The following is a 144,179-nucleotide window of genomic DNA, read 5'->3' on the forward strand; positions in this document are numbered from 1 at the left end:
CTTATTACACTTTACCTCCCAATCATTGCATTTTACATCTAAACACATATTTTATTATTGTTTTAATCACACTTTATATTATCCAATCTCATAATTAAAGTAACTAATATCTTACCACCATTATTTTCAATATTACTAAAATTAATCTCACCGTTCATCCAAATATTCTCTTAAAAGGTGTATATATATATATATATATATATAACTATACATATTTCATATATAGTCAATTAATTATATTTTACCACTTCATTAATGTATTAATAAGTAAAGTCAAAAGTTTATAAGTCCTTAAAAAATTAAAAATAATTATTTATAAGTTGATTTGGGCAAGAAAATATTAGATTTCTAGAGACTCAAAATTTAAAGTAAAAAATTTGTATTTTAATTATAAAAAAAATCTTATAATATAAGAAGGAACAAATTAAGAAATAATTACATATTTAAGTTTCTATGTGAAAGTTAAATTAATTATTAAAACGATAAAATTAAAATTAATTGTGAGATATATATTTAGATAACAAAAGTAGTGAAAAGAGAAAATTACTATTAAACTATTAAAGTCATTAAATTAAAATTTTTATATAATAAAATTTTCATATTATTTTGCATTTATGAAGTTAATAAATAAATGAAAATTATTTAAACTATTTTATGTCAAATAATAATTTTGTTAATAAATAATTAATAATGTATAAAATTATAATAATGTATAAAATATTTTGTATAGATACCTAATTTTGTTTGATTTAGTAATTTCATATTCTAAACTAATTCAGCTTTTAGACTTATGTTCAAATTTCCACAAAGTCAATTTAACATTAATCTTGGAATTATGAATTGTCTATAAAAACTCTGAAATTAACTTCAAAATGCAATCCGTTTAGAAAGGCCCAAAATTAAATTACAAAGTATTAGACAAATGTTTAGTCTATTTCAAAATCCAACGCCCAAGATCCAAGTCTGATTAAGGCTTATAATTGTTGGATTTTGTTTGAATTTTAATTAATTAAAATTTTTATCTAAAAATCTAAAAAAAAAAAATCAAAACGTGATGCTATGCACGGCACCAGCACCTATTGTAACGCCCCAATCCCACATCAGGAGGATGTGTGGATAAATAATGATATATATGTAAAGACTTAATCCCAAACTTATGAGGCACTTTTTGTGGGACAAAATTGTGAGACCTTCGAGTTAAAGCGGACAATACCTCGCAGGTTGGGTGCAGGTCTCTACACCTATCCCCTTCAAGTCCTTTTCTACCGAGCTACCCTACTCACCACCTCTTACAACCACCTTACCTTATCTTGTAACTACTTTAACCCTGTCTTGTAGCACCCTAATAATTGCTACCAACCACCATGATAGTTGGAATCAAGGACTAAATTCTATGTTGGAATTGAATAAAACCCAACTAAAAATCAATAGAGATGGGGGCCAATTTGGAAAAAGACCCAATTTACATAAAAAAATTCTCCAAAAAAAGAGACCCCATTGCTAGTGTTCACTACCCAAAAGCAACCTTAGAATAGCCTTGAACGACCACACCACCAAACCAGAATCAACCCACCACCGAATCACCTTATAAGGAATACAAACCCTAAAACCACTGCTTACACTCATAAGCCACCTACAACCACTTGCAAACCAAAAGCCAAAATACACCAAAACTGCATCTATCAACTCTTTAAGCCAAATCACCCTTACCTTCACCATCTTAAACCCAAGCTCAAACTTACAGCCTCAAAATCCCAAAAATGAACCACCTACCAACCACTAAAAAACACATAGGCATATAGCCACAGAAAAAAAAAATACATCCTTGAATGAAACAATAGCATTAGAGAAAAGTAAAAAATACATTAAAAAATCAAAATACAAAGAAGGAAAAAAGATTTTAGTTCTGAGGTTTTTGGAAGAATTTTTAGCCAAAATTTTTAGATGGAAGAAAGGTCATGGAAAAGAGAATAACATTGTAAAAAAAGGCGTCGATTGGAGCGACGAAAGGTAGAGGTTTTTTGGGTGGAAGTTACAATTTTTTGGCTTAGGTCTAGGGCATTTCAAGTTGTTTTAGGCCAAATCAAGATAAAAAATAAGTAGATGAAGGCAAGAGAAAACATTTGGTGTATTTTGGGTTTCAAATGCCAATGATCAGTAATAGCCGACAAAAGATGGTAACTAGTGCGATTACCATCTATTGGTTTATAAGAAAGAGATGTTGCAATTTGGCTTGTTTAAAAAAAAAGAAAATCTTTTTTAAGAAAATGATTGAAATAATTTAAAGAAATAATGGTGTTTTATGGTAAAAAAAAAAAACTTTTTGGTCGACTTGCTCTTATAACGTATAGATCCGTGCACTTATAACTAAATATAATAAAAAAATCGTCATCAATCTTTTTTACTAAAGATATGATTGGTCACCTAATGGATCTATCCCTTTGAAAAATTCTTAAACTTAACCAAAAGTTCTTAAAAGAATAGATTCTAGTCTATTAATCAAATTAAAGTTCAGGAGTTCAATTACGTATAGAGAAAGTTATAACACCTTCACCTCTAAAAGACAATACCACTCAACTTCAAATGATCCTAAGAATCTTAGTTTTAATGGTTTTTTTTTTATGTTTAAATATCAAAAATAACTTCTAAAATTTATCTTTTAATTTGGCATAATTCTTAAAAATACTTCCTCATTTCAAGACTATTAAAAATTTTATTTGTTTTCTTGAAAAGGCTACGTCATCTAAAAAACTTAATCATATATTTTTTATTAAATTTTGCTTAATCGAAATACATCTAATTCTTTTACCATTTTGGTTGAAATTAAAAATATTTTCTCACCTAAAAATTTCTTAAATAATCATCTTTTTGCTATTATTATGAATTTCATCTTTAGAATTTATATTTTATTTTAGATAATTTTTCTATGTCTAACTTTCTATTGTATTGAGATATGTCTAAATTTTTCACCGTTTGAACTGAATTTAGAATTTATGATTTTTCAGACTCCTATTATTTATTTCTAATTTTTTGAATGAAAATAAAAATGCCAATTATTATTTTTTAAAATCTTAACTAAATTCTTCCGTCATTTAAGATGAATTTTATAAAAGATTTTTACCTAGAAATTCATTAGAAAATCAACAATTTATGATTTTCTTGGGCTTTCATCATTGAATTAGTGTTATATATTTTCAAACAAATTTATAAGTTATGTTTTTTTTTATTTGATTTATAAATGAATACAATTATTTTTATTAAAATTTTATCTAAATTATTCCACCATTCAGGTTAAATTTAGAAAAATTCTTCACCTAGAAATTCCTTAAAAAATGGACCATTTGAAGTTTTTAAAAACCTCATCATCTGATAATTATTAATTGATTTCCAAAATTTTATTAAATTTATTTTGTACTTTGAAAATAAATATTAATTATTGTTATTAAAATTTTATCTAAATTTCTCCTCCATCTAAGTCAAATTTAGAAAAAAAAATCTCTCACCTAGAAATTTCTTAAAAAATTATCCATTTATAATTTATAAGAATTTCATCTTTGGATAATTATGATTTATTTTCAAAATGTTATTAAAGTTTTATTTTAACTTTTATTATTTTTTACCCTTTATTATGTTTTTTATAACTTAAAATTACTTCTCCTAATAAATAAATAAATAATCAAACAAAATAAATCATAAATAAATAAATAAGTAATAAACTAAAATAAAAAAACATAAAAAATAAAATGAAAAAAAACTCATACAAAATAAATAAAATGAAATTAACAAAAAAAAAAAATGGAAAACCTGCGGAACAAGTTGGGTCGAAGTCAGGTTGGGGAGTGGATCCTACTCGGGTCGACATATAGATTATAAATTTTTTTAAAGCCAAAACGAGATTATTTGGCTATGATATAAAAGCTAAAAATTTACTTTTTTTTCTTTCAAATTTATTTTCCCTTCTCTCTTTTTTTTTTTTTTACTTTGTTTCTTTCTCTAAAACCTGATGAATATTGGTGGCCAAAATTGAAACATCTATCGAGATTTGGGATTAATCGCAAGAATCTCATTAAAAGTTGGATGAAATTGGGGTTTAATAGTCAAATTTTGGAAATGGTCACCGAAAACTAGAATTTCTACCAGAATTTCGCCAAAAACTTTAAATTTGGTAAAAAAAATTCAACGAAATATGAGAATTTAAAAAAAAACTTCCAAAAAAAACTTATTTTTGATTTCTTTCTTTTCCTTCAACTCTAATCCTTCAAACACACTTTCTAAATCAAATCCAAAGTCCTAAAAACTCTTCAATCAAGAAAAACCTTATCATAGAACAAGTTTCTGTGTTTTTATTTCTCTTTGTGTTTATCTAATTTGTTGTGTGTTTCATTGTTGATTGAAGATCATATTTATAAACATAATAAGGAGAATTTTAGATCAATTTCAACTTTAAAAACTAGGATTATCATGAAAAATATAAAATTTATCTTGAAAAATTTAAACTCAAATTTAGACATGAGAAAGCTAAATTTTTCTCCACATTATCATCGACCATTCCTCCCAACTAATTTTCAATCATTAAAAACTTTTTTTTTCAATTACCTTTATAAAAAGTAAAATAAAATACATAGATAAATCAATAAGATAGGTATAAACAAAACAAAAACAAAAACAAGATAAAATATAAGATAGGTATAAACAAAACAAAAACAAGATAAAATATATGTATATTAAAATAAAATAAATTTAACAATAAAATAAATAATAAAAATCCAAAATTCACAATCGAGCTTGAAAAGGTCCAAGCCCAACCAGTTTGAGCCTCAGACTAAATTGAGTGTTTGCGACTGTCCCTCTTTGCATAGTTTTATGAAATACAAATTACGCAAATACATAAATACCCATTATGTCCAAACTTCAAATTATTCAACATTTTTTTGTTTTATATATATTTTTTAAAGGCTCCTTAAAAACATAGGCACCCTACCATTAAAAATTAAGGGTTCTTTTAATACGAAGGCAAACAATTTTAAAAAATCAAAGAAAGGTACCCTAAAATTTTAAAGATCATACTTGGAGGTCTTATAGATCATGCAAAGATGACTTAGAGATTATGCCCAAATGTCTTGTAAATCGCTTTTATCTTTTACCCGGAGGTCTTACAAATCAAACTTTGAAAACATAAGCTCAACCACTTTAAAATTTAAAAAAATACCCTGAGGTTTTAAAAGATTATATTCAAAGGTTTTATACATTATACCCGAAAGACTTTGAGATTTTGTTCGAAGATTTTACAAATCAAACCTTGAAAAAAACTCATTTAAAATAAAAGCTTAACAACTTTAAAATTTAAAAGGATACCCAGAGTTTTAAAAAATCATGCTTAGAGGTCTTATATATCATGCTTGAAGGACTTTAATATTATGTTCGGAGGTCTTACAAATCAAATTTTGGAAAAGCTCCTTTAAAACAAAGGCTCAACAACTTTAAAATTTGAAAAAGGTACATAAAAGTTTTAAAGATCATGTCCGGAGGTCTTACAAATCGTTATTATCTTGTACCTAAAAGTTTTGATGATTATGCCCAGAAGTCTTACAAGTCAAACTTTAAAAAAAAGGGTTTTAAAGATTATACTCAAAGATCTTATAGATCATACTTGGAGGTCTTTGAAAAGAATTCAACAGTTTTGAAGATGTACCCGAAAAATTTAAGAAAAATTATTCGAAGCTACTAGAAAATGATATCAAAGGTTTTTAAAACTGATATTCGGAAGCTTTAACAAAAATACCCTAAGGTAGAATTTCATTTGATCTCTTTATCAAAGGTTTTTTATCTCAAAAAGTCTTATCTTGAAAAGTTTTAGTTTTCTTTTCTTAACCAAGTTTCAAGCTTGAGCTTATATCTTTCCTATCTACCAAAAGTATATGATAAGTGCAATACAAAGAATGAATGTGATGCATATAATGCATGAAATATTTGCAATGAATGCAATGCATGAAGTCAATACCATATGTCCTTAATTATGGTAACATTATTCTTGAAACCTTCTCTTCATTCCAACTTTCTACCATAAAGCCTCGAAATAAATTGACAAGTTCTTTCGTGAACCAAAACAAACATTTTCACATTTTCTTGGCTTAAGCATCTTCATTCTTGAAAACCATTCTTATTGTCTTATAAGTTTTTGTCACTATATGTCCCTTACATTTGGCATTTCTCTTTGCCCTAAAAATATCTCTTTCATCGTAACATTCACCTAATTCCAACAATGAACATTTAGATTTAAAAATATTTCTTAATCATTTATTAAAATTTTCAAAACTAACAATGAAAATTGCCCCACATAACTATCTTTCTAAAAATGAATCAATTTTTCACATATGATCGAATCACTTAAAAATTGGTGATTACTATCTAGAATAAATGTGATGAATCCCAACTTGGTATTTTGAAAAAGATGTAATGGTTTGACATATCATGATCTTAGTCATCAAAGAAGATTTGGCCATTAGACAAAAAAGAAAATATCTTTTCATCTAGGCTCAAAAATGAAAATCGTCTTTTAAAGCATAATTTATTTTGGCACTCTTTTAAGTTTTGAGAAATAAAGAGAGGGCTCAGATTTAAAAATAATTCATCAAAATGTGTTGATCTTAAATTTTTTAAAAGTCTTCAATGCCTCAAAGTTCATTTAAAAATGCCTTTATTTAATGCTTTTTGCATCAATCAGTTTTATGAGTTGCTTTTAAATTTTTACTCTTGCTCTAAACTACCTTTTTAGATTTTCATCCTAGAGCCTAATTGTTTTTCTTTTTTTTCTTTTATCTTATGATTATTCCATCATGCATTTGAGTACTTAAATTAATGATTTTTCTAAAGAAAAGTTATTCAATTTAGGTACCCATTTTTAATCAAAATGAACTTTTCAAATGACGTAACGTAGATTAAAGTTTGAGGTTTTGAAAGAAAAGATAAACAGGCTCAAAATAAATGTTTAAGGGTAAGTAATTACTTTTTCTTATAAGGACATTTTCATTTCCTTAAAACATGCACTTTCATCTTTTCCTTCTTCTTTTTTTCTTTTTCTCTTTCTTTTTTTTTCTTGCATACTTTCATTTTGACAAGATGAGTTCAAAATTTAGGGAACTCTTTCTACTTCAAAATTGCCCTTTAATTCTTGATATTATTTTTTGTTCCATGCTTGCCCTTCAAAGTATTAAATGATTGTTGGTTAAGGTTTATTTAGAAAAGAAAATTCAATTAGCTTAAAAGAATAGCAAATGGATAAATTTTTCTTTTTGTGAAATGAAGAATGAATTATGGCCATTTATCATTTCAAACACGAAAACTTTCATTGAAGAATGATTTTTAAGAAAAATTTTCTTTAAAATCATTTGAATATTTTTAATGCATGATGTTACAATCACCTTTCCTTTTTTTTTTAATTTTTTGCAACTCATACTCACGTAATAATCTTCTTATTCGCAACCATTTGGACGCTTATCAATCAAAATGATCAAAATAACATTTGAGATATCAATTAATTTGACTTTTTTAGTAAATTTACCCCAATATGAGGGTGAAAGACCATTTGGTAAATAATTGAAAAGGTAGAAGAATGTTGTATAAGTCAAAACGCTAAACAAATTGAGAAAATATAACTTTGTCAAGATTTGAAATTTGTGAAGAAATTTGGTGGTGAAGTGTTTGGAATAGCCTTGACAGTTGTTAAATCACCAAGCTCCATAAAGTTTAGGTGAGTGCCTTAAAAGATTTATGATTTAATTAACCATCTCATTGCTCATTGCCCAAATAAAGATTAATAGTTTTTAAAGTTTATCATGGTTAAGTGGAGGTGAAGTTTTGAATTTTCATCCTTGAGGATTCTTAAAGTTTTTAATCTTTCAATTGAAATAAAGAATGAAATATTCAGTGAAAATGGTTTAAGATGCTCATTCTTAACAGTAATCACCAAAATTTTTGAGATTTTTCACATAAAAATGGTTTAAAATATTCATTCTTAACAATAATCATCAAAATTTTCAAGATTTTTCTCATGCATTTGAAAAATTAATTATGTAAGAATCCAAACAATTAAAATTAAAAAACCCAAAACTTCTAAAATTTTCAACAATGTATCCATGTTCAAAACATTAATACACAAAGAAAAATTAGCCTATGTTAAAACAAATTTCCATTGTTTAATAAAACTCATATGTGAAGGTGCCACTATTGATGACACTTTCAATTTTTTCTTTCAATTATTTACATCACTCAATTGAGTGTTTAATTACCCCTATGTAATAATCACATTTACCATTTGGACCATAATTATTCATTGATGGATTTTGAGCTATTTTTAAAGATACTAGGGTAAGGTGTTGGTGTTTTACTAACAAAGGTAAAACATCAAAAATTGGAATTGAGATTTTCTCATGATTTTTTCTTGATCTTCTTTGATTGCTTATTGGTCAAGTAGTAGATTGAGGGTAGAAACTTATATAAGGACCTAACTATTGCATTGGTTGTTAAAGATAAAGATTATAGGAAAGGTTATTTATGGTAAGGCAGTAAGGTTGGTACATTGAATAAGGATGGTATGGGGTAAAACCTTTAACCTATTTCCCTTTATAAAACATAGCTTAAGCATCTTTTTTTTCCATTCGGGGTGCACCAACTTCTTTTGCAATAAATATATCATCACTTTTAAGTTTTTATTTTTTACGGCATTCTCAATTATCTTCTCAGATATAACCATGTCGATAAAACTTTTAGTTATATTTCAATCATCCTTTCATAATATGGAGCTTGAAGAATGTTTACAAACAAAATTGTAGTTTTTTTCTCTATTAAAGGTGGTTGAACTTGGGCAGTAGCATCTTTTTACCTTTAGGGATATTTTCTAAAACTCTTAACATCTTTTTTTTTCATGCTTTATAAAGATAATTGATCTGGGAGAAACTCTATAATGTCTTTGTATTGGGTAAGTAATGCCCTGACTAGTTCTTTCCATAAAATGATGCAAGTTTTGTCCAACCGAGCATAACAACAAGTCCTATAAGGCTATTTTAAAATACATGAATCAAAAGCTTGTCATTATACATATAAGCAGCCACCATCCTACAATACATAGTGATATAAGTTAGCAAACATTTATTCCTATCATATTTATCAAATTTTAAGATCTTGAACTTGGTGAAAAAATCACATTTAGGATCAAACAAAGTTTTGCTACATTTATGGATTCATAAAAATCCATGCTTTCAATAGCTTGAAACCTTTACTCTATAAGATCCATCTTCTTTTAGGAATTTAAATTTTTTATTGCTCCAAATGAACTTTTTTTCAAATTTTCTAACTCTCAAGATCGTCAGAGATTTAAATTAGATTTGATTTCTCTTTACCTAAAACGGGAGTAATGTATCCTTGAAACTATCTTGATGCAGTTGTTAAAGGTATTTCGGGACAAGAATATGCCTTAAAAGATAGTGCTTGTTGTAATTGTGCCATTGAAATGTTTGGGCTTGATGTGGATCAAACCTAAAAAAGCGTAAGGGATTTTTAATTCTTTAAATGTGGGCTTTCTCCACTTTTTCTTATTATTTAGATTTTTTAACATCTCTATTATTTAGGCCAAGTTTTCTCTTATTTCATCTTGAACATTCTCAACTTTCTCAATTTGACTACTTTGTTCTAGATCTATAGGTGTTTACAAATGGCAAACAGATTACCTTAACGATTAAGCTCTTAAACCTTTATTACCATAATTAAAAATTAGGATGATGTTTAGCTATAAATTTATACAAAAAGAAAAAACATATATATATGAATGAAAGGAAGCATGTATTGAGTGCTATCACATAATAAAAAAAAACTTTAATTAAAGATTGAAAATTATCCTGACAACAAAAACCTCCAAATAACATTCCCAAAAAATCCTAAAATCTATAGCTTAGTCATATATTTCAATTTTAAGATTATGGTATTGCCATTAATAATTTCTTTAGCCACTCTGATTAAGCAATGAACTGTTAACAATCTTAGGCTATTTTTCATTCTCAAAACTCAATAAGCCAACTTTGATTAAACCTTACACTTTATGTTTAAAAGTAAGATAATTTTTAATCGAATGGCCTATATTCCTGACGTGATAATTACATTGAGCATCAGCACTAAACCACTTAAGAAAAGTAGTTTTAGTGGCTTTAGAGAAATTAGTGTGATCATATGATTTTTGAGGAGTAGTGGGAATAACTCAATGTAAATCACAGAGATTAGATTAATAATGGCCCTCTTTTTCATTTTACTCAGTGGTTTTTTAGGTTGAGTAGTTGTTGGACCTATAGGTATGGGTGTTAGAGTAAAATTTGGTGTATATACTCGAGGGTTCATTAGAAAACATGGTTGTTGGAATGGTTGATAAACACCAGGATTTTGGAAATCATTGTTCATAACTAAGAAATAGTATGGGTTTAGGCTAAGCCATAGGGATCAAATGAGAGCTAGTCTTATTTAGGATGCTAAAAAAGGTTGTGAAAGAATGAATCATTAGGGGTAAGGTTTAGGTATGAACCAACCTATGGAGTTTGTACAAAGTTAAAAAAACCTTATTTTTTTGCCTCTTTTTTCACTTGGTCTTTTCTTTGGCCTTCAAACACACTGGCATGACTTAAACAAGCATTAGTATTGTGAAAAACTTTTTGATCCTAACACAGTGATTGTTTAACGTATAAATAAATTGGTAATGATAAAGACCCTTAAGAACATGTTGCTTAAAAATTTTCCATCAGCTTGGTAAGTTTCAATTTCACTTTTCATAGTTCATGTGCAAATTATTCTTGGTTAAGTTCTAACACCTGAATTCATTTTTAATTGATCACCCATATCTTTTAATTACTACCCCAGATAAAGCAAAAGATTTTTATATTATGTAATGATATGATGAATGCATTACATGAATGATGATAATCTATGAATAGGTGAAATGCATGAAATAAATGAAATAAAATAATTGCAATCCTATTGATGTTAGCATGATTTATATAGAAAGGTAAAAACACACAAAAATAGAGTTAGCATCCAATATAAAGAAAATAAAAGAAAAAAACAAATTAATGCACAATTCATGTATAACAAAAGGTATGTAACCTAATTTTGGGTCATTTTTACAAAAGGAAAGGGCATGGCTTTACTTATGGGTTAGGTCTATTATGGCTCACTATATGAGTGTTTTGAATTTGCAATCTAAAGGTTTTCAAATTATTCCTCACATCTTTATCCATGAAAGACTAGTAAGGTATTCCAATCTACACCAATCATCATCTCATAAAAAAGATTCAATTTGAGTGGGAGTATTTCGTTAGCTATTACGAAGATAATCATATCATGAGAATATAGATACTTTACTCACTCATAAAAAAGATGAAACTTAGGTGTAAAGCTTATGTAATGCACATGTATGTGATAATATGTGTAAAGGCACACATATTTTTATTCGTAATTTTTCCAAGTCAATTGAAAGAATAAAAAACAATAAAATTAGTATTGCAAAAAGAAAAAACCAATAAATTAAAACTACTTAAACCAAAAAACTAGGATATTTAAAATTAATTAATGATTTGACTCTTTATTTCTCTAGTAAAGTAGCTAAACTGTCAAAACATATAGATCATAGACTTATCAATAGACATAACAAAAAGAGTCACCACCATTCTTTTTTTACTAAAGGTGTAATTAAACACCTAATGAATATATCCCATTGAGGAATTCCTAAACTTAACCAAAGGTTTTTAAAAGAATATGTTATGGTCTGCCAATTAGAATAAAGTTTAGGGGTTCAGTTACATTGTGAAAGGTTATAGCGTTAAACACACTTGTCCAAAAGACATTACCACTTAATTTCAAACTATTCTAAGATTCTTGGTTTTAATGATCTTTTTTTACTGTTTAAATATCATAAATAACTTTTAAAATATCTCTATCAATATGGTAGAATTCTTAAAAATATTTTTTACCTCAAAAGTATTCAACAATCTTATTTGTTTTCTTAAAAAGGCTCTTTAATAAAAAAAAACTTAATCATTTATTTTTCATTAAATTTTGCTTTATCAAAATATATCTAATTCTTTCACCATTTTGAGATGAAATTATAAATATTTTCTCACATAAAATTTTTTTAGATAATTATTCATTTACAATTACTAAGAATTTCATCTTTAAAATTTATTCTTTATTTTAGGTAATTTTTCTATATCTAAATTTCTATTTTATTGAAATATGTCTAAATTTTTTACCATTTGGGTCAAATTTAGAATATATAATTTTCAAGACTCTTATTATTTATTTCCTAATTTTTTGAATGAAAATAAAAATGCCAATTATTATTTTTTGAAATCTTATCTAAACTCTTGTGCCATTTAGGTTGAATTTTAAAAAAGATTTTTACCTAAAAGTTCCTTAGAAAATCAATCATTTATGATTTTCTTAGACCTTCATCCTTGAATAATTACCATATATTTTTAAACAAATTTATAAGTTATTTTTTTATTTGATTTAGAAATGAATACAATTACATTTATTAAAATTTCATCTAAATCATTCCATCATTCAAGCTAAATTTAGATAAATTCTTCACCTAGAGATTTCTTAAAAAATTGACAATTTGAAATTTCTAAAAATTTCATTATTAGATAATTGTTAACTTCATTTCCAAAATTTTATTAAATTTGTTTAGATTTTTTTTTTACTTTGAAAATAAGTACTAATTAATATTATTGAAATTTTATCTAAATTTTTCCTCCATTTAGATTAAATTTTTTTTAAAAAAAATCTCTCACTTAGAAATTTCCTAGAAAATTACCATTTATAATTTTTAAGAATTTCATCTTTGGATAATTATGATTTATTTTCAAAATTTTATTAAAGTTTTTATTTTAACTTTTATTTTTTTTTTTATAACTTTGAATTACTTCTCCTAAAAAATAAATAAAAACAATCAAACAAAATGTCTCACAAATAAATAAGTAAATAACAAAATAAAAATAAAATGAAACAAAAAAAACTCATAAAAATAAATAAGATGAAATTAGAAAAAAAGTAAAATTTTGCTTTTTTTTCTTTTAGATTTCTTTTTTTCCTCTTTTTTTTTCTCTGTTTCTCTCTCTAAAGCTTGATTAACACCGATGATTGAAATTCAAACTTCTACCATGATCTAATATTAAATGTCAAAATTTCATCAAAAGTTAGCTAAAATCGGGTTTAATTGTCAGATTCTAGGAATAGTTAGAATTTTTGCTAGAATCTCACTGAAAATTTTAAATATGGCCAGAAAATTCAACAAAATATGGAAATTTCTAGAAAAAAATTTCCAAAACAAAAAAAAATATTTTTTTATTTCTTTCTTTGCCTTCAACTCCATTTTTTCAAACACACTTTCTAAACCAAATCCAAACTCTTAGAAACTTCTTAATCGAGAATGCCTTATCATAGAACAAGATTTTGTGTTTCTACTTCTCTTTTTGTTTCTTTAATTTTTTGTGTATTTCTGTATTGATCGAAGATCATGTTTATAGGATACAATAAGGAGAATTTGAAATCAATTCAACTTTAAAAACTAAGATTATCATGAAAAATATGAAATTTATCTTGAAAAGTTTAAATTCAAATTTAATCATGATAAAGCTAAATTTATCACCACATTATAACCGATCACTTCTTTCAACTAATTTTTGACCATTAAAAACTTTTTTTCAATTACCTCTATAAAAATTAAAATAAATAAAAAAATCAATAAAGATAAGTATAAACAAAATGAAAACAAAATTCAAGATAAATATATGTATATCCAAATAACATAAATTCAACAAATAAAATAAATAATAATAAAATCCAAAATCCACAATCAAGCTTGGAAAGGCCTGAGGCCAACTAGTTTGGGATCCAAATTAAACCGAGTGTCTACACCTGTTCACAGACTAACTTAAGGTCCACACGCCTAAACTAACCAAACACCTAGTTACCAACCTTGAATCAATCTAGCTTTGAACCGGTTTGATTGAACTGATTGAATTATTCTCAGTTGTTGAACTACTCAAATAGTAAAGGACGTTATTAAACTGCTCCAATTTACTTTGAACCGCCCAGGACTGTCTTGGATCGTCTAAATCGATTTTAGACCATTGACTAACATTAACTAGCTTTGTTTGGGTTTTTTTTTATTTTATCCTATTTTGATATTTTTGTTATGTTATTTATTTGTTTATCTATGCATATTTAAATTTTAAAATTTAAAATAAATATATATTTTTTAAAAAAGAAGTGTTAAAAAAATCTTTTTAAAAATAAAAAAAATGAAAATCTTTTGAAAATGAGATATTAAAGAAATTTTAATAGTAATTTTTTAACAATCTTTGGGTGAGAATATTTTTATAAAATACTTCCAAAATAATGGAGTATTTAAAAATATATTCAATACAAAAAGTTTTTCATTTACTTATTATGTTTTAATTAAAAAATAAAAAATAATAATAAAAATTTTTTTTTAAAAAAAAATAAGGTTACATATAATAATACATGAATGTTAGTTGTATTAATTAATTAAAAATACGAGCTTCCGATAATAGGATTCTAAGAAAATTCAAGTAATGATCCTAAAAAATCCTTAAGCAAGAAAATATCTCATGTTGTTACCAATATACTAAAATATTTTAAGAATTCTTCAATAACAAGATTTTGATTTATTTTTTATACAAAAAAATATAAAAATTCCATCAATCAAGGATTGTTAGAGATTTTTGGATACAAAAAGATATGAAAATTCAAGAAAAATTGCCCACACCAAACACTATATAACTATATTGGGATAGCATTAGCATCACAAATCAAAATGCAATGCTAAAAAGGTTTCACTACTATTTGCTCTTCAAGATTGATTTTTTTGGTTACTAGCAAAATATCTGTGCATTACTGCAGGTCAAAAATTTTTTGTTTTGTCATATATACTTAAGTGATTTTTTATTGTAAAATTCACCTAATCTAAAAATAAAAAAAAATGCAAAAGGTAACAAAAAAAAGATGAGATGTGGTTATTTCAATTAATTTTTTTTCATGAAAATTATCTAATTTTAAAAAATAAAAAAAAGATAAGATAAGAAATGAAAAAGGAAAAGGAAAAAAGTAAAGAAATAAAAAAAAAGTTCATAAAGGATGTTATACGAACACTTTCATTAAAACTTAAAATATTAATTTCTTAAATTAAAGCATCAAATAATTACTTTATTAATATAATATATACAAATATAAATTAATAATAAAATATATATTTCTACATATACTTTAAAATTGATCGGGACAAAATACCCTAAATATACTTCCGTCACGATCTCCTATTTCATTAAAAAAAGAAGACTTACTTCAACTTAATCTTGATTTAAAAAAAATATATTTCTCCTTATTTAATTGGGATGGATCAAGCTTATTGCATACAAATTGTTTTGACATCCTTATTAATCAACATTATTTGTTGTAAAATTGATCTAATTAAAAAATAAGAAAACAAAAGAAAAAAAGTTAAATGGAGTTGCAATGTGGGTATCTCAATTGACCTTTTATTTTTAAGTAATTTAATTTAATAAAAAAGAAAAAAAGAAAAAAATTAAAATAATGGATTTATTAAATTAAGATATTAAATAATGACCTTATTAATATAAAATACACACACACACATACATATATAATGAAATGAAATAATAAAAATAAAGGTATATCAAGGATTTTAAAAAAATAGGATTAAAAAAGGAACAAAAATCAAATACCAATGTGATAACAACATTTCATAATATCTTTTTTTTAATTATCAAATAAAAAAATTGAAACAATAATATTAAACATACCCTACCCCTTTAGAAATTTTAAAATATTTTAAAATTTTTATTAAATAATAATAAAATTTGAAAAAAAAGAAAAAAAAAGCAAATTATTGGATACGAGATATGCATTTAGCATCTAAGGGTCACAAAAAATTAAATTTATTAAAATATTTATTAAATATAAAATGAAAAGTAATACATAAGAGAAAAAAGAACAAAAAAACATACATACGACATATATTTAGTATCAAGTGGGTCTCAAAATAAAAAAAATAAAAAGAACAAAAAAAAACCAAATACAGATGTGACGTTAGCATATTTGTCAATATCTGTTTTACAAAAATAAATAAAAACATCAGTGAAAAATATATATTTTAATAATATATAAATGAGTGTTAAATTTTTAAAAACTATTTTAATTTTTTATTAAATAAATAAGGGAAAAAAGATAAATAGAAAAAAGATTAAATAGCACAAGAGAAAAAAATAATGAAATAACTTAGTATGTGACGTACCATTGAAATCAAATTAGTCACAAAAATTAAAACTAAAAATTTGTTTATTAAATATATAAAAAAGAAAAAAGAAAAAAAAGTTAAAAACAAAAAAAAAAACATCTGGCTTCTTTTTTTTTTATCAAAAAGGTAAAAGAATATTAAAAATTTATCGAATATTCTTGAAAGAAGAAAAAAAATGGATAAAATTTGATATCAATTTAATTCCTTAAAAAAAGATATTTATAAAACACTTAAAAAGAGAAAATAAAAAATAATACATGATGCCAAAAAAAATCTACAAAAAATAAGTTCGATGGAAAAAATTGAAAACAAATGGGTTGCATTGAAAAAAATTATAATAAGATAGATAAAAGCTAGTCCCACAGAAATGTGAGTTTCATATTTAAAAACAAAAAAGATTGGCTTTTGAAGGGTGTACTACCTCTTAAAAAAATGTATTTAAAAAATTAAAGAGATTATATGTGTTAATGTTAAAAAAATTAATGTCGGTTGACATGCGATACATAATGTATATTCGTACATATATATAATCAATTTATAAAATAATCGGATCCATGAAGGAATTAAAATTTAATTATATATAAATATAATATTTGTATTAAATTTAAAAAAAAGAATATGTGGGTCCTATAATAAAAAGGTAAAAAATTACAAAAATAGAAAAAACGTTTGAGAAAAAAATAAATTAAGGTGTAAGTCCCACACAAAAAAATCAACAAAAAATAACGTGTCCCACACCTTTTAAAAATTAAAGAAAAAAAAAGAAAACCCTATAAATTAAAAAAAAACCAAAAAAAAAATAAAAATAGATTAAAAAAGGTATGGGTCCCACATAAAAAAATTTAAGAAAAAAATGAACCCACAACTTTATAAAATTTTTAAAAAATAAAAAGCAGGTGGACCACTCTTATTAAAAAAACGAAAAAAAAAGCAAAACAAAACCAAGACGTCGGTTTCATACCAAAAAAACAAAAAAAAAAAATTATGAGGTTACCATGTGGCAAGCCACAAAGTTGACAAGCAGCACCAAATGTAAATTTGCAGCATCTTATATATAGAATTACACGTTATATAAAAAAAATTTAAGAAAAAAAGAATTTAGTGAAAAATCGAAAAAAATGTGAGTTGCATTAAAAAAATTATAATAAATTAAATGAGAAAAAAAAAAAAACAACAAATCTTCAAAGTGCATTTCACGATAAAAAATATGAGTCTCGTATTGTAAAACAAAAAAAATGTGCTGAAGGGAAAATTTTTTTAAGGTGAATCCTGCCTTTTAAAAAAAATTATTTTAAAAAATTAAAAAAATTACACATTTAAATTTAAAATAAATAATGTGAATGACATGTAATATAATATATATATATATATACATTTAACTTATAAGATGGTTGGATGAACAATAAATTAAATTTTAATTATATATAAATATAATATTTGAATTAAAATATTAAAAAATGAGTCTCACAAATAAAAAGGTAAAATTATAAAAAAAAAAGCCAGCTGGACAAAAAAATTAAAGGTCTCACTAAAAAAATCAACGAAAAAGAATGTTAGCTCACTCCTTTAAAAAATTAAAAAAAAAAAAAGCAGATAGGTCCATAAAATTAAAAAAATACAAAACATTAAAAACAAAAAAAACCACAGTGGGGGTCCCACATAACAATTTTAATAAAAAATAATGTGGGTCCCACATGGCCACAACTTTGAAATTAAAAAAAAGGGTACATCTCATTAATTAAAAAATAAAAAAAATCAACAAAAAAGAATGTGGTCCCTATAAATTAAAAAAAGTAAAATAAAAAATTAGAAGAAAAAAAATAAAATCAAGGAATGAGTCCCACTTAAAAAAATTTAACAAGAAAAGAATATGGGTTTCACACCTTTTAAAAATTAAAAAAAAAAATAAAAAAACAAGTGGACTCTGCTAATTAAAAAACCCAAAAAAGAAAATACAAGAAAAAAAAAAAAAACCAAGGTGTGGGTCTCATATCTAAAAAATTTAACAAAAAAAAAAAAAAAAAGAGTCCCGCCGCTTAGAAAATAAAAGAAAAACATGTAAACTCTTAAGTTGATCCATTAGCACATCCAAGTTTTTTTGGCCGAGATGGACATGTCTAAGTCGAACTTTGTCAAACTTTTTATTAAAAAAATAAAAATTATCTAATTGAATTATCTAAAAAAAATTATTCATTATCGAAAATATTTTTATGCATTTTTATTAAAATTTTTTAATTATGATGAAATAATTATTTAGTGATAATTCACACAAAACCAATTTTGGAGAGCAAAAATCATTAAAAAAAAGAAGACAAAAATAAAAGAGTAGAAATGAAAACCACCAAGGAAAGTAACATGGAAAGTGTAGAGGTCCAAACGACTTTGCTCATTTTTGCATTTTTAGATCCAAGCTTCAGTGTTTTTGACCCGATTAGAACATTTTATTAATATCAATATATTATTATTTAACTTTAACTTGAATTTCATTTAATAATAAAATAAAATGTAACTAAACAAATTAAATTAAATTAGAACTCGACTTTAAAATAAAAATTAAGTAGTATCGATCTTATTTAAGTCATGAATACTTTTAAAATGAAGGTGATAAAATTTGTGTAAATTCCAAAAAACTATTAAGAGCCATTCAAGAACAAACTTATTCAATCTAGATTGATTGAAAAACGTTAGACTAAAATACTATACAATTCAACAAATGAAAAAAAAATTATAATTTAAACAATTGAAATAAAAATAAATTTAACTTCGACATAAGTTAAACTTAATTAAAATAATTTAAATTTATAATGATTTGATTATAATTAATTCAAAATTGATCGAATTTAAAACCAAAACAAACTCAAATTAATAATGATTCAAACTAGATACAGTTTGAACTCGCAAAGATCCAAACTTAAAAAAAATATAAATTTGAAATAATATGAAGGCCAAACAATTGGAATGCAACTTAAAAAAAATAAAAAATAAAAACCGAAAATAAACCGATCAAAAGCAATCGACAGGAAACCACTGGAATGCCTCCAATGATGAGGTGGAAGGAAAGTATAAGCAAAAGACGGTCCAAACCCAAAAAAAAGGTTAGAGCAAAGCCCACAAAAGGAGTAAAGACAAGAGCATTAGAGGAAGCAGGCAGCCCCCACATACATTCGGTCACGTCTAGTCCCCAGCAATACTCTCTCCGCCTCACTGATTTTTGCACATCCTTTCCCTCATCCTCCCCAATTGCCGTAGGTTCGTTTCTTTCTTCCTTTCTTTCTTTTTTTCTTTCCTTTTCCATGATCTAAGGATTTCTGGGTTTTCTTGGGTTTCCCTATTTGCTCTTATTATTTTTATTATTATTGCTGAACAATTTTCTATATGGACTCTGAATTGCGTGTTAACTTTATGATTCAGTAGCTTTGCTTTTGATTTTTTTTTTTCTCTTCTCCATGCCTACATATTATTTCAATTGAATTGCCCTTTTGGTTTGACCGAATTTGGACTTCGGAACATTTTCAATTATTAATGTATTTTTATTAGGTCTTTAATTATTCATGTATCGTTTCTTTTATCTTTATTGACCCTAGTTCAAGTGTGAATAAGGGCTTTTTTTTTTTTTAAATTAAGATTCGAGTATTAGTCTAATTGTAGAAATCCTGTGTTTTAAATTGATTCTATTTGATCATTTTTTTCTCTTATTGATTGTTTTTAACCCATCCCTTCATCTGGTTAAGAGGATAATCAATTTAATACCTATTGTTAGTTATAATTTTTCTTATGCATTTCTTATAATCGGTTAATTATAAATTTTTGGGAATTCTATTGTTTTCGTGCATTTACATGTTTTATTATTTGTTAAACAAGTTATGATTTTGTACTATTGTGAACCAGGAACTTATCAGGAAAAGATTGTTAGTAATCTTATTCACTGTCCTGCTTGCGCTACTTGTTCCTTTTTCTATCTTGCATTAAGTTCCTGGATTATGTGAAAACAGAAAAGTGCCATTCTTCAATGGATTGCAAGTGGTTGTGAACTGTCTGTTTTGTGTGGAGATAGTGTTGCTTCTTTTCAGTTGCTTAGCAACTTGCAATGGGGAGATCGCCCTAATGGAAGATTAATATGATGCATCAAAGTAATATGCTGCTGTAATTGAAGAGATCATAATTAATTTTATTTGATACATGATGGGTAAGGAAAGCTTGCCTCAAGCAGTCAATGGAGGTGTCAACATTGATAGTTGTTCGAATGCTGACAGTGATGATTCTGGGACTTACTCACGATGCAGTCTAGACAAAGAGGCAGGTTTGGCTACTTGTCGTGTATGCCAGTGTGCAGAATCTGACAAAAGGGGGGATGCTGCTTTAGGATTTTTGGGCATCACTCCTCCCTTACCAGAAGCGATTAAAAGGAATGGAGATGCTAAGCCTAATAGCAAAGGACTTCAGAAAGATATTGAAAATGATGAATGTCATGCTAAGAGTATTCAAAGAGAATCCGGGTTTGTTGAGTTCATAAGCCCTGAAGGAGAGGTTTTCATCTGTAGTACTGATTTAGAAATGGGCTCATGTCATCATCAGGACGCATTAATTGAACTTGGTTGTTCTTGCAAAAATGATCTTGCTCTAGTGCATTATGCTTGTGCTCTCAAATGGTTTGTTAGTCATGGATCTACCGTTTGCGAGATCTGTGGAAATGCTGCAAAAAATATCAGAACTTCTGACTTTAAGAAAGTTGTGGTTTCTTTGAAAGATTATGAAGCATTGAGAGAAAGGACTGCTAGTGGTGATCCCAATCCTGCCCAAGTTCATACAAGTTCAGGTGTAGACCCAGATGCTGTTGCTGCTATTAGGAGGCAACGGCTAAGTGAGATTTCATTGTGGTTCAGTCCACATAGCAATAATAACAATAATAATAGTTCTGCTGCAGTTTCACAGGTTATTTCCGAACAACCCCTGAATACTGTCACTGAAGAAGTTGCTTCCACTGAAAATCCTGCAACCAAATGGGCTGTGGAAGGTACTGGGATTCTTCTTGCTACGGGTCTACTTACTGTCACGCTTGCATGGCTCATTGCTCCTCGTGTTGGAAAGGTATTTTGTGATAAATGCTCATTTAACAAGCTTGGGAACTACTGCTTTTAGTTTTTCCACTGTTTATAAGAAATTCAATATATATAAATAGGAATACCCAAATAAATTCTCAAACTTTACTAAAAAATTGAAACAAACCTTCGATCTTTTATTGCATGAAATTAAGGTTATGAACTTTTTTTAAATATAATTATACCCATTAAATCTTGAAAATGGATGAATAAAGTCCAATTTTCAGAATTTTTAAAATAGCATTCTCTTAAACATTTGTCATTCAATTCATTCAAATAAATCTAAGAAAGCATTTTCTACAAATTACATCATCTGCTAAGAAAATTTTAACAAAAAATTGAATATTTTATTGTCGTAAGGTTCTAATTATAATAAAATAGAAGTTCATGAATAGTTTGAGTGTTGGTTATTTCCAGTGTGCTTATATTTTCAACCTCACCAAAAGTGTCATGAGTTTATAAAAGGCATTTTATGGGATTATCTCCATATAAATATCTTAATTTCATGCAATAAAATATCAAAGACTTTTTTTAAAAATTTTTTAATAAAATTACAGGGCTTATTTGGGTATTATATCTATATAAATATTAGCCTGCCTTAATTGGCACACCTTTAACTGTATGCTTAGAGCATTGAAATTTGCAGAAACTATAATATTTTTTCAATTCTAAACCAACATGAGAGTATCTTATGATTATGCTAAAATGCCCATTCATTTTGTAGAATTTTGACCAGGAAGGTAGTGACTGTCAATCCAGACCCACACTGATACCTACAGCTATTGACTGGGTTGTGGGCAAATTTTGGTACCCAAATATATTCATCAATTGATTGAATGGAATGATAACAGTTTCTTTCTTATATGTTATATTCTATTACATGTGCATTTGTGCATCACCATTAGCTTCCTGGTGCCAACATATTCTTGTCAATGAAAATTTCATCAAGACATAAGCACTGTTAAACCCTTTTTTTTTTTTCCAATTTTTTGATTACTAGTAACATAGCTTTGTTTAATGTGTCACTCTTTATTTTGTAGAAAACGGCTAGGAGTGGTCTTCATATTCTCCTGGGAGGCATTTGTGCTTTAACAGTTGTGGTCTTCTTTCGCTTTGTAAGTAACTTGATACTATATCTGTAGTTGTTTGTTTACTAAATTCATGTGCATTTGATTTGAGTAAATATAGATATATTTGCATGTTGTTGATACTTGATCGGTTCATTATGTTTCTGTTCCTTGACAAACTGATAACAGCTATCTTGATAACTTAATTATACTTTTGCTGTACCTTCACAATAGGCATGGCTTCTGTTTGGTGCTTGTTTAGTTTCAAATCAGCAGTTCAGTAATTTTTGCAGTCCTTTGCAGTTAGTGTAAGAAATTGAGGTTCTTTGCTGCTTGAAATAACGGCTATCTTGGTAAATTTAATTATTCTTTTGGTTTCTCTTCACAATAGGCATGACATTCATAAAATGCATGTAGTCCGTTAATCTTTACCTTAAATTCTGAATTTGGCCTGAAATAATAGTACAGAGAATTAAAGTAATTCTCTTGAGGCTCTCGGGTGGCAGGTTCAATATTGCAGTTGAATTCTGAATTTCTGTCTTCTGGTTCATAGGCTCGAGATTATCAGATCCAAAGTTTAATATTTTTTTATTATTATTTTATTTTTTCTCCTAATTTCAGTTTAGGTAATTTTTTTGTATAATGTGGCTGGTACTTGCAGATTGTGCTGACTAGGATTAAGTATGGACCAGCACGCTACTGGGCTATCTTGTTTGTCTTCTGGTTTCTTGTCTTTGGTATATGGGCCTCAAGAACACATGGTTCTCATACAACATGATTTATTGATATATAAATTCACTCTAATATTTTTTTTCTGCCAAATAGTAAATGTTGAAAAAAATGGGATTTTACGAGACTCCATTTGATAATTCATGCCTTTTGGCGGTTTGCATTTATGCAATGAGCTGTGGTTTTTCATTGTATAGAATGATGTTAGCCTAATTGGACTTTAAAGGTGATGTGATTCTTTTCAGTTTAACATTTTTAATTCACAATCATGCCATTCTAACTCAAGTGACTTAAGTGAAAGTTTTACAGTCTTGTTTCATAGCTTGGATAGAGAATGAGCAAGGGAACTGGAAAGGGGAGGTGGTGGAAGGGAAGGCTATGTGCCGGCATGTGAATGTTTTGAGTTAGTGGGTGCAGGCATAGCTCTTTGGAGTATTTCCAATTATAATCCTGATTGCTGAATGGTTAATGGAAGTTAGTTCATTATCCATTCATCTTAATATAAATATGCCTGGTATGCCTAGCATTGCTGCTTGCTGTTACTCTTGCTTGGCACTGGCCCAACTTTCTTTTTTAAGTACAAAAGAAATCACAGTCTGAGGATAGGAGAAGGGTTGCAAGTGTTAAAATTTGAATTTCAGATCACTTTACATGAATCAATTAAACTAGGTTATGGGTTCAGTTTTATTATTTTGTTACCTGGTGGAAGTGGAAACTTGTTTTTGTTTTAGGTCACATAAATTTTTATAGGTTACCAGAAGGGAGACGAAGACAATCTGAGTTTATTGGTTACTGACTGACTGTTGAAAAGGTCTGCGATACATTTTCAATGGCTCTTTGCAAGGTGAAACCTGGGAAACAAACAGCAATTCACGTGTTAACTGGATAATTGCTTTTTGTTCAATCAAGCATTCCATTGCCATGGATTATGTCAATTGATCTCGCTCTATAAAAATGCATTCTGCACAAACAGTTGGCTTGAGCCTTGAGTTTTGAATTACTATAGCTATATTTAATTTTTAAGTTAAAATACAACTAGGATCCCTAAATTAATCTTTTTTTTTTTAAATAAATCTCTAAATAAATTTTTATATTTTGATTTATATTCAAATAAATCTTTATTTCAAATAAAAAAATAATTTACGTTATTTATATCTAAAAAGATTTTTATTTCAAATGAAAAAAAGTAATTTACATTAAGAACTATCTAGATACAAATTAATAATTTGAAAGTTTACTTGGATATGTATTAAAAGTTTAAGATTTATTTGGGTGCAAATTAAAAATATAGACTTATCTAAACAAAATTACAAAGTTTAAGGATTTTATTATTATTATTATTATTATTATTATTATTATTATTATTATTATTATTATTTTAGTCTTTATAAAGCAAAGCTAACCAAGCTCATAGTTGACAGTATATCATCTCGGTCAGGCTATCACAACCCTGCAATGCAAAAATAGTGGCTCTGGACTCGTAGCAGCAGCTGTGACTTGTAAAGAAGCGTGAAAAAACATAATGCCTTTGTTTTTGGGTACAAAACGACACTGGAGCAAGAAGTGTCATCCAGGACAGAGAGTCAGTGACTTAATTTCAGTAAGCTGAACAAAATTTCTAAGCAAGTTGAAGCAGATAACCGAATTCATTTGACCTGTTTTGACAATATATTTCGGCTATGAAGAGAATTGGGAAACAATGGACTCTCATTAGAGTCTAGCTTGAGGAGCATAAACAAAAATGAACTGCTAATGGAGATTGAAAGAAAGGGATTCCATGGATGTTATGCTTTATGTAGATGCTAAACTTACTGTACCTTAACCACTAATCCTTGAATGCTACAATGACAAATAGTCAATCTTTTGATCCCATTCTTAATAATCTCTAAGAAACTTAACATATCAAAATAAACATTGTCAATGTCATATTCTTGGTTGCAATATTTGAAACTCATGATGTCCAAGTTTTAGCATAATAAACTCAAGAAAATATACATCAAACAAGAGTATGGAAGTGAACTGTGTTGGTTGCTCGTTCAAACTCATAACAGGAATGAAGTACAGACTCCAGCCTCCTCAAATGTTGAGTGCAATCCCTTCTACATGTTAAATTTTCTTGAAAATTTAAGCGTATGTGTTAGTCATGTCTAACTTTGTACTAGAGTCATGACAATGAGGATCAAGTATAATGGCACAAATTAAAGTGGAAATGCAACGTAAAAAGACATTTCATGGGGAACTTAACTATTAATAGACAGATCCAATTGTGTGCAAAATGTAATACATGCGTGCTTGAGTTCATGCAACATGCAAACCAGTGCATAACTTGTGCTTGTGTCCAATGGTATGAACTTATATTCCCTTTAAAAGATATAAACATTCTATAATTTCATCTTTCTCTAAAGCTTGAGGTTACACAGGAAGCTCATGGTGGTTCAACTCCCCTTGCACCAAAAAAAAAAAAAAAGAAAATATCAAAGAAAGAAACCAAAAGAAATAAAGAAATATATCAAATATTTCCTCCACAATCTAGGTCTTCAGGGAGGCCTCATATTCTACAATGAGAAAGCAGAGAAACTAACACAGCCTTTCCCCACATGATCCTAGAATTCCTCGTGAAATATCCACACTTCAACCTAAAATGCAGGACGGTATATACAGGTATCTCTGAACTCTTTGATGTACCTATAATGCAGTTCTTAATAATGATCTCTTTCTTCCATTTTCTTAGGCAGTGGCATAATTAAGCTCTTTTCCATTGAATAGCAACTCAATGAAAAATTTCCCTTTTTGATTGCCACTTATTTCCCTCCATCAAAATCAGCACCTATTCCTTTTCATGCTCATCATTCCTTTTGAAGTCCTCCTATTCCAGTTCAGCATAGTCTTCAATCTTTATTATGTAAATTTTTAATTGATAGCCCAAATCCCCCCCCCCCCCGCGGGGCGCAAATGCACGTACGCACACCAAAACACCCAGAGGAGGACACACATGATTAAGTTAAGCTCCACTGACCAGAGAAAGCAGAGAAAAGACCTTGCATTTAAGTTTGAAAAGCATCAGCCACTAAATTACATCTAATCAGTTTCTGAGATATATGCAAACAAGTGGGCCTCAAATTAAAGCTCTTATAATTTGTGCAACAACAATATTTTTGGAATTTCATTTACTTCTTTGACATTTCCAGCATATGCTTCCACTAATGACTACAAACCAACATCCTATTATATATCTTACCAAAAGTAGGTACGGCAACCTTTCCCATTAATATTGCTGTTCAAAAGATCTGGTTTCCATTGAAATTGCTGTACAAGAATTTAACTTCTTATATATTTTGCCATAGGAGATATTTAGCTTTTACTCATAGAAGATATTTAGCTTTTACTCTATCTTCAGGAATTTCTCCCATCACCAAGTAGGGTCCATTATTCAACTATTTGATGCAAACATCAGGAAGCTATCTCTGGTGCTATGCCTGTTTCTAATTTTAACAACCATCACATGGATCCTTTAACTTATCTAGCTCCTATGCAGGAGCACTGTTCACAAGAACCGAGAGATGCCTGTGGTTCCAGCACCATACAAAGTTGCTTATATATTAAACAAGCCAATGCCTTAACACAACTCCAAAAGTCTCCAGGGACCAAGCTACACAAGCTATCATTTCTTCATACCAAGCCCAACGCACAAAATTCATTGGCATATTTTCTCTAACTCTATAATGCCTCTTTTTGGTAAAAATCCTTCATAAGACATTTATAAACTTTTATTTCAAGAATTGAATTTTACCTAGAAAGAGGGACTAACAAAAACTTCATTTGCTGGCCTCATCCGGGCTAGATTCTAGTCCATTATTTTCAAGAGCACATTGCAACCATGAAACAAGCAATTTATAAACTGGAGTCCATTATTTCTAATTGATGCACCATTCTCATAAAATTTAAAACAGAAATGGATTAACGACAAGAATCATTCTATAAACAAGACCCTAACCAGTGTTAATAAGCAGTAGGTTACATTCTTCTTACCTATAAAAGAAATCATTTGGGTAAATTTTATGAAAATTGTTTAAGATTCTAGTAATTCGATAATTTGTGGATACGTACAAATAACATTTACATAAATTAACAAAAATAAAACAAAGAAAAAGACATACCATTTCATTTGTTTTTATCCAAGATAAAAAACATCATCAGTCATCAAAACAACATACTGCAAAATCTTCAAAGGAGCATTCCTGAAATCCAATGAAGGCAACCTCAGCTCTCTTATCCTGCGTTCTCCATTCCCTCTCCGTCCCCAAACCCGACCCGAATCCACTTTCTTAAACAAGTAAACCGATTTGGTAGTGGTATTAGCAGAATATAGAGATGGGTTTTTCCTTGTACTGAAGAGGGTCCATCCCATTCCAGCTAAAGCTTTTGAAAAAGCCTGCATTGATTCGATCCTATCCCCCGTCAACCTTGAAAACAGAGAAACGGAGCAGCAATCCCAGTTGCGGGAATCATCAAATTTTGCATCATAATCAGAGCCGGTGGTGATAAAAACCAGCTTGAAAAGGCCTTTGGAGAGGGAAACAAAGGAACGAAGGTGGGAAAGGGAGGAGGAAGAGAGTGAGGGGAAGGAAATTAAAACTGCATCGTTGGGTAAAGGCATGGAAAAAGAAGATGAGAGAGACAAGGCAGAAGAAGAAGAGGAAGAAGAAGAAGAAGAAGAAGAAGAAGAAGAGTAAGAGAAAATGATGTGCGAAAGGGAAGGAGTAGGATACAAATCCATGCCCATTTCTCTAGCAATGGTGGCTAACCTGTATATGTCGCTAATTACTTCTTTCGTGGGGAGAAAGAGAAGCAATGGGATTTTGGTTTTGGGTTTGGGTTTGGGTTTTGTTGCTTTTGAGGAATGATAATAAAAATTGTAAAAGCTAGGTCTGGAGACATCATCATTATCTCCTTCAAGGTTGAATTTAGTATGATGGTGAGTTTTCTGGGAGACAAGCAAAGGGTGTTGGGTAATGGCTTCTCGTACCAGCTTTAATGGGAGCATCTTTTCTTTTGAGTTTTGGGGGGTTGCCTGTGTGTCTTTCTGTAATAAATAGGGCATCATTGTCTCTTTCTTTTGAAATCTTGACTGCTTAACAATGCAAGATCCAGTTTGACACCTGCTTTGGTTACATCACTACCGTTGGAAGCTGGCTTTCATTTTTGTTGTCCTTGCCATGCTACTTGTCCATGTCCGTGCCCACGTCCACAGCATGCCTCTCAAGGCCTCCAAGCCTGGTCTTACAAAGGATGGGCTTTCCACAAGTTTTTATAACTCTTCAATAGGTTAAGGCCCACAAGCCTAGCTGCAAGGGATCCCATTTGTATTGGTGAATATCACGTTAACGCAATAACTTATTTTATAATGCACGCAAAATAGGTTTTAAATTGTCAACAGAATGATAAAATTCAAATATTTAAACTTCACTGTTATTAGTTTTATTTGGTGGACGATTTATAGATTTAATATAAAATTTTTTAAGACCTATTATAGGCCTCAACTTTGAAATAAAAAAAGTATCCTCTTAGGCTAAAATTTTACGTATCAAAAAAATAGAATTAAAAGAGCTAATAATTTTTTATCAAAAATTTTTTGAATTGTTTTGAATTTTAATCATTAAAATTGAGTCATTTAAAATTCAAATTGTTAAAATTTAAAATCAAATAATTTAATTTTAGGTAAATACTTTTTGTTGTTAGGGTTTAAATCATTTAAATTAGATTAATTAAGATTCGAATTCACGTAGTGAATTTTTTTAATTAAATAAGTAGAGACGAAAGTATAAATCAAAATTAATTGCCAAAAAGCCTTGTGCTAAACAAGTATGTAATATAATATTATTTAATTATTTTTAATATTTTAAAAAAATAATCTTACTTTTATAAAAAAATGTTATTCAAACTTTTAATTATTTTTATAATTACTTCATGATTAACAAAGTTATTGTTAAAAAATATATTCACTTGTGAACTTCCTTGCTTCACTATGGAAAGCGAAAGTGTTGTCATTTTAAATTTTATTTAAAAAATATATATCAATCAATAAATATAAATAATATACAAACTAATAATAATAATAATAATAATAATAATAATAATAATAATAATAATAATAATAATATAGTATTAGTTATCAATCAAATAATGTTAGAAGTGATAAACATGAAAAATGTGATTGAAAAGTCAACACAACAATTTGCTATAATGTTTTTTTTTTTGAGTTTTTTCCCAAACTACTATACTTTGGAACTTTATTTGCCTGACCATATTACTTTTAAACTTACCTCTTAACTAAAGGTACTCTAACTTATTTGGACTCCACGTTAATATCTCTTTTTTAATTAAATAAAAATAATCTTTGTTCTACTTATCTACAATAATTACATTCTTATTTTTCTCAAAATATACTCTATCTCATTCTAATTTTTTTTACTCCAAAATCAATCTCAAAATCCATATCTCTCTGTCTCATTCTATTTTTTTACTCTAAAATCAATTCCAAAGTTTATACCAATTATTACGAAGCATAATCTTTGTTACATTAATCTTTATATTTTATTTTATTTTCTTTAGTACTCTAAAATCAATCTCAAAATACATTTACATGATTGCATATTTGCATGATGAAACATAGCTTGAATAACAGTAAAATAAAAGACCACCAAACTAAAAATAGCAGTAAAAATGAAATCACCAAACTTGGATTCTATTTGCCTCTCTAAAAAAAAAAAAACTTATTAATTTTACTAATGTAACATCTTTTTCTTCCTAATTTTTTGTTTCAATTCTTTAATCTTCTATCTCTCCTTAATTTGAAGTTATCTGGATTTTAAAATCCTACAAAAAAGATTTGTCATTTTGAAACCATACATATGTTCGCCTGTAGTTGAGAAACGTGTAAAATGGACAACACCATAATGGATCCTTATTGCAACCAAACTCATCTTCAGCATGGGAATCAAACACATGGACACACGTCTTCTTTTTCAATAATGAACTTATTGTTATGTTTTAGTCTGATTCTAAATTGCAATAGATTGTTTGAAAATTTTCTGATAAACAATTGTCATAAACGAAAATTCTCTAATGAATGCAAATCAAAACTTACTCTTTTTTACTTTTGGAATAATATATATTTGTCCCATAATTGAGATCTCTCTAAAGTTAAAGTATTGACTTTGGAGAATGATTTTGAAAAAAAAAAAGATGAATGTATGTGTTATAGATATACAAGAGAGAAAGAGAAGGTAAACTGAAAAGAAAACAATGAGGTGGAATAAAATGTTGACGTGGAGGTTAATTGACTTAAACTACCTTTTATTTTGGAATAAAGTTTAAAAGTATTCTTATTAAAGAAATAAGATTAAAAAGTAACTTTGGGAAAAAGCTTATTTTTTTTATGTTTTGAGAAATATCTTCACTTCTTGGCTTAATTAATGGCTTAAAGATCTAAATTAAATTCATTAAACATTAGTCATAGTCTTAAATGAAATCCATGAAAAATAATTAAGGACATAACTATCTCAATTAAAGTTAGTTGAAAGTCTAAACAAGCCTTGGAAAAAGAGTTCAATTAATCCAAAAACATATGTTAAAAGTCAAAATTGATTCTAAATTATACAACCAAAGAGCTCAATCACCCTTTAAATCATATTTTATATCAAATCTTGGTTGGCATAAAATTATACATCACAATCTTAAAAGGCTCTATTATATTGAGATGGGATAACTTTAATATATTGTATAAATTATGAAAAAAAACTAATTATATAATCCTATATGATAGTAGTGAAACTTATGTATATAGTGCATTTTTATACATATTAAAATATATTTTTATATGTTTTATGTTATTGTAATTTTTTATTTCTAGTGCATTTCATAAACTAAAAACTAGTAACTATATATAGTTAATGGGTATATACATATGTTAATAACAAACTATAAGTAATTATCATGCAAATAAGTAACTTTGAAACAAGTAAAATCTATAACTATATATAATAATAGTCCTCAATTATTTATTGAGGTTCACCTCAACAATGTAAATAAAATTGATTAGGTGGTTATATTTGGGAAAATATTAGTTTTTTTATAGTAAAAACAGAATCCTCTTATACAACAATGCTATCTGTTTAGGTGTAAAGGCCATGTGTACCTATTTCTTTATGCATGAAGGCCATGTGTTTAATAACTTTCTTCATCTTTCAAAAAAATGATGATGAGAGGGAAGAAGTGCATAAGAGAGAGGGAGAGAGGGAAGAGAGAGAGATGGAGAGAAAAAGAAAGAAGAGCTAACTTTATGAAATTTTAATCTTTCCTCAAAATTTCTATTTCTTTTTTATTTTCCTCTGTTGAAATTAGAGATGGAGGAACTGACGGTGGCGACGTCGTCGTCAAACATGTTCCCGTATGTGATCTGGTTATGATTGGGAAAAAGAAAAGCTTGAAGCATACGTTTTATTATTTCGCTATTAAGAATCGTTCCCTTTTCTTTTATTTGGCATCTTTTTACAAGGTCAAGTTTGGCAAAAAGGTCATCTATTAGCATAATTTTGTCATTTTAGGTAAATAAAGCTTGGTTTAAATTTGATAAGTCAAATTTGGTATTTTTTTAACTTTAATAGCCAAAAAAAAAATGAAAAAATGAAGGAAAAAGAAAAAAAAAAAGAGAAATAAGGTTTTCTTTTCTATGCTTTAATTTTTTTTTTTTTTTTGGGTTTAGACTTCAATTTAAACCTTTTTTTTTGTTTTCTTTTTTATGGTTTTAAATTTGGCCAAAAGGTTTAGACTTAGGTTTTTCAGTTAAATGCTGTAGTAATAACAATTGCCACCTTGAGTCCCAAGCAAGTTGTCAAAAACTATACCTGATACAACTATGTACACAGTGAGCAACTCCAACAATGAGTTTATGCTTATCTTTAATCCTTATGGAGCCAAGTACATTGGCTTGCTTTGCTTTCGCCAAGAAAACACCAAGGTATTTTTTACTCAAGTTAGTTAAATTTTTTAAATTAATAGCAAGGTTCGAAGCTTTTTGGGTTGATTTTGTTTCATTTGTCATAGTTTGATTAAAGAGAATGGAGCAAAGAAGTGATGTAAAAGTTGTACCAATTACACTTGATTAGATGACTCTTTTTTAAATTACTAGTTTATCATTTATTTATGAAAATAAAAATGTTATTAAAATTGGATTGGAAATAACAATATTGATTTTTACGATTACTATTTTTATAATTTATGCTATAGTTATATTCACTAAAGGTTGAAGGAATTGCATTTCATTTTCTACTGGATCCCATTCAAATAAAGAATGCATTAGAGGTTAGTGTTTCATGCAATTTGATTTTAAAGTTGTTTTTAAAAGAGGACATGACATTATCCCAAAAATAGCTTAACATTGCTATTCAATATTATAGACTTATTTCATCTAGATTGTGTACTGCCATTTATTTCATCTAGATTATGTATTGCTATTTTCTTAATTAGGCAATGAAGAAAAAGAAAAAGAAAAAGAAAATAAAAGATAGGAGGTTTCAAATTTTATGTAGGAGTAAGAGAAATTGTTGGGTTAGGGTATCAATTTTTATGTGAATTGGATGTTGGGAACGTAAACAAGACAACAATGCGTCAAATAGAGCTGTGACAATGATTCATTCCTACTTGAATGAAGATGTTATCTTTTTTAGTTGGATAAATCTACACTATTAGCTTATGTTAGTTTTTTATGTTTATTAGCTGAAAACTGATGACATCAAAAATGAGTTTGAAGGAGTTCCTATTTTTCAGGTGAGCTATTTATTTTATTAAATACATATGATGTCTTTGAGAGTGGTAATATGGTTAAAAGACATTTTAAGCTTAGATAATCATTTTGTTATTGCATGCAAAGCACAATGATCATTACTTTGAAAAAGTCATTTATTGAATTTGTTCTTCTTTTACCGTTGAAAACATTCATTAGTCAAATTGTGGTGATAGTGGTTTGATTGATTTACATTTAGTTTTTAATCATTGCATGATTATATAACTAATTTATCAATTTTCTCATGAATCATTTTTTGATTTATCCTTCTATTTTTATTTCTTTTCTCTTTCCTCATTTATGTGATGATTTTTATTTCTTATATATATGAATCATTTGTTTTCTTTAGTTAGATTTCGCTTAGATCACATAGGAATCAAATTATTTCATTCTATATACAATATCTAAAAGTTGTCTTTAAATTGCAGAATTCTACTTGATTTCTCTAAGATAGCTCTTTGTCACTGGTTACCTATGGCAATTGGTAAGGGAAACTATAACATTTTTTTAATTTATGTTCTAAAACTGTACAAAATCCAACATAGTTATAAGGTTCAATAAGGTAAATTTCAATAATAAATAATTTCACATTTAGAAGTTTCCTTTTGTAGAGATTAGATTTTTAATTTTTAATTAAAAATTATTATTTGAATGTGATTGGGCAAAGACTATTTTGCAAGTTGAAGCTGAAGAACTACCTGAGTTATTTGAGAAATACTTTATTTTCATTGTGCCTTATTTTGTCTTCTTTAAGATAAACTTTTTTATGGGCATCTTTGTTTTTTATTCTTGTCATGTAATGATATGATTAAATTTATTTTAAACAATGTTTAAAAGGTAATCACATTTAAGAGTTTTTTTTTTTAGTATAATTTTTGAATAAGTAGGCTATTCCTATTAGAATCAATCTCTACTTTTAATTAAAACATAAAATTAGTTTTTTTTGGTATTAATATTTGCCTTCAAAGCATTGAGATTTTGATTTGAATTTTCATTTTTTGGCTTAAATTTAGTGTTTTTGATCTTTATATCGGTTTCCACTTCTGTTTAAAATTTTAGGTATTTATGGGTTTGACTTTTTATTTGCATAATGATAATTTTTTTGTCTTTGAGTGTAGCAACTGATTATGAAATTCAGACAATAATCTAGATGGTTGTTGGTAATGTTATATTATTGTTAAGGTTGTGGCAAAATACTTGGATCCAATTCTCAGAATTTTAAATTGTTCTACAGGTAATAAATGTTTCTTTAATTTTTTTCTAATTAAATGTTGGTCTCTATCATATACATAATTCTTCTATTACTAAATTTTTTAACTTCTCATATGGTCTTTCAAGAGCTTTTCCCAATTTGTTTGTTTTGGTTTATTTTTTTTTTCTATATGTATACAAGTAAAAGTTTTGACTGGTACTTATTTGCAGGCCAAAGCAGACCAATCTTTCTTGGTTGGTCACACCATCACTAGAGACAATGCACCTTAGTAGAAAATGAGGTGCAAGTTAATCATGATTGTTAGTGTGAAAGAATTAACAAAAGTGCATTTGGTAGAGAAGACTCCATAATAGAGCTTATGGAACTCCAACGTGGACTTGATGGTATCTAAGTTTTATACCCAAGTGTTTACTTTTACAGACGGATTGGTGCATCCAACTTATTTGAGTCGCAGGTGATGAAGGAGGCATTAAATAAGGCCTTGGTGTCGTTTTACCCCATGGTGGGATAGTTGAAAAAAGAAAGATTGAGATTGACGACAATGGTGAAGGGTGTTCTTTGTTTAGGCTAAAACTACTTCTGTTATAAATGATTTTGGTAATTTTGCATCCACCGTAGAGCTCATGTAGCTCATCCCAACCATTAGGTGGCATATGTACTTTTTTGTTTTTGGTTTCATAGGTAATTTTTTTCAACTTTTTTTACTTATTTATTTTTTTAATTGAATCAAAGTACATAAGCCAGACTTTTTGGTTTAATGTTGGTTAATAGCTATATTTATAGTTTATAAAAAATATATAAAAAAAACCAAATTCATGAGAGAATAGTCTTGTTATAAATTTGAAAGTTTGTTTTATAAATAGCATATTTGAATAGTGTTATATTATAAAGACAAAGATACCAATTCAGCAAATAGATATTGATTGGTGAGTCCCAACTTGGTAGATAGGCTAAAAGTTTGGTGGAATAAAGATCATGTTTAGAGAAGAAAATAAATTTGGTGTTGCAGTCCATGAATAGGCAACCATCGCAATGTATTTATGCATTTTGTTATGGCTTTTATGATTTCAACATTTACAATTATTTGATCAAGTTTGGTTATTAATGTTAATAACACTATGTCATGTATATTAAAGTCATTTAGGCTACATTTGGCATATAAGATTAGTTAAAGGATAAGATACTAATCATTCTATCATATGTTTGTTATACATTTAAAAAAAAGATTGGATTATTGAAAAGGTTAGATATCCCATACCAATAGGATAACTTTATCCTTTTGAAAAGTAGGAGATTATTTTTAATCTATGAGATTAAATAATTTATTAAAATTTTTAAATAATGGATTTCATATTTTACCTTTAACTTTAAAAACCTAAATTTTAAATTATTAAATATTTAAAAATATTCTCCACTCTGTAACTTTTTTTCACTGTCCATCAATAGTGAAAACTCATTTATTTTCCACTAAAATATATTATCTATTTCTTAAACTTTTCAATCTCAAAGCGATTCTTGTCCTCTCTCTCCATCAATTTTTCTTTTAGATTTCTCACTATCAAGTAGGATTTTTTCAATTTTCTTTTAGATTTCTCAATAATAAAAAAAACGTTATCTCTTGATGCCGTGGATGGAATATGAGCCAACTTCAATTCCAAAACCTGAGATTCATTTGCTTGAAATGCTTTCTCTGCCTGTGAATGAACATGATTCTAGACACAAACTTATGACTTTCTAACTTTTATTTTCTTGGGAACCAAATAAAAAAGTAAATTTTAGATTTGACCTAGAGGAGAATTAGACGTTGGTTTCCAGAATGTTTCATATGTTCAAGTCCTTTTTCGAATGCTAAGAAAAGCATCATTGCCAATCGAAAAGCTCTAACTTTAAAATCAAAGTAGTATATAAAGGTAATTTTGGCTAATAAAAAATATCATCCTATCCTAATCTTAATCTTGCACATAACAAACATGATAAATGATAAAATAATATTCTATCTTGTTTTTAATCCTTGTACACACCAAACATAACATATGATTATATAATTTAATCTACTCTTGTTTATAATTTTATATTATCATCATAATCTTATGCACCAAACAAAACTTTAATGACTTCAATACCTTTTCAATTTAGTGACCTTGATAGATTGGTTGACTTAATCTTAGTAGCAATGGTTTGTTAAGGTTGGTGTCACAAGATTTTAGAGGTTTAAAGGATTTAAAGAGATCGTTTTCAAGAACAATAGTTTTGGTGGATTCTTACTGGCTAATTTCTTTCCTGCTCCAATTCAGTTGTAAATTGTAGTATTTTCATAGTTAAAACAAATATGTAACATATTGCAGACCCGTTGACTAGTAATTTAATAAAGTTAAGGGGACAAAGTTGAAGTAGAAAAGCAAAATAAAAAAAATTTTATAGGTAAAAATATAATTTTGAAAAAGCTAGGGATTATGATACTTCTAATAGAGGTATCCATAGGTCAAGCTAGGTCGAGTTCGAATTGGGCTCATACTTGATATTAATAACTTATATGCTTGTTTAAGGCTAGCTCGATCTGATATTTTAGACTTCAAATTTTTTTCAAATTCAACCAAGGTTGAAAAAATAAATCTCAAACTCATTCATTAAGCCTAATTTATATAATAAAAATTAAATAAAATATTAAATAAAATATTACAATAAAAATTCAAATATTATACTTTCATAATTATATATTTTAATTATATATATTTTTAGGCTGAGTTCAAGTTTTAATTTTTTTGCCTAAGGCTTGATCTGAATTTTAAACGAACCTAAAAATTATATCTAGCCTATTTAATGAGCCTAAATTTTTTTGTTCAAACTTTTTTAAAGCTTAAATAGGTTTTTGGGTTTAGACAAGTAGCCCAATCTTTTTGAATAAATTTACTTCATAACTCTTAAACTTTCATATACCTACAAAGGTTGCATAATTTAGATGGATTAAATAGGTTTTTTGTGTTTTGATTAGTTTTGCCAACTTTAATGTTATTCAATACTTTATTTAAAGTACAATATTAAATCTGATAATTAGATAGATTTAAAAGAAAAAAAATATCATCTCTACTACTTATTTTCATTATTTTATCATAAACTAATTAATATGCATATTAAAATAAATCTAGGTTCAATATATATCCAATTTCTTTTATTTTTTAAATAATTTTCATTTATCTTTCTACTCAATTTAAAATAATTAAAATTTAAGTCATTAATTAACTTTAATGTGCATTAGTCATCCTATGATGAAGTAACGAACATTCAACCGAAAGAAAATTACTTAAAAAAAAGTAGTTGATATAATCCTTACCCAAATTTATGAAATATAAAATTTATAACTATATATAAAGTTTGTCGTCTTTATACTATTATCATTGACAAATCAGCAATTATATTAAAAATGATTAGAGGGTTAGTTTAGAAAAATGACTATTTATTTCATAACATTTTATACTTTAGCTTATCTACTTTGCTCTTTTTCTTTCTTTCGTTCAATCTTTCTATGTTTCTCTTTTTTTTTGTTATTGTAAGTATATTTTTTCTTCTTCATTTTTTGAATCCATTTGTTCTTTTCTTCGTATGTTTGTGTTTTTAATTTTTTGAGTTTTTTTTGGGTCGATGGTGAATTTCAGATTATTGAAGCTGTAATTTTAGTTGTTTTTAAGTTTTTTTTTTCTTTTTCATGCATTGTTTGATTGTTGTTTTTATGTTTTGTAGGTTTGATTTTTTGTGTTTTATTGGTTTTTTCGTACATATTGGTTTATTCTATTAAGTGATGTTTTATTTATTTTGGATTAGTAATCGAAGGTAATTTTTTTGTTAAAACGTTAGTTTTTCCTTTTGTTTTGGTGTTGTTTCTTAATTTTTGTGGGTTTTTTTTTATCAATGAAAATTTTGTTGATGATTTAATTGTTAATTTGAATTGTTTTGACATTGTTTGTTTTTTGCTTGCTTCTTGTTTGTTTTATTGTTTCATACATTATACAGATTCTTACTTTTGTGATTTGTAGGCTTTGGTTATGTGTTTAGATTCCATTTTTTCGTACATAAAGTTTTTTTTTTTAATTGAGTTTCTAGCATAATCAAAATAGTTTTTAGAAAAACATTGACATATTTGAAAGAAGATATTAGATGTATGAGTAATTAAGTTATTGATGAATTTTTTTTTTAATGTTTTAACTATTAATTTGAGTTGTTTTAACATTGTTTGTTTATGCATGCGTGTTGTTTATTTTGTTGTTTCATTCATTATATAAATTGTTATTTTGGTATTTTGTAAGTTTTAGTTTTATGTTTATATTGGATTTTTTTTTCATGCATGGAGGTTTTTTTTATGTTAAGTTTTGTTTTGTTGTTTTTTTTTTTTTTTTTTTTTGGTTTTGGATTAGGTTTTCACCATAATCAATATAGTTTTAGAAAAACACTTGCATTTTTAAGAAAAGATATTAGATGTATTAGAAACTAATTACTTTGTTATTATATCTATTTATGTAGATTAATAGAAGATTTCTAGGTTTGGAGGATGAGAAATCCAATATAAAAATTATTTTTTGCGTAAAATTTTTTATTGGGTTTATTGCTGGAAGTATTACCTATATTGTTAGGTGTTTTGTGGATGTTATGAAAAGTCAAAAATAGATAAAGGTTTTTTTTTTTTTCCAAAACCTAATCGATGATTCTTAATGTTGCTACATATTTGTTGATTTTTATGTATATTATATATCATTTAATTAATAGAATAGCATTGTAGTGATAATGTTAATCTATTTTTTTTTTTTTTGTGATGATTTGATGTAAAATAGAGTTGTATTAATAGAGTAGCATGAGAAATAAGTTTAATTAATTTTTATATGAGCAATGTTGTGTTTGATTAAGTTAATGATGTTAATTTACTTGATTTTTTTTGTGATTCAATCTTTTGGTAATGGTTCTATGGTGAATTATGATATGGTTAATCATAATGTAAATCATATTTAATTAATGTGTTTACATATTTTTGTTGTGAATCATAGTGGTATTATATTTATTGTTATGATAGTAGATGTTGGGTTTATTGTTGGTGATTATGTTGAAAAAATATGTATTCATGATCAAAATATGACATAATTGTATAAATTGACATAAATGTTTGTTTCATAATGAGATGTTTGATTTGTAATTATATGAAAGTTTTATTTATAAGTAATTCATTTTATTTGATCAATTTGTAATTTTGGCATTCCATAACGTTTAACATGATTTATTTTGTTGTTAATTTGGATCTTTTTGGTATATGTTTTAATGGTATTGATTATTTATGATAATTTTCATCTTGTACAATACTATTGAAAATTATACGTTTTGATGTTTTTGGTTGTATTAAAGGTTTCGTATTGGTAAATTTATTTTGATTTGAATTTCAGTTAATTGTAAGGTTCTTTGATTACAGCATAGATAAAAATCAATATCTTTGATTACAATGTAGATAAAAGATTGATGATAGGTAATACAGATTGATTATAGCTAAGTGTAATCAATCTTTGATTACAAAATGTAACACAGTTGTAAGGTTCTTTAATTATAACATTGGTAAGGTTCTTTGATTACAGCATAGATAAAAAATAAACATATTAACATTTGAGAGAGATGTTTACAAATTAAAAAAGATTGATGATAGGTCATTTATATATCTATAAAAAAATTTTCTTAGTTAAAGTAATTTAAAATATCACAAATTTATTTCTTTGTTGTTTCATATTTTTGTGCAATGTTTTTAAAATACGTCTTCTACTAGAAATAGAGGATCTATGTAACTTAAATTATTATTTTTTGTTATATGTAAAGTTTTGAAGAGTCAATGATAAATAATTTGAAATTATTTTTTGTTCTTTAAGCACTGATTTGATGATGTTATTTAGTTAGCATCATGTAAATGTTTATGTCATTCAAGCTAATTTACTATCTTTTTTCTACTTTTAATAGATTAAATCACAATGTTCTAAAGTTTTTTTTTATGGTTTTATGTTATAAATTTAGTGTGATTTTTAGTTGCATTGATTGTACTTCAGTATGTGGATTTTTTTTAGTTATTACATTGTTTACTTACCTTTATCCATTTGTTTTTCTTTTTTTTTTTATAGGAATACTTTTGAGTAATGAGTTAGTGTAAAACATAGTTGTATTAATTCTTTTAATAATGTGATATTTATTATTGTAGTTAATATTGAGGTAAGTTTTGTTGGATATGCAGCAAGATGATTGTACGTTTTATGCATGATTTCTATTTTTTGCGGCTTTTTTATTAGATTGTATTGAATGGTAACATTAATGATACATTTATTAAAGAAAGTATGACAATTTTTGAATAACTATTAATAGCTTTTAAACAATAAAGTTAAAAATTTATGTAAAACAGTGTTATACAAACTATTTTGATAGTTATTGTAGTTAATCTACAAGAAGATTTTGTTTTATATTAAAGAAGATTCTATATTGTAATTGTTTTAGTAAATTTATGTCATTAGCTCAACTATTTTTTATTGGATATTATTTATCTGTTGTAGTGCATGTTTGGTTATTGCATGTATTAAATTATCTTATTCAGTTTTATTGTTAATGATTTTTTTTGTATAATTGTTATAATTATTTTTTTATTTTCTTTATGTTTTTCTTATTTCTAAAATTTTGTTGATTTACAAGTGATTTTAGAGTTACCACTATCAAAATTGAAGTTTAGGTTTGATTTTTTTTTTTTGTTTTAGTTTTTCATTTTATGTTATTTTTATTTTGTTTTTGCTGAGTTTGTTTGGTTTTGTTTCTGTTTTTGTCTATTAAGTATATGTAAAACAAAATTATACAAACTGTTTTGACAGTTGGTTTATTAAAATTACACAATTGTGTTAATGTTGATATGGTTGTAACTGTTAAATGAATAGTTGTGTTTGATTGTTAAAAAATGTCTATTTGTGGTTTGTACTTTTATTGAGTTCTATGTAATTAGGTTAAATAGTGAGTCACAATTGGCTTAAGGAAAATAGACTTGCAAGTTTAGTCATGATGCAAGCTGACGAGTTTGATCTTTATGAAGTTTTTGTTTTTGTTGATCTTAGGAGTCACACGACTATGAATAGGCTTAAAAGGTTAAATATACTTCGTTCTAATAGAATAAGATAACAGAGAAGTTTAATTAATTTTTATGCAAATGATGTTATGTTTGGTGAGGCTAATAATATTGTTTCTTAGACTACCAATGTTGTTTCTAATCAAGTAAATAATACTAATAATTTACTTGATTCTATTGTGGTGCAATCTTTTGATCATAGTTTTATGGTGGATTCTCATATGGTTAATCAAAATATAAATCATGTTGGTTGCATTCAATTGTAGGAAATAAAGGTGAGTTAAATACTATATCATTTGAGTGTTTAACAGGTGATGCATCTTTTGATTCTTCTATTAGTAAACCATAAAATTATGACTATTTTGCTAGTCCTAGCAACTATAGATTGGATGTAGGTGACATCAGTTTAAGTCATGTTAATAGAAAAGTAAGTGGTTATGATTCTGTTATACCTTTATATATTGATATAAATTTAAGTGATTTTGATGTTATTCATCATCTCGATCGTGAAAGTACTAGAGTGGTAGCTGATTTCTTTAAGTCATTTCAAATGTTTCATGGTAACTATTTTTTAATGATAAGTTTTTTTTTTATCTATATTATTTGTTCTTTATATTTGTAAAAACTTTTTTTTATTATATCGTTAAGGTTCTAGTAGCACTTTGAATACTATTATATATGAATTAAATGAAATGAATGGGAAGGTATTTGAAAACAATAGCACATGTCATTTAAGCGAGTGAATTGATAAAAAATATATTGCTATTATAATATAGAATAAATTAATGTATGATAAAGGCTATCCTTATTCTTCCATGTTTTATTTGCTTAATAAGAAGATGTTTTGCATCTTATAACTTTGGAGGTCTTGATGGTGTTTGGCTTTTTTGTGGCACGTATATGTGGTTTGAAGAGAGAATTGATGTTTCAAAAACCACATCTCATCTTGTGTTCTTTCTTTGTTGTAAGCAAAAGATGGTTAAGTTACCTTCTTTTAAACCTACTCCATCTTTTTTAGATAAATTACTTGATTATGAGAGAGATGCTAGAGCTACCTGTTTTAAAGAGAAAATGATAGTTTATAATTTGATGTTTCAATTTACTTTAATAGGAGGTAAAATTGATGATTCTGTTAATAATTCATAAAAACTTTATGTTTTTAAAATTAATGTGTAGAATCATCATCGAATTGGTTCATTGTTGCCTATTACGGGTTGAAGACCAAGGTTCACTTAGCTATATATTTATACTACAGATAATGAAGTGTCAAATAAAATGTTGGCTTTGAGACATAATGATGAAAATAATGTTACTGATCCTAAAATTATAGATGGTTTGATTAAAATGCTTGATGCAAAGAATGAAATAGTGAAGGCTTTTAAGATGGCACAAGATAGATTTACAGAATCTGATTATATTTTGATGTGTTTGAAATTAATGGGTAGCATAAGTGAATATGATTGTAGTTATCGTGTTCCTATTGCATTTGAAATTGTTGGATTGATTGTTGGTGATATAAGAGAGTTTGATAGGCAAAAAGATATTGTCATTAAGCATAAATCAAAAGGTTTAAAGTATATTTCTGATTTGCATCCTTCATTTATAGCTATGCAATATTTATTGTTATTTTCGTATGGAGAAGAAAGTTTTAGTCTTGGTCTCTTTTATTCACAGCCTACTAATAGATGTAAAATTAAGAGAGAAACAATTACAATGCATGAATAATATGCTTACCTCATTCAACAATGATTTGCACAAAAGAATACATTGTTGAGAAAAGGTAGGTTAATTCAACAATTTATTATAGATGCGTATTGTAGTGTTGATGAGATGAGACTTCAGTACATCAGACAAAAGCAAAAACATTTGAAGTTTGAATTGTATAAAGAAATAAAGGATGCAATGGAAATGGGTGATGAACAAGCAGATGTCGTTGGAAAATGTATTGTTTTACTAGCTTATTTTGTAAGAAGTCATCGATATTTTTTTTAGAATTATCAAGATGCTATGGCAATTTGCAAATATTTTGGGTATCCAAATTTGTTTATAACTTTTACATGCAATGCCAAATAGGCAAAAATTCAAAAAGCATTGAATTTGATTCTTGGGCAAAGAGCAGAAGATAGACTAGATATTATATGCAGGGTTTTTAGGATTAAACTTTGACATTTAATTGATGATTTGATAAAGCATAATCATTTTGGCAAAGCTGTCGGTGGTATGTTTTACACTAATTTTCTTACGGTTTCAATTCAATGTTTTTTAGTTTGTTGTTTAATTTGTAATGACATACACAATTGAATTTTAAAAACGAGGACTTTTACACGTATACATTTTTTATGTCTTCATCCAAATGATAAATTTTCTTATTTTGAATCTACAAACAAGATTATTTCAATCGAAATTCTTGATGATAATTTTGATTCACTGGGTTATGAAGTTGTTAGTAATTTTATGATGCATAACCTGTGTGGTGCAGCAAATAATCAGGCTCCTTGTATGATAAAAGAAAAATGTTCAAAATTTTTTTCAAAATAATTTCAAGTTGAAACGATTATAAAAGAAGATAGATTTTCAGTTTATCGAAGGAAAGATCATGGTTCTATTGCTGTCAAAAATGGTATTGAGTTGGATAATCATTTTGTTGTTCTTTATAATATTGATCTTATTGTCAAGTACTAAGCTCATATCAATGTAGAGATATGCAATCGAACAAAAGTTGTTAAATACTTATTCAAATATATAAATAAAAGTGCAAATAAAGCAAAAATAATTCTTCAACGAAGCAATAATAGAAAACAATCTAATGAAAAATGAAAAGTGTTAGACATTGATGAGGTTAAAATGTATTTAGATTGTCGATATCTTTCTGCTTATGAGGCATGTTGGAGATTGTTTGAATTCTCAATTCATCATAACCATTAGTTCAAAGGCCAGTCATTCACTTGTCAAGAAAGCACAACATTTACTTTTTTTATAGAGAAACGTTGTCTAAAGTGGTTTAAAGACCTAATGTTCATAAGACTATGTTCAATGAGTGGATGGCTACTAACAAAGAGTATGAAAGTGTTAGAACATTGCTTTATGCAGATTTTTCTACTCAATGGGTATGGTATAAAACATAAATGAAGTGAAAAATAAGAAAAAATGAAAGATTTGTAAGAAGAATAGTGTATATTCATCTTGCAGCAGGTGAGTTATTTTGCATGCGTATGTTGTTGAATGTCATCAAAAGACCTAAAAGTTATGAAAAGTTGAAGACTATTGTTAGAGTTTTGTACCTATTTTTCTGTAAGCATGTTAAGTGCTTGGTCTTTTGAGAGATGATAGAGAATGGGATGACGTTTTGTTTCAAGCATCAAAATAGGTTATAAGTCATGAACTCATAAAACTATTTGTCACAATTATATTATTTTGTCAAGTAACAGATCCAAATACATTTTGGGAAAAAATTAAAAATTATTAGCGGAAGATATTGAGCATAGGTTGAAACAAGCTACTGGTGTTACACAATATATCATTTCAAACTCTGAATTAAAGAATTAAGTTTTTGTGGCATTAGAACAAATTTTCAATGAGCATTCCACTTCTCCGATAGAACATAAACTGTCTATGCCTTTTAGTAGAAACATGCATTTAATGGTTGACAGACTCTTACAAGAAAAATTGGACTAGAATTTGGTAGATCTTCGTCAACAATAACTGCAATTGTTATCAAATTTAAATGAAGAATAAATGCGAGTTTACGAAGCTGTCAAGTTGTCCATTCACAATAATGAAGGCCAAATATTTTTTATTTATGGTCATAGAGGAACTGGGAAGACATATTTGTAGAACACAATTATATCTAGTGTAAGGTCATTGAAAAAAATTGTGCCTTCTGTAGCTTCATCTGGTATAGCATCTTTGCTTTTACTTGGAGGTAGAATAACTTATTCAAGATTCAAAATTCCTCTTGATATTACTGATTTGTCTACATGTCAAATCAGAAAAGGAACATAACTAGTAAGGCTAATGCAAAATACAAGTCTTATCATTTAGGATGAAATGTCTATGATGCATAAAAATTGTTTTGAAGCTTTGGATAAATCTTTGAGAAATGTTTTAAGTGTTAAATCACCAAATAGAAACCAAAAGCTTTTTGGAAGATTGACTGTAGTGTTAGAAGGTGATTTTAGGCAAATATTACTTGTGATCAAATTTTGAACAAAGATTGACATTTTGAATGCTGCAATAAATCGATCTATTTTATGACAGTACTGCAAAGTTTTTGGGCTTAAAAAAAATAATAGATTTTTCAGAAATGACCTTGATGAACAATCAAGAGTTGAACTTGAAAGTTTTGCAAATTGGTTATTGGACATTAGTGATGGAAAGGTTAAAACTTTTCATATGAAGATGAAGAAAATGCAGCATGGATTAAGATACCAAATGACTTATTGATTCTTGGTTTGGATGATCCTATTAATGCTATATGTTTGGCAGTTTACACTAATTTTCAATCAAGTTTTGTAGATTCATTTTATTTAAGTCAAAGAGCTATTGTTACACCATACAACGACATTATTGATTTTGTTAATGCACATATGCTTAAGTTAGTTCTAGGGTTCAGTAAGTGTTATTATAGTTCTGATACAATTTCAAAAGCATCTAATTTTTTTTCAGATATAAAGTTATTATATCTTTTTGAATTCTCTTAAATTTTCAAGCATTGCAAAGCATGAGCTAAACTTAAAAGTTGGTTGTGTTACAATGCTTTTGAAAACCTTAAATCAAACTTCTGGTTTATGCATTGAAACAAGATTTTTAGTCACTCAATTAACTTCTCATGTCATAAGAGCCAGAATTATAATTGGAGCTTGTACTAACGAAAAAATCTTTATACCTAAAATTATTATGACAGTTAATGATGAAAAATTACTTTTTGTCTTTAATAGAAAATAGTTTTTTGTGAGAGTATGTTATGCTATGACAATAAATAAAAGTCAAGGGCAAATATTAGATATAAATGGTTTATAGTTGCCTAAACCTATATTTACATATGACCAATTATATGTTGCTACTTTAAGAACGACATCTCGTCGTGGTTTGAAATTTTTGATTCAAAATGAACATGATAGAAACAATTCTAAAACAAAGAACATAACATATAAAGAAATATTTGACAACTTGGATTCAAGTTGTTACATATTAATTTTCATTGTTATTTTATGTTTTGTACATAATTTTATCTTTTTGCTTTTTTGTTAAAAATGGTTTTATAGTTAGAACCATGATTGTTATAGTGATTATAATTGTATTACTTATTTTTCAATCTTTGTTATATTTGTATTCAAAATATTTAACATACATGTAACATATCTATAACCTAAGTTTCAATATGTTTGTAATAATGACCAATTTCATTTCTCCTATTTTCTTTCAAGTTTTTAAACTTACTATAATCTATCTTTAACTATTTATGTTTATAAGACTATTTTTACACTCCTATTTTTTTTTATTGTTTATATCATATATTAAACTATATATTATTATTTTATATTCATAAAGCATTACTTTTGTTATAATTAACGAATCATGGGTTATTATCTTTTATCTCAACTATCACAAATCTTGATTTAAAAGTAAATAAAGATAGATATATGATAGATTATTTAATATTTTCTTTTCACACTGAATTATTATATTTATCATAATTATTTAATCTCTACTTAATTTTAATATTTATATAACATACTTACTTATTACATCACAGACTATTTTGTTTTAATTAATTTGAATACCTCTTAAACCAACTATATATAGAAATGATTAGATTGTCAAGATTAATAAGTCTTTTTTAATGAATTGTTTTCATTTTCTTTTCTCATAAACATAAATATTTTATTGAAATATGTAGATTATGGGGCTGCATGTACTAATTTTTTAAAGTAAAAGGTCATCTCAACCCAAATGTTTTAAAATCAATAAAGAAGTTGAAAGTCGTTCTCAAACAAAGAGGAATAGAACATGATAAGAAATACATACCGACACAACTAAAACAAAAGAAAATGAGATTTAACCACACTTCAAAGAATAGAATAGAATAGAATACATAGATAGCTTTATGAAAATTTTACTTGGGGTGACACCAAAATTTCCATAATTATAACAGAACAATTAGATTAACTCCCACCCCATATCAAGATAACGCAAAAGAAATATCTTACTACATATAATTGCAGCCTATAACGCTTAAAAAACAAACAAACAAACAAACCAACCTCTAATCTAAAGAACGCCAAACTGAACTATGTGAGTTTTCGCCATATAGATCCTTTAGAGGCCGACAAACACTTCACCCTTGGAAAAACAAATCCTGCCTTTTGAGGGTTACCACCAACAAGAGAGTTCTCATAGATTTCTTTGCATTCATGCACTACCTGTTACACAAGGAAACCATTTCTTCTTTAACAGGACAATCCTCCACCATCATCATCATTAGAGCAACACAATGAATTGAAATGGTTAAACGCTAGTCAAAGCAGTGGATAACAAAAGGAACCTAAATCACCCAGCAAACTATAAACATATCAATCATCGACACATTTCATCCACGTAAGAGGGGACCTTAGCGACAGTGATACCAGAATGAAATAATAGCTTGTATAGATTTGGAAAGTATTTGAAAGGAAAGAAATGATGGAAAGGAACTATGAGGCATTGGCTCTCCTAATCACCAAAACCTTCAAGCCCAAAAGTAGGTTGAAAATGAAAACAGGCAGCAAATTTTATCTCACTGGTTCTACATTTTTTAATCTCTTCACCTTAAGTACTTGCTCCATTTTCTTCAACCTCAATTCCCTCCTACCTTGCTTTCACACTTTTTTTCTTTCAATATGTAACAAATCCTAACGTCTCACATACAATTTTCAAACTGATAAACCAAATTAAAGGTTGACAATTTACCTCCTTTGCATCTTTGCGTGGGATGCCTTCCCGCAGTGCAACAAGCTTCTCAACAACATCAGGCTGAAATTAGAAAAATTTGAGATTTTCATTCTGTTACATTGACAGATTTGCAGATTTCTGCAACAATATTATAACCTTAGAACAAATACTAGAAGTAGTGAAAAGATCTTTGTTGTATCTTCATTCATCTAATAATGGGAAGGACAATTTTAGATAGCATCTTATTGTATCAATAATGTTTACCGGGCAGTCAGGTTGGTGCTCAAGAATATTTGAATAAATTAGTGTGAATGTGTCCAGACTCTCAGCTGAAGCAAGCTCTCTTAGATCACTCAGTATCCGGACTCTGCTCTCAACTTTCTACAGAAGTGAGAAAAGCAGGATGAAGAAAGAGTTAGCAGAAACTAATTGATAGAAATTTATCCAACTGAATGACAAGGCAAAAGCATACATAGGGGTGCATTTGGATGGAGAATTTTGGAATTTTGAAGAATTTTAAAACACTAGCATTTTGAAATGCATCAATTCAAAATAACAGAAATTGTAATTGCATTGTTTGGATAATTAGTTTTAGAAAGAAATTTTAAATATTGGAATTTGATGAAATAAAAAATAATAATATTAGAAATAGAAAAACAAAATACTAAAACAAAAAATATTCAAAATGGATGTTATTAGATTTGTAAAAATGTGTTGATATCAATAACAATATGAAAATTTTAAAAAATAAATTTTATAGTAAGTTTTTGTAATTAAAATTTTAAAAAATAAAAGTTGTGTAACAAAGGAAACCTAATAAACATTGACTCCATAAAACCAAAGAATTTAACAAATTTCACCTAAGGAAGTGGAATTTGAAGAGAGAATTTGAGCCCACCAAAATTCTTCATTCAAAATTCAAGAATTTTGACAATTTCAATTTTTATTTTGCCAAACAAGGTAATTTCATTTTAAAATTTTGGAAGTTTCTCTGCAAATGAAATCCCTCCTTCAAATCTCTCATTCAAACACACCCAAAAAGAACTTGAAGACAACATATAAGATGATTATTTTGAGAGAATGCATGAATCAAGAAGCAGCACTTACAGAGACACTAATATACTCCCTGAAAAAGTCCATAAGAACCTCCTCATCTAGCCTCATTCGTTCAATAGTTTCCTCCTTGATGTAATTTTTCTATGATCATGATCGGAACGAATAGATGTTATAGGAGGATACAAGCATGCATTTAACCACTAGAAAGAGGAAACAACACAGAAATGTTTCCCTAAAATCAATTAAAAGATAATAGTCAAACCTGTGTTAAAACATGATCAACATAGACAATCGCCGTTTCCTCCAAGCATGCTTCAACAAATCTTCTGAAAGATCGTTCTTCAATATACCTTAGTTGCAAAGCGTTAAATCAATAAGAAACAATATTTTCACCTTGACATAGACAAGTGAAAGATAAATCAGTGTACATCAGAGCATGATGTACCGGACAAACCTATCTTATTCCAAAGATGATAATCAAACCAGTCTCAAATGAAATCAATGACAAACATCAGCTAGATAAAAGAAAGCTTAGGCATAGATAAGAGTAGAAAGCAACATCAGGATGAGAACAGCATTTAGATTTGAGAGGCTCAACAGCCAGACCAGCAGGTAATTGGGCTAACTTCGAAATATTAGGAATAATGATCAATTATAATGGATAGTTATGTGACCTTTACTGAAAAAGGAGCCATATATAGTAAATAAAACTAATCATGGAGGCTATTACATGCTGAATCTTCAGCATCTACAGCTGTATGTGAAGTTTTAGATGATATGAGAAAAAAAGGATGATTAAATTTCCAGATGCATGTCCTTTGTAGATCTAATAAAATGAAATTTTATTGCTTTATACCATATGAATGAAAGAAATAAAACCTTGCTGTGACCCAAGTTTAAGTAAAGATAACTTACATCTTAACATCCGTAAAATAGTCACCAAATGTTGCAACTAGGTACTCAGTAACCTGCCCTTCACACCACTCTGAAAAATAGCAAGGTAATAGACCCAAATCAATGCTTTAAATTTTAAAACTCCAGAGCTTTGATTAAGCAACTTTCTTTTTTTCCTCAGTATGTTTGGAACATAATCAAATAAGACAAAGTAGTCTGAAGACAACTTCTCTTCCTTGCATGCATAAACTTCTAGTTTACTAACAAAAGGATACCAAAAAGATTCTCTTTCAAGGGTGAAGTACAATCTGAAAGTCACATATACAACTGAAAAAAAAATCTCCTTAAATGTTAGGAAACCAACATGGTTGTGTTTGAGATGAATTGGAATTTAGATTTGCATTTTAAATTTAAAAAAATCTCAAATCTTTCGGTTTAAAATTCATGATTTTGAAATCCATTGTTTGGATGAACCTAGGATCTCAAAATTTTAACCAATCTTAGATTTAAGAAGGGAGATATTTTTCCTTGGATTAATGTGACAACTACATAGCTCAAAAGATAATTTGAAATCCTGGATTTGGACCTCTTAAAACTCCTAGTAGATTTGACCCAAATACAAATCCAGCTTTGTAAATTGTTCTCAAACAATGTATTTAAATTTTAAACCAAATTCCAATCCCACCCTTCAAATTTAGGTATCTAAACAGACCATAATATCATAGGCCTCTTGCCATACATTCCAATCAAGTTCAGTTCAAAATTCAAATTTCGTAAGATTTGAATGACACCGGTTTTGGGGAATAGTCTCTGCATACTATATTATGAGTCTACAACCTAGGCTCATGTTTGATATCTAGATTAGATGGTTACCACGAAAATAATTTAAGTAATATAACACGAGCACCACAAACTTCTGAAAGTAAGAGGAAACTGAAATGAGAGCAAATAGCATGAGAGACTACCTAAACTGTTGGCTTTATGTAATGGTACAGATTATTAGCAAATATTGCTCAATCCAATCTAAGGAAAATACAAGTCTACTAACCACATGAATTGATCAATTATCTTCCTCATGTAATAGACCTACAATTGTCCAAATGAGATGCATAATGGATTGGATGGGATTAAATTAGATAGATTATCCCCAATTCATAAGAATCACAGCAAACTTTTATGGAAGATACTTGTCTCCATGCAAGACTGCCGAAAGACAAGTTATGAATCGCATCAAAATCCTAAAGCATGGCAATTAAAAAAAAAAAAATGAATAGTTCTACGGAAGTGCCACATTAAGTAATGTGGAGTAGTTGTTGATTGCAATGCAAGCGAAGGAAACTTAATACAAACTTCTGCATTAATTTATAAATTTAAGTTCCCCTAATTATTTCTCCAATTGGCTCTTGTTAACAATTCTGATTTTGAGGTACTAAGAATATTATCCAATTTGAGGGGCTCCTTCCAATACAAGACTATGTGGTTGGCCAAGAAAAAAACACAAGTATGTGTGAACGGGGGGCCTGAAAACGAAACAAAATGTCAACATGCCAGTGAGGTAGAATGGACAAGAAAAAAAAGTCAATTGAGAACAAAATAGCAAAACATTGAGGGCTAGGCCACTAGGTGAACACCAAATATCTAAGAAATGCATATGGTAATAACATACTCCAGGGAGGGGACTAAAAATCCATGTTGCTCTAACTCCTCATTTTTCCTTAAAATACCCATATGCGATAAAATGCAAACGAGATGGGTTTGGAGGTCCGACAGTCAAAATATACAGAAAAACTTACATAATATTGAACATACCCATGTTAGATACATGGCCACATCAGATACTCTTGCTAAGCCCAAATAAAATAACTAAAAAATTCTAACTGTCACTCTAATGATTATACATTATCAAAGTTGCAGGAGAAACATGATTATACATTATCAACGTTGCACCAAGCAATAACAGAAATTTGACCCATTTAGGAGAGAACTATGGGTTCCAACAGTGTATTCGACAAGCCGGACCAATAGAATCAATTTGAAAAGGTGGACTACAAGGATCATAAGTTACTTTACCTCTGTGATAAAGCTTTACAAGCAACTCTTGCACTCCAGGATCCTCAAAGATTACATTAACAGTTTGATGTACAGCTTCCTATTAACAATGCAGAACCTGTATGTGATTCTTTTATAATAAAGGAAATACTACGACAATAAAGTCACTTGAGATTGTACAGTATGAAATATACAGGAACAATTCAGCATTGATGCAATTAACAAGGAAAGAGGTTTTGAATTAATAAAACTCCATCCTGGATCAGCTATTTTGTTGAATCAGAAATAGCATAGTCCAATCAAAGAGGTACAAAATGCAGAACAAGTCAAATAAGGGACAAAAAGTACAAGGTAATGACTAGTAAGCAAGAGATTAGAAGACGATTATTGTGATTTTGATTCTTACCCGATCTAAACAAGTTCTCTATGTTCAAGGCACACTACAAAGAAATTTGATACATTTTACATGATAGTTCAGTGATTAAAATTTACAATGAAACCAACTGAGCATTTGGCACAGTGGTTGGTGCCCGACCCCTTGCTTAAAGAGCTGGGTTCGAATCCCTCTTCCCCAAATAAAAAAAAAAAAAATACAAGGAAAAAATGTTCAACCAAAAGCACAAACCATATCAGTCCTTTAGGTCCCAACTGATTTTGAACATCCAACACAAATATTTCGTTTCTTTAACATATTGACAGACATGGAACAAACAAATCAACTGACCAAGAGCTTACAGTAAGCACCAAGACAAATGTTAAAAATTTAGGCAATTATATGCTCTAGGAAATTAGCTGTAATGTAAAAGCCAAGTTTCAAACTATATGAGAATAAATATGAAGCACAACCACATCAAGCCCAAAATACCTCAACAACTACTTCAAAACGATCAGTACTAAATTTGACTAAAAATCCAAAAGAAAGGGAAGGAGAAAAGGCCAATTTTCAAACTACTTCAACAACTACTTCAAAAAGATCAATACTAAATTAAACTAAAAATCCAAATGAAAGGGAAGGAGAAAAAGCCAATTTTCAAACTATATGGGAATAAATATGAAGCACAAAACCGCATCCAGCCCAAAATACCTCAACAACTACTTCAAAAAGATAAATACTAAATTAGACTAAAAATCCAAAAGAAAGGGGAGGAGAAAAGGGTAGGTTGGAGGGGATAAAATTGTCCAAATTTCAGCATACCTTTGCAACCTCCAGGAAACCTTTGCATGTGTCTTCAAAATTTACCTGCAAAGTAGGCAAGGATATAGGATTTCAAAACAATAGAAGCATTGATAGAAACATTTTCATAGATCATGTACGCTCATGTGTGTGTGTGTGTGTGTGTGTATACACACACACACACACACACACACACACACACATAGACACACACGCGCACACAATAGGCAGGGATATAGGATTTCAAACAACAGAAAGATGGAAACATTTTCATAGATGTGTGGTCATGTCTCTCTCTCTTCTCTCTCTCTCTCTCTCTCTCTCTCTCTTTATATGTATATATATATATATATATATATATATACATATATATATATAGAGAGAGAGAGAGATGCAATAAGTAATTTATATTTTTTATAAAGAACATACCTCAACAAGATAATAATTAAAATGTGAAAACAAATATATCTTCACAATATTTTATAAAAAGTAAGAAATTTCATCAAAAACAAGAGGAATAAACAGTGTAAATTTCATCCATATAAGGGCTCCATTTACTGTAAATAATTTATTAGGGGCTCAATTGATTGCAATACAAGGATATAGGCTCATATGATAGATTAATTATGTATATCTCCTATGATACAACACATGTCAAAGTTGATGCTAAGGATGTCTAGAATATGGTGTCCCAACAAGGTTAATCATTGAAGTAGAGCAGAGAGGAGAGGGACATTAATTCAGCAGAATTTAGGAGCATGATGAAAAACTTCTTTCAAGAAAATAAAGATGAAGGAAAAACATATGAACAAAACTTACTCACAGAAATGGAAATATTAATGTAGATAATAGAAGTACAATGAACTCTCAAAGAAAGCAACAATCAGGTATGGTTTAAGAAAATTGGACTGAGTCTCTATCTCAGCATTGTAATTGTTGTCAAAATAATTGCAAGAAAGAAAAGAGAAGAGAAAATAGGTTGATATTGCAAACCTGGTCACCATAATTTTGTGGAAGAGCCTCTATGATGCTGTTACTCAGCTCCATTGCAAGGTCATAGCAGCGCAAATTGTTGTTAATCTGGGAAGGATATAGTGGATTACAAGCCAATTGTAAATAAGTTTTGCAAGCAGTGCTTACAAATGGCCACAAATTTAATCATCCAGAAAAAAAAAAAAAAAGACATGGCCACAAACTAAGCACCCAGAATATTTACAAACCATAGCACATAGAGGTTCCAGACCAATATCAGAAGCAGGTTCTTCAAGTCTCTTCCTTTCAGCCGCTTGAAAATCGATCATTACCTGCAAAAGCATAGAATGCAGGTCCAATTTAAAAAGCAGAATATGAACTCCAGAGGTAATAACTTGGAAATCTAAAATAACAATGTTGCAAGGAAATACAAGGATGAAGATAGGGTGATGCGAACAACAAAAGAAAAATAATTCAAAGTCAATCCTTGCAAGTAAACCTTGTGAAAGCAGGCAATAAAGAAAAAACAGTATGCTCCCATCTAAACTCAATAGCAGCCTGCAATGGAGTTGAGGCTACACAAAACAGTAAAAAAAAAAAAAAAAAGAGGTTGAAGGATGAACAGATTTGGACAGTACAGTACAATTAAGATTAGAGACAATTTAATAATGTTGAAAAAGAGTCGAAGCTGTACTAGCATAGAGATGCAGACCTGGCAAACGAAAAAACACAAAAATTTTGATTTTATATGATTTATATTTCAAAATAATTCAGAGAAATGTTCAAAAACATTTTGCTTTTATCTCAGGCAGTTCCAACATTAGGTCCTCAAGTCGTGAAGCATAGCATTATCTTTGTCAAATTCCACAAACTTGCCTGAATTATTGCCAAAGCAATCCTGTAAAGCATGGCATCAGTGCTATTATCCCTAACAATTTGTACTTGCTCCCCAAGGATCCTGAATAAATCAACTGCAGCAGGAGTATATAGCTTTCCCTCTTCTGTCTTCTTTGGTGGTTGGACCTTGTCAGCCTCCAAGATGTTTAAATACCATTTCTAGAAAAAGAATGAGTGAAAGCAACAGTGAAATGAGAAACAGAAAAGACCTAAGTCATACAGTAAAATTTCCTTATAGTAACCAATGGATTAATAGGGTTGTATATCATTACCCTTGTTGTGGCTTGCATTCTCTCGACATACGAATTCATGAGAGGATCCATGGCACCACTCTCAGAACAGACTTGGGCAAGAGTCTCATCAACACCAAGCCCAACTAAATTTTCTTGGTATTCAACTACCCAACCAGTTACCTACGTGCAAGCATTTATACCCATAAACTACTAAAGTTACATGAGTAAAATGAAGAAATAGAAATACAATATTGATGCAGATTTAAGTAGAAGGATGTGCTCTAAGGGAAAGAAAATTAAAATATCAAATAGAAAAGAAACTCAAATACATCAAAACTAAAGTGGTGAATTGACTCCTAGATCAAAGATTAATTAATATCTATGATGTAATACTTGAAGATATACTTCTGTTCATGTTGCTCCAATGTTAGTTGCCTATCTTATAGTCAACTATACCATTACTTTAGCCAGGAGATACTTGTTGGTTGATAGAATTTGCTCTCACAAAACTTAGCCCAGAAGCTAACTTGTCATATGAGATACAGACTTATATGTTAACTTGTATATGCCTTCAGATTCAATTTAGCTTTTATTATAAATATTCTTTTCACCATGCTTCAGGGTTATAATCATCAGCTATTACACACTGATAATAAGGTGCACAGGTCAAGCACATCAATGAACAAAAATGCAAAGTAATTTGAGATGTCATATTTGAAAACCATGAATGATCCTGGAAAGTACCTTTAATATCTCAATGTTTGTCAGTTCATTGGCTCTGTCACTAAGCAATCTAAGCATTTGAATAAACCTCTCTGTATACAGATTCACCATGAGCTGGAATATTTCATACCTGCCAGCAAGGAAGACCGCATCAGACAGGAATAGAACAATTTATGGAAGATCATCATTAATGAAAACATGCTTTCCAAGCTCAAAGCACACTGCTATACAGTTCCACACACCAAAATCAGGTTACATACAACCACAATTATTAAAAACTATAGTGGTAACAGGAACAAACTCTGGACAACCTTTTAAAACAGCTGGAATTATGTCACTGGCTATTAGTTAAGGGGAATGGAACCAGATGAAGGCAACTATAGCAATCTGAAAGAAATTTTACCAAGTAGAGTGATGGGGGAGAGCTATTACATTGAGAAGCCCAATCATTGAAAATAAAATTGCAAACTTTAACCATAAATTGTAATAATCAAATATAATACCTCATATACATCTAATTACTGCAGAAAATTTATTCGAAATGAATTAACATGCCCACACAATCCTTAGAACAAGAAGACATAACTTAAGCACAAGTTTTCTTAGCTTGAAAAGAGACAGAGAAATGTACGGAATATAAATCAATCAAACTGCAGTCGAAGTTATTAAAAGTTCCCTATTGTTAACAATTTATTCAAGATAATGTAGACAATGAAACTAGGACTTTGTGGTACTGCATTTGACTAGCAAGCTTGGTATAATTCAAATAACCTTGCATGCATGTGCATATGATTATGAAGTAATACACAGAACACATTGTTAGTGTATGTGCCCTAGAGCCAATCAGTTTGCCAATGGACATACAACTAAGTAGCACCAATCACTATATTCTAGTGATTAAAAAGTTTTCTTTCATCATTAGTATGAGGATAAAGAGTTATCAAGGTACTAATTGGATTAAACCCATGGAACACAATGACCTTACAAAGGAATTGTAAGGAGTTACAATTATGAGATCCTTATGCATCAAAGCAGTGTACCTAAAACTATTTCTAGTCAATGTATTGTTGAGACAGAGCATCAACAATGCTTAGAGACCAATGCATGTTAAGCCTCCTTACTTGTGAAGTAATTGATCTCATAGGTTTAAGTATGGAGATTCTTGGGGATGACATGTGGGTTCTTGTTGGAGACCAAGTTCACTAAACATGACCCGTTATGAGAACTCCATGTGGTAGCTCACTCAAGTGTCTATGGAAAGGTTTTCGTGTCTCAGTCATGTAACTAATCTTTAGACTTGAAACACCAAGTTATCTTGTATGTGAACCATCATACTTTGATTTCACCTATATGGATCAAGGTAGACTTGGCAATTCGTATATTCGTGTCATGTAAAATATTGATAGTTCATGTATTCATGTCACATTTTACATGAAAATTATGTGTCACAATTCGTGTCGACACAAAAACATGAAATATATAGTTTTGCTTTTGTTAAACCCATTTATGATTTTTGTTAAAATTTTAAACCATGTCATCTTCATGTCTTTTATTCATATTGTGTTCATGTCATGTCAACATATCGTGTTTTAAATAGCCAAGTCCAGGTCAAAGCACCTAATGCCTAAAAAGGGTGCATTTGGTTATGGTCTGAAACATACGAAGGTGGATGAATGGTCAAGAGAGGTTTAACAAAACCAAAAATATATATCTGAAACATACGTTGTGTCATCTCCGTGTATTTGGTTTAATAAAACCAACATGTATCTCTTATTGTATTTCCTTATTTAGGGAGATATTTTCCTGTAATTGTAGCTCCATATTTAAAACAAAAACCCCTTTCTATATAATGTACAGTTCTCTTGGTAATGATATAAGAAAAGATTTACACAGAATTTTACATGGAATCAGAGCCTTTCCTCTAGTCTTTTTGCCGTTTTATTGTCCTTTTCTTCCATGATTATCTGTTGGTGCCAATCTTAGTCTACCCTCCCTCTCTATCTATCCATGGGATGGAAGAGTGGAGGCCTTTGGTGTCCCCTCTAGCGCCTTATACCTTTCTTCCTCCTTCTTGCCTTCATTGCAATCTATCCCTTCCTTAAACAGTTGACCTAAATATGTTGACAACCTCTCCTTACCCAATATGCCATTTATGGCTATGGGTGAACCTACTACTACTATTTCAATGGGCAATGTGAATGACCATCACTTGACTGGGTCAAACAATGAACTCTAGACTATGAACAAATTACCTACAGTGGAGTTAAGACTGTCCAAATCTTCCCCAATGGACAAGGGAAGATGGATCACTAAACCAATGATGGCCCAAGCTTTGAAGACCCAGGTTTCAAGACAGGGATGCAGAAGATTCCATGATTATGTCGTGGTTGTGGAGCTATTTGAAAGCAGAGATTAGTTGGAATGTTTTGTTTCTCTCTACTGCAAAAGGCATATGGGAAACACTACAACATACCTATTCTAAGAAGGATATTGCACTTGTTTATGAGTTAAAGGTGCAGGTTGCTTCCACCAAGCAAGGAAACATGAAAATCACAGACTACTACAATAAGATGACAGGTTAATGGCTGGAATCGATCACTACTGTTACCTGAAGTTGAAAAATAGTGATGATATTCATATTTTCCAAGAGTTTTTGGAGCATGATAGTGTTTGAATTCATAGCAGACTTTAATGCTGAGTATGATCAAGCAGCTATATCAAACCTTGATTTGAAAAAACAATACAACAGAGAAGTGTTCTAGTGTTCATACTATATCAAACCATGTCGTACTCAAGATACATGCTTCAAACTACATGGCAAAGCACAAGTTTTGGCTCAAACTGGGGGGTTTAAGGGTCATAGACAAGGCCAAGCCAACCTCACCAACAAGAAAGAGACAAATCTAGAAACAACCACTCAAAACAAAGAAGAGTTCAAGGAATTTAACCTAGAGGATATGAAAAAGTTGAGGCGCCTTATGGAATCACTTGAAAGTTCTTGTTCTCTCACCAAAGTCGGTATGCATCTCTTGACTAAAACTTCTAAAGCTTCAAGTACTACACATTTGAGTTCATAGGTTGTTGTTTCGGGTGCAACGAATCACACAACCTATAATGTTACCAATTTTGAATCCTATAATACACTTTAGGAAATATCTAACTAAATAAGGAAATACAATAAGAGATACATGTTGACCTAATCTTTTAGTGTTCAGTCTATCAGTGTAATTCAATTCTTCCATCATATATCCTGAAAAACCATAAGTATGGTGTAATATCTACTCATGAACTCTTTTTATATTAGTTCTTGTAACTCTTAGTCAACATGTGCGATGTAATATCTACAACAGCCATGTTCATCACTTGCTAAATTCATACATGTTGACTAAGAGCTACAAGAACTAATATAAAAAGAGTTCATGAGTAGATATTATACCATACTTATTGCCTTTCGGGATATATGATGGAAAAATTGAATTACATTGATAGACTGAACACTGAAAGATTAGGTTGAGACTATCTTGACTCTTCAATATTTGGATAGTCATGATGCATTGCTAGATGCTGGTCATATATATATATGTTCCTCATCCTTAATCAATTTAATTTTTATATTCATTACCAACGTATTGGAAGCCTAATGGGTCACACGCATAAGGTAAGATTGCTGAATTAAATTGGAATTATTCAACTAAGTAGGATTTAATTGATAGAAACCAAAACAAAGGAGGTTAGAATCAAAGTCCACAGGAACTTAATTGCAAAAGATGTGAAAGTTACATCTTAAAGTCTTAAGGCTGAAAATTGAAGAGGATTGTAAATACCCCTCTTATATTGTTAAGATTCCAAAAATTATGCCTAAGTTTCCTATTCTAAATAGCTAGAAATTAAAGAACTATTACTTTGACCTGATCTGACTTTGGTTTGATTGTATTGTATCTCTTATTTTATTTCCTTATTTGGGTAGATATTTTCTTGTAATTGTCCTTTTCTTCCATGATTAACTGCTGGCGCCAGTCCTAGTCTTACCTCCCTCTCTATCTATCCATGGGATGGAAAGGCGAAGGCCTTTGGTGTCCCCTCCAATGCCTTATAACTTTCTTCCTTCTTCCTGCCTTCATTGCCATCTATCCCATCCCTAAACAGTTGACCTAAAGATGTTGACAACCTCTCCTTAACCTATATGCCATCTATGGCTATAGGTGAACCTACTGCTACTGTTTCAATGTGCAATGTGAATGACCATCACTTGACTAGGTCAAACAATGAACTCCATAGTATGAACAAATTACCTATGGTGGAGTCAGATTGTCCAGACCTTCCCCAATGGACAAGGGAAGATGGATCACTTAACCAATGATGGCCCAAGCTTTGAAGGCCTAGGTTTCAAGACATGGGATGCAGAAGATTCCATGATTATGTTGTGGTTGTAGAACTATATGAAACCGGAGATTAGTCGGAATGTGTTTTTTCTCTCTATTGCAAAAGCCGTATGGGAAACACTACAACAAACCTATTCTAAGAAGGATATTGCACTTGTTTATGAGTTAAAGGTGCAGGTTGCTTCCACTAAGCAAGGAAACATGTCCATCACAAACTACTACAATAAGATGACAGGTTAATGGCTGGAATCGATCACTATTGTTACCTGAAGATGAAAAATAGTGATGATATTCAGATTTTCCAAGAGTATTTGGGGCATGATAGTGTTTGAATTCATAGCAGAGTTTAATGCTGAGTATGATCAAGCAACTAGAGCATAGCTTCTTGGTAAAGATCCAGTCCCAACACTTTGCAAAACTTTTTCCATTATTCAGGCTGAGGAAAGTCGACAAGGAGTTATGATGAAACCCCATACATCTGAAGCTACAGCTATGCTGTCTAGAAGAATTGGATACGAAGGTAATAAGGGAACTAGACCAGGTGACGATACTTGGCATGATTTGAAAAAACAATCCAACAGAGAAGTGTTCTAGTGTCCGTGCTATAACAAACCATGTCGTACTCAAGATACATGCTTCACACTACATAGCAAGGCATAAGTTTTGACCCAAACTGGGGGGTTTAAAGGTCATAGGCAAGGCTAAGCCAACCTCACCAACAAGAAAGAGGCAAATCTGGAAACAGCCACTCAAAACAAAGAAGAATTCAAGGAATTTAACCAAGAGGATATGAAAAAGTTAAGGCGCCTTTTGGAATCACTTGAAAAATCTTCAAGTTCTTGTTCTCTCGCCAAAGCCAGTATGTGTCTCTTGACTGAAACTTCTAAAGCTTCAAGTAATGCACATTAGAGTTCATAGGTTGTTGATTTAGGTGCAACCGATCAAACGACCTATAATGCTACTTATTTTGAATCCTATAATACACTCTAGGAAATCAAAAAATTAGAGTAACAAATGGTCTCATGTTGTTATTGCTGACCAGGGATGTCTTCATGTAACACCCTAAATTTCCTTTAAAAATATTCTACATATCCCAAAATTATCTACCAATCTCATTTTCATTCATAAAATTACCAAAAAACTTTGCTGTAAAATAACTTTTTTTGCCTCTCATTGATGTCTTTTAGATCTAGTCTCAAGGAAGACAATTGGATTTGCTAGAGAACATGGGTTGGACTACCTTGAAGACTTGCAAGACTATGGATTAAAGGAGTACCAACCCATCTCCTACTGACAGCCTTCTTCCTTTTTGGCTTCTTTGAATAAAATTCTCGAGTTTGGGCATATCATCTCCACCTTGGACATCGTCCTTTTCTTTTGTTAAAGTCCATGTTTCCTTATTTGTTCGAAAATATTTATGTCATTGATTTTCATTGTGATGTTTGTCAATTTTGAAAACATCGTCATGCTTTTTTTCCTACAAAATCAATGAAGAGCAATAAACCCTTTCTTCTAATTCATTCTGATATTTGTGGGCCTTCAAAAATTCCTAATGTTAATAGGGCACGATGGTTTGTCTTTATTATTTTGATTGCACTCGTACAACTTGACTGTTTCTCATAAAAGAAAAATCAAAACTCAATACTATCTTTCTTTGGTTTCAACAAATGATTTCTACATAATTTAGGGAACATATCAAAAGAATTTGATCTCATGATGCTAAAGATTACTTTAATCAAACTCTTTCCTTATTTTTCAAAAGAAAAGGTATCATTCATGAGTCCTCTTGTGTTGACATGCCCTAACAAAATAGGGTTGCTAAGCATAAAAACCACCATCTTTTATAAGTAACTCATGCCCTCTTATTCCAGTCCAATGTCCCAAATTTTCTTTAGGGCAAAGCAGTCCTCACAGTTGCTCATCTCATAAATCGACTTCTAAAATTTTAGGCAATAAAAGCCCTTCATCCACCTAAGTACTTTTCTAAATCTATCTCCCTTCAAAATCTTTCCCAAAGGTTTTGGGTTGCACAACCTACTTACACATTCACAAAACCATCCGGTCCAAGTTAGGTCCTTGTGCCGAGAAATATATCTTCATTGGCTACTCATCCACTCAAAAGGGCTACAAATGCAATGATCATTCCACCCATCTAATCTTTTTCAATGGATGTTACATTTCAAGAAGGTGAACCATTCAAAAAGCCTCTTCCCACTCATCTTCAGGGGGAGAAGTTATCTAAGGAAAATGTGTACTCAGGTTTTATGTCTTTTCTTTAAAGTCTTACCCTTTCTTGTTCCTCACATCCTTCTTATGAAATCGAGCCAATCACAAATGATAATCCCAATGTTAAACCCACAGTAGCTGCTGAATTCATTGAAACTAACCTCACTTGATGAAATCGAGACCATTCCAATAGAAACTTTGAAAAAATCTCTAGAATAAAACTATTTCATTCTTCTAATTTTTCTTATTATAATGCTAGAATTGCATGAAACTACATAGGCTAAAGACTGAATATTCTCAGTTTTAAAACCCAAGATTTTCATGCATTAAAAACAGCTAATCGAAGGAGTAAATTACTCTACACATAATGGGAAAATATCTAATGAATTTGGTGTAATTACCTAAATCACTCCTTATTCTAAAAATAACAGACTTAACTAAAGTAGACAAAGTTAATTAATCAAGTAATAATAAAGATAAAATTTCCACTCCCCCTCAAGCTGGGTGGCAGATGTGAATCGTGCCCAGCTTGGACTTCAGATTCTTAAAATTGTTTCGAAAGAGAGCTTGAGTGAGTATGTCTGCAATTTGGAGGCATGTGGAAGTATAAACTAATCTAACAATTCCTTCCTCTATCTTCTCTTTGATGAAGTGATGATCACTCTCCACATGTTTAGTCCTATCATGATGAAGAAGATTCTTTGCTATACTTATGGCAACTTTGTTGTCGCAGAATATCTTAATGGATTCTTTGTAAAGACCTTTAACTCCCCTAGCAACCTTTTTAGCCAAATTCCCTCACATATGCCATGAGACATAGCTCTAAACTTAGCTTCTGCACTACTTCTAGCCACCACAGATTGCTTCTTGCTTCGCCAAGTAACCAAATTTCCCCATACATAGGTACAATAACTAGTAGTTGATCTTCGGTCAGTAACAGACCTAGCCCAATCAACATCAATGTAAATTTCAACATTTTAGCATGATATCTTCTTAAAAAATAACCTTTTGCCAAAACTTTTCTTTAGGTACTGTAAGATTCGATACACAACCCTCAAGTGTTCCTCGGTTGGGTTGTTCATGAATTTGCTTACCATGCTAACTGAAAAACTAATATTTGGTCTTGTATGAGAGAGGTAGATGAGTTTCCCTACAAGTCTTTGATATCTGCCCTTATCTGTTGGTGGACTTCCTTCTTCCGTTCCTACCTTATTCATTGTGTCCATAGGGGTGTTAGCAAGTTTGCATCCAAGCATTCCAATTTCCTTTAGTAAGTCTAGGACATACTTATGCTGTGAAACAAAGATGCCATTCCTTGAGCAAGCTACTTTCATGCCAAGAAAATATTTGAGGTGTCCCAAATCTTTGATTTCAAAGTCTTTGGTTAGGAGGTTCTTTAGGTTGCTAATTTCTTTCACATAGTCTCTAGTAAGAAAAATGTCATCCACATAGCCAATAAGAATGGCTATTTTTCCTTCAGGTGAATGTTTGACAAACATGGTATGAGCTGTCTAGCATTGTGAAAAACTATACTTCTTTACCACTTTTGTTACTCTTATCAAACCATGCATGTGGGGATTGTTTGAAACCATATATAAAGACTTTTGAAGTTTACATACCTTATCAAAATTGTCTTGGTTTTTTAAATCCTGGAAGGATTTCCATGTAAACTTCTTATTCTAGGTCACCATTAAGAAATGCATGTTTGACATCTAGTTGGTGGAGTGGCCAATCTAAATTTGTTGCCAATGATAATAACACCCAGATTGAATTAAGTTTAGCAACCGGAACAAATGTCTCCTCATGGTCAACACCATAAGACTGAGTAAATCCTTTGGCAACAAGGCGAGCTTTGACTCTATTAATACTTCTATCTGCATTGTGCTTGACAGTAAAAATCCATTTGCATCTAACTGGATTTTTCCCTTTAGGTAGTTCTGAAAGCTCCCATGTTTTGTTCATTTCTAAGGCCCTGATTTCTTCCAAAACAGCCATCTTCCATTTTGGTTGCATGAGTGCTTCATGAATATTATTAGGAATCTACATATTGTTTAGTTTGGTAACAAAAGCTCGATAACTGGGTGATAAACTTTTATAAGAAACCACATTATAGATTGGGTGTTGAGCACATGATCTCACACTTTTTCTTAGAGCAATCGGTTGATCAAGATCATCAAAAGATTCAATTGAATTAAATTCAGAAAGAGTGTTACCTGCGTGGGTTTCAAGTATCTCTAGAATTGGTTTAGATTCTTGGTTTTGCTTTGAAGGTGTACATTCTCCTATACCCTTCTGAGTTTTATGTCTTCTTGAATAGACAATCACTTCTTTGTTTGTTTTTCCTTGTGTGGACTCCAGGCTTGGAAGATCTAGTTGGATGTTTTGGACTTGAAAGGGAGTTTCAGAAGTGTTTGGTGGTTCGGTTATAGATCTTCCCAAAGTTGATATTCCCATATGATTGGATTCTCCCCTTGAATGACAGTTTTGGGAAAGTAAAATTGATTTTCAAAAAATGTAACATTCATGGAATGGTAGAATTTCTTTGTTACTGGTGAGTAACACTTGTATCGTTTTTTATTTGGGGAGTATCCGAGAAATATGTATTTGATGGATTTGGGATCTAATTTGCTTTGGTTTTGTTGGTTGGTGAGAACAAATGCAGCACATCCAAACATTTTAATGGGAATAGACAAGATGATTCAAAGGTGAGAATAAGAACTGAAAAGGGATTGGCAAGGGCTTTGAAATTTCAGGACTCATGAAGGCATTCTGCTTATAAGATATGTAGCGGTAAGAACAACCTCACCTAAAAAATGCTTAGGTATATGGGCAGCCATCATAGGGGATCTTGCAACTTCCAGTGTTGATTCCTTCTTTTAGCAACACCATTCTGCTGAGAAGTAAACACATGAGCTTTGATGAATTATACTGTGCTTCATCAGATATGATCCAAGGATTGAATTGTAGTATTCTCTCCCATTGTCGATTCTCAACACTTGGATTTTGGTTTTGAATTCAGTTTGGATCATATTGTTGAAGTTTTGGAATACTTGGCCAACTTCTGATTTTTCCTTCATAAGAAATACTCAAGTAACCTTGGTGTGATTATCAATAAATGTGACAAACTATTTGGAGCCAATAATGTTATTTACTTTGGATGAACCCCAAATGTCACTATGTATCATTGAAAAAGGATGTGATGATTTGTAAGGCTGATTAGGATATGTGGTACAGGTATGTTTGGATGGTTGGTAGACTTCACACTAAAAGTGGTTAGGTTTTTTATTGAATAATGAGGAAAACAACCTTTTAAGGTACAAAAAATTTGGATGACCTCACTGACAGTGCCACAACATGATAGTATTATCTTTATTATTACTGAAGGATGAAGTCACACAAGAGGTATTCTGATATTATATTTCAGAATCATTAGCTCTTAGGATATAAAGTCCTGCAAACATCTTAGCATTGCCAATCATCTTCCCCGAGTCCAAATCTTGAAATTCACACATATTTGGAAGAAATTTAATAATACACTTAAGGTCTCTTGTAAGTTTGCTTATAGACAGTAGATTGCAACTTAGATTTGGGATAAGCAAAATAGAATCAAGTGTTATCTCTTTGAAAATAATAACAAAACTTGTACCGGCTACTTTTAAAACTAACCCATCAGCAATTCGAACTGTGAAGTTTTCATGACATGGGTTGTATTTACTAAATACAGATGCATCCTCAGTCATATGGTCTAAAGCTCCTGAATCTACAATTCATGAATTTGATTTTTCTAGTTTTACAATCAAGGCACTTAGAAAATTACCTTTTTGTGCTAAAAAACCTATTTGAATAAGTGTGGTAATGTTCTGTAGTGATTGCGAAATGCTAGCTCTAGGGTTAGAGGTAACCTCTGACGTCAGGCTCCCCCTTTTGCTTGCCATTCTAAACTCTAAGTGAAAATTTTCAAAGGTTCAAATCATGTTTTAATACCATGAAGAAATCTCTAGAATAAAACTATTTTATTCTTCTATATTTTTCTTATTACAATGCTAGAATTGCATGAAAATATATAGGCTAAAGATTGAATATTCTCAGCCTTAAAACCCAAGATTTTCATGCATTAAAAATAGCTAATCAAAGGAGTAATTTACTCTTTACACATAATAGGAAAATATCTAATGGATTTGGCGTAATTACCCAAATCACTCCTTATTCTAAAAATAAGAAACTTAACTAAAACAGACAAAGTCAATTAATCAAGCAATAATGAAGATAAGATTTCCACAAACTTCAAACCCATGAAATCTTGAACCTAGTGCAGTTTTGAAAAACCAACTTCCATAAGCTCTTGTGAAGTAACTAAAACAATATTCAAGGAGAGTACAACCCTCGCAAGTACCAAAACAGATCCATGAGCCTAACTTGACCACAGGTAATGAAGGCACTTTAAATATACCTAGTCTTGAAGCTAACGATTCTGTTTCATGTGATCATCAACCTATACCAGAGAGTGACCTTAACCTGCCCATAGTCTTGAAAAAAGGGATACGAAAGTGCACCAAACACCCCATATCCATCTTTATTTCCTTGCATCGCCTCTCCACACAACCTTTGAAAAGAATAAACCTTGGGATATTGTCACACATCCCAAATGCGAGAAAGCAATTGGTTGCAAGTGGGTCTATACTATGATGCTTAAAGCAGATGGAACTCTTAAGAGGTATAAATCAAGGTTAGTTGCAAAAGGCTATACACATACCTATGGGTTAGACTACCAAGAGACCTTCACTCCAATAGCAAAGATGAATACAATAAGAATTCTCTTATCCTTGGCTGTTTATTTTGAATGCGAATCCAACAATTTGATGTGAAAATGCATTTCTCCATGGAGATTTGGAAGAAATGTACATGGAACCCCCACCAGGATTTGATGAAGAATTTGGTCCTAATAAAGTTTGTAAGTTAAAAAGGTCTTGTATTGGTTAAAACAATCATCAAGGGCATGGTTTGGAAGGTTTACTAGAGCAATGGTGAGATTTGGCTATAGACAAGGTAAAGGTGATCATACTTTATTTATCAAACACTTGCAGAACGAAAAAATTATTGTGTTACTAGTGTACCTGATGACATCATTGTTACCAGGAATGATGAAAAACAGAAGAGATTGAAAGCTCAATTAGCTCATGAGTTTGAAATTAAATAGTCGGGCAAACTAAAAATACTTTCTTGGGATTGAAGTGGCATACTCCAAAAAAGGAATATATTTTCCCAACGAAAGTATGTACTAGACTTGCTTAAAGAAACAAGCACTCTAGGAAGTAAAGCTTTAAGGATTCCTATTGACCCAAATCATAGGCCAAGCTGAGATGACAAAAGGGAAGCAGTTGATAAAGGGCACTACCAAAGGTTGGTTGGGAGACTAATCCATCTTTCACATACTAGGCTTTACATAGCCTATGCAGTGAGTGTAGTTAGTCAATATTTGCATGACCCAAACGGAGGAACATCTACAAGTGGTTCACAGAATTCTACAATATTTAAAGGGTCCTCTTGGAAAGAGAATTTTGTTTAAGAGAGGAAATGTGCTGCAAGTAAAGGCATACACTGATGCAGATTATGCAAGATCTCTAACAGATAGGAGATTTACGTTTGGCTACTATACTTTTATAGTTGGAAATCTAGTTACTAGGAAGAGTAAAAAGCAAAGTGTTGTGGCAAGATCAAGTGTTAAAGAAGAATTTCGAGCCATGGCATATGGAATTTGCGAGCTTCTATGGCTTAGGATTATTCTAAAAGACCTAAGAGTAGAAGTAGATGGACCAATGAGATTGTATTGTGACAACAAGTCAACTATTAGCATAGATCATAACCCAGTTCAACACAATCATACCAAGCACATTGAGGTTGACACTTTATCAAAGAAAAGCTAGATAGTGGACTCATCATAACTCTTTATGTTTTCCATCAGGAAATCAACTAGCAGATGTTCTGACTAAAGGATTATCTAACTCGAAATTTCAAGAGATCACAATCAAGCTAAGGGTGGAAGATATTTACTCACCAGCTTGAGGGGAAGTGTTAAGATTCTTGAAATTATGCCTAAGTTTCCTATTCTAAATAGATAGAAATTAGGGAACTGTTACTTTGACCTAATCTGATTCTGATTTGATTGTGTTATTGTATTTCCTTGTTCAGGTAGATATTTAGGTAGATATTTTCCTGTAATTATAGCTCTTTCCATATTTAGAACACTCATTTCTATATAATGAACAATTCTCTTGTTAATGATAAAGGAAAGTATTTACACAGAATTTTACATACGCTATTGGCTGAATACACTAGAGGCATTGTGCATTTCAGAATTGCAAACTTGACAGTCATAAGGGTTTGACTGACTTCTCCTTTTCACCAAAAGAAAATTGTTTTCTTCCTCCTTGTTACCTTTAGGCTTTTGGCCAAGATAAGGATTGGTTTCTAGTTGATTTGTGAAATCATACACTTGCTAGCTGAGATTAGAATCCCTCCTTAATAAAGTTTCGGCAAGAGTTGCTGCGTGATCACCATTTAAGGCTAAACACTTGGGTGGCTTAAGTCTTGACATTTTTCGGTTTTCAGACAAAACCAATGGTTGTTTCACTCAAGATTACGGGATCTTTGAATGCTGGTATGATTCTAATCATATGAGTGCTTATTAAAGTTTTAAATTACAAGCATAAGCAAAAGTACAAGCATAAGCAAAAGTATAATCCATGGGATATTTGGCTATTGTTTTGTTTTACTTGTTCCGTTACATTCTTTGATACAAATGATGTATGCTCTTGTTAATTGTTAACTGTATGATGTTGAATGATACCAACACATATGCATGTGAACGCACATGCCTACTGATAGAAATACATGCATATATGCATACAAATGCACTTTTACATCTTTGATAAAGTAGCTCTTCAACTCCTTACTCTTCAAATGGTTTCAACCAAAAGTCTATATAACAACCATGAATAAGTGCAATAGAGGCACAAAACATATGCTTAAATTTTCAACTTCCCTTATCACCCAAGAGTTTGTGAAGACCAAATAGAGTACTTTTAAAACCGACTAAAAATCAACCCTAATTCAAAATAGTAAAATATCAATTTAAGCATGCGGCAAGAATCCCTTAGCTAAAATACAAAACAAAAAGATAGAGCAAATACCATAATCATTATCAAGTCCACACATAAAAAAATAGAATGTTTATCATTGCACTTGAAAATGCTTATACCTGGCTCATTATATCTCTTGGGAGAAAACTTTCTGATACTAATTTTTTCCAAACTTTGACATAAGTTCAACATGGTCAAAATGTAATCTAATACTAAATGTCCCTTTAATGGTAAATCCACTCAATTACTACTATTTACATGCTTTTTGTATGTAAAAAGCTCATCTGTTTTATACTACTTTGAAAATTATAAGCTAAGGCTCGATTACTACTATTTACATGCTTTTTGTTTTTGTATGTAAAAAGCGTGTCTGTTTTATACTACTTTGAAAATTATAAGCTAAGGTTTCATTGAAATAATTTGTATGATAGGTAGTCATATAATCAAGACTATTTGTCTAGGTAGTCATATAATCAACACTATTTGTCTAACTTCATCCCAAATCTATATATGTATATACCACTTGAAAAGTGGGTCCAGAGTACAGAACGCTCCTAGCTGTAAATGGAATTTCAACCAGTTTCCTTTTTACCTTGTCCGTGAGTTGCTGACTTGTTAAAGAAAAGAGAGAAAATAATGAAACCAGCACTAAAAATAGAATAACCAAGCCTAGGAAGTAAATGTGACAGAGAGCTTCAACCCTCCAATTATTGAGGATAGAAATTGCACAATCCTGTATGTTCCATGTTAAAGCCCTCTGGATTTACCAAAAGCTTGTTCAAAGGGTGAAGTTTTCAAACATGATATAGATAACACAGCAGGCCATATTTATCATCAAATCCAAGAAACTCCTTTTGCATACTAAGAAAACGTGATGTCAGTAAGGTGAACTCAATGCAAATGATCAAATTATCCCATCGAGAGCATAATGCAACTGTAAAAAGTAAAGAATATCGAAGAAAAATCTCATAAAAAATGTGAAACTAGGAATGTAAAGTGAGAGGGATATGTAGTCTAATTGCTTGACATCAATCCAAATGAATTCAGAAAAAGATGCAGATCTGTAGCAGGACAAACCTTGGAGGAAAACATGGAGCTACATAGTCATAAATATCTCCAAGCTCTTCTCCAATCTATTTGTCAAAAAGAAAATCAAATGTATCAAATATCAAGGAAATGTTATTGTCTCGATAAAGAAATGGTCAGAACTCAGAAATGCACTAACAAACATTACAATGTGAAAAATAATACCAAGTAAACTTGAGATCCCATGTAATATATATATATATATATATATATATTAGATAAGGAATGAACTACCATGATAGGTTGCAGAAGTAAAAGTTGAAAGAGCAGTAAAAGATGGAGTGGCATGAGCTTTTCACAAAGAATATTGCTAAATGCATCGTCAACATATTAATACCATATTACCCCATAACAAGAAACTTTTAGACTATCAACTTAAATGACATGCATGGGAAGATGACTAGATAAATGTGTTTCTAGAGTTTCAAAATGGCAATTCGGCCAAAAATTGCAATTATATTATGTAAACCTAGAATCTAAATTAAAAAAAAAAATGAACATGCAAGTTTCTTAAAAAAAATATGATAAGCTCATGTTTGACAATTGTAAAAGTGCCCCATATATCATAGGCTTTCACTGATTTTATCGTTCTAAAAGAAGTATTAATTCCCCATTGCAATTGTTTAAATCATTATATCATCTCAAATTTTTGGCATTATATTGAATGATTTGCATTCTGTCATTCATGTGTTTTATATTATGTGCATTGGGGTTGGGTAATGTAAAACTTTGTTCATGTCTTCTAACAATTGCCTTTCAGCTATATTGAAGCACAGTTTTGAATTCCAGGTCAAACCCATAATAAAATTCTTCTTCATTTATTTTTCTAACAATGTTTTAGCTGTATGACTGAGTTGAAGTGTTTAAATAATTTCTATGCAGAAGAGAAAACTACAAGAAACGGTTAAGGAAACTCTGTATTAAATTACATAAATGTGTCATTTTGAAGTCACTTGAGTAAGAATCAGACACAAAGTTCTAAAGAAATATAGAGATCAGTTTAGCATACCATTCGAGCTTCCTCCAAAGCTGCTTTTAGGTCCTCAAAGACAAGCTGGTGTAACAAATACCATCAGTAATCATATGAAACTAAACAAGGATTCATAATATACAAACCATTCTCATGTGCCAGGTTGATTATTTAGAAAAGTACCTCTGTCAAAAGCTTGTTGAACCGCCCTTCAACTGTTTTCCTTACTTGCTCATAGCATTTATCCTTATAGTCTTTCCCCTGAACCTTCAACTTTTGCTGTGCTAAACTTATAGAAGAAGCTGAAGACGTGGTAGATTTTCTGCAATGTCATAAAGGATAAAATTAACATATAATTATTAATTGATCATTCAATATGCATTAAGGATAGTTAGCAAACTAAATAGGAGGCACTAAGCAATCAAACCAGATACATACTTGCCAGTTCTATGAGGATTTGCAATAGATGCCATTGCACCACCACCCTCAGCCTCAGCTGCCTCCTCAGCAAGTTGTTGATCAAGAATTTCTTGCATTTCAACAACTCTAGAAGGGAAGTCAAAGAAACTTATTTGAGAGAAGAGGTCACAAATTAAATATAGCTACTTTTTATCACATCAGCCCAACCACAGAAAACCAAGTAGTATTACCAGTCATTTTAAAGAAAAAGTACAAGCAGAAACCTGTATATCTCAATATATAAAAATGCACAAATTTTCAAACTTATCATAGGACCTTGAAAATACAGGGGCTGCAAAATAGAAATGATTTCAAAAGCTTGTCAACAGCATACCTCAAAGCACGAACCAAGGTTTGTGGACTGCAAAAATAGGTATAAATTGTACAAGTAAGAATCTAAAAAAAAAACAAAAACAACTGGTAACCTATTTAAGGTTTATGCCAATAAATGTAAAGGCAAATCTAAGAAAAAATAGCACAGGCAATAATTATTTCGAAGCAATTAATCCAGATGGAGGAATAAATTTCTATTCTGATTTCCAATGGAAAAAAAAAATTGTGATAAAATTAGATATATCAGAAAAAAGTAAAGAAATTCACTATTTTCTCCTTTCAAATCTGTTGTTATACAACTAAAACAACTCCATCCAGTCATAAGGCTACTTCCCTCATGCCTGTTTTTCTTAAGCTGTAAGTCTAAATCAATTATCCAAACCCAAACCACCAATGTACAACGATGATGTAACAATAGCTTAGTAGATTCCAGTGAAATGTAAGAAGACACTAGAATATGCATAAAATAATGGATGGTCCTGTAATTTTGGAATTCCAAGGTTGCTTTTCTAAGGCCAAAAGCGTGATATCAAAAGAAGGGGCATCATTTGCAAGACACCTTTCACCTGCTAGCAACTTATTTAGGTTGGAAAAGTGAACCTAAGAAACTTTTAGAGGGCAGTAGTCCCTTCTTTCAAACTGAATACAGAACCTTCAACACCATTTCCCCCGTCATTCATATTGCTTGAGTCTTAGCCGCTAGTTGATGAGCCTCACACCTTAGCACCTGGGTTACTACCCACTATTTCTTTATTTCCCCCACTTTGTCCAATCATTTGCTTTTTTATAAAAAATCAAGAAGTGCTAGAAAATTAATACTTTCATTCCTCCATTAATTACCTTCAAATGCTTTGTTGAATGGCTAATATTCAAATCCAAAACTAAGCATCTTTAACTATTACGTGCCACAAATAATACCATTAGGTGGTGTTATCAGCTAATTGATGTATGTTGTGATTTCAAATTCAGGTTAGAACTCTCAATCATTTGTCAATTGATTTTTAGTTAGATGCTTAACATCGTAGTAGAGCCCATATTTATTTATTATGTTACTAAATTTTTGAAACCACATATGTGTTGTTCTTGTGGTAGACCAATTTGTTTCAATTGAAATACCAAGCCTACACATAAATGGAAGTTTTTAAATGGTGTTATACCACAAGATTTAGTTTGTATTTCCTAGGGCCTTATATTCAATCTACATCTCTTTACCTCAAAATTGATTTTAGGTTGAATGCTTAACAATCACAAATTAAGAATGAAGCTTTTCAATCAAATTTAATACTCAGAACTTATTCTGAAACAAATCTTTATCATGCAGGATACTTATTGAAAGGTTTTAGGGGATTTTGTATGGTTGAGTGAAACACAGACTAGAAAAATGATTTACAGATGTAGAGGGTATAGGCAAAGGCTCAAAATAGAAAACAAAAGAAGAAATACAAAAAAAGGAGGGGTACGTAGGAAAGGACTGAAAGAATATAAAGAATGCAAAGAGAGGAGAGCTCAGCAACCATATCCATTAGACAAGCTTTATAGCTAGAGTTCTCAACTTAGTTTTCCCTTCCTGTGGATAAGTAACTCTCAATTGAATATCTATCATCCCTAAAGCAGAAGATTACACATCCTTTCAGGCATATTCATTCATAGGTCACTGCTCACTTTGAAACTTATCCTAACTTCCATTAAAAAATTAAGGTAAACAACCTTAAAGTAACATTAGAAAGAATACTATTGTAAATCTACTGAACACCAAATAGAATGAGGAAAATGCTACTGTCATGACAAAATGCTGTTAAAATAGGGACAAGAATCAACAAAATTGCTAATTTAAAGCAATTTAAAAATGCTTTGAAAATAATGAACATAGCTTGAAGGCATACAAGAACCCATTACTAGGGAGATCTTAATGCAGTGTGATGGAAAAAAAAAATTATGATTTAGGGATAAAATTCAAAGGATTTAAACAAACTAGTTTCAAATTTCTTCAGATTCCTATGAGCATACCTTTCTTTTGAAAGTTTGTAGAAATTGGAAATATGACCCCATAATGTTTTCTCAAATGTCTCCCAAGTTCGATCAACATCTTCAAAATATTCTCTGCGACGCACATTCCATGATAAAATTCCAATAAAAAGAAGTCAAAAAATCTTAAAACTAAAATATGAAGCACAAGAAACATCACAAAGGTCAGATTAAAATTACAACCATTTGTAATAATCTATGATAATCGTCATCATATAAGACTTCCTATATTACATTGTTTAAGTCCATTCTTGCAACAAGTAACGATCAAGTTACATAATTTAAGCCCATTAAGAGCAAATATGAATTGAACAGCCTGCACTAGTTGTGCAGGAGAACCAGAGAAACTCTTGTTTGAAATGGCTCAAACCGAAAAGAAATGGAGCCATTTCCGATGCACAACACCAAATATCCAAACTGGCTTGTGGGACGTTGCAACTGCCATCACAGACAGTGGCATAGCCAAAAAAATTCAGTGAAGTCATAAATCGCATTACATCATTACAAACTCACGTTATGTAAACACTATAATTTTATACATTGTATTACTTAAAAAAACTTTTACATTAATTTCAAAAGTTTTACATCCACAAAAAAAAAAGTAGATTATCTTATTTTTCAATAAAAAGGTACTATGATAAGATATAATCTAATGTCTGTGATATAATAAACCACACATTTTACAAGTCCGAGATGGTTTTGTTTTTACCTTTTTATTAACCTTTTGCTTTTAAAAGCAAAAAGTAAAAAATGTGTTTAGATACAAGAGTAATATTTTTATATAAGTAAAGATTAAATATTAATCTTTGTAATAATATATAAAATGCATGATTCATTTTTGTATAAAACAATTACATTTGAAAATGTATCACATTTCACAATTAAATTTGTATCACAATAAAAAGCTACTATAATAAGATATAATCTCATGTCTGTGATATAATAATCCATGCATTTTACAAGTCAAGTCCGAGATGGTTTTGTTTTTACCATTTTATTTACCTTTTGCTTTTAAAAGCAAAAAGTAAAAAATGTGTTTAGATACAAGATTAATATTTTTATACAAGTAAAGATTAAATATTAATCTTTGTAATAATATACAACATGCATGATCCATTTTTGTATAAAACAATTACGTTTGAATGTGCATCACATTTCACAATTTAATCAAATACATTAATTATTGTCTTACAAACATATTGTACCATGTATAGCCATATTCATAATATAAATATAAAAACTTTTCAAGATTTTTTCTTTTTCTAAAACTAGATACTACTCAATATCATTATAAAAATACACAAAAATCTATACCTACATATTAAAGTAAGCCCCTGGTTGGAATAGTAATTGAGGCCTAATTAGATGACAATATGATCCATTTAGGTCTTCAGTTCCCTTTTTTTTTTTTTTTGGTATTTGCTTGATTTAAAAAAAAAAAGGAAAAATATGCAATTGTTTGTGTATTTTCTTTCTTATTATTATGTATATATTTCCATTTATTTAATTATTTAATCAATTTAGTACACAATAATTTAAAAATTAATGAAAATAAAGATTTAATTAATTAAAAATTAATAATAACTGACCGAAAAAATTAAACTTAATAATAAAAAAAATGATTATTTAGAAAAAAAAACTCCTAAAATATATCAATTTACTGACCGTTATTAAATTAAATTGACTAGTAAAAGATATTTATTTAAAAAAAATCCTAAAGAAAAAATTTTTAAAATATTATAAATAATAATCTTCTATATTTTCATGCATGAATAAGGAAGTACTTATCATTCAACAAAAAAATAAAACAATTTATATTCATTTAAAATAAAAATGTGACCCAAGCATAGTTGGGCAATTTTTTCTAGTTTTTACTTATTTGACCTCCTCCATTCAAGTTTTTATTTAATTTCAATGAGGTTAATATAAGAAAATTACAAAAAAAAAAAAAAACCATTATTCCACACATATATATTAATTTTTCAAAAATTGAGAATTGAATGCACTAAAGTATATATCGCTAGCCACTGATTCAGAGATATGCTTGTTTCTTGAAACAAATTTTACCATGTCCTCACTCATTACAATTTTGTGAAACTATAATCAGCATAACATCTAAAAAGGTTAGGCATATAACAGATAGAAAATAATGTCTAAAATATATGAAAATATTTCCAATTTAATTTTCCAACAATGATATTGACATTGCTATAATTGCCATATATTTACACAACAGAAATTGAAGGAGATGCACACCTTAACCTGCCAACCTCTTCTTTATGAGATGCCACAGCAGCTAAAGCAAACCTCCGCTTCCCATCAAGCGCAGTTAACCTCTGAGAAATAGAGGATGAAAAGAGAAATATAGAGCATTGATACACAATTTCTCCAGCATTAAAATTCATGAACCTATGACTGACTGTGATTATTAAGAAAATGTTCTACCTCATATGTATTGACAATTTCTTTATCATCACTCAAAGAATCTCGGGCCTCAGCAGCTTCAACCGAAATGGACATCATACCCTCAACATCCTACAATTAATCAAGATATTAACAACACTGCCACAATATATCATTAAAAAGCACTAAAGCCACATAACCACAGGTTTGCACTTGACAAAAGCGAGTTTCCATATAAAACCTGACAATAAACCTTATAAATAACTAACAGCTCCATCTAACAATATTACCATCCTTCTTTCCAAGAGTAAGTCCAAGCCTTAAAAGGCATTCCAGTTGCAGCCAACATTTAGAAAGGTTACAGCTCTTAAACGGTAAACAAAAATTTAGGCATGCTACAGAAAGGATGTATGCACTTCCACAGGTGTGTGCTCAAAGAGTAACTATAATTTATTACTGTTTGTCTTTGTTTAACACCATCAAGAGAAACAACACCAATCATGGTTTTTAATTAATAAGAAACCAGAAAACTCACCTTGAGTGTTGTATTTAAGTTGTTCCTGACATTGCTAAGAAGCTTTATCTGATCATGGTTTTCAATTAAGTTTTGGCATTCTTGACATAACCTGATAAACAAGGTAATTCAATTTATTTGAAATTTTTCTAGAAAAATCAAGAGAAAAAAAATTGATGGCATCTAAGAATGTAATAGTAACAAACATACTTCTCAATAGAAATGAAGTTTTCACGCAGCTGGTGTATTGTTTTCTGAGATAACCCAAGTGACTCGAGCCCGGCTTGGGCTTGCTCAACCTGCAGTCCATAGTGTTTTTCTCCATGTAAAAACAACTAAAATAAAAGTCGACGGGCTTCCTTAGCTCCCTACATTTAATCAAGTAATATTCCATTGTTGCTTTTGCTACTTGCTTTTTGCTTCCAAAGCAGAAGGATAAAAAGCGGTTGGATACAAAGCAAATAATATATTTAAATTTTTATTAAAAAAAAAAAGATTGGGGTTGCGTATTAGCTATTTGCTCATTTTTAATCAATAAAAAAAAAAAAGCAAACAGCGAAAATCAAGTAGCCAAATCAATAATAACCAAACGAAACCTATGATCATTACAAAAAATTTAAAGATGATTGTGGTAGGTACCTGCTCTGCAACCATTGTACTGAGTTGTGCGTCATTTGCCTGACCATTGAGATAGAAAACAAAATTGACCGATTTGATATTCAACGCAATGAAAGCCTGAATTATTAAAAGATGAAAAAAAGGAAGAACGAGTGGGTTACCTGTTGACGAGTAATGTAATCGGCTTTGATGGTAGAAATGGATTGTAAGAGCTCGGGAAGAGGCAGTAGCTTCGCCACCTCACGTACCGCCGCTTCCTTGGCTTCCACGCCCAGATCCTCCACCATCATTTTTACCTGATTCAGAGCTTTTTCCTCTTGTTTACTTTTTCCAAAGCTGAAGCGAATATAGAAAATGGAAATTGTTTTCCGTGGAACGCCAATTTATTTCTTTATTTTAAGATTTGACTATTCATTCTGCCATAGATAGATCTGCCGGATACAAATGGACTTTACTTTCGTTGTTTCATATCCTCTGACTGGCCCAGACCCAGACTCGGTCTCTTTCGGGTCGGGTTTTCAATAACATGGCTTAACCAGCCCCACAGGAAAAAAGGGTTAAATATAAAGAAAGTTTGATACTTTTACTCTCTGATTTTTTTTTATTTGATTTTCACAAAATTTTAAAAAATATTTTATATTACAACTTTAATTTTTTACAAAATTGATGTTAAAAATACAAATAATTATAAAATATATTTTTCAAACATATAAAATAAAAAGCATTAAGTTTTTAAAACGAAAATAAATATATATATAATTTTGGAACATCTAAAATTAAATATGCAAAAAAAAAAAAGCTAGAATGAAAATAAATATTAAGAGGTGTTTGATTTTATGAATTTAACTTTTTCGTTATTTAATTTCTTGGTTTGATTCAAAAAATTTCCCACGAATTTCATGGTCACAATCCCAACAATATCACAAAAAAAATTAGAAAAACAAAAAATCTCTCATCTCCCTTAAAATTTTTTAGATTTTGAAGATAAAGTGATAATTTTTTCATTTACTCTCACTTAATTTTCTTTTAAGACCACATAAACAATGTTATTTATTTTAGAAATGTAGTAATTTTATATTTCATTTTTTATAATGTTGATAAAAATAATGTTTTAAAATTAAAAATATATGGTGGAAAAAATTTATTTTCAAAATTGGATGGCATTTTTAAAATTTAATTTCAAAAAATGTCATATTTGTTAAAAATATAAAAAATTATTTTTCAAAATTCAATAAAATCGATGTTTTTAAGATAAAAATATAATTTATGTTGAAAATATGAAAATATTTTATTTTGCAAAATTTTTTAGTTTCAATGACGATATTTTTAAGATTAAAAACATAAATTTTGTTAAAAATATATTATAAAAAAATTTATTATTACATATAAAATTTATTGTTATATATATTATATTTACAATAAAACCTAAAATACTTCACTTTAATAATTCAAAAAAACTATTAAATGAACAATTTACATATTAAATAAATAAAAATTTAAATAATTTACTTGTTATTCACATGCTATTTATGTGTCAAATATTATAAATATCATGTATTATTTAAGTATCATAAAAAAATAATATAGTAAAAAATTTATTAGATAATATAGTAAACAAATTTATTAAATAATCTTATATATTTTTCAACCAAAAACAAAAATTTTATATTTCTTAAAATTAATAGAAAACAAAACTCACACATTTTCTTTTAATATCACCTTTTTTTTAAATCACTTTTTTTCCTTATATTTAAAAATATAAAATCAAGTAACCGCTAAAATAATCTCTAATGATAATGGTAAAAAAAAATTTTCTAATAAAATGTAATAGAATTATTGAGAATTTACCATGTTATCTTTAGACACATAATAACAAATACTAATAAAACAGCTGGTACATAAAATAGTATTTCATAATATATATATATATATGACGATTTTTTATATTATATATGTCAATTTTAAAAATAAATATGATGATACAATAAAAAAATATAAAAACAATAAAAGTTACATCATATAAAAATTTGACAATAATAATATATAAATTTAATAAAAACAAAAATATATGTTTCATATTTGATTTATTAATATGAATTCAGATACAATAAATTTTATATTTTTTATATGAAACAAATACTATACAAATACCCAAAATCTAATTATTATCATTGTTTTTTATTTTCTAACACATATTATCGTAGTATCTCACTGCTCATTTCAATCTGGTTACTTTTTCAGTCTCACCATTGTAAATTATCAATCTCACCATTTTGCTCTTATGAATTTCAATACCATCAATCTTGCTATTTGCCTAACGGGACTTAAAAGAGAAAAGGGACAGCAGGTTTGGGACCATATATAAAGTTTATCTCTTGATATTATTATGCTTTATTTTAAAATTTTGAAAAAAAAAAAAAAAAACACCTAAAATAAAGAGCTAAAAATGATAACCAAGGAGCTTTAGTTTCATTCATACAATTAAGTAAAACTTGGCAAATGCAAATGCCAAAACACATAGATTTATTGTTGAAGTTGGGGTACATGAGTAGTGTAAATTACCAGAAGAAGAAATCTTGTGTTGAGACAAGAAAATTTATGTGCATTCTCAGTCTCTAAACCATCCAAGTAAAGCAAGAATAATGTTAAATATGTTGCCACTGACTAAGGCTTTCATTTGTTTCTGCTTTCCAGGTGTGTATGGCGGGTACCTAGTAGGAGCATCTCCCGCAAAACTTCTGTATAAAACTGCCTTCTTATGGCTAAAAGCATCAAAAGAGAATTCACCGTGGTATGAACCCATTCCGCTCTCCCCGACTCCTCCGAAAGGTAAACCGGAAACTGTTAGCTGCAAAGATTCGTCATGGATAAGGAATCAACTAATTAGTTAAAAGATACCGTCCATATGCACTGATAACATACAATTGCAATGTTTTTCATATGTGTCTGATGCGCTATGATGTTCGTTGACCAACAAAGAAGTGTAATGCAAGCAATTCAATTTTCATCTTCTAAAAAATTATAGCATTTTGCTTCGCCAAGTGTGTGTATATATGGCATTCTGCAAACCGCCCATCAAATAATTGAAGCAAATGCTCGACCACTCTTTGGGTATGATTAACATCGAACCATTGACGTCATGTTGTAATCATTAGATCACTTTAACTGACAAACTAACAAAAGTACTCAAATTAGCAATGTACTAGAAGGAATTGAAAAGTCCTATGCCAACCAATTATCGACAAGTAAAAGCCAATTATTGGACAACATGTGCAATCGGCTTTACTTCATCTAGAACTAGCCAAAGATTGAAAAATATGATTTGAATGCCAATAGTTGGACTTTAGAATTAAGTCATCATGAAATTCCTGTCTCAAGCTTGACAGGATGACAAATGACAACTAGAAAATGGCCATTTATGGCTTTTCCATATGAATTTGAATTCAAGGAGTGAGGAAATACTTGTAGAACAGTGTCATTAATGGCTATTCCTCCAGCAGATATGTTTTGCACAAACTTGCTTTTAATCTGTTCATCATCACTGAAGAGATATGCTGCAAGAGGTTTTGGCTTTCTGTTTATCATATCCAAGCTATCTTCCAACTTTTCCACCTAAAACAAGCTAGGGAAAAAAGTTAGTCGAAAAAAATGTTGCATTTTGCCCAGACACACATGCATTGGCTGTGAAAAATGATTTACAACTTGCTAGAGAAATCATGACCTCAAATTGGGATGTGCAAATTGGGAAAAACAAAATGTTGTGAAAATACTTTGGTGAAGGAAGTGTGCCTTTAGTCTTACAAAAGAAGAGCAATGACCTTCTTCAACCTTTACTTGCAGGTTGTATGCCCAAAAATGAATTTCATATGCTTGGTTAAGGTAAGAGAGGTGAAGGGAGGGGGGATTGACCAGAGTTCAAATGTTTGAGCAAACCTTTCTTTTAGATTTCATTATGAATATAGGATGGGGAAGTAACAAGTAGAGAAAATAAATAATTTGAGCAGGGAAGAATCAGAATGTCACAATGCAGTAGCAAAAGGAAAGCGTGGCTAGGCTTTGCTGACCAGCATATATAAATAAACAATAATCCGGTATGTCCTTTTCCTTTTGGCCGATAATACTTGCATTTCAAGAGTTCAAGCCATAAGGCAAAAAATGTTTGTCTTAATATAATTCAAATGTTACATTAACAAAAGAAAAAGAAACTCACAGTCATTATGGGAAGTAATGGTCCAAATATTTCTTCTTGCATTATCAATGAGTCCTCAGGAACATCTAACAATATTGTTGGAGCTATTTGTCTGCATTATAAAGACAAAAATTATATGGTGACCATACAATAGAATGGTAAAGATAGTTACCAGTAGCGATTATCAAACTCACAATTGGCTCTCATCCCTCTGGCCTCCAAAAACAATTTTGTCAGAGACCTTATCCTCATCCAAGAGATTTACTAGACGCATGAATTGGAATGAGTTTACAATGCGGGATAGGTCCTTTGATTCCATTGGATCTTTTCCAAAGAATTCCTCCAGTACACTTCTTAGAGAATCTATCTGTCAATCAAACATGTTTCAAGAGAATGACCTTAAGTTGACAATTTTATTTGTTTGACAAAATCTTACCAACTTTTGGGCAAATTCTTTTGTTGTTATGATATAATCAACACCAATGCAAGCTTGTCCATTGTTGCATGCCCACTTGCCTGCTATAATCCTCTTTGCAGTAACCTTAAAATTGTTACAATCAGATCAACTGAATAAAATGAAGATGGACAGGTAACTTTAGGCAAACAAGAACTATTCTCACTTGTAAATTAACATTAGAATCAACAACAGCTGGGCACTTTCCTCCGAGTTCAAGAGTTACTGGTGTAAGGTGCTTCGCTGCTGCAGCCATCACAATGCGCCCAACTCTTGCTCCACCTGCAATGTAAAGGTATCTGTATTTTAAGATTTTATTGTCAGGAATTAAATTAAGTACAAAAAACCAAGAACTTAGTAGTTGAATTTAAGTTTGACAGTTAATGCAAAATAAAGGCAGTCCATAGGAATTTTCAGCATCCTGACAATACCCACAGTGCTCATTGATTTATTTTTATTCCTTGTTGCCTTGGGTGAAAAGATAACAATATTCAGCAACTTTAAGGAGACTTCATAGATTGATCAATTTAGTAAACAAATAGTAACCAGATAATTAGGAGAACAGTTCAGTCATAACTTCATCTTCCACTGAAAGAAACTGCCACATTTGGACACAAAAGAGTGCTCCTTGAAGCAGTTCAACCATATTGATAGCATAACAATGTCTGTCATTAATCTAGTTATGATAATAGATGAAGGCATTTAGAAGTGATTCAGGGAATTTGATATTTAACTTATAGATAAAAGTTGGAAATTTACCCAGTCATTAACAAGGTAGTCTCAACAAAGTTGGAATGAATTCAAAGCACACTAAACATTTTACCATGTCTACATAAGACTACAAAAATTTCATAAGGCACCAAAGTTGGAGAAATCAAGACATCTGAAGAATATATGTTAAACCTGTAAAAAAGATCTTATCCCACTTTTGTTCTAGTAATGCAGAGGTCTCAGGAACAGCACCCTCAACAACTCTTATGGCAGATTCGTCCACATATTCCCCTAGTAACTTTGTAAGCAGTGATGATGTGGCTGGAGCAATTTCTGATGGTTTAAGGACCACAGCATTACCAGCTGCAATAGCTCCAATCACCGGATCAAGAGACAACACTAGCAGATGGACAACAAACATTTAAGTTTGCACAACATAAGAGAATAATGATAATGAAACAAAAGAAGCTATCTATCATATTATATTTATACAAAAATATATCAAAACAATGGCTATGCTTTAGAACAATTCCACAAGCAAAAGAAAATTCCTAGTGGCACCTTTAGATTATAAACATTCCTAAATAAAGCAGTAGAATCTAAGTTTAAACATCATGAAAACAAATGATTGGGAACAAGTACAAGGTGTATCATGTTGTAGTGTGTTTATAGATAGTTATAAAAAATATACATATGAAAAACCTAAACAGCTCATATGAAGCCCTGTTATATCAAATTGCAGCATCAGCGAAAATAAAAAAACAAAAAGAAAGTTGTTAAAGCAATGATACAACTTTATGGAGCAATCATAGCATGCATACATAGATATGTACATCAGATATGAAGCATGTTCGTTTACTATCTCAGTTCATTTTTAGAAAGTGATGGGATAAAATAATAAAATAAGAATGAATGACATCTAAAGATTACTATAGATAAAGGAAAGGAAAAATTACTATTTTTCAAAGTCCATTAAGAATAACACACAAAATGGTTCTGCAACCAAGACAAGATGATTTGTAAGAAAAATGATAATAATGGTTCAAAGATAACAACAGGCAAGCAAGCAAATTGATGTGAGTATATTTCATTAAGTTATATTGAGTAAAAGAGGCAGTTTTAGTAGAAGAAATGTAAAACTTAAATGTAAATTACCAAAAAGAACAGAGTGGTTATTTAGGGGAAAATACTAAGCATAACACAACACTAACAATAGCACATGAAAACTTTAGACAGTTCATTTTAACTAGCTTCATTATGTTAAAACAGCAAAAAACCAACATACAAAAAGGGAAGTTCCAGGTAGATATGACCAAGACAACTCCAAGAGGTTCTGACACAATTTCTGCCGACGATGGATAAGTTGCCATTGAAGTTTCGACCTGAAAAAGTGCTAAAGGTTTTAAGCTGAAAGCAAATAGTAAAATTTAGTCCTAAGATTAGTAACCGTAACAGTAATTACCTTTTTTGGCATCATCCAATGTTTAAGTTCTTTAAGAGCCAACTTACATGAGGATTTTGTCATTAAAATCTGCATCACACATACTGTGAAGTCCATATGGTGCACGAGTCAATTGTTCAAAAAAAAGTATGACATCTAATTTTTGAACCTTTAGGTTGATTTCCTTGAAAAAAAAAAAAAAAAAACTACTGTTTGTTGCTGGTCTTACGTTATGGGTTACTATTGCTTCTAATTGCTTGAGTTGCAAAAACTTTTGAACTCAAATTCCGCATTAAACATATTGATGTTTTCTCTACCACAAGCATAACCTTAACTGATTGACCTTCCATAGCACCATCACAGTGATGCTGGTGCAAGAAGAATTTGCTAAATTATTGAAGTACTCAAATGAAAGTCAATTAGATAAGAAAAAAAATTGTATAATACAGAAAAAATGCTAATTTTTTTATCATAGACATGCTCTTGCAGCTAGATATTAAGGGCTTAATTAGAACTCATAAATCCTAAAGAAATATACAAAATTTGAAGGGTTTCTTACATAAACAAAGGAGAAAAGAAAGGCTTAACAGTTGATGTCACTATTGATATAATTCACTATGTGCATAAGATGGTGCATAATATATCATCTCATAATGGAAGAACAGAATCATCATAAACCCCTCGTTTCAGCTAGGATAAATTAACAGGACTATCAATTTCATTCTAGCGCTTGTCATTAGGTAAATTTATTGCCAATGAAGCTGTTATGTACTCTTTAAGGGAGATAATAAACCGTATATCACTTCCTTAAGGCAAAAAGAAGTTATGTAATCCCCTTAATGGCTTCGTTTATTAGCTGAGATGATAGGACCCAACAAATAAAAAGTTTTAATCACTTTGTCCTTTTAGATGTAAGGCTAATAGAGGTTAATGGTTCACAATTGGTAGCATCTTCTATGCCCAACTTTTCTGAATACTCCAAAATTAATAAATCTCACTTGAAAGCTGAATGCATACGAAAAATTCCTTTGACAATGAATTGACAGCTAACAGCAATATATTAAAAATATAAGAGTAGTAACTTGCAAGTTTTAAGGTAAATGTAAAAGGGAAAAGGATAGAGAACCATAAACATAAGCATGGTATTCGAAGATGAAATAAAGGATACAAACCTCTGACAGAAAAGCTTCGAGTTCAGGTTTCGAGAGGTCCTTATGCAGTGCTTCTATAATTTCTTTCTCCTTTTCATCAATCATCTTTGATATACTTTCCAATTGTGACATTCTCCATTCATAGCTCTTTGTCTTGCCTGAGCTAAAGGTCTTTCTCATCTCGTTAACTAGTACAGCAGCTTTGTCTACATCAAATGTTGGCTTCACTTCCTCCATCGTTATTGATAGCGTTGCACAACAACTTTTTTAGATGTATTAGAAAAAAATATCCAGGAAATGCAAGGAGTAATGTAGATGAAGATATGAAAATCAATAATATACAAACACAAACATGAGTGTAATTAGAGAGAGAGAGAGAGTTACTAGTATGAAGAAGGGATAGAACCGGAGAAGTGAACTCGGTTGATCTTATATGTATGACGGTACGTGAGGGTGCCACCCAGGCCAACGCCAACAATGCTGCTAAATTTGAAACATCTGAAAATGAGTGTGAATCAAAGCAAATAATATAAAGGGTGATCGTATATCACTATTTACTAAGACTAAACCAAACAAATTCTATTTATTAGGACACTCCATTTTGAGTAAAGATGTCTGAACAATAGACTAAAGTCATCATTTCGCAATTTTTATTGAAACTAGGATTTATCTGAAAGGACCAAGTACCAACACAGAAATCACCTAGTCTACAACTTTGCATAGTTTCTGCCTTAAATTAATTGCTCCAAGTGACACTCCCAATAACAAGTTGTGCCAATCAGCTGTTATTTATCTCTGCAAAATTTAATGTCATATCACTGCAGCAGCAGGCGGAGGAATGATATCTAAGAAAATCATTCACCCATAATAACCATGTGTACTTCAAAAATTTTGACATTATAAACAGATGAATCTTTTGTTTGAGATTGACTAAGAATAACTGTTTCTAAAAGGAAAAGAGAAGAAAATGGATCACAAATAGTGCTAAGAAAATGCTATGGCTTGGCAAATATTTGGATGATGGAGTTTATTCTATTTTGTAATAAGTGAAGGAACGTAGTCCCCTTTTATTCATAAATAAAGAGTCTTGTTTTGCATAGATTATACTAATAAGCCCTTTCTTTGTATTAGTTTCTAAACATAGCATACATATAAAAGTTATTAAGAAGGCAATAAGAAGACCCTAAGTTCCAATCCTCCTCTGTAAATATACCTATAAAAAGAAAAAAGAAGATTTGGAGGCATGCATACAATGTTCTAGTCTCCCATTTTCTTATAACAAACTCATAGCTCCCAAAAATTGGACCATACTTTATCTCACCAAAAAGGAAGGATTTTTCAGGGTAATTTTCAATTTTTAGATATAAACTGGAAAATTTTTATTCTCCAATTACGGAATTGGCATTCATTTTGAAGTTTGAAGGAGGCTAAAAACATGCTTTCTCCATTGGTTATCTACAAGAAAAAAAAAACATAAATTAAATTTAGAGACAAAAATAAAATTAGTTTTCTATGCTTGGGAACCATGACGGTAGGAAGGAGTGGAACTGTGGAAAGGAGGGTGAGGAAAAGAGGGAGAAGAAGATGGGTTCTCCTTGTTTGGATAGCCTAAATAGATAAGGGCAAGAAAAGGAAGGGACATGTTAGAAACTTTGTTTGTTTAAGGAGTAGAAAAGGAAGGAAATAGTAATTTATCATACCATTTTAATATTCTATCCTTTATAAATAAAAATGAAATGTTTAAACTTCATAAGTACAAATGAAATGGTGTACCAAAAAAAAGGAATGTTTAAAATAAAAGTAATTTGGTCATTGCAAAATTGACCTACTTGATGCCTCCAATAGATACATATACATGTGTGTGTGTGTGTGTATTCACTTGCTAACTTGACTAACCGCATGGATGGCAGCTTAGCTATGGTGATAATTAGTACAGAAGTTACAAACTAAAATCCTCTGTCAAGTGTAAAAGACCTTTCATCTTGTCACTAACAAAACATTTTTGAGTTGGCATTAGTTGCAATATTACCTGCATTCCCCTTAGCTCCCTCCCTGAAGTTCCCCCTCAAAAGAGAGAGAAAGAGAGACTAGATTTTTTCTCTTGACGAAGATTTTAAGGTCTTTTAATTAAGCTTCAAACTAGGAATTTGAATTTTCATTACAGGTAGATACATATTGAAGCCTAATCTTAAAACAATCTATGAAGTGGTTATCCTGCACTATCAAATCTTCTTTTTTTCTTTTTTTTTCAAGTTTTGGGTAAGGGGGAGGCTTCTACTGTAGTCCATTCTAGGACAGGGCAGACCATAAGCCTAAGATAGGACTTAGGTTGGATTTGCAGATTGCCCACCAATGAGACAGACTGTCAAATCTTGAAAGAGTCATTTGCTACCTTTATCCATTATCAGACCCTAATACCTGACCTCAACAAGACTGTTGCCTTCTCCCCTGGCAAGGTTTGGGTTCAGTAAGAGCATCCAATAGAAAACTGAATTTTGGGTCTTCCACTGAAACTAAATTAATTTTCTAGAAGCTGGGAATCTTCAGGCATTCTATAATTGTTCTTTCTGGGGAAAACTGTTCAAAACTAAAAAGAGTCTCTCCTTCCCGATTTAATTCACCTACAAAATACCAAATATCACCAAAAAATATGCATAGAAATTAACAGTGAAACTTGTATTATATTTTCCAGGCAAACATTTCATCATTCTTAGTATAAATATTCAAGCAAGCATTAAGAAATCCAAAAGATTAAACCAACAACTTACCAGCAAAGAGAGGATAGTTAAAGAAAACTTGACTATTCAGCGTTGAAAAGTAACTCAAAGTTTGGGTTTAAGAAGAAAAAATGGGAGGATAAATCAAGAACCTGGTACAGTCTTTGAAGAGGGCAGCAGCAGCAGCAGCAGAGACGATTGTCATGGCAGCTAAAGATTCTGCAACTTATCAGCAGAGAATTTGGTCACTCAAAGTATCCTGAAACTGATTGAGAAGGTTTGTTTTTTGTTCAGCTTCTTTTTGTGTGAAGATCGAGTAGTGCATGCAAAAACACGTGGCTTTGTTACCACTTTTATCATATATAATTTGCCAACTCAAAAGAGGGAGTTCGTGGGAACCTTTGAGAGAGTTTCTCGGCCATTAGAATTTGGTAAAAGCTGGAGATAACGGTCTGACCAAACTCAAGCATGGGGAATGAATCCAAACCCAAATCTTATCTTAACATCCCGTGGGTTGGCCTGTGTTTGGCCTTGTTTACAATTTACTTGATGATGATTGTTACAGACAACAAATTTTGACCCATGCGAATCATTGCTTTCGACCATCTTGTTGGCCATTGATGTTAACTTTTTCTCTTTTCCATAAGAAATTAGGGGAATAATAAAAATGTTAATGGAAAATTATTTTGAAATTTCGTATAACACACGTTAACTACCGTTAAAATATCAAACTGTTTTCATAATTCAAATTCAATATTTATCAAATTAAATATTAAAAACTCAGTATTTAATTTTCAATTTATCAAATAAAATTTTAACTTAATTAATTTATACAATTATATTAAAATGATATCATTGAATAAGTCTGACATTCAAATTATAATATCTATAATCTTTTTAATATCCTCATATTTCAATACATTTCATATAAAAAAATTAAATATAATTTTTTAAATGAATTTATATTTAATATGTAATAAGTGAATAACTTTTACACACTTCCTTTGAATCACATCTTTCCACTAAAATAGTAAAATTAGCAAGTTACTCCTCTAAACATGTATATCAAATTACCATTTTAATTTTTGTTATATGACTATAAGATAAAAGATGGATCAAAGAAATTTCTACAAAATATCTTGGTTTATGAGGTTCATTTCTTCTAGTGAATGGTAGGAATGATAAGCTCAAATCTATGAATCGTGTGCATGATGAATTTTTTAATGATATTTTAAATTTATTGGAGGATGGGAAAAAGAAAATAGTAAAGGATTCTTCAAGGAGAAAATAATATGTGCAATCTATTAAATAAATTTAAAACAAATGTTTTTGAGCTTGTGAATGAATCGAACAGAATATAAGAAAAAATATATTGAATGAAATGGGACCCTTTTTTTTTTTCCCTTTTATGGTGTGCATGAAAGGAATATATTTTAATTTGTTTTCTCTTTTTATTTTATTCTTACATGCTAAGGCTTCAGTTGGACTTCACTACATCGGAATTGAAGAAAGTTTTGGCCCCAACTGCATGCATTTAAATTGTAACTCAACGCTAATTGGGTCAAAACTCAAAGCCCTCACTGTCCCTCTACTGACTAACAGGAGGACGAAGTGTTCAGTGGATAATTCAATTTGTGAACAGTTGATTGTTTTAATATTAAATTAAAAAAATAATTATAGAACCATTGGATGCTAGGATAGTTGACTTTTTTACTGAAGATAGTTTACTACCTTAGTATAAAATTGAAAAAAGAACAGCATTTTTAATTATGTAGTTTAATGTCATATCTAATTTTATATTCATCATTATATTTATTTATAAACATATATCTTGATTTTAATTTCACTTATATAATAATTAATTTTATCGTAACTGTTATTTCTAGTTTTATCGAAACCAATTTTATAGTTCATTCATATGAATTCTATTTAAGATCTTTTGGAATTAAAAAAGGGTAGGGGGAAAGAAACTGTCCCGAAGGGAATAAATAAAAGGAAATAATCAATAGAAGAGAATAAGATCCCTATAGCTAAGTTTTTGTTTGTCATTTTAATTTGTTCATTCAAGTTTTTATTCTATATTGATTAGGGAATGAATTTTTTCGCTGCATGAGAAGTTGATTAGTGTATTTTTAATTAAATTTAAGATTAATGTATTTTTAAATTATTTTTAATTGATTTTTATTTGTTTTCATACACAATTTAAATCATTAAAATTTTCATCATAAATTAATTTTAATCACAACTAACATAAAAAAATTAAAAAGGAAAAAAGCAAAACTCTTGCCTTTATCGTGGCATTCTACAATTTGTCATGTTATAGATATGATATTATATATCCCAAAAACATAACACTTCAAAATAATAATATACTAGATCGGATGTTTGTGCTACGCCGCAAACTTGATTAAAATTAACAAAGTATTAAAAGCATAATTTATAGTTTAATTATGAAAAAAAATTTGTTTAGGTTCTAAACATACAATGGAAGTTAAATTAGAGTCTATAGTCTACAGCATAATAATGAACAAGATTATTTACATACAGTGTAATAATAAAAAAGATTATTAATACTCAGGATAGATAATAACTTTAAAAGTATTGGTTCTAATCATGCCAAAGAAGCAATAATCACCAACTTTCAAGTGCTTATTAGGGATGAATTTGCTCCATCCTTCTATAAATGATTTGTTTTGGGTATTGTAATGGGTACTCCATGACTTGCAGTAAAAGTAATAGCAAGAAGTAAACAACAATGAAAACTAAGATAAATAACATCATGAAACATTTTGATAAACTTTTTTCATGCTAATAGTCTCATTCCATAAATAAAATGAAAAAACTTATCAATACGATTGGAAAATTGCAAAAACATTTCTAATAAAGACAATTAAACGATTAGCAAGTTAAAATAGTAATAGGAAAACAACAAAAAGTGAATTTGAATTTAGGCTTTATGGGTTTTTTGTTAAAATATAAAAACTATTTATTGCAGGAACTTGCTATTTGTATTGTAACAATTATTCATTTAAATTATATTTTGTAAATAATTAAAATTATTTAAAAGTATTTAATGTTACTATTGTTTATTAGATATAGTTAATTTAAGCAGTCAATTTTTTCTCTTCATTTTGATTGTTTACTAACCAGATTGAAAGCAATATATAATTTATATAATTTGATTGAATTCTATACAAAGAAAAGCTAGAACAACCTTAATAAAAGTAAATTTGCTTAGGTTAAATGGGATCTAAAAAGTAAAGTTGAAAAAGCCATAGTTATAGAGGAATGAAACCTTGGTAAGAAGAGATAGAACAAATTTTAAAAAAGTTAAATTACACAAGTTTTACAAACATAAAACAAAGTTTTACAAGTTAAAACTTAAACCGTACTGTAAAAATTTTGAAACAATATGAAAGATCTGAACAGATCTAAGTAAAATTGTATTTGGGTTTTTGTTTTTTTTAGATACGAAAATAAGATAACACCCTAAGATTTGTTGATTAAAGTTTTAGTTATATGAAATATGAAAGAGGGAAAACAAAAAAACCATACATAAATTACTGCTATATTTATCATGCAGAAATTGTGCATATAGTTTGAAGGAATTAGATGAAAAAAAAAAAGAAATCAAGTTAAGTTTGAAAGATTTTCACCATAAGGTCTTGAATGGTATCTTGATGTAGTAAAATATGGTGAATCGTGGAGCTTCATCTAGAATTAATCTATTCTGACTCACAAAATAGTTGTTGTTAGCCATTTTTTCTTTTGTAGATAATGGGTGTTTGGTACAAATTAAGTTTGGCATTTTGATTTTGAAAGAGTTTTAGTAGGGTGTGGGAGAGGTTTAAGAAAGGAATTTGCAATGATTGATCTTTTTGGATTAAAGATGACGTCATTTGTGTTTGCTGAAAAGTTAAATGATAAAATTTTTAACAAAAGCTTGGGTTTGTAAGTATAGATTTGGTTATTATAATTTGGTTTTGGGTTTAGAGGTATAAGTTTGGGTTTATATGCATATTGGTGTTTGCAATTGTAGTTTTGGATTTATTAGTATTGTTTTCATTTTGCAAGTATAGTTTTAAGTTTGAAAGATTGATTGGATACGAGCTTTAAGAAGTTTGTAAAATTCTTTGTTAAGGTTTTTTATATAGAATTTAAATGATGATTAAAATGAGTATTCTTGGTATTTTGAAATTTTATTGTTTTAAACTTTTTTTTAATATATATTTGGAATTAGGGATACATGGAATGATATACGTAGTCAGGTTTATGGAAAATTTTGTTGTTTTGGATTTTGTTTAATTTTATGGGTTTAAAGTTAAGTGAAAGATATTAGTTAGGAGTGTGTAGAATTAAAAATATTAGGAGTTTTATTATATATAAGATCAAAATAAAATTTATACATTTAGAATTTCTAATGTAAAAAATGTGTTGAAAAGATAAAGAGAGAGGAAGTGAAATGTGTTATTAAATTTGAACAAAAAATACCAAAAAGTATATTCTAAAATGAATTTTGTTTTAGGTGAAAGATATAGCTATATTAAAGATAAAATAAGGATTGATATATTGGAAAAAAGCCATCAAGGCAAAAATGTTAGTTTGTGTGCAATGACATTGTTCCTTGAAAAGTTTTAAAAAGTGAATTGAAGTTGAAAACAATAGTTAATATGAGTGTTTTACAAAAATTTTAGTTTTGTGCCTAACAATGTTATAATCTGAAGAGTTTAGTAGAGTGAATTCAAGGCATGAAACAGTAGTTCACATGGATATTTTGCTAAAATTTTATATTGGTGTCAACTATGATGGACATTAAAGGTGAAAACAATAACAACAGGTAGCATTTCAAGTTTCAATCAGTAGATACTCTAAAGATAAAGTATTGGATAAATAAACTTTGTACAATACGATCAATTTGCTATATTTTCAATGTTAAAATATCATTGTTTTTTTCGATTTTGGGGGAAGTGAATGAGTATTGGTTTGGTTGAAAGTTAAAAAATTACAAAAACAATTAATAACAAAGTTAAAGGTATAAAGGCAATCTTTATATACAGAAATGGTAACTACAATGTCTTTTAACAATATATAGACAACAATAGCTATCTAATAAAAATAAAATAAACGATGTTCTGCATAAAAGGATAAGCATTACAGTGCATTTTAGCAAAGTACATATATTAATAATAGTTTGACAAAATGGCATTGATAGCATTGACATAGTTGTCTATGTTAGGCTAAAAGACCTCAATCAATCACACAAAAGATAATAATTTAACATAGTTCGGCTCAATCGACCCACATCCATGAATGAAAAAAAAGATCTATTAGTTTTAGAGAATTACAAACTTACATCAAATCATATCAACCACTCAACAATCAATACCCATAGAAATCTCTTTTAATCTTATAGAGTATTTTTAACCCAAACATATACCAATATGCACCCATGCATCGAACTTATATGAATTCTCTCAGTCTCTCTTAATCTATTTATAAACATTCAAACATATACACCCATAAGATTTAAATCTTCAGTAGTCTTATGGGGTGTCTATCCCATAAAACCTTATAACTCTCTTGCATCTTTTTTTTTAAATCTAACCCTATAAAGACTTTACCTATTAATAAGCATACACCTATTAATAAGCATACTCATTTACTTATTAAGAATCTCTTTTTTCTTAAAATTTCTTTTCAGCAAGTCAAACTTGTTTATTAAGAATCATTTTTCTCTTAAAATTCTTTTTTTGCAAGTCTTCTTGTCTATCAAGCAATATCTAGTCAATCCCAAACAAATCTCTTATGGGATTTGAGTTACTATTCCCAATAATCAAATTTCATCAAATCATTTGTCTTTATGCTAAACATTATTATCTCCACCTATAATGAAAGTCTCATAATCATCTTCTCTTGTGTGTTTTATGCTTCATATAAATTAATCTTTAAAGTACAAACTCAAACTTTTTTCTTGAGTCGAGCTTCTCTGCATTTATCTTTTCTTATAATTTGTACCATGCTTTGATATCACTTGTTGAGGATCATCATAGCTTTGATATCACTTGTTAGACCAAAAAATCTCAATCCAATCACACTAATAAAAGTAAAATCAAATAATCAATCAATCATACAAGAGTTAATAATTTAACGTGATTCGATCCAATCGACCTATGTCCACGGATTAAAAAAAAGGTCTACTAGTTGTAGAGAATTACAAACATACATCAAATCATATCAACTACTCAACAATCAATACCTATAAACCTTCTTATTCTCTTCTAGTCTTATAGAGTATTCTCAACTCAAATAAACACATACCTATATGCACCCATGCACAAAACTATATAACTCTTTCAATCTCTTCTAATCAACTCCATACATTATACCCATATGGACCTTTTCAGTTTTTTCTAGTCCACTCATAAACATTCAAATATATACTTTCATAAGATATAACTCTTTAGTAGTCTTATGGGATATCTATCCCATAAAATTTTACTATTTTCTTACATCTTTTTCTTATATTTAACCCTATAAAAATATTACTTATTTATAGGCATACTAACTTGCCTATTAAAAATCTCTTTTCTCTTAAAATTTTTCTTTTACAAGTCAACTTACCTATTAAAAATCTTTTTTCTCTTAAAATTCTTTTTCTATAAGCCTTATTATCCATTAAGCAATATCTAGCTAATCCCAGATAAATCTCTTATGAGATTTGAGTCACTATTTCCAGCAGTCTGCTCAAGTAGTATGATAGATAAAAATATCAAATTTATTTGGTGTAGTCATGTGAAAAACACATTGATCTTCAAGGTTGAGCCTATTGTCTATTGCAAAACATTGCCAACCACCTGAAAAACATTATTTCTTAATTGTAAATATAATGAACATGTTATTTTTTCCTTAGTGATTCATGTTTGTGCCCGTATTTTGAATAAAAGAATTTGTTTGTTATTTTTAGATTACAAGAGTTACATTTGTTGGGTAAGCTGGAAGGAACTATTTGGCAAACATTGTAGAAACATGCCACATAAATAGTATAAATTGTGTTAATCACAAGTACAAATAATATTATTCAAATTATAAACTAAGGTAAAAAAAAGCTATTAATATTACTTTATTTAAACATGAATATTAATACAATAATAATGAAGTTGATGTGAGTCTTGGTGTAATATGAATATGGATACAATAATAATGAAGTTGGTGTGACATATATATTAATATAATAATATTGTCAAGTTTTAGACAATAAATTAATTATATAATTGATTGTATTGAACATCATTTTTTTTGTAAAACATGTGTATTTGATTAGTATATACAGAAAAAGTTAATGTGTATAAACAAATTAAACAAAATACGAAAATCAATGTTAAGAACACAGTTATATTATTTTAAGTAAATAGAGAAAAGTCTAGTATGTAATTAAAGTTGCATAAAATATAGTTCTTTTTTACCAAAATGTATGATGTTTGGATATTTGTTATGCTCATAGTGTATTGAAAGAGAGGAAACTCATGGTTTGAATCTGCATCTGAATTAGAATATTCTATTTTAAAAACTTTAGGAGGATTTTGTTGTTGACTTTTTACTTGTTCATCTATCAAAAAAAGCAATATCAAGTTGATTTATTGTTTCTAACATAGTTTAGCATTTCAAAATAAGTTGTTACCTTTTCTCTTTTTGAGAACAACATTTGTCATTAAAGTAGTGTTTCTGGCATAAAGGTAAACATCAAACATGAGATTATGGTTGTATTTAAATATTAAGAAGTCCTTGAATTCTATGTTATAAGCAATCATGTAATTTCTCCAATCATCTCGAAAATAGAATTTGTTGTTCACTCGTACCAAATCCATTTTGAATATCTCTAGCAGTAAACCTTTAAGATATATAGCTCTTGGTATTTGAATATCTATTATGTAGCTATTAACAAATGCTTTTGGTATACACTGAAAATTTTATTCAATTTATTATGTTAGTGATAAAAATATGGTAAAAAATTATAACTTAATTTTTTTTTCATAATAGTATATTCTACTAAAGAAAAATAGCCATTAATAAATTTATGAATTATATTAAAGGTAGTTTTTTGCTTTTATATAATAGACAATATTATTAATTGTTACTTTCTCAGTAAATAAATTAAAAGCATTAGTTAGAAAGTTTTGTGTAAACATTTTCCTTCTTTTTATTTTTTTGTTAAACAAAGTGAAAGATTAGTATTAAAGGTTGTTTTATACATAGTTAATATTCTATTATATTTGCATGGAGAAAAGTACAGCAATCCTTATAAAAAAAATGCATGTGGAACATATGTATATATAAATTAAAATTGAACATACATGTGTTAAATGAGAGATAAAACAATGAAATTAGTTTTTATTATTAGTAGAGAATTTTTAGAATAAATAATTAGAGATTTTTATTGGTTTATGAAGTTTTCATAGTGTTTGCTATACCTAATTTCCAAAAAATTATTATTGAAAAGAAAATCTGTTAAGATTATTAAATTCTCTTATTTTTCTGTGTAATTACATACCATTTATTCATAACATAACTATATTTATAGATAGATTTATATATATATATATATTTTTTAAGTTGTTAAACACATTTTGAAGGCAAGGTTTTGCAATGGATAGTTTTTGTATTTGCATGTTTGTTTTTTGCTGTGTAAATTTTTTTAAAGAATATATTGTGAGAAATTTTTAAAATATTATGAAATTTACATTTTTTTAAAAATTGTGAATAACATATAAATATAAGAATTTATACATACATTAACTTTTTTTAAAAGAATTTTTAAATTTAATAAAAGTTTACTAAACGATCTATGGAAAAAGAGTCTCGAATGATGACTTTGAAGAACTTTGGCATGTTCGTTCATTTGGGGAAAGTTGAAAATTCTTGTTCTTGTTCATTAGGCATTTTGGGTTTGAAGAGTTTTAAAGAGTTTAGTCTTTTTTTTTTTTTGTCATGAGAGAAAGTAAAAAGTTGAAAAGATTCTTCTAGATTTTTTAGTTTGTAGGCTCTTTTTTAATTGGTTGAGCAAAGCTGAGTTAATGAATAGGCTTAGTTTGTGAGTAAGTTTAGGCTTGGGTTTGTTAAAAATGGTTTAAACATATTAAAGAATGGGCCGATGGTTAGAATTTTAGTTTATTCATTTTATTTTGTAAAGGTTAAAACTTCTTTAAATGCTTTTACTTTGAATAAGGAATGAAATTTTCTTTTTAAGACTGAATGTTTATTTTGTGTTGTAAAGGTTAAAATAAATTTAAATACTTATGTTTTTTATGAATGAAAATTTAATTATGGATAAACAATTTACATATAAAATGGTATTCAAATGTTTAAATGAATAACTGTATTTTATGCAAAGTTGATAAGTGTATACGTGTTAACATTAGGATTGTCAAAATGCTTGTTATTGCAATTATAATTAAATAATATACTATGCATTCTATTTTATCAATGCTTTACAATATATATCTAAATTGAATTATGTTGTCGTAGACATTTGTTAATACATTTTATTTGTTGGTATTTTCATCTGTTTAATAATGATTTAGTAGAATAATTTAATATTGCCATAATGATTTTTTGTCCGAGAGAAATTGATTATTAGACTTGGTGAACATTTTTTAGAGTTGCCACCAATATTTTTTATAGGGTTTGATTGATCACCCAAAAATATCATTTTTTAATAAAAATCTTTAAAATTTATTAAGATTTATTAAAAAAAATTTAGGTCTACGAAATTAGAGTTAGATCTAGGAGTATGGTTATAAGTGAGAAATGTATTAGTACCTTCACATCGCTTATTCGAAGAATGGTACCAATTAAACATATGTAATCTTTTAATTTTGATGATATGGTTTTCTTTGTATTTAAATTTAATTTCTTAAAATTTATTTATAAAAAAAATATTTCTTTGTTGTGAAAGTAATATAAATATTATCTTCATATTCTATAAATTCTTCAATATTTGACAGAATTTATAGAAAATCTTTATTTAGAAAACATTTTGGGAATATTGACAATTCACAAAATTTTTGAAATTTCACCATAAAATATTTTATTTATTAAAAAAATGATTTTAAGAACATCTCGACTATTTGGTGAGTTCATAAATCATTTTTTGTAATTAATTTTTTTTTTTTTTAGGATTTTTTTCTACTCTTTGATGAAATCCTAAAATATTTTGTACTGATTTTAAGATCAACCTAACTTTTCAGTGGGATCTTTTTATTTTAAAAATTAATAAAAATGAGATATTCCCAATTTTCCTTAAAATTTTTACTTAAGAGGTTTAATTAAACATTTAATTAATTTTGTTTATTCTTTATTATTATTTATTATTCTTTTTTATTGAAACAAATTTTATTTTGGTAAAAATAATTTTTAGATTATTCCAACTCATTGGCGAAATCTAAAAATATTTTTTTATTTGCATTAATTTTTTTAAAAATTGAACTCTTTCAATTTTTTAAATATTATATTTTTAAAATATTTATTTAAATAAATAATTGTTATTAGTATTATTATTATATTTATTTAGCAAAAATAATTTCTTAAATTATCCCAACATTTTGGAAAAATTTAAGAAATATTTTTACTTTTGTTAAATTATGGGAAAATAAAACTTTTTTCCTTTCCCTTAATATTATTATTATTATTTTTATTTATCCTTTTATTTTAAATTAAAATCTTAGTATTTTTTTTAATTATTTTAAATTTTTATTGTTGTTGATAATTATATACTTTTAGTAAAAAAAAATATAAATACTATAAATCATAAGTTGTAAAAAAAAACTTAAACCAATAACAAAAATAAAATAAAATAAAAATAAAATTAGAAAATAAAAATAAAATGAAAAAAGAAAAACTTACGAGTCGGGTCATATGCAGGTTGAGGTACGAGTTTGTGCAGGTCATTCTATAGGTCAGGATGCTAAAACGTTGTGTTTTGGTGTACCTATAAAAGGCCAAAATCTGATATTTTTTCTTCAATTTTCCTTTTCTTTTTCTCTCTCTAAAAACCAAACTTTCTCTTTCTAACCCAATCATTCATTTCACTGATCGTTATGGTAACCCAAATTCAGGTCGATCATCGCCATGCACCAGTGGTCGGAATCATCAATGGTGCTAGAAAATTCTACAAATCTCAATTTTTAGTAGGTTTTTCCAGATTCCGATCGTTAAAAAAATTTTAAGGTTGTCAAAAACTTCAAAGTTTTTCAGAATTCGATGACTTAAAAATTTTTCAAAAATCTCAAAAAATCTCAAATTGATCCTTTTTGTCCCCTAAACCCTTATCCCAAACTATTTTCTGCAAAAAAAAAAACTTCCAACCCTTAGATCAAAAGAAATGTTCTCACGTTTTTTTTTCTCTGAAAAAAAAATTTTTTTTTTTGCTGCTGGTTCCTCTTTAATAAAATGACTGTGATGAATTTTTTTTTCACTTGCTTGTATCCCTTTTTTTTTCAGCTTTCCTCTTTTATTTTTTTGACAATATTCCCCTAGGTTCTTTCTATGTTTTCTGTTTTACAAAAACTTGGTTCTATTTATAGAACTAATTAGGATATCAAAATCCCGAAACATATGGGATTTTTGTGGACTTTTTGGGGTTAGTGTTAAAAAAGAACAACTATTATAGTAGCTTGATTTTAGTTGCCAAAGTTGAAACCCCTTTTTTTACATTTTTTATTTTATTATTATATTTATTTTTTATGTGGACAAAATATATGTCTACAACTGCCTTTCTTTGTACATTACTAAGAATCAGGAATAGGACAAAGATAAAAAATGACTATTTTATCCGAATGATGTTATAAATATGAACACTTTTTCTCTTTTTTTATTTTTATTTTTTAAATTTGAAAGGCACTTATAAGTAGAAGTTTAACAATTTTTGAAAATTTAAAAGCTTCTCTAAGCAAATGCTTGATAACTTTTGAGACTTTAAAAACTCATTTAACCAGAGGCTATGAAACTTTAAATGTTAAAAAACTCTTCTAACCAAAAAGTATGAAACTTTAAAATTTAAGAAAAACCTCCTCTAACCACAGGTTATAAAATTTTAAATTCAAAAAGCTCTTTTGACCAGAGACTATAAAACTTTAAATGTTAAAAGTCTTATCTAACTAGAGGCTATGAAACTTTAAATTCAAAAGGCTCTTTTGACCAAAGGCAATAAAACTTTAAATGTTAAAAGGCTCCTTTAACCGATGACTACGAAACTTTAAATGGCTTCTCTGACCAAAGACAATGAAACTTTAAATTAAAAATCTAAGAGACTTATAGATTATGCCCTTTGGTCTTACAAATCATGCCCAATTTTGATAGAGTCCTCTAACCAGGGGCTCTTAAAATTAAAAAGCTCATTTGACCAAAGGTTATGAAACTTTTAAAAAAAGCTATTCTGATTAGAGGCAATGAAATTTTAAATGGCTTATCTGACCAGAGGTAATAAAACTTTACATTTAAAAGGCTCTTCTAACCAAAGGTAATGAAACTTTAAATGGCTCATCTGATCAGAGGCAATGAAACTTTAAATTAAAAATCTAAAAGGACTTATAGATTATGTCATTTGGTATTACAAATCATGCTTAATTTTGGTGGAGTCCTCTAACCAGAGGCTCTTGAAATTAAAAACACCTCTAACTAAAAGCTATGAAACTTTAAATGGCTTCTCTGACTAGAGGCTATGAAACTTAATTTAAAAAGGCTCATATAACCAGAGGTAGTGAAACTTTAAATTAAAAATATGAAAAGTAATGGTATTGGAAAGATTACTTTAAACAAAGAGTTTACATCTTTTCTACTTTTAACTTTTCCATTAGTTGGTATTGGATTGTCTTAGACCCATATATATGTGCTGTCATATGTATGCATAAAATGACATTTTTACACTTTTACAATGTCATGCAATGAATAATGATCATGATGCAAATGCACTTATAATGCAAATGAAAATACCATCTTTTTTTTGTCATTTTCTTTTAATCCTCAAAATTTCTCAATGTTTATTTCCCTTCTTCTTCTCTTGAATCCCATACATTCTAACAGTTGATTAAGTTTAAATAAAAAGATTTCTCTTTACATTTCCCATATTCAATGCTTACCACTTTTATGACTTGTAGGCCTCTTTTCTCGTCAACCTTTGTTCTTCACTATTTTACTTATCATTTTAAATCTCTGTCAAAATAATGTGTCTTTCATGGTCTTTGTTACTCACTCATCTTTTTTTGAATTTCACGATAATTATAATACATTGCACATTTATTTTTTTAATGAGAGAGATAAAGGAAGGATAAACAAAAATGTATTTTATTTCATTAAAAGGGATAAATGTTTCATGTATTATTTAGAAAGATATGACAATGAAATCAAAGAAAACACATAATCACATAATGAATATTCAGATTATCATGAACTAATTCATCATGGATTCTTTTTTGAAAACCCTTGATTGATGCCCCTTGACTTTTCAAAAATGCATCAAACCAAGTTAGCCCAAAACTAATGAGATCTTTTGGCACATGTTGAGAATTAGCCCACTCCATTGAATACTTATTTATCTAAATCATCATTCAAGTTTTTAGCTTAAATATCCTTTTAGTTCATTTTGCATTTTTATCTTTTTTTTTTTAAGTATAGTACTTCTTTACTGCATCGACATTGACTGAATTTGACAAATCATCTCCATCCATTCTTGTCAAGATGAGTGCCCTACTAAAAAAATACTTTTTTTGTCACATATCGACCTTCCTAATTAGAAGCCTATTTTTTATGAGGATCTTATTAATTAGAAAGAATCTTCTTCAATTGTAATTTTTTTTTTCAAAATTATCGAGGTGAACTTCCTTGTCATGAGCTTACATCATTCTTCTTTGATACAGTTGACTATAGCAAAGTGCAGTTTATCTTTTTTTTTTTTAATGAGATTCAATTGTTCATAACAAGCTCAAGCTCACTCATTTTCTTCCAACTTAACCTTCATAAGAACATGCATGAAAAAAATTTCAACTTTAATGGGCAGCATTGCCTCCATTACATATACTAATAAAAATAGTGTAACTTCTATAGATATGCAAATTAAAGTTTGATACGCATGTAATGCAAATGGTAGCTTTTCATGTCAAGTTTTATACACATCTATCATCTTTTTAATAATTTTTTTATATTTTTATTGGTCGTTTCAATTGCCCCATTTATTTTTAGACGATAAGGCACTGATTTGCAGTGTTTGATTTTAAACTAAACACATACCTCACTCATCATTTTGTTGTTCAAATTAAAAGTATTATCCAAAATGATTTTTTTAAAGCCATATCGACATATGATATCTTTCTTAATGAACTTACAAACTACTATTCTTGTCATATTAGCATATGAAGCTACCTTTACCTACTTTGTGAAGTAGTCGATTACCACCATAATGAATCGACATCCATTTGAAGCTTTTGGTGTAATAAGCCCTATCACATATATTCTTTACATAGAAAAAAGCCAAGGTATTGACATAATATGCAAAAATGTTGGAAGAACTTGCATCCCATCTTTATAAATTTGACATTTGTGATATTTTCTAACATAGTCAATGTAATCATTTTTTATTATTAACCAATAGTGTCCTACTCTCATGATTTGCTTAATCATCATGTAGCTGTTTGCATGAGTTTGACAAATACCTCCATGAATTTTTTTCTAGCAACTTTTTTGCTTTAGCAGCATTCACACATCTCAATAGTGTTTGGTCTTAACTTTTCTTAAATAAAATTTCTTGATAAAAAAAAAGCCCACAGCCAATCTTCTCAAAGTTCTCTTATCATTCTCTGATATGTGCTCTAGGTATTATTAATACTTGACACATTATAATATGTCAGAATACCATGATTTTCCATAAGCTTCTTTTTTAATATTTGAATAGTGAGTTGGTTTCTCTCGTAAGTTTAACTTGATGGGTTAGATTCAACATTTTTATTTAGCTTGAACATTACCGTTAATATAGCCAAAGCATTAACCATCTGATTCTCTTTTTGTGGTAAATGATGAAACCAAATATTTAAAAAAAATTTGATCAACTTTGATATGTATTTTTGATATAAAACTAACTTTGAATCTCTGATCTTTCATTCTTTTCACAATTGATAGATGACCAAAGCAGAGTCTTCATAAACTTTTAATGTATAAGCTTTTCTTTTAAAAGTAGTTTGAAGACCCATAACACATGCTTTATATTCTATCACATTATTGATGTAATTAAAGCTTAATTTTACAGTGATTGGGTAATAATTTCCTTCTAGAGATATCAAAACCACTCTTATACCATGTCCTAAAGTGTTTGATGCACCATCAAAATACATTTTTCATGTATCTTCATTAGGCTATTCTTCATCAATGTGTAATATAGACATTAATTCTTCATTTAAGAAATCGAATGTCATAGGCACATAATCTTCGTGATTGCATTCTACAAGAAATTTAGTAATAGCACTTCCTTTGATTATCTTTTGGGACACATACATAATGTCATATTCAGAAAGTGACACTTGCCATCCTACTATTTTCACATAATAAAGGCTTTTCAAATATGTAGTTGATTCGATCCAACTTTGCAATGAGCCAAGTGGTATGATACAACATGTATTGTTTAAGCCAATGAGCCATCCAAACTAGTGCATAACGTATATTTTCTAATAGTGAATACTTGAATTCGTAATCAGTGAACTTGTTTCTTATCTACTAAATGACTTGTTCTTTCTTTCCTATTTCATAATGTTTCCCCAAAATGTAACCTATTGATATTTTATGCACTATCAAATATAAGATAAGAGGTATTCTAGGGATGCACAACATTAATTTTGGTAGGTTTAATAAGTACTTTTTTACTTTTTCTAATATCATTTGACAATCTTCATCCTATTCGCCTAACCCATGTTTTCGTAAAATCTTGAATATAGGATCACATTTGACTGTAAGTTGAGAAATGAAACGAGCAATGTAATTCAACCTCTCTAGAAATCTCCTTACTTCTTTTTGCGTGTGTGGAGGTGGTAGCTCTTGTATAATGTGTATCTTATCTGGATTCACCTCAATTCCTCTTTTTGCTAACAATAAATTTTAGTAATTTTTTTGAGGTCGTGCCAAAAGTGCATTTATCTGAATTGAGCTTTAGCTAAAACTTCTTTAATCTTTCAAGTAATTTTATGAGAATAGCCATATGATTTTCTTGTTCACGAGATTCAACAATCATGTCATCCACGTATACCTTTATTTCTTTATGTATCATATCATGAAAAAAAGTTACCATGGCTTTTTGATAAGTTGTCCCAGCATTTTTCAAACTAAAAGATATGACTTTATAGCAAAATGTTTCCCATAATGTCACAAAAGTAGTCTTTTTTCATATTTTCTTATGCCATGTTAATTTGATTGTAGCCTAAAAACTCATCCATGAATGAAAACAGAGAGTGCCCAATGGTATTATCCACTAAAGTGTGTCAATATAAGGTAATGAAAAATTATTTTTTGAACTTGCACTATTGAGATCCTGATAATCAACATACATTCTTACTTTGCAATCTTTCATAGGTACTATAACTATATTCGCCACCCATTTAGGATATTTGACCACTTATACGAATCACGCATCAAATTACTTTTTCATTTCTTTCTTTTTAATAACATTTTAGGTTTTATCCTCTCTAACCTCTATTTGATTGGTTTGCACTCTGGTTTTATAGGTAGCTTATGTACTACAATCAATATATAACTATGGCATATCTTGGTACGACTAAGTAAATACATCCACATATTCATATAGCAACTTTATCAGCTCATGCTTTATTGGTGATCATATTAAAGAACCAATCTTAACCTTCTTTTTAATTTTCATCCCCAAAATTCATAACTTCTGTGGCTTATTGATTAGGCATGATTTGCTTCTCTTCTTGTTCCATTAATCTAAATTGTTCAAGGATATTACATGGTCTTCCACATTCTCTTCATTATTAAGTTCAACAATATAAACAGAATTTTTAAAATTAAATCCTGAAATATTATCATGATGATCTTTACATTCATTATTTGAGTATCTAAAATTGAATGAAATAGATGAAATGTAGAGGGATGTATAGTAATATGAGGAATTGAAATGAAAGAGGTAAAAGAAATGGACAAATGCGCTATGCTTGTCATTTATTTAATTAAAAATAAGAAAACAAACACGCATAAAACATTTAATGCTTTTAATAAAAGCATTTAGATTAGGTTCAACATATTGCTTTGGAGAAAATTTAAAAACAACTGATAGCTCTTCAACATGCCAATTCTTCAGTTCTGCATCAGGAGGAGTAAGATACACCCATGGATAACCTGGATCTTTGTTCACCTTTTTTTAACCCACCATTTGTATTAAAAATTCAACAAAGATATCTTTTAATAATGGTGTAAGCCCTTTTTCTATGTTTCTTGTTGTATTTAGATAGATATAACCAATTGAGATAAAAATCTCGTATAGGGGAAGAAAAGATAAGCCTTCAATTTCTATTCTTACCCTAGAAAACAAGCCAATTTTTTTTCTCTTTTTTCTTCTATGAACTTCATTATTCTTTTTCGAGTTGGCTTGTACCCTAAACTAAAGTGATCATCTATTTTAGATATCATCCACAGTCATTGCATCTCTTGTAAGTCAACCCATACTTGTTGTCCTTTTCTTGCCACTTCTTTAAAGGCCATCTTAAAAGCTTTGGATAGACATAAAATAGACATTTTTTTATCTTTCACCCACATAGGTTGCATTAACGAATTCAAAGAATCTAAAAGAACATTCTGGGGCTTTTTCAAATTTTTTAACCTATAATGTAGTAAATGGTTTAGTCACCAGTAGATCTTTTTCACCAGCAACAGTGGTCACTTTTTTATCAATAATGAATTTTACCTTTTGATGTAAAGTGGAAAGGACAACTTCTGCCATGTGAATCTATAGCCTTCCTAAAATATAACTATAAGAAAGAGTAATATCCATGACCTGAAAGACTATATAAAAAATACATGGGCAAATTTGAATTGGTAGCTCAATATCGCCTATCACTTCATAATGAGTCCTATTAAAAGCCCTTACTATCATGTGACTCATTGTCATGTAAGACATGTCAACTAGCAATCTAGATAGTATAGTCATAAGCATGATATTCAAAGAAGATCTACTATCAATAAGCACTTTGGCTAGTGTGTGATCCTTATATTTTGTGAAGATATGTATAGCTTTGGCTTTGCCTTTACCACCAAATGAAATCTCATCATCACTAAACAATATAAATCTACTGTGATATTTTCCTCTATGCGATCAAATTTCTCTATAGATATATTGTGAGCTACATAAGCCTTATTTAGTACTTTCAGTAAGGTATTTTAATGAGGCTTAAAATTTAACAACAATGAAAACATAAAAATTTGAGTTGGTAAGTGATTAAATTGCTCTACCACATTATACTCACTATGCTTAATAAGTTTCAAGAACTCATAAGGCTCTTTTTTTATAACCAGATTCTTACATTCTCAGTCTAGGATTGCAGCCGAATGAATTTCTTGATTGTTAGGTGGTCGATCTTTTTTTTTAAGCTTATTTCCCCTTTCTTTGCTTTTTTTTTCCTTTATTTGCTTTTTCTTTTCATGCTCTTTTAAATGCTTCTTAGGTATAGCATCACCTACTTCGAGTTATGTCCCTTACACCAGTTATGTTTATTATGCTTGTGTCATATGAGCCACATTGAAAAAAACCATTATCTAAACCTTGTGATATGATATTACATTCATATTTTAAAGGGACTACTTTATTAGTTTTGTACGAGAATGAGCAATGAACCTTAATTATCACCTTTAGCATAATTGTATAAACTGGTTCATCAATTTTAACATTCAATTTCTCATCATAAAAGATGGCGATAGGCTCAAAATTCATATAAATTGCCTTATCAACCTTAACATGCTATTTGTTTTCATAAAATATGATAACAGGCTCAAAATTCATTTGGTAAAGCTTACTTTTAGAAGATCTCTAGTCACAATATTTACTGAACTCTCTTCATGTTCCTTGTAAAATTTAACTAGGAAAGAATCCATCATCATTTGTAATTTTTGTCTAAAAGCTTCACAATCCTAAAATGAATGACCAACTATCCCCATATGAATTCATCAGTATGATTAGGATTATATGTGAAATTTTCATTTTCTGTGTTTTCAGGTATTGGACGAATCATATTAGCTTTCAATAGGATAGCAATATTTAATCCATAAAGGTTCTAATCTAGCTTACTTCTCTTTTAATGTTTTGAGTTATCTCACTACTTAAAGCATTTTCTAATCCCCCATCATGTTTTGGCAATATATTGGCCTTTACATTTAGTCTAACCTTTGTTGTGAAATTTAAGATTTTATTATCAATCAAGCTTTGTACCTTACATTTGAAAGCTATAAAATTTTTAAGAGAGTGGCCTTGAATCCCATAATGATAGTCATAAGAAGCTTCAGGATCCTACCACTTCAAATATGAAGATTTTAAAGTCTCTATATGTTGTTGGGTCATCGAATATTTATGGAATAACTAAGGGAACAATTTCATGTAAGTTATAGGAATTGGATTAAATCATTGTTGCTTTCGATTATTTCAGGGTTTCCTTCGATTAAAGTCTATGGTGTTTGACTAAAAAGAAGGTCATAGTGGAGGTGTTCGGGGATGAAAATTATTTTAAAAGTTAGGTATCTGGGTTTACATTGGTTGGTAATGGTATGAGTTTCAAAAAATGTTGAAAATGTTTGGGTAAGAAGATTGGTATACAGGATATGAGTGGTATGGGGTAAAAAGTCTCAGTTTTGATTTTTCAGTGGTGATAGTTGGCACTTCTATTTCTTTCTTCTTAGGTGGTCCTCTTTTTTTTATCCAAAAATAGCACCCCATTTGATCTTTACATTTTTAATGGCATTTTCTATTATCTCACCCGTAATCACCATATTAGCAAAGTTTTTCATGGCTTGACCAATGAGCTTGTCATAGTACAGGGCTCGAAAGGTATTGATGAACAGAATGGTTATTTTTTTCTCATTGAGAAGAGACTGAACTTGGGAGGCAACGTTTCACCATCCATACGCATATTCTTTATAATTTTTATTAACCTTATTTTTCATGTTTTGTAAGGACAGTCTATTTGAAGCCATGTCTATGACATGCTTATATTGAGTAATAAATTTTTTGGCCAAATCTTTTCTTGAATGAATACGACTCCTATCTAATTGAATATACCATCTGGCAGTTAATCCGATAAGACTATCCTAAAAATAATAAATAAGTAACTTGTCATTATCTGTATGGTCGATCATTTTTTGACAGAACATGTTGATATGTGCTAAAGGGCATTTGGTTTTATCATATTTTTCAAATTTTGATACTTTAAACTTTGGTGGGATTACCAAATTTAGAATCAAATTGAGTTCACTTGCATTAATTATGTAAAAAATATTCACATTTTCAATATCTTACAACCTTTCTTCTAAGAAATCTAACTTCTGCTACACCTTAATATTTTCATATTATTCAGATGTGCCTTTTTTTAGTTTCTCTTGTTCTTTTGGATCATCTAAATTTAAGACCATAATGGGCTTAATGTGACTTGCCCTATTGTTTAGACCAACGTATCCTTAACTCTGTGGTCGAACTTTGAAGAGAGGTAAATTAAACCGAACATGTATATCTTTCCAGCTGTGTCATTTGTAGATGCACTTAATAAGATGTTTGGGCATAAGGTGGGGTAAACCCTCATGGATACAATAGATCTTCCTTATCACTAGTATTTTCTTGGGCTTGAGGTTCTTTTCCAATGTTACTTCTTTAATTACACCTTTTCTCATAGTCATTTTCCTCATCATGTCCATCATTATAACCATTTCTTTTCTAGTCTTTTTTTTTAAATCTAGTTATTTTTTCTATCAACTTTTATTGAGACCTAATCATCTACTTCTATATATCAAATTGAGCTTTTTCCATCCTTTTATTCTAGATGCTTGCTCATTTTTCATGATTTTGACTCATGAAAAAGTGTTGTACTGAAGATAATGGTCTTATCTATATTTTTTAATGGCCTAACTATCCTTGCACCTAATCGAGTTAAGGGAAACTCTTTAAGATTTTTTATTTCGAGACCTTTTTCTTTTAGTCATGATGTATATATATTTTTTAAAATTTAGCATTGAATGAAACACACGTATGATGCATGAATGCAAAGGATATGCTTGTTATATATCTAATATTTGCAAAAGATTTTAAGTCTAAACTTGAATTACCATATCATAACATCACATTATTCTTATCGAATACTTCTTTCATTACAATATTAAAATTTAAAAAAAAAACCCTATATGCTTGTGCTGCTTATAAGCATTATCTAGAAATTTGGTCAAGTGTTGTTTGTGCTGTTCTAGGTAAACTTCTTTTTTTACTTGTTTAGCTTCTTAGGCCATGTCTCTTACTTTGAAGCTGACTTCTCCTATCTATTTTACTAGGTATGTGATTTGAGATTCCTTCAACAGATATTCTTCCTTATAATACTATGCTCTTTGTTCAAATTGAGCTCATTTCTCTTTCAAAACTTGAATGGCTTCACGTCGATAATGTATTTGCAATTTCAAGTTCTCTACAAAACCTTACACTATCTTTTTTTCTTTCACAAACTGACTAAGCTTTTCTTTCTTAAACAATAAATTGGATTGGAGTTGTTTTGCGTTCTTTTTGAATTCTTCAAGCTCTGTGGTCATTGAAGTGATGGACCTATGCTAGTTTTCAAAAATCTTTTCTTATATTTTTTTTAGTTTTTAGGATTTTGCTTCACTCTTATCAATTTTATTTTTCCATTTATTAATCTAATGCTGAAGCCTTTTCTTTTTAAGCTTTCATATTTCTTTTTCTTTATCAAATTTATGATTCATAATCTTCATGTCTTTAGGGATCCTTTTCATAATGGGCATCTTTTTTGTGCCATGGTCTCTCTTCATTGGGACTAACTTTGCTTGTGACACATTGACTCTTTTATATTAGATATTCAAGTGTGCCTTTGTCTGTATACCCTTTACGATCCATTTTCTGGGTCCATTTTCATTGTTTGATAATCTTTTTCACCTTTCTAAGATATCCTAGCTCCTTGAAAGAGAATTCTAATTTTCAAAACCCATAAGTCATAGGAACAAACTGCTTTGACCCTACTTGTGGATTAAACATTACCGAAGCATAGCTTATACCTCCTCAAGGCACTAAGAGTGAAACCCATGGTTTGTCACCACACTTGTACAACATAACTTCTCTTGGCATCCATAGAGCTCTCCAAATAACTTGAGTACTAGTTAGATTTTGCAAAATCAATACCCATTTTTCCTTGGACTTTGATTTTGGCCACTCAACATTGCAACATTCTTCAATTGGCCTACTTTTATTACTATAAGTAGGATAAAATTTACCCATAAAATGCTGAAGATGACTTTTTACCTAAATGTAGAGTAACTGTGCATACCTTATGAAACGTCATCTCTTTCTTAAATAGTGATTCAATGATCTCAAAATTTTTTCCAATATAGAAAGAATATGATTGATTTTATTGTCCACCTGCTTGAAGAAGTCAATTATTGATAACTTAATGTACCCCAGAATCTTCGAGAAAATGATCAAGCCATAAATTGCCAAAGCTATCATTTTCATGCCTCATTCATCCTCTAAGTATTTGACGATGTAATCACGTAAGATTTTTCATGGATACAATCACTTTTACCTTTTGTTTGGATATATGAGTTCATATTCTTAGTGGGGACCTCCATCACATAAGTAAGTTTCTTTTGAGATCCAAGTTTTTGACCTTACCAATAGATTTTATTTAGATTAGAGAGATACAACCATAACAATGTAGTATACTTTTCGATCGTTAAGGTCATATCTTGTTGAATATGAAACATATGTTTGCAGGGTCTCAAAATTGAACTAAAGCTATTATCAACTGATTTTCTATAAACACCTCAATGAGTGAAGTAATATGACCATATTTTTCTCTGAAAGCCATCTTCTTAGGATTTGTTACATGGTGCCAGATCTCAATCAACTCAAAGATGTTATTTTGTTGAAGCCCCAGTTTAATTTCTTCAAGTAAAATTTCTTGTTCAAATTTTTTTAGATAGTTTTTTATTCTACTTTAGGCTTCTAACGATAGAGTTATCATCACATTGTCTCTTCACACATTGTGGACTTCGTAGTTGAAAACATCATGATGGTGTTTTCGAAGCAATATTGTAAATTTTTTAACTGATATTGGCATATTGACAAGCATATCTCATATGAAAGTGTTTATGATGATGCATGATCATGAAATAAAAGGAAAGCAGAATAGATTAGGGTTAGTAATTGTATTAAAATAAATATTTTCTTATGTGTCCTAATTTAGGGTATAATTTATAAAAATGGTATAACTGTATCTAAGGTTGGTTTCTTAAGATTCACTATATAAAGAGTTTGGTAATTAACACAAGCTAAAAAGGTTCATAAATTGATCATCACTGTTATCCATTTTAGACTAGCAAGGCCCCCGATCCTCACCCATAATGGGCTTTCGATAGAAATGGTTCAACTTAAGTGAAAGTATTTTGCTAGCCTAAGTAGAGGCATTATAACCTCATGAAAGCATAGGTACTCTAATCCCTCCTAAAAAAGGATAGATTTGGAAGCACAAGTATAGAGCTCATACATGAATATGTGTGTAAGGGAATGTAACAATTATTAATCAAAATAAAATCAACAATATAATTAGCAATAATAGAAAAAAATAAAATGACATAGTAAAACTAAATGAATCCATCAAAATTTTACTTTTTTTTCCTTATGTTTATTCTAAAATGAGATAAGAAATTAAAATTAAATATAAAAAAATTTGTAAAATCAAAGTTTAGATGGCACTCGTTTAATTTTGGCTTAAATCTCTAGCTTTCCCAACGGAGTTCCCAAGCTATCATAATGATTTTTCGTTTGGGGAAACTCGATTGCTAGACTTGGTGAAAATTTTTCAGAGTTGTCACCAATTTTTTTTTAGGGTGTGATTAGCTACCTAAAAATATCACATTTTAATAAAAATCTTTAAAATTAATCAAGATTTACCAAAAGAAGCTTAGGTCTGCGAAATTAAGATTAGGTCCAAAAGTACGATTACGAGTGAGGAATGTATTAGCACCCTCATGTCACACATTCAAAGAACGATACCAATTAAATATGATAATCCTTTGATGATGATGATGCATGATGATGAAACAAAAGGAAAGCAAAATAGATTAGGGTTAATAATCGTATTAAAATAAATATTTTTTCATGTGTCTTAATTTAGGGTATAATCTATAAAAATGGTATGTCTGTATGTAAGGTTGGTTTCTTAATATTCACTATATAAAGAGTTTGGTAATTAACACAAGCTAAAAAGGTTCCTAAATTGATCCTCACTGTTATCCACTCTAAACTAGTAAGGCCCCCGATCCTCACCCATAACGGGCTATCGACAGAAATGGTTCAACTTAAGTGAAAGTATTTTGCTAGCCTAAGCGAAAGTATTATAACCTCATGAAAGCATAGGTACTCTACTTCCTTCTAAAAAGAGATAGATTTGAAAGTCCAGGTATAGAGCTCATGCATGAATGCAAATATGTATGTGTGTAAGGGAATGTAACAATTATTAATCAAAATAAAATCAATAATATAATTAGCAACAATATAAGACAAATAAAATGACATAGTAAAACTAAATGAATCCATCAAATTTTTACTTTTTTTTCTTATGTTTATTTTAAAATGAGATAAGAAATTAAAATTAAATATAAAAAATTTCATAAAATCAAAGTTTAGATGATGCTTGTTTAATTTTAGCTTAACTCTCTAGCTTCCCCAGTGGAGTCGCCAAGCTATCATAATGATTTTTCATCTAAAGAAACTCGATTGCTAGACTTGGTGAAAATTTTTCAAAGTTGTCACCAATTTTTTTTGTAAGGTGTGATTGGCCACCCAAAAATATCATCTTTTAATAAAGATCTTTAAAATTAATCAAGATTTACCAAAAGAAGCTTAGGTCTGCGAAATTAGGGTTAGGTCCAAATGTACGGTTACGAGTGAGGAATGTATTAGCACCCTCATGTCACCCGTTCAAAGAACGATATCAATTAAATATGCATAATCCTTTCATTTTGATGTTATAGTCTTCTTTATATTTAAATTTAATTTATTAAAATTTATTTACAAAAAAAATTTCTTTGTTGTGAAATTAATATTATTATTATTTTTGCATTCTATAAACTCTCCAATGCTTTAATGAAATTTATAGAAAATCTTTATTTCAAAAATTTTTCGAGAATATTGACCATTCACAAAGTTCCAAAAGGTTTATCATAGAATATTTTATTTATTAAAAAAATAATTTTAGGAATATCTCGACTCTTTAGTGAGCTCATAAATCAGTTTTTCTAATTGATTTTTTTTTTATTTTTAGGACTTTTTTGACTCTTTGTCGAAATACTAAAGTATTTTAAACTAATTTTAAGATCATCTTGACTTTTTGACGAGATCTTACAACTTTTTTTATTGATGAAAATTAAGAAAATTTTGATTTTCCCAATTTTCCTTAAAATTTTACTTAAGAGGTTTAATTAAACATTTAATTAATTTAATTTTTTATTTTTTATTATTCATTTTTATTTAAAAAATTTACTTTAGGAAAAATAATTTGTACATTATCCTAACTCATTGCTGAAATCTAAAAATATTATTTTACTTGCATTAATTTAAAAAAAATAAAACTCTTTCAATTTTTTTAAATATTATATTTTTAAAAGATTTATTTAAATAAATAATTGTTATTAGTATTATTATATATTTTTTAGCAAAAATAATTTCTTAAATTATCCTAATATTTTGGAGAAATTTCGAAAATATTTTTACTTGTAAAATTATGGGAAAAAATAAAACTTTTTTTCCTTTCCCTTAATATTATTATTATTTTGATTTATCCTTTTATTTTAAATTAAAATCTTAGTATTTATTTATTTTTTATTATTTTACATTTTTATTGTTGTTGATAATTATATATTTTTATATAAATATATAATTATATAAATATTATAAATCATAAGTTGTATAAAAAAACTTAAATCGATAACAAAAATAAAATAAAAGAAAAATAAAATGAAAAAAGAAAAACTTACAAATGGGTCGGGTCGTCAGCGGGTTGAGGTGCGGGTTTACACAGGTCACTCCCTGGGTCAGGACGCCAAAACGACATCATTTTGGTGTGCTTATAAAAGGCTAAATTTTGATTTTTTTTTCTTTATTTTTCCTTTCTCCTTTTCTCTAAAAATCGAACATCCTCTCTCTAACCCTATCTTCCATTCTGCAAACCATCATGGTAACCAGGATTTCGATTGGTTGTCACAGTGCACCGATAGTTGAAATCTTTAACAATTCCAAAAAATTTCACAAATCCTAGTTTTCAATGGGTTTTCCAAATTTCGGTCATCAAAAATTTTAAAAGTTACCGAAAAATTCAAAGTTTTCCATAATCTGGCAATCTAAAAAATTTTCCAAAAATCTCAAAAGATCCAAATTAATCATTTTTGTCCCCTAAACCCTTATCCCAAACTAGTTTCTTCAAAAAAAATTCCCAAACCCTTAGATCACAGGAAATGTTATCAAGTTTTCTTTTTTTGTTTCTGGAAAAAACATTGTGTGTTTTTTTTGCTTGCTTGTATCTCTTTTTTTTTTAGCTCTCCTTTTTTTTTACAATATTCCCCTAAGTTCTCTCTGTGTTCCCTGTTTTATAAAAACTTGACTCTATTTATAGATTTAATTAGGATATCAAAATCTCATAAAATCTGAGATTTTTATGGACATTCTAAGGTTAGTAGAAAATTTTGTTTTCATGCTACAAAAATTAGGTTAGTGTCAGAGAAGGAAAAACAACCATTTTGACAGCTTGACTTCAGCTGCAAGAGTTAAAATCCCATTTTTTTTTACTTTTTTATTTTTTTATTATATTTATTTTTATGTGGACAAAATATGTGTCTACAAATATTGTAATTGAATTTTATATATTGAAGATGTCATGAAAAGTACATATATAGTAAATATGTAATGAAGTAATGTCATTTGTTTGTACAATCATAACTTGAATGTAAGACAATAATATATGTTTTTTCTTATTGCCATATATTTGTAAAAGAAGAGTTTTTTTTTTTTTTTGTATAACAAGGATGGAATTGCAAACTAATTTTCAAAAATTAGTTTGTTTTCTATTATTATTAAATATCTACAAAAGAAATGAAATTTTCTATTGTTTAGAAAAAAAAGTGAATTGCTTCAAAATATATACAAGTTCACTTTACAACATTGTCTTTGAATTCAAAAAAGGCATTAAAAAAATGTGGTAGCTAATGATATTCATTCATCATTTTTTTCCTTACTTTTATAAAATGTCTTAATAAGTTAGTCTTTTCTATAAATCTAAGTGATATAATTTGCAGTCTACAAAATGACTAACAGAATTCAACATTTGTATATAAAAGAAAAAATTCAATAATATAATTGAATCGATGATTTAATATAAAGAAAATGAGTAAAAATAGTTACTTACTATTTTGTAGGAAGTGTAACAAGAAAAAAACAAAAACAAAAGCAAGTTGCAAAAAGCATTTTCATGCTATATATCAGACTTTTCTTCATGTTTGCTCATTTTGTATAAAACAATTAAAAGTAGTACCATTATTTTTTTATGTTTTCTATCAAAAAGTTTGTATACATAGAAATTTAATAAGGTATACCTTGATTTTTTTGCAGGTGAGACTTCAGGAAGGGTACAATGCTGTACATTTTTCTTTGCAAGAGATTCTTTAGGGAATAAATTTTATGGGATCTAAATTCTTGATGGTGAGCTTGGATGTTCTAATTTTATTATAATGGTTGATTGGTCTACAACTAGAATTGATGGAAAAGATATGGAAACCGATTATTTTTTTTTTCTTGAACTAATTGAGTTGATGATGTAGCTTTTTCATTTCTTCCAATTATGGTAGTAGCTACTTTATTTTTTGTGTTGGCAGAGTCAAACAGTTTGTAATTAAGTATATCTTGTTTAATACATCTTTGAGTCAATCCAATTTCAAGTGTTTTTTCTTTATCAAGCAATTCAATGATAGGTGTTGGAAAAGTAACCTTGTCAACTTTCTCTCTGGAAGCTATTTTCTAAATTGTGAAATCAATAAGCTTTTCAGTTGGTTTTTCAAATGCCAAAAGATTCATTTGCCCAGTGAAATTTTTATAACCATGCTAAGCCCAATTCTATTGGGAAAAACTTAAAATAAGCAAAATTCTCAATATGAATATTATCTAATAAATAAAAATATGAAAAAAAATCTTATGTAAGCATTGAAATTTTTCCTCCATGTTTATTACAATACAATGAACCATGATCTGATCACAAAGTTTTTAAGCACTAGTTGCATGCATTGTAAAACCATCCATTAGATGGATCAATATCTATAATTTTTGTTATACATGAGAATTTTTCATTTTATAAAAGAAGTAGAAAAACAAATATAAGAATGAAATATGTATAGATAATAAAAGCTAAACAGGGAAAAAAATAGTTGATAAAGAAAATTTTAAAAGAATTGTATAGCTAAGCTATATCAGCATGGTTAAAATAAAATAATTGTATAAATAGCTTCTTCATATATGAATCACTATTCTAGGTAATCTTGTACAACATATTGAATATGAAGCAATGAAAATATCAGTTATTCTATTAATCAATAGATGGTTATGTGTCGGGGTAATATACATTATTATGCTTAGAATAACTTTTTTTGAAACCAACCATTGATTGACTAAGAACTGAACCATTAGGATTTAACTGGTGGTTTTTTTTATCACTTTTTGATGAGATGTTAAACAAACTTCAAATCCATATAGTTTATTTTATTAAATTTCAGGTATGTGAAAATATATTAAAATGTAGTTTATATACTGAACAAACAAACATTGAGTTTTAGGTACATGAAAACATATTGAAACAGAGTTTGTACTCTTAGTATTCCAATCAATGTTCATATATTATATTATTCTGCAAACAATGGGAAAAAATATTTTAACTATCATAACCCAAATGATTCAAATGTCATCTTTTTATTTTGATGTTAAAATCTTGAAGCTAGTATTTAGTTGACAAGTTAATAATATAGAGAGAAATCTAGTTAAAGCCATTGTCTAGTTGGCTAGCTAAGAATATAACAAAGATTACTATTAACAAATCTAGTAGTAGCTAAATTTGGTAATGGTTTTGAAAATATGTTGACCATGCATGACTTTGTTTTTCTCTTTCTAAAACACTTCAAAGGCATTCTCATTTGCATTTTACTTTTTTCATCTTATCTTCTCGTTTATAAAATTTCTAACCTTTTTTTTTTTATTTTTTTATATAATGTAATTCTCATGCGCAACTATTTAAAATTTTGCATTCATTTGTTTAAAACTAAGTGAATCATCTTTTTACAGTCTTTCTCTTAAAGTAAATGTCATATATATCATCTTCATTCATCATTTTCTACCAAATCAATCTAATGGTTATATTACTAATCCATCAAGTAAAGTAAAAAGAAAAATTGAAAAGGTTATAAAGCTTATCACACATTGAAAGCCATCATAGTTAAGTGTTGAACTTAATCTTAGTATCTTTGATATAATTAATGATAGTCATTTGTTTTGCTTATAGAAATTTTGGCCATCTTTTTTCCTTACAACCACAAGTATCAAAAAAAGATCTCTCCTTATTGTTATAACATTAATATAAGTAGTATTTTCTTTTCTTTTTTTTTTTTTTTTTTTTGTAGACTCATTGATATAATAGATAAAAAAATGTGTAATTAAAGAGAGAACACTATGATATGATAAATGAAAGTCAAATTGTAAAACAAATTTCACTGAACTCTTATTCCAAGTAAACAAAAGAACAATTAATTTTTTTTTTTTTTTGAGTTCAAACTTAGGTAATAAGAAATCAAGCAAGTAAAAAACAAAAAATCATATGTTTAAAGAAAAGTTGAAAGCTATATATTTACACAATATTACCTTGATTTCAACTGGATTCAAACTGAAAAGATCTATAATAGAAACTTGTTTCATTTTTGTTTCACTTATGATTGAATGTTGAATAGGATTTTCTTAAGGGAACAAATCAACTTTTACTCTTTGATTTTCAAACCTTTATTTATTGAGGTAATAAAGGTTAGAAAGAATATATGACCAAATTGTATTAAAATTATATATAAATCATTGAAATGAGTAAACAACATATTTTTCTTCAAGTTTTTTGCTTTTTGAAATATCAATATCACATAAAGTTTCGTTGTAGAGCATGAAGATATGTATGGTTCACCTATTACAACAAATTTGTTCCTTGTTATAATAATATGAGTACAATAGAATTATTTAAATTAAACTACATTTGTAACTTTGAAAGAAAAATTTTTTTTTACAACTTACCTTTGTAACGTCTTATAGTTGCTCTTGCAACTATGATGATAGGGTTTTTAATATCTTCTCAAAATTGTTTTTCATCAATTTGTCTTCCTAAATTGTTACTCTCAAAGTTTTTTCACTATATGATAAAAATCAAATCAATATTTGTAACACAAAGTCAAACATGAGAAAAAAAATCTTGATGTACATTCATTAATATAAAACTTTTCTTAACTTGAGCTCATAGATGATTAAATCTTGTTTATCAACAACTCATTTAAATGATTGCATCTCAACACCTTGAAGAATATGCTAAAATTAACAAACACTAATATTCTATCATCTATATCATGTGCTTTTTCTTATGTTCGTTTTTTTTCACAACTAATATTTAATTTAAGTACATTTTATAGGTTTTTTTTAGAAAATGATAGAATATAAATCAAAGTAAAAAATTATTATTTTATCTACTAAAAATTTAAATATTTTATAAAAATTTTAAGGATATAATTTAATTTTTACAAACTGTTAAATAAAGTACTAAAAATGCAAAAATGCATTCATTATAACTTCAATGAAATACAACTCAAAAACCAATGGATTATGTTCATTTATAACATATGGGTTGACACAATAGTACACACGAATATACTACACACTAATGTGTTATGCTATGGCAGATCATGTGCCACATGCTGGTACTAGCTCTTTATGGATTGTGTCATACAGGTTCAATAGGTCTTAAATTCCAAGCCCAATATGAAATGAGTATATAAATCGTACTTTGCATGATTTGTGACTATAGCAACAGGCCGTGTCAAACATAATCTATACAAAATCCAATTGGGTCATATCATAGTTACGTAACTTATTTAAAACCTCTATTAGTCAAACTTGTGTTCTGATCTCGTTTGAAAAATTATTTTGTAAATAAAAATATTTTAAAATATATTTAAAAATATTAAACCATAAATTATTTTAATATTATTATAATATTTAAAATACTAACCATTTCAAATAGATGAATTGGATAAAGTTTTGGACATAATTTTATAGGTGCGAATCAAGTTTTAGATACAAATTAATGGCTATGCCAATGTGAAGGTACATGAAACACAATTAGGTCCATAGACACTTTTATATACAATGCTCATAGAAATATATAAAACACAATTATGTAATGGTATTGGTTGTTTGTATATGAAAACAATATTTAGGGGGATTTTTTTTTAGTAAAATTCATAAAAATTTATATTAAAAATAAAATGAAATTGATAAATTGAAAGAAATTGTTAAATAAATCAAGAATCTAAAATTTAATATAATTCAAACAACATTTAATAGATACTTGGACAATATCTCAACCTTTCATTATTCCATAAAGTATTTTTAGTAATATATTTTTAACTACATTTGGCCACAAACAAAGTTGGGTTTTTTGGTAATATATTTCTAGCAATAAAGCATTTTTACTTTTTATCATACATTATTTTTAATTATAGAAATATCAATAGTGATAATATCATAATGAGTGTTGAATTATAATAAAATATTTAATATGATATATAAATTTTAAAAATCTTTAATGTAATATCTAAAATATAAATATGTTAATTAATGTGATAATTAGAGTCTATGCATTGATCATCATTTGAAGTTAATTACGTTATGAGTAAGTATTATATTAGTTAACAGATTTATAGTTCAAATATCACATTAAAAATTTTTAAAACTTAAGTATCATATTAAATATTTCACTATAATTTGAGGATTATTTTAACATTAACCCATATCAATATTAATACTCATTTAATTTTTTTGTGGAAAGACTTAATCGAAGTTTTCTTTACTCAAAATTATTACATAAAAATTAAAATTAAAAACCATATATGGGTTTGAAAAAAATCAAAAAATGCATTTAATATTTAGCATGTCAAAATTAATTATAACAAAATAATTTTCATGTCTAGCTAAAATATAGCAAAACAATGTGTTTAACCTTTTGATAAATTTTAATCATCAAATGCGATCTTACATTTTTACATACTTTCTTATAACATGTTTGAGAAGAAAGAGAAATTATTTTATTTACTCTATGAAATTTTTAGATTTCACAGGAAAAGTTAGAAGTAAGATAACATATACTCTTTATAATATATTTAAAAATAAAACATAAAAAATATTATAACAATTTTTTAAACTCAATTTTTGAAATTAAAAAATAATATTAACATTGTATCAATTGTTTTAACATAAAATCCCACAAAGGGGGTATTTTAATTATAATATTTTTACTATATTATTATAATCATTCAATTATAATAAAAATTTATGTGAAAATTTATCATTTATAAAAATAAATTATACATAATATTTTGTTAATCAATATGTAATTTTAAAATTTTAATTAATTAATTGTATGTAGGTGAGTGAAATGTTACAAAACTGTTGTTGCAAGTAAAAATAATCCCTGAATAAAAAAAAAAACACTGGTAAATCGAGTGCTGACACGAACAGGAAGGAAAGTGGGATTTTGGCAAAATCACATTTTTCGTTCTTTAACAGGAAGTTTCCAAGAAATTGCTCTACTTTTAACTGAATATGCTTGCTTTATCAACACTTATACCTTAACTCCTTTTAAATTCTTCCAACTTTTGATTTATTCCTCTATTTATCGACTTCCTTGTGCTTGGAATAACTTGTTTATGGTTTAGATTTTGTTCCAAAGCCCACCACAGCAATTCTCCAATCCCATCTAAGAAGAAGGGAAGGGAAGGGAAGGGAATCAATCAAAGAACCTAATCAAATGGCAACACAAACAAATGAAGAAACCTCGTTTTGATTAGCATATTATTATTCAGAAATACTATGAATTTGAAGAACCAAGCAATTCCCATGAATTCTTTACCTGCAAGAAAAACACCCATCAAGGCATATTTATAAACACACAAAAGGCCAAACCAGAATAAAACTAAAGTCTTATTTTGTTTCTTTCTGACATTTTTATCACAACAAATAGCAAACTTAAAGTTCCACCTGGGTTTCAATTCAATCACTTGCCATCAAAGAGGGAAGTTAAAAGAGAGATAAATGGGAAAAGGGCAAGTGAATGTGTTGATGCTGTTACTGTTTTTGACTCTCTGTTCAGCTTCTGATCAGAAATGGAGGAAAGCTATGATTTCAGCTGAAAAGGCGACCTCTCTGGTGATGAATAGAGTTGGGTCCTCCATTCTGTTTCCAATTCATGGAAATGTGTATCCAACAGGGTAACTACAGAATATGAATGAATGGGTTCTTTTTTTCTTTTGGTCAAAATTGGCTCTTCTGGAAAAATTTTGTAAATTTTGTTTCCAAATAATGATATGGAATCTATAGATACACTAATATACAGAGTAAAAACAGACATTTCATAGATTTTATACTTTTTCTTTTCATTGAACGTTCATCTGAAATGTATATTGGGGATTTTATGTCTGTCTCTGCACTTAGTATCTTGGGTTTTTTTTTTTTTCTCAAACAAAATTTTATCAGAATGATTACTGCAGTTAGTTAGACAGAAGCTATGGTAATATTGTTTAGAATGTAATTGTATGGTCACAAATTAATCTGTTAGATATCTGCGCATGTGGATGAAATCACGGTGTGCCATTGTTCTCTATTGTAGGTACTATAATGTTACCATCAAAATAGGTCAGCCTCCAAAGCCCTACTTTCTTGATCTTGATACCGGAAGTGACCTGACATGGCTCCAATGTGATGCTCCCTGCGTCCATTGTGTTGAGGTGAAATTATTAGTATATGTACTTTCATTATAATATGGCTAAATTATTTGTAGCTTGCGGTATATCTGACCTTTTTTTTTTTGTTGGTAAGATTAATTGGCTTGCTAATGCTACGTTATCTAAATTGCTGATGGATTCATGATGAGACAGCCTGCCCATATGAGCCAATCCTTCGTGAAATTGAATATTTAATTCAATTATTTGTAGCAGATGCCTTATACTTCAAAATTTTAGCCTAATTACTTATTCCAATTCTATTGCTTCCTGCTTCAATGTTCTGTTATCCAAATTCATTCAGTTTTATTTTATTTTGCTTGTTAAATCCGCTGGTTTCCATCAACTCCAATTTCTGGTGTGATCTTCACTATTTCCTGGATCACAATTTAGTGAATACCACGTTGTAGAGGCTCATATTCAGTGGTACTGCAAACTCTCATTGCAGGCACCTCATCCATTTTACCAACCCAGCAATGACCTAGTGGCCTGTAGAGATCCACTTTGTGCAGCATTGCACCCACCCGGTGACTACAAATGTGAAAGCCCAGAACAATGTGACTACGAGGTCGAGTATGCAGATGGTGGTTCATCCCTTGGAGTCCTTGTGCGAGATGTGTTTTCTTTAAACTATACAAATGGAATCCAACTCAGTCCTCGTCTAGCCCTAGGGTTGGTACCTTTTTGTCTTTCAATGCAAATGGCAGAAGAAATTTACTAGCAGATGTCATGCCCGACCTAAATTGAACCTCAATGCATCCTTCAACATTACGCATTTTGGTTCTTTGTCTGCAGCTGCGGGTATGATCAAATTCCAGGTGCATCGCGTCATCCCTTAGATGGAATACTTGGACTTGGAAGGGGAAAATCCGGCATTGTGTCACAGCTCCAGAGTCAGGGCTTGGTGCGAAACGTTGTTGGCCACTGTTTGAGTGGAAAAGGTGGAGGGTTTCTTTTCTTTGGGGATGGCCTCTATGATTCTTCACGTGTGACCTGGACATCAATGTCACAGGAGTTTACGTAATAAAGTCTTCTCTTCATTTATTTCGATGGTTAAACTTACAAATGATTGCTTTAAATTCTCATAGCAAATCCTCTGCTTGTTGGTCATGGCAGCAAGTACTACTCTCCAGGGATTGCAGAACTACATTTCGGTGGGAAAGCTACTGGCATTAAAAATCTAATTGTAGTTTTTGACAGTGGGAGCTCTTACACTTACCTTAATTCCCAGGCTTATCAAACATTAACTGTTTTGGTAAGTTTTGAGGCAATTTTGATTACAACATTTATGCTACTTTTTTTTTTTTTGTGGTTGAATCAACTCTTTCTTGTCTACTTCTATCACCAAAATTTTCTTTTCCATGAAAGTTTTTCGAGTTTAACAATGAGTATAAGTGCCAAATATATCTGTAGTTGAAGAAAGAATTAGGTGGAAGGTCGCTAAAGGAAGCCCCAGAGGACCAGACACTCCCACTATGTTGGAAAGGACGAAAGCCTTTCAAAAATGTAAAGGATGTCAAGAAATACTTCAAGACCATAGCTTTGGCCTTTGCAAGCAGTGGTAGAACAAAAACCCAGTTTGAATTACACCCTGAAGCTTATCTTATAATATCAGTGAGCACTAATAGATCTAACACCTGAAATTATCTTTTTTTTCTGGTTTCCTTTTGTCTCTTTTTATGTTCATGCTGCAACACTAACCTGCAGTTTTGACAGAATAAGGGAAATGTTTGCCTGGGAATTCTAAATGGAACACAAGTAGGGCTGCAAAATTTAAATGTGATTGGAGGTAAGAGTTTATGAACCAAGTGAGAATGGTTAATGGCTGATTTACTGTCCTTTCACCGAAGTGATGATAACTTCCTCCTTTTTCTGTGATTTCAACAGACATATCAATGCAAGACAGAATGGTGATCTATGACAATGAGAAGCAAGTGATTGGATGGACCCCTGCAAATTGTGATCAACTTCCAAGGTCCATAACTGCTAATATGTGAAAATTATAACCAAAACTCTCTTTATCCTTGTGTCTTCATCTTAGATTGATGTATAAGATTACATCACCCTAGGCCTGCTGTCAAGAATTTCGAGCCAGGAAGGGTTTTACTATGTTTATTTGTATAATCACCCACGTATATTCTTTTCTTTAAAAAAAAAAAGTGTACTATATATCAATAAAAAGTTTATTGTCTATTGTGTGAATGACTATTAAAATTGGCACCACAAAATAATTAACCTTTTGATTTTGCAACTTCAATCTTTTGCTGCTTGTTTTCAGTCATGGAAAGTGATAGTAAGTCGCAAAATGGGTTTGCAACTTTATATATTTATATGCACGATAAAATTAAAAATAATGATAATTATAATATTACATATTTTATCAATAAAATTAAATTATTGATCAAAATATTTATTTAAATATAAATACAATGATGATAGTAAAAAATTGGATACGATAATCGATTATCTCATAAAAACAATTGATTGTCTCGCAAAAACAATAGACTATTATAATTAAAAATCCTCTTTTTTTTTTTTTTTTTAATTTACACTAAACAGTTGGCTGTTGCAAGTTTCAATGAACCATTGAACCCTTTCCGAAGAAGAACTGAAGAAACAGTACAGTAGCTTCCGACAGCACCGATGCTATCCAAAATGCACCCCACAGTGCAAGCAGAGACCAAAATTCGATACGATGAAATCCAAGTGTAGTAGCATAAGATCTCTTTCATTTTCTATTATGGGGTCGAAAGGGCAAAGAGAAATGGAATTCCAGTCAAATTGTCAAACATGGATATTCCAGATTACATAGAAAATGCAAAATTGTCAATTTTGTAAAGCGGCAAGTGGATAGTGTCTGTTGTTGAGATTACAGCTGCACCTGAATCTGGAATATAATATGCAATATCTTTGTTTGTCGTTTTACTAGGTTCGTCGCCGCCAAAATTGAACTCATTTCCGTCCCATAATAAATAAATAAATTCATTAATTTTAACTCCAGTTTTCAATTTCGATATGGTATTTCATATTCATATTTTTTGAATAAAATATGAAAAAAAAATACTGATAAAATCTTACACTACAATGAATTTTTTTATATCTTCATAAAATTTTTTAACTATTAAATCGACGGAGGGTTACAATAATTTTAATGCTGAGTGTCAGTCTCCTCTTACACAAACCAACCAAATCCTTCCCGAATTGAAAAACAAAAAACAAACCAACACCAGCAACCAAATCCACATCCACATGTAGAGCAAACGATCAAATCCATTCTGGCACTCTATACTTAATCATCTTCAAACTCTTCAAATATTTTCAAATCAGATCCATGCATTAAGCTGAGGTCTAATGAATATCCAAAAATTAAAAATTAAAAAATTAAAAAAAATTCTCTTAAACATCTTAATATATATTTTTTTGGATATTCTTTTCATCTATAAAATCAATAAATTTATAATAATTTTTTGTTGAATAATTATTTAATCACGAATATTAAAAAAGATGTATTTGCTAATATTAATAGTGATGTATTTATTTTTTTAAAATATGAAAACTTGTTGAAGACAATTATAATAATATAATAAAAATTTATATTTAATATATTATTAGTATATAAATATTATATATTATTAATAAATCATAAGTTATCACATCATTAATTTATTTTAACATAATTAAATATTTAAAAATTAAAAATTAAAAATATTTATTTTTAAAGGTTCAAAAATTTTAAATTTTAAGTGTATAGCACTCTAGGGAAACATATAATCTATAATTTTTTTATTACAATATAATTATCTAATCAAAATAAAAATTATATAAAAATTTATTATTTATAAGTATAAATTTCACATAAAATTTTGATAAATCTCACATCATTCTCAATTATAATTAATGATTGTAGTTTAATACTCAACACTTTATAGTGATAATACATAAAATATAAACCATATAACAATACATTATTTCGAAATTTATTTATAATATATACTATAATTAAACGCTTCACAAAGAATTTCTAAATCCACCGATGTTGTTCTATACCAATTCCCCTGACCATCCCTTGCTGGCGCCTGGAGAAATTTCAAATTTCTAAATTGGAAACTAAATTTAGACTACAAGTCCAAATCAATATTCAAATCCATCACATCAAAAAATCCATTCGAGTATCCATTCTTGAATTGCAATATACCATTTCACATATGTTTTTTCTTTTTTTGTTTTGAAAAAAAATATATTCTACAAATCTTACAGACACAAGAATTTCCTATAATCTAATTTAGTATTCACATGAGGGAAATTTAACAGGTGCCATTGGATCACCCACCAGTCAAGATGAATCCAATCCGTCAACACTTCACCAACCCCAATTTGTGCTAACCCCATCTCTTTTCAAGCCTCCGCTCGTGCACTTTTTTCGCCAGCCACCGCAATTGAATTTGACAAATTGTTTGTTTGAATCCAATACTATATGACATATCTAATAAAAAAAAGTTTGGGACCCCACAATCAGGACCCTTTTTTTTTTTTTTTTGGACTTTGTTTTAAATGGCTACTGTAGATACATGAAAATGTCCTGCAATGGTGAAAGCTGGTCCATCTGGAACTGAACTTGACTTGCAAATGGGTCATCTTGGAATCCATCCATGTAATTGAACTGAAAATCAAGGGCATCGCTTAGCTCATTCCATTTGGGTTCACTTTGGACCTCTTTCTCACACGTGATTTCAGGGGACAGCACGTGCTCCGAGGAACTCGAGTCTGTATGCAACCTTGGGACTGAATCTGAAGCATCTGTTTGCAATAGATCAGCCATCATGGACATTGATGAAGGTTGTTGTTGTTGTTGCTGTGACAGTGCTGTCATATTTTGACCATTGAATAAAACGTTTGGTTTCTGATCTTCAATTTCTGGGTAATTTATCCATTTTTGTTCATTTGGGAAATGCTTCTCTATACATCCTTTCTTGTTGTACAGTCGGCATAGTACCCAATCATCAAGCTGCAATAAAAATAAGTAAACCACCGTTTAGAAAAAGTGTAAAAAAATTCCCAACCAATAAGCTAAAAATTGAACTTTGTTGGCAAAAAAATAAAACAAAATGGGGTTAGGTGCAAAGCAATGCAGCAAGCGGCCATTGATAGCTTTTGCAACTTGGCATAAATGAAAAAAACCAAATCTATTGTAGCCACTTGTCATGTTGGACTCCAAATCCCAAAAACTCAAAACCCCAAAATCTAAAAAGTTAAAATTGTATCTAATATATAAAAAGTTACGATAATTTGTATTAATAAATTAAACTCTAAACATATTTTTTAATGTCAAAATCATTTATAATTTTTTTATTAAAATTTTAAATTATATTATTTTCATATTTTTTATCATCCATTTAAAATTATCATATGGGCAACTTCCATTTGAAAGTGTAAATGTCAATTTTACCACTTTAAAACCTTTTTCAAAGAATAATAATAAAATAGGTAAAAGATTAAGAAATATTGAACTAACCCTCAAGTTGTTCTTCTTCTTGCCCGCGGACCTATCAACATTGGCAAGGCGGTATTCGTGCATAATCCAATTGGTTTTGACACCACGTGGGGCTTTCCCAGCGTAGAAAACGAGTGCCTTTTTTATGCCCAGTGTCTTGGGCTTCCCAATGGGCTTGTCCGCCCCGGTTGCCTTCCAATATCCGCTTCCAGCCGCCCGGTTTGGCCGACATCCATTCGGATATTTTCGGTCCCTTGGAGAAAAGAAATACCACTCCTTTTCACCGTACAACGCCATATCTACACCAAATATAAAACAAATTAATTAATCACTCTCTTAATAATTAACCCAAGAAAAGGAACCCAATTTCAATTGGGAAAAATATTTGAGTTTTTTTTTTCAAATTTCAGAAACTAGCAAAATTACTTAAACCGATGAATCGCTCGAAAATTGGCTGCATGCTTCCTAAATTAGGAAAAATTTTGCTTCTTTTTTCTTTTGTAGAATATAATGATATACTCAATACCCTTAATCATGAAATCAAACCAAACCCATGAAAATTAGAATCAAATCACAGATACCCATTTCCGAAAACCAAACAAAACAAGCAGAAAAGGTACCTGGAAGCAGCCATGGATCAAACTTGTAGAGGTCAATCTCAGCAATAATAGGAACAGCAATTGGCTGAGATGCGCATTTCCTACACAAATAATGATTGACCAACTCATCATCTGTAGGATGAAATCTGAAACCCGGTGGCAACTCTAACTCTCCCTTCATTCTCTAGAAGAAAAAAAAAGGCTTTCTATTCAAAAACACTTGATTTGCCTTTTTCTTCTCTGTTTGCGTTCTTTCTTTGCTCTGCTTTGTTGGAGGATGGCAGAAGTTGAATTGAACCTAAGAGAACGAGTGAGAACATAGGTTTTATAGGGAAAAAGACACGTGCGGCTGTGTTAAGAACCAAAACATGAGTTAAAGCAGCGCAGCGACCGTTTTCTTTTCGTAGCTGACCGCAGCCCTTACACAAAAGGGTGGGGGAAAGTGGGGGCCACGTGGGTTTGGTCTCTGGATGAACTGTGAAGATTGATTTTGTCATCGCTTCCGTCACGGCCTTTGGACGTTTCCTTAAAAAGTCTCAACGTCCTTTCGTCATCGTTGACTGGTGTTGGAATTTTTATCTTCTACTCCCGTTGTGTCTTGCTTATCGTGTGCCTGTCTATATACTAATTACCTGATGCCACGTTAATACTATCATAGACATCAATTATTCATCCAATTTTCTTCAATGCAGAATGAATTGATCACTCCAGGTAAATATCCACATGTTTGGCATTAAGACAAGTCATTGATAAAACTCGAATTAAATTACACGACATAAAATGAACGATCTTGCCAATTAAATAATATGTTTTTTTGTAATTATTATTCTTTCATCCCAATGTTTTCATCCAATTTTTTTTTTTGATTTTATTAAAATTTTAGAAAATGTTTTTATGCATCTAACCTGCAATTATGTTTAAATAAAAATTTTTTTTAATTATATTGATAAATAAATATATAAAATAAATGATAAGAAAAGTATAAGAGGCGATGAAGATGGAAATGAAATTTTTGGAGACAAATAGCATCAGATTTGATATGATATTTTAACATTTTAAGTAAGTTCAAATTTGATTTGATTTGTTTTTTTGAGATTTATTTTTAAAATTTTTTTTTACATATAATAATAATGTTTAAATTTATCAAAAACATTAGTATTTAAATTTTGAGAAATTTTTTTTTATTTTTTGTAAATTATTAATTTAACTAATTTAATTAATTTTAATTAAATTTATAAATTATTTAAACTTGGATCTAATTTAATTTTATTAAATATAATTTAAAATTAGATAATTATTTTTTATATAAAAAAATGAATTTTATCATATTACAAGTAATAAAACAAATGGACCTTATTCATTGTAAAAAAAAAAAAATTTATCTAATTATGATAAAAAATATTTTTAAATTTTCAAACGAGATTCAAACTTTAAATTGTAAAACTCAAGTCTGATTTATTTTTTAAATTTAGTTTTATTTATTTATTTAAATTTATTTAACAAATTTAATATTTATGTTCAAATATTTCAAAATTTCGAATGAATTTTTGAATTCTTACAGATTGCCCAACTTATGAGTAAGTATAATTTATATCAAAAAAAAATTTTTAGATATCTTAAAAATAAAAAAATTATTTCTTTTGAATAATTTTAAATTTTATTTTAAATATTTATTTTATTGATAAAATTAACAAATTATTTTTAATAATATTTTATATATTATAAATTAAAAAAATATTAAATTCGCCCGTGAAAGCGAAGCTTCGGAGGACGAAGGGCGAGTGCAGATGGATAGTGACTGGCAGCGTACTTTGAAAAGTTCAACTGGGAATGGAATTGAACAGCCTAACCCTGCGCTGTGCTGGGTGCTGCTGAAATCACAAACCACCGCAAATTTTATATGCAGCCACAAGTGGGCCTTTTTTTGTCTCTTTCTTTATATAGTATGTTTGAATTATAAATGCGATTAGAACTCGATAATGACAAAAATAAATTGTTTATGTAATAATTTTCATTCCACTTAAATTTATAGTTAACATAAGGTTTCGTTTATTTTACAAAATTAATTTTCAAAAAAATTAATTTTTTTATTTTTTATGTTGGTTTAATAAAATATATATTAATCAACAAAAAAATTATTTATTGATCAATAAAAAATAAATTCTTTTTTTAAAAATAACTTATTGATTTATGATAAATTATACTTTTCATTCATAGTTGATGTTTTGCAATTTATTATTTGTTTATGAAGCAAAAATGTAAAAAAATGTAACTGTTCTTTAATATTTGAAGGCCCATACACAAACTATGTAGGTTTTTTTTTTTTTTTTTTTTTATGCATGATTCTACTTTTATATTTATATTATACATAATTAATGTTGCATTTTAATTATTTATCCATTTTAAGTCAATGGTGACGTTGTTTGTTATCATTTTTTTTGCAACAATTTTTCAAAAACAAAATAGAAAATTAAAAGCAAATAGAAAAATAATATAAAAAGCACAAACCAAATAAAAACTAAATTATTCAGTATTTCCATATTGAAGAAAAAATTTATAAAAGTAGGTAAGGAAAAAAAAGAGAGATGTAACCTCCCCACCACGTAGCTTGACCCACCCTTTAAAATGTGCCTTACTAAAAGCCAAAAGCTTGTGATTATTATTATATTATTATAAAAATAAAAACATAAAGCTTGTCGTTAAAGTAATAATCACTAATTGGTTAACAAAAGTATTGTTTGATTTAGTGAGCTAATGATGTAACGTGAACTTATGAGTGCTCTCTAGCTGTGATATTTTACTAATTAAAAAAAAAAAAATGAGGCATTGAGTTTAGTCTTTCTAATCACTGATTTAAATATATATATTTTAAAATTTAATTCAATCAATTTATATAATTATTTTTAAAATATAATAATTAATAAATTTATATTTAAATTTTAATATTTATAAATTAGTTTTTTTTTTTAATATGTGAGTTTAATTTTAATACATGAACAATGTAATTTTTAACTTTATAAATAAAATTTAAAAAATCATAATTTTTATTTTTTAATATATAAAAAAATATCTATCAGTTTACTAATCAAATTTAAAAAATTCAGCTAATTAGATAAAATAATTTCTATACACATGAAAGCCTTCCCCTGACCATGCCTTTCATTAGTATGAACTTACTGACATGCGGAATGACGATGTGGGATGAAGCCGACCTCACATTTTCGTCTGCGGTGTCATGGATTTATCTGGCCTAGCCTGGCCTCAAGCTTTATCGCACTACTTTCTTTGCTGGGTCCCCATAAATGGGAAGCGAAAACTCGTTTAATCTTAATTTTTTTAATTAATTAATTAATCAAAACCATTCACCAACAACGAGTTAACCAAGTTGCAAAGATCGCCGCCGCCCTTTGGAGTATAAAAAAAAGTGATGAAACATGAATGAACGTTACTAGAAAACATCATTGTCATAAAAACGCATAATAGCCTAATTGCGATGGTCCAAGTGAAATGAATATTGGGTCACTTCAATTTCTGGGAACCTTCTTCTCTTAATATTATTCAAACTGCTTCCTCCCCAAGTAGCCGACCTTGACCTTTATTTGACGGCTCATCTGTTTCTGTATCGCTCAACCAACACTCACTCTCAGCTCTATGCTCACTATTTTTGTCCTTTTTTTTTTTGGTATCCAGTGATTTTTCAGTTTATAAAATTTCATCATTGTTGTCGGTTTGAGAGGTTTATGCCATTGATTAAGGCTCTTTTTTCATGCGAGATGAGCGGAGATTCTCACCTTAAAATTAAATGGATGCAACTGCACTTAGAGATGACAATGATTCCTTATAAATAGTATCCCACATCATCTAACTTGATTATATAGGATTCAAATATTTTGTAATTAGATATTTTGACGGGTTTGAATATAAATATTATTATCCGTGTCAAGTTTGAGTAGGGTTCGAGTAGCACCCTTTCAATATCTAATACTCGATAAGTTTTTTTATCAAGATAATATGTTGTGCTTAAATCTGTTACCCAATTATGTTTGCAAATATAAAAATATCCATACTTGTAAATTCTAAATTTACAAATAACTCTTAAAATTGAGAGTTTTATCAAGTGAATGAATTTCAAAATTTGAAATTATTTGCTATTAAAATTAAATCTGTTACCCAATTATGTTTGCAAATATAAAAATATCCATACTTATAAATTCTAAATTTACAAATAACTCTTAAAATTGAGAGTTTTATCAAGTGAATGAATTTTAAAATTTGAAATTATTTGTTATTAAAATTATATCACATGTAACAACATATTTAAAAGCATAATTGTCGACGTGTAATCGAATTTTATAATAAAATTAATTTTTAAATTAATTAATTAATTAATTATGCTCAATATTTCTAAGTATAAATATTATTTATAAAATTAAATTAATAAAACTTTCTTACGAAGTAAAGATACCATTCTTAACATATTAAAATACATGATATTTTAATACATAAGATAAAAATCTTAATATACAAACACACACACACACACATATATATATATATATATATTATCCTTGTTACTCTCATTTAGTTGGCCAACCCTTGATTAACACGATCAAACCCTAGATTAATTAAACAATGCACACCCAAGTTGTCACATCATCAATACTCAAAGAAACGGCTCACATCTCGCCCAATGTTTAACTTTCCATTAAGACATTATATCAAAATTAAACACTTAATTTTTAATTTGCTTTGAATTATTAAATACAACCTATGTCTATCAAAACCATTAAATACGATTCACAACCACTCACATGAATTTTTCTTGAACTTCACGTATATTTTTTATCAATTATCAACTATTATAATCAAATCATCAACTTTTATCTCAATATATAAAGTAATAAAGAAGCTCACGTACGTAAGACAACACTCATTCTTCATACTTAAGTAATTTCCTTTCATTGTAACTTCTCTCACACGCCTCACTTCCTTCCATACCCTTCCTCAGACACTTTATTAACTTGAGCATTAGAACGTACCCCGAGTGAACAACTCTCTCGCCCTCTAATTGTGTTTTCTAGCTACATGTTTAAGCCATGCCACCTCTAAGAACCTCACACCAACACCCTCTAGCTAAGACACCAAAAATAACGTTAACAATTGGCATCGTCTATGAGAAACGATAGCCATGTCTCACTATCCCCATTCCTTTGAAACTGCAACACTCACCATTAATGCAACAACCCTACCTATAGTTATCTTTGATAGAGCAATTGTGCTAACAACCCCTCCACAAATCCCATCACTAAATATCCCTTCTTGGAATTCTTTGTTCCCCAACAACCCTCTCTTATTGAATTCTTAGACCACACAACCTCTAGGTTTTCATCAGAACCTAATGAGAGTTTTATCTCCAAATATGACATTAACTCCACTGTTAGTCTATATTGTTACAGCTGCAACCTCAAACCTAGTATCCCAACCACCAACCGCACAAATCCAGTCCACACAGCCCATTAATGCCATACACTGGCAAAACATTCCCCCTGTAAGATCCACTATGCATGTCTCACTTCCTATTTCACAGATCTCAATATACCAACCAAACATGCAACAGCCCCCTAGACTTTACCAGGCACTGATGGCACAAATACAACTTCTGAATCCCCAAGTGGCCACACAGTAGAGGTTACTCTAGCAATACCAACAAGCTACCCAACAACCACACCCCCCAAAGAAAGCTCAGCCTCATTTTTCAAGGAGCCACCACGAAACCTTACTCACCATAAAGAAACCAACCCCAAAACTTTACAGGACAGTACCTACCACCATGACCCCATTATACAAAACTAGGTTCAAATAAACCCCAACCCTAACAATAAACTTGTCATGCAAGTGTAGCCTTATGTAAGGAACAAGCTAACCTAAAAAAAAAAGAAAAATAAAGATCTTTAGTGGCTTTAAAATGATCACAACCCCTTTAGACAAGCAAATATCCATTCCTCTCTGAAGCTTCCCAAAGACACGTACAATAGGGTCACTGATCCAAATGACCACCTAAATCACTTTAGAACCTTTATGGACCTACATAATGCATCTGATGAGGTAAAATGTAAGGTTTTCCCTACCACCCTTTAAGGAAGAGCAAGAGGTTCTATTATATGGTCTCAGCGACCATCGATGGTTTTGATGCCTTCAATAGACAATTCATGGCCCATTTTCTGAGTAGTTGAGCTGCAGTGCGCTCTTCTGCTAGCTTAATGGTCATAAAGCAGAAACTGGATAAGACTTTGCAATAATATCAAAGAGGTTTAAAGCTACAACATTGGAAATCAAAGACCTCAATACTGAATGAGCTATTTAGGCCTTTACCTCTAGGGTCAGACATGATCATCTTAGGTATTCTTTGACAAGAATAAGCCAGAACAATTGTATCAGCTCTATGAAAAGGCAAAAATTTTGTTGAGGAAAAAAAGATCAAGGTCGCGGACAGAGTTGAAAGGCATGAAAAAAGCTTCGATCGTCCATGAGGTGATAGTAGACGGACTGATTCACCTAGCTAGCGATTTCATGACAACTGCCAAACCCGCAGCCAATAAAAAAAGAAGAGATTGAAATAATAACAATAACGGAACTTTCCAATCGCAATCCAGCAAATACAAAAGTTCAAATAGAACCTTTAATGCCATAACCCAGCACTTTACCGAAAGACCTAATCAGAGACTTAATCAGGCAAGGCTCCTATCCAGATGACCTGACAACCAACCCCTACCAAATGACAATATAATTATCATTCAACCTGAGGGCACTCCACTGATGAATGCATCGCCTGCAAAAAGAAATTGAAAGATTGGAAGGTCTAGTAAATACCCAAGCCACTTACCAAAATGCTAACCCTTGCTTTGCCAAATACGTGATACACTCACACGCCTACAAGGCGAAAGCTCATCCCACCAATTCAAAGAAACTCATCAAGATAAGGCTGCTGGCAAATGCCCAACCCTAAAACTAATCCACGTGATAATAGGAGCAATAGAGGATTGGGCTAACAACAAATCGAAGCGTAAATCCCACCAGAGTAGTATTATGGTAGTTGATGTGTCCTCTGAGAAGCCAAAAATGAAGACTAGTAGGTTCAATTTTTAGAAGATGATACTAACATCTTGGTTGATAACGACAATGATCCTATAATAGTAACAGCAGACATCACCAACTACCAAGTGTAAAGAATCCTGATAGACAATAAAAGTGCAATTAATTTAATACAATACCCGACCTTCAAGCAAATGAGTTTTCAAATAGATAGTTGAAGCCATCGAGGTCTATATTTGGTTTGCCAACTAGCCCATTCGATGAAAGGATCTATCACTTTGTTAGTAACAATGGAAGATGACAAGCATAAATTTACAACGTTGGCAGATTTTTTGGTTGTAGACTAACCTTTAGCCTATAATGTTATTTTTGGTAGGCCACTAATGAAGAAAGCTAAAATGGTAATAGTTATCTACTGCCTAAAGGTTAAACTTTCCACTCCAATAAAAGTAGGGTATATGAAAACAAACCAAATTACAACTCATTAACGGCACCTCATAAACCTTCAATTGACTTAAAAAGAAGGCCAAACAGCAAACCCATCACCTTCATCTACATAGAAACTTAAAACACGTCCCAACCTTTATCTTCAATACACGTAATAAACACGACCTTAGCCCAGACACTAAGTATTGACAGCTTGGATGTAAAAAAAAAGGTGAGGGAATCCAAGGTTTACCATGGAAAGCAAACCATACCAGCCCAACTGTAACTACCAATCCAAGAGTCAATCATTCAAACAGGTTATTTGTTGGATACTACGTTTATAGGTATCTTAAATGAGTTTCTACAGCAAAATACGGATGTGTTTGCATGGTTCAGTATAGACGAGTGTGTTATCTTTCACCATTTAAATGTAAACCTAGCCACCAAACCTGTAAAGTAGAAGAAGAGATGTTTCACCTCTAAATGAATACAAGCAGTTAGGGAAAAAATTTATAAACTATTAACAGCAAGATATATCAAGGAAATAAAATACCTAGAGTGGCTTGCCAATGTGATTATGGTGAAAAAAACAAACGAGAAATGGCAAATGCGCGTAGATTTTACAAACTTGAACAAGGCTTGCCCCAAAGTCAACTTTCCTTTATCTTCGATGGATAGACTGGTTGATTCATCTGTGGGTCACAAATATCTAAGTTTTATAGATGCCTTTTCAGGGTATCACCAGATCAAATTAGCAAGGGAAGACTAGGAGAAAATGTCCTTCACCATTGAAGATAGTCTATTTTGCTACACGGTCATGCTTTTTGGCCTAAAGAATATAAAAGTCACCTACCAAAGACTTGTTAACTTCTCAGAGTCCCTATCTGGAACAATATGTACAGGATCTAGCAGAGGCATTCGTTATCTTCAGGAGGTATAACATGAAGTTGAACCCCGCAAAGGTACATTTGACATGGAGACTGGTAAATTCTTAGGCTTTATGATTTCTAACAAGAGGATTCAAGTGAACCGTGATAAGTTAACAGTCATCCTGGACATGAACCCCCCATAAACCAAAAAGGCGCAAAGATTGACAGGGCGAGTGGTAACCTTCAACAGGTTCGTGTTTAAGGTTTTAGACAAATGCCTACCATTATTCAAAGTTCTTCAAAATGCAACCAAGTTTAAGTGGGATGAACAGTGCTAAAATGCCTTCGAATAACTAAAGCAGCAGCTCCATTCACCTCCTTGCTTGCCAGCCCTATACCTAGCAAGCCCTTATATGTGTATCTGGCTGCATTCAATGAAACCGTGGCAACAGTACTGGTTAAGAAAGCAAATGGGACTTAAGTCCCAATATATTATGCAAATAGAGCTTTGCAGAATAGGGAAGTCAATTACACATGGCTAGAGAAGATAGTTTTTGCACTAATTACGATAGCTACAGTATTTCTAGATGCATGCCATTATTGTGTTAATAGACTAGCCATTCAAAAAAAATCCTCTACAAAATCAATTTTTTAGGAAGAATGATGAAGTGGAGAGTCGAACTCAGCAAATTCTACATAAAGTACAAGCCTAAAAAGGCTATAAAAGCCCAAGTTTTAGCTGACTTCCTTGTTGAATGCTTTCGCTCTCAAAACAGAAACTCCACAACAGCACACCCTAATGCAATCTGAACCCCTAACCCAATCTCAACCCCGGCAAGCGAAACCAAAAAAAGTAAAATAGACAGACAAACCAGCCAAGCCCCTACACCACCACCCGAATAGTCCAATGGCTCACAATGTTAGGACCTCTGCCAGAGCAAACATGGATATTATATATAGATGGTTTCTCAAGAAAACATGGCTCCAGTGTTGTGATCTTATTATTGAGCCCCTGATAGCAAAAATAGCAATATAGTTTGTCTATTAGTTTTTGTCTCCAATAACATAGCTGAGTATGAGGCCTTAGCTGTAAAAATGAAACTGATAGAAAGCCTGAACGTCAAAGACCTGATCATGTATATAGACTCTCAGCTAGTTGTCCGCCAGGTTAATGGTAAGTATGAAGTCGAGGATCCTATGCTTGCTAAATACCATGTCATCATCCATCAGCTCAGTCAGCCCTTTGTAACAATGACACTAGAACAGGTTTCTCATGCCAACAACATTAGGACTGACTTGTTATTTAAATTGATAGCATCCATTTAGATTAAGAAGCATAGAAAGATCCTCGTAGAGTACTTTGCCTACTCCCCAATACTTGTAAGCTCCCCTGTCTTATGTGTAGAAGAAGAGAATACTTGAATGATTCCTATCAAGTCGTACCTCAAAGGGAAACACCCTGTGACCCCATAGAATGCAAAATTTTCTGAAAGAGAACAATGCGATTTGCCTTATTGGGAGATACTTTATATAAGAAAGCTTTTTCAACTCTCTTCCTTAGGTGTGTATCCTCGTCTGAGGCTGAATATGTATTAAGAAAAATTTATGAAGAGGTGTGTGGTCACCATATAGGCAGGGAAGTACTCGTACGGAAGACACTAAGATAAGGCTACTACTAGCTTACGTTAAAAAAGGAAGCAGTAGTCAAGAAGTATGATAAGTGTCAAAAGTTCACCAAAGTCTTTAGATAACCGACAGACGCACTCAACTAGATCTTCAGCCCATGGCCAATTATTCAATGAGGAATTGACCATTCCCTATGGCAATCGCCCAAAAGAAGTTTATAATAGTAGCCTGTGATTACTTTACCAAATGGGTAAAGGCAACTCCAATGACTACCATTATTGTCAAAACAGTGGAAGATTTGGTATAAAGTATATAGTGTTCAAGTTTGGCCTCCTCACACTATTATGACAAATAATAGGGCATAATTCCAAGTGTATAAGTTGAAATGATTCTGCCAAAATTTCAACATAGCTTTTATCCATAGTTCTGTGGCTCACCCACAGACTAACGGTTTGGTGGAATCCATAAACCAAAAATTTTTTACTGCTTTGAATAAGAAGCTTGATGAAGCCAAAAAGGCTAGGTAGAAGAAACCCCTAGAATAATTTGGGTGATTAGAATCAAAGATCAATCAGCAACTGGGAAGACACCGTTCACACTGACTTATGGCACAGAGGTAGTGATACTTACCGAGATAAGCGTTAATACACTCAAAACTACACACTTTAATCCCAGCTAGAATAAAGAAGCTCTGAGGGCTAACTTAGATTTATTACAAGAAGCCAGGGACTTAACTAAGGTTAAAATGGTCGCTAAGGCTTAATCATTAAACACGACAACTCTCACATCAAGCACAAACACTTTCAAGTAGGCAACATGGTACTCAAAAATTGTGAAACTAGCAAACCAATGGGAGAAAGGAAAAAGCTATCACCTTATTGGGAAGGGCCATGCAGGATCTCAATCATCATTGGATTTGAAATGTATAGGTTAGAGGTAGGGACGGCAATCAACCCCGTCCCCGACGGGTTCCGGCCCGACCCGACATAGGGTCGGGTTTTTTTTTTTTTTAATTTTGATTTTCAGGTCGGGTAGGGTCGAGTATAGTTAGAGAATAATCGGGGTCGGGTCGGGTTCGAGGATGCCTAAAACCCGACCCGACATTATATAAAAAATTATTTTTAATTAATTAATTAATTATATATATTTATATAATGATATTTTTAAATATTTATATTTAAAAAATAATATTTTATATTTTAAAAAATAATATTTTATTAATTTCGGATCGAGTCAGGTCGGGTACGATTTACATAGTATCGGGTCGTGTCGGGTTTGGGTATAAAAAATCGGGTAGGGTCGGGTTCGGATATGCTAAAGCATAAAGTCGGGTCAGGTTCGGGGCGAGCAAAACCCGCCCCGAACCCGACCCGATGCCATCCCTAGTTAGAGGACATGAAGGGCAATCCCATACTAAGGACTTGGAATGTTATCCACTTGACAAAATACTACGTCTAGCCACTACCAAGTTCTTTAAACTTGTAAGTTACTTTTGAGTATTTGTATTTCTTTCAAGTTGTATATTTGGGTTTCACTAGTCCTGTCTTATCTTTGTAGGCAATCTTGAATTAATAAAGAAAATTAAATTTTTTTTATATAATATAAGTTTATTCTTTTGTACCAAGAAGGTCTCATTCTCAAAGCAAACACTAAAATATAAATTAACTTATATGAGCAATTTTATTTTTCCTAAAGTTTACAATTTATAAAGTTGTATTATATCCTATATGTATGACATATAACTTTCTATGCTTTTTATATTCTAATTAATTCAATATTTAGATTTTTTTTCTTTTTTGAAGGATTAAAATGGAAAATACATCAGCATAAGAGGTTGATATGATGGAAATGAAAAAGGTTGAGGGTGAGAAGGTGGATAACATGGAAATAAAAACACGTTTTTGAAGGTGAAAATGCAATGGAGCATGTCATTGAAGAATCATGGATTGAAACATTATTAGAATCATATGTTGGCATTGAATTTGAGTCACCAGATAATGTTCAAGAATATTACAATAAGTATACAAGATCCAAACGGTTTGGTACATAAAAAAATCACCTTACTAGATCAATAATTAATCAACCAATGATCAGTCGAGATTTGTTTATTCAAAGAAAGGTGTGCAACAAAAGAAAATACTTGAAAAAAAAATAGAATTTACGTAGCACCAAATGAGACAAAAAAAGGTTATAAATCAATGCTTCAAATATCTAAGAAACAAAAAACAAAATGGATTATTTTCTGATTTCATGCAGACCATAATCATATACTAGCTTCACCAAATAGCATATAATTTATTCACTCACATAAAGCACAAACAAAAATTCAAAGAGATCTCATGGATGTTCTTTATTATTTCGATATTTGTCCAAATAAGATAGTTTCTATTTTATCTCATGAGTTTGGTGGAATTGATAATCTTAATGTGATTGAGTGTAATATTTTTAACTATTTAAGTCGTAGAAGGCAAAAGCAATTGGAAAAAGGAAATGATTGAATAACGTTAGATTATTTTCATGATTGCCAATAAAAAAATCCAAGTTTTTTTTATGTAATTCAAACTAATATTGATGGTTGCCTTGCAAATTGCTTTTGGGTAGACACAAGATCTAGGATGGCATATAAACATTTTGTTGACATGGTCTTACTTATTTAACACATAAGTATAAGAGGCTTTTTCTTCCTTTTGCCAATGTGAATCATCATCATTTTCTTCCATTTTATTTGGATGTGCTTTATTATAGGATAAAATTGAAGAAACATTAATTGGGTTATTAAGAACTTGGCTTGAAGCTATGTATGGATGTCCATCAGCAACAATTATCACAGATCAAGATATAGCAATTATTAATGCAATTGCAAAAGTTTTGCCTAATGCAAATCACCATATTTGTATTTGGCATATCAAGAAGAAGTTTCCCGAAATTTTGAGTCATGTTTACCATCAAAATCCTTATTTTAAAAAAGATTTCAATAATTGAGTTCATTACACAATCACACCTGGTAAGTTTAAAGATGTTTGGATGAGAGTTATGAAAACATATAATTTACAAGTATTTCTTCACTAGATAAAATTTATTTCATTTATGACAAATGGTGCCTGTTTTTTAACATAACACATTTTATGCTAGAATGTCAACAACTCAAAGAAATAAAATTTTAAATAAATTTTTCAAGGACTATGTTAACGTTAGTACTTCAATTAGTAAATTTGTGGTAAATTTGAAGAGGCACTAGATGCTTGATACAACAAAAAACATGAAAAAAACTTCAAGACTATGAATTTAAAGTCCATTTTAAAGATATTATATCCCTTGAAAGCTAAAACATCTCTCATATATACAAAAAAGTTATTTAAAATGTTTCAGGATGAATTGATTCATTCTCAAGAGTATGTTGCTAATCGAATTGAAGTCAATGGTAATTCAAAAATATAAAAAGTGCATAAGATTGGTAAGAAAAAGCCTATTTACATGGTAATTTTTAACGTGTTACTTAAAGATATCATGTGTAATTGCCACAAATTTGAATTCATAGAGATTTTGTGTCAACAGGTTTAGGCAATTTTTATTAAAAAATAAGTATTTTCATTACCTTCCTAATACATCTTATGTAAGTGGACAAGAGATGCTAAGAAAAATGCTACTCCAAAAATTTGACAATATATGAATGTTGATAAGATCAATGAATCATCTACTATGTGGTTCAACAGTGTTATGTTACACTCTCTTCGACTATCTAAAAAAGCAACAAGATTAAATAAGTATTATGATAATGTAATTGAAGGTATCAAAAACTTGTATGAGGAACTTAATAATTTGATCATTGAGAACGTTGAAGTTGATACAACTAGGAAGTTAAATTTTAGGATAAATTACATAAAACTACCTTGTGATTTGAGACAAATTTAAAATGATTCCTGAGATTTAAAAAGTGAAACTTAATTATCCTATAATTTATTTTGTTGTTTTTCTACCCAAAACTGTTACTTTGTATATTTTCTTGGACTTTTTAAAAAAGCAATAAGATCAAGTAAGCATTATAATCATGTAATTCAAAGTATCAAAAACTTATGTGAGGAACTCAATAATTTGATCATTGAGAATGCTGAAGTTGATAAAGCTAGGAAGATAAATTTTAAGGTAAGTTACATAAAATCATCTTGTGGTACGAGGCGGATTTAAAGTGGCCTTAAGATTTAAAAAATAATACTTAATTACTTTATGATTTATTTTGTTGTTTTCTACCCAAAATTGTTACTTTTTTCATTTTTTTTTTTTTTACTTCTTCGTCATGATCAATTCATTCTCTCTCTAAAATTAGACAAATTCTTTCTCTAAAATCGACCAATAAAGTTCTCTAAAACCAAAAAAACTAAATAAATGGTAGTAATTTTGACAACAACCAAACTAGAAATAAATGTTAATGGGTAGTTAAATTTTTTGTGAAAATAAAGTTTTTGAAGCTACCATTTTAAGTTTTGATCATCTCTTTTCTCCTCTTTCCAAACAGTTATT

The 144,179-nt window shown here is 29.5% G+C and overlaps 6 protein-coding genes across 23 annotated transcripts; 2 read left to right on the top strand and 4 right to left on the bottom strand.

The window, feature by feature from the left end:
- Positions 1-19,471: 19,471 nt before the first annotated feature.
- LOC111299731 (uncharacterized) lies at positions 19,472-24,772 on the top strand. Of its 4 annotated transcripts, XM_022895141.2 has the most exons (5): positions 19,472-19,627; positions 20,267-21,194; positions 21,303-21,466; positions 22,518-22,592; positions 23,206-23,517. In XM_022895141.2, the coding sequence occupies exons 2-5, from the start codon at positions 20,558-20,560 to the stop codon at positions 23,320-23,322; spliced, it is 993 nt and encodes a 330-aa protein (XP_022750876.2). In that variant the 5' UTR covers positions 19,472-19,627; positions 20,267-20,557; the 3' UTR covers positions 23,323-23,517. The 4 variants fall into 4 exon arrangements, with proteins under 4 accessions (XP_022750876.2, XP_089603819.1, XP_022750873.2 ...); XM_089747693.1 differs by lacking the exon at positions 23,206-23,517 and adding an exon at positions 24,695-24,772 and having other exon boundaries at positions 20,267-21,466; XM_022895138.2 differs by having other exon boundaries at positions 20,267-21,466.
- LOC111299732 (uncharacterized) lies at positions 24,711-28,397 on the bottom strand. 3 transcript variants are annotated; one of them, XM_089747695.1, is made up of 2 exons: positions 27,431-28,397; positions 24,711-24,824 (listed from the first exon to the last, which is right to left on the bottom strand). In XM_089747695.1, the coding sequence occupies exon 1, from the start codon at positions 28,375-28,377 to the stop codon at positions 27,445-27,447; it is 933 nt and encodes a 310-aa protein (XP_089603821.1). In that variant the 5' UTR covers positions 28,378-28,397; the 3' UTR covers positions 24,711-24,824; positions 27,431-27,444. The 3 variants fall into 3 exon arrangements, with proteins under 3 accessions (XP_089603821.1, XP_089603822.1, XP_089603820.1); XM_089747696.1 differs by lacking the exon at positions 24,711-24,824 and adding an exon at positions 25,125-25,372; XM_089747694.1 differs by lacking the exon at positions 24,711-24,824 and adding an exon at positions 25,125-25,388.
- A 19,129-nt stretch (positions 28,398-47,526) lies between these two features.
- On the bottom strand, positions 47,527-79,070 carry SEC6. 4 transcript variants are annotated; one of them, XR_016329920.1, is made up of 25 exons: positions 78,695-79,056; positions 78,555-78,593; positions 78,126-78,214; positions 77,937-78,027; positions 77,444-77,533; positions 77,255-77,334; positions 74,981-75,073; positions 72,975-73,001; positions 72,620-72,727; positions 72,365-72,503; positions 72,221-72,265; positions 71,203-71,258; positions 56,400-56,508; positions 55,695-55,835; positions 55,402-55,581; positions 54,774-54,857; positions 54,547-54,633; positions 53,575-53,619; positions 52,401-52,479; positions 50,352-50,421; positions 49,699-49,786; positions 49,488-49,577; positions 48,645-48,761; positions 48,399-48,518; positions 47,527-47,872 (listed from the first exon to the last, which is right to left on the bottom strand). XR_016329920.1 is itself a non-coding variant. In XM_022895145.2 (25 exons), the coding sequence occupies exons 1-25, from the start codon at positions 78,821-78,823 to the stop codon at positions 47,741-47,743; spliced, it is 2,271 nt and encodes a 756-aa protein (XP_022750880.1). In that variant the 5' UTR covers positions 78,824-79,070; the 3' UTR covers positions 47,527-47,740. The 4 variants fall into 4 exon arrangements, 3 of the variants coding, with proteins under 3 accessions (XP_022750880.1, XP_089603823.1, XP_089603824.1); XM_022895145.2 differs by having other exon boundaries at positions 48,399-48,461; positions 78,695-79,070; XM_089747697.1 differs by lacking the exon at positions 55,695-55,835 and having other exon boundaries at positions 48,399-48,461; positions 78,695-78,951.
- Positions 79,071-80,966: 1,896 nt separating this feature from the next.
- On the bottom strand, positions 80,967-89,716 carry LOC111299735 (aldehyde dehydrogenase family 3 member I1, chloroplastic-like). Of its 9 annotated transcripts, XM_089747699.1 has the most exons (13): positions 89,596-89,716; positions 89,349-89,461; positions 86,864-86,959; positions 86,501-86,741; positions 85,350-85,418; positions 85,173-85,269; positions 84,080-84,286; positions 83,343-83,458; positions 83,159-83,263; positions 82,917-83,089; positions 82,744-82,834; positions 81,996-82,145; positions 80,967-81,381 (listed from the first exon to the last, which is right to left on the bottom strand). In XM_089747699.1, exons 2-13 carry the CDS (start codon positions 89,399-89,401, stop codon positions 81,142-81,144), a joined length of 1,638 nt encoding a protein of 545 aa, XP_089603825.1. In that variant the 5' UTR covers positions 89,402-89,461; positions 89,596-89,716; the 3' UTR covers positions 80,967-81,141. The 9 variants fall into 9 exon arrangements, with proteins under 9 accessions (XP_089603825.1, XP_089603826.1, XP_022750883.2 ...); XM_089747700.1 differs by lacking the exon at positions 89,596-89,716 and having other exon boundaries at positions 83,343-83,475; positions 84,103-84,286; positions 89,349-89,540; XM_022895148.2 differs by lacking the exon at positions 89,596-89,716 and having other exon boundaries at positions 83,343-83,475; positions 84,103-84,286; positions 86,864-86,977; positions 89,349-89,540.
- A 33,038-nt stretch (positions 89,717-122,754) lies between these two features.
- On the top strand, positions 122,755-125,753 carry LOC111300617 (Eukaryotic aspartyl protease family protein). 2 transcript variants are annotated; one of them, XR_016329526.1, is made up of 8 exons: positions 122,755-123,048; positions 123,447-123,564; positions 124,007-124,230; positions 124,354-124,578; positions 124,675-124,813; positions 124,972-125,172; positions 125,266-125,347; positions 125,446-125,493. XR_016329526.1 is itself a non-coding variant. In XM_022896242.2 (8 exons), the coding sequence occupies exons 1-8, from the start codon at positions 122,873-122,875 to the stop codon at positions 125,553-125,555; spliced, it is 1,266 nt and encodes a 421-aa protein (XP_022751977.1). In that variant the 5' UTR covers positions 122,759-122,872; the 3' UTR covers positions 125,556-125,753. The 2 variants fall into 2 exon arrangements, 1 of the variants encoding a protein (XP_022751977.1); XM_022896242.2 differs by having other exon boundaries at positions 122,759-123,048; positions 125,275-125,347; positions 125,446-125,753.
- Positions 125,754-127,710: 1,957 nt separating this feature from the next.
- On the bottom strand, positions 127,711-129,949 carry LOC111299736 (protein ATAF2-like). Its single transcript, XM_022895151.2, has 3 exons — positions 129,670-129,949; positions 129,071-129,348; positions 127,711-128,563 (listed from the first exon to the last, which is right to left on the bottom strand). The coding sequence occupies exons 1-3, from the start codon at positions 129,827-129,829 to the stop codon at positions 128,114-128,116; spliced, it is 888 nt and encodes a 295-aa protein (XP_022750886.2). The 5' UTR covers positions 129,830-129,949; the 3' UTR covers positions 127,711-128,113.
- Between the last annotated feature and the right edge of the window lie 14,230 nt (positions 129,950-144,179).

The sequence above is a fragment of the Durio zibethinus genome, chromosome 18 (genome assembly GCF_047325235.1).
Source record: "Durio zibethinus cultivar Kanyao isolate XHJ-2024 chromosome 18, ASM4732523v1, whole genome shotgun sequence".
Lineage (NCBI taxonomy): Eukaryota > Viridiplantae > Streptophyta > Magnoliopsida > Malvales > Malvaceae > Durio > Durio zibethinus.

Excerpts from the sequence above, each read along its gene's own strand:
- LOC111299731 (XM_022895138.2), top strand. The coding sequence starts at position 20,558 with ATGATGGGTAAGGAAAGCTTGCCTCAAGCAGTCAATGGAGGTGTCAAC. Across the intron at positions 21,467-22,517 it reads TTGCTCCTCGTGTTGGAAAG|AAAACGGCTAGGAGTGGTCT; the intron begins GTATTTTGTGAT and ends TTTATTTTGTAG. Across the intron at positions 22,593-23,205 it reads TTGTGGTCTTCTTTCGCTTT|ATTGTGCTGACTAGGATTAA; the intron begins GTAAGTAACTTG and ends TGGTACTTGCAG.
- LOC111299732 (XM_089747695.1), bottom strand. The coding sequence starts at position 28,377 with ATGATGCCCTATTTATTACAGAAAGACACACAGGCAACCCCCCAAAAC.
- SEC6 (XM_022895145.2), bottom strand. The coding sequence starts at position 78,823 with ATGATGGTGGAGGATCTGGGCGTGGAAGCCAAGGAAGCGGCGGTACGT. Across the intron at positions 50,422-52,400 it reads TGTAAAGCTTTATCACAGAG|AGTGGTGTGAAGGGCAGGTT; the intron begins GTAAAGTAACTT and ends GCTATTTTTCAG. Across the intron at positions 49,787-50,351 it reads TATTTTACGGATGTTAAGAT|GTATATTGAAGAACGATCTT; the intron begins GTAAGTTATCTT and ends TTTGCAACTAAG.
- LOC111299735 (XM_022895147.2), bottom strand. The coding sequence starts at position 89,401 with ATGACAATCGTCTCTGCTGCTGCTGCTGCTGCCCTCTTCAAAGACTGT. Across the intron at positions 82,835-82,916 it reads CAGAGGGATGAGAGCCAATT|ACAAATAGCTCCAACAATAT; the intron begins GTGAGTTTGATA and ends TTTATAATGCAG. Across the intron at positions 82,146-82,743 it reads CATTACTTCCCATAATGACT|GTGGAAAAGTTGGAAGATAG; the intron begins GTGAGTTTCTTT and ends AGCTTGTTTTAG.
- LOC111300617 (XM_022896242.2), top strand. The coding sequence starts at position 122,873 with ATGGGAAAAGGGCAAGTGAATGTGTTGATGCTGTTACTGTTTTTGACT. Across the intron at positions 124,231-124,353 it reads AGTCCTCGTCTAGCCCTAGG|CTGCGGGTATGATCAAATTC; the intron begins GTTGGTACCTTT and ends CTTTGTCTGCAG. Across the intron at positions 124,579-124,674 it reads TCAATGTCACAGGAGTTTAC|CAAGTACTACTCTCCAGGGA; the intron begins GTAATAAAGTCT and ends TGGTCATGGCAG.
- LOC111299736 (XM_022895151.2), bottom strand. The coding sequence starts at position 129,829 with ATGAAGGGAGAGTTAGAGTTGCCACCGGGTTTCAGATTTCATCCTACA. Across the intron at positions 129,349-129,669 it reads TGATCCATGGCTGCTTCCAG|ATATGGCGTTGTACGGTGAA; the intron begins GTACCTTTTCTG and ends TATTTGGTGTAG. Across the intron at positions 128,564-129,070 it reads AGAAGAAGAACAACTTGAGG|CTTGATGATTGGGTACTATG; the intron begins GTTAGTTCAATA and ends TTTTTATTGCAG.